General features: G+C 40.9%; 2 protein-coding genes across 3 annotated transcripts in view; one reads left to right on the top strand and one right to left on the bottom strand.

Moving 5' to 3' along the window:
* The window catches only part of LOC121871787, a 104,807-nt gene extending 73,186 nt beyond the window's left edge, over positions 1 to 31,621 (top strand). For both annotated transcript variants that reach the window (XM_042374269.1, XM_042374268.1), the window contains 11 exons: positions 765 to 882; positions 7,060 to 7,184; positions 7,506 to 7,991; positions 9,718 to 9,888; positions 12,203 to 12,416; positions 12,577 to 12,758; positions 20,024 to 20,185; positions 24,482 to 24,637; positions 24,839 to 25,043; positions 25,203 to 25,336; positions 30,319 to 31,621. In XM_042374269.1, coding sequence (XP_042230203.1) covers positions 765 to 882; positions 7,060 to 7,184; positions 7,506 to 7,991; positions 9,718 to 9,888; positions 12,203 to 12,416; positions 12,577 to 12,758; positions 20,024 to 20,185; positions 24,482 to 24,637; positions 24,839 to 25,043; positions 25,203 to 25,336; positions 30,319 to 30,555 — 2,190 coding nt within the window. In that variant the 3' untranslated portion in view covers positions 30,556 to 31,621. The remainder of the gene's footprint in view (positions 1 to 764; positions 883 to 7,059; positions 7,185 to 7,505; positions 7,992 to 9,717; positions 9,889 to 12,202; positions 12,417 to 12,576; positions 12,759 to 20,023; positions 20,186 to 24,481; positions 24,638 to 24,838; positions 25,044 to 25,202; positions 25,337 to 30,318) is intronic.
* Positions 31,622 to 66,752: 35,131 nt separating this feature from the next.
* On the bottom strand, positions 66,753 to 130,605 carry LOC121871702. Its single transcript, XM_042374113.1, has 6 exons — positions 130,432 to 130,605; positions 129,856 to 129,965; positions 104,751 to 104,945; positions 90,639 to 90,759; positions 75,590 to 75,836; positions 66,753 to 73,823 (listed from the first exon to the last, which is right to left on the bottom strand). The coding sequence occupies exons 1-6, from the start codon at positions 130,603 to 130,605 to the stop codon at positions 73,720 to 73,722; spliced, it is 951 nt and encodes a 316-aa protein (XP_042230047.1). The 3' UTR covers positions 66,753 to 73,719.
* Between the last annotated feature and the right edge of the window lie 13,574 nt (positions 130,606 to 144,179).

Raw genomic sequence — 144,179 nt, 5'->3', positions numbered from 1 at the left:
TACCTGGTAGAAGGTCTTTGTTGTCATATTCTTTGTTATTAAGTTTTGTTAACCTGTTCTTTATTACCATGTTCTCTGTTAACATGTTCTTTGATAACATAGTACAGTACAATAGACCCTTGCCATTCGCGATTTTGACAATTCACGGTAAGCAGATGGTGGCTAGCTTGCAAGCCTTTTCCCGCAGTGTTGTTCTCTCAAAACTTTATTGTTTCTGTGTGAAAGTGGCCCCTAAAAGACTGCCTAATGTCATTGCTAGTGATGCTAGTGGAGTGAAATGTAAAAGGCAGAAGTTAGTGATGACCCTGACAAAGAAAGTTTTATTATTAGATAAGTTAAAAGAGGGAATGAGTGCTGCCACAGCTGGTCAGTTGTTTGGTATAGGTATACAGTAGTGCACTAAGGTAGTATAAGTTGCTATTCGGGGTTTTGCCAATTTGTGCTATTTCTTGGAACCTATCCCTCGCGAATGGCAAGGGTCTACTGTATATCATGTTTGTCAACATGTCCATTAACAAGTTTTCAGTGTTTAACATGTTTTTGGTTGGTGAGTTGTTTTTAACATACCCTCTCTTACACAGTGTTTTTAGTTAATTTATTCCTTTGTTAAGACATGCTCCCTGTTAAGATGGTGTTCCCTGTTAAGACAACATTCCCTGCCTGACGTTTTCTCTTGTTGACTCATGACCTCTTGAGTTGATTTCTATTCTTTTTGTAAAATACCTCATAAAACCTCTGTTCACCATCATCCTTTTCTGTTTCAGGGAAGTCGTGAGTTTGTGCGAGCAGCGGCAGACTACATCACACGGGAGAACACATTGCTCAGCTTCAAGAAGGGCGACATTATCAGAGTCAACGGCTCAGAGCGCTACGGTGACAACAGTAAGTTCTATTTTACTCTTATGTTCATATCAGAGATGGTATCCACAAAGTGTCATCACATTCAACTGCACATGGGAGGCTTTCATCTACGGATTGAAGTGTAGTATTTTCCAGTTGTTTCTTGATGGGGAGGAGGCTGATATGGCTGAATCTTAGCATTTATCAACAGTATTTTGCATAGTAAGCAAACATTCCAAGGGCTCTGCGAAGGGAACCTAGATTTGTTGGTGGAGGAGATTCTTGAAGAGGACGAAGTCTCTCTGGATCAGGTTTGATGGTGCTGTTCCCAACCCAGTAGCCAAGGATGTTGATTGTTTTCACAGGTCTTATGGACTTGGATTCATTTAAAGTTAAATTTAGATGGTTCACTACGTCAAAGAACTTTTGGAGATTATCATCATGATCTTTTTGGTCATGGCCTGCTATGATTATATTACAGTACAGTGGTCCCTCGGTTAACGAGCACAATCCATTCTAGAAGGTTGCTCGTTAACCGAAACCATTGTTTCAATGGGTTTTTGGGTAATTGGTTCCAGCTCACCGAAAATTGCCTAAATTCAACAAAAAAGGTAGAAAAGTACACTTACTTTGAGGTGTGTATGTAGATGGCTCCTGGATGATGATGATGATGATGATGGGAATTAGAATGGGGGTGGAGGAGAAGGGAGAAGAGAAGGCATTGGGGTGGAAGAGAAGTCACCCCATGGTGCCATTTTGCCCATAAAATTTTAGTTCTCTTGGTGTAATTCAAGATTATTTTCTTTAAATCAACACTGCACCTGCATTATATATTGTCAATATGTAAAAAAAATTTAAAATGACCAATAATTTTCTTGCATACACAGAAAAAAGCATTTAGTTGAAGAGAGTCTCAAGCAAGATGTTACTTCCACTGAAAAGACACAAAGACTGACGCCTGTATGGTGTGTTGAGAGGCTGGATGGCGCGCATAAAACTAGTTTCATTACCTTCAATTATGTTCAATAATTGTTAAAATGACTAAAAAAATTAATAGTCAACCCTCACTTTACGCGGTTAATGTAACCCACAAGGTACCGCGGAAGGTGAGAAACGCGTAAAGTGAATAACATAACATAAGGGATTAAATGAAATAGAGACCAGCTGACCCCCAAACTCCACTTTTTCCAACACAATACCTATGTTCTAGTAAAAATAACCTCTTAATTTTATGATGGTACATGCACACAATTAATACTTAAGAGAAATACAGTCGCCAAGTTAATGTCCATTCAAATAATGGACTCGACTCCCTCCCCCTCTTCTCACACTACACTCCTGGCTCTTCCCTCTCTGAGAAATTTTGGGGGGAAAACCACTAGATTTTAAGGTATAGTAATAAATAATACCTCAAACTAAAGTTAGGATAATATAATTGACATTGCTGGATTCCTTGTAAGACCAGGAATATTTTGAATATAAATGTCATATATTTTGCACAAAAGATAACATATTTACTCAGAGTAAACATTATATCTAAAATTTGTATGTCTAATGCAAAATCTATGATGTTTATATTCAAAATGATCATCAAATTGTAAGAATTCCAGCAATGTAAATTATATTCTGGCCGGGTAATTTGTATGAATTTTATGAGCTTAATAAAAAAATTATACTTCACCCGCGTAAAGGGGTACACGCACCGCGGAATGTGAGCATCCTGGGTTCTGGCAGGGCACCACGTAAACGTGGAATGTGGGACCGCGTAAAGTGAGGGTTGACTGATAAACTTTTAAAATTATTGAATAATATAAACTTCTTGATATTTGCTAAAATGGTAAGGAATTTAAGCCCTAGAACCGATTACTGTGTATTGGCGGACTAATACTACGGCTGGTGGACCGCCAAATGCAAGCGAAAACATGTTCAGGTCGGCTCGTAAGAAACTCGTTAATCGAGGGATTGCTCATTAACCGAAGTTAAGAATCTTATGGAAGGTAACTCGTTAACCGAGGGACCATTGTATCAAGATAAGGAAAGGTGTCTTCAAGTTTTCTTCAGCAACCAGTGTGTCCATTTCTCGTTGCAATGCTGCAACACCGTTTTTACTCCAAATGGGATCCAACAAAACTAGTACAGTCTTCCATTTGCCTCGAATGCAGTATACATCCTGTCAGATTCCTTCAGTGGCACTTGATAGCCACTTTTCAGATCAAAGGTAGAAAACACCTTGTAATTAGCAAGATCATTAACAATAACATCGATGCAAGGTAATGGATAAGCATCTAGCTTAGTGTACAGGTTAATGGTCTGAGAATAGTCAGTGCATAGTCTCTTCTTGTGATGCTGAAGAGGATCTTTAACAGTTACAACTTGAGCACACCAGGGTGATAGGCTTGGTTCGATGATCCCTTCTGAGAGGAGCCGGAAGGTTTCTTTCTGGAAGAAATCTTGATCATCTTTGCTGAAGTGCCTCGATTTAGTTGCTATTGGCTTACATTTTGGAGAGAGATTAGCAAAAAGTAAAGGCTCATCAATAGCAGCTGCTGAGTGTGCAAAATGAGCTTTGATTGCTGATAGTAAGGACTGGTTTTGATCCTCCAAATTGAATATTTAGACTCTTGTGTTGCTTTTGAAAATCTGGTCCCCGAATTATATCACTACATAAGTCCTTGAGAATTCCGAGACATGTAGATGAATAAGCATGACCGTTGAGGGTTATATCTACGAGAGAAAAGCTGGGAGAACTGGTGTTCAGTGTTGTCAATGCCATTGAGGTTTCCTTGTTGGTTGGATAGACTTTCAGATTTAGCTTTCTTGCAGCTTGTTCACTAATAAAGCTGTCAGAACTACACAAATCAATCAAGGCATTCAAGCTTTGTCCTTTGATGGAAACCACAGTTGCTGTGGGCGACAGACTTTGGGGAAAGGCAGCTGTGATGGCTAGAAGAGCAGGTTTGAACATGGTTGCTGTGGTAAGAGTGGTTGTTTTAGATTGACACACTTTCGCGAAATGCCCCTTCTTACCGTAGTTGTTGCTTGGTGCATCTCGTGCAGGACAAAATTTTCAGTTATGGAATACCCCACCACAAAAATAGCACTTCTTCTTGGGTGTGCAAACTGCAGTTACTGTAGTTTTTTCTTGAACTACTACAGCAGTCTGTTGAGTTGGCTCAGCAGCTGTTATGGCATCAGTGTGTGCAGTTGGGGAAACATAAGCATCAGAATTCTTTTGAGCCAAGTCCAGAGTATATACCTGATTATATGCACTTTGCAAATCAAGCATGTTGTTTTCCAGTAGTCATTGCCTTATAAAAGGATAAGCAATAACATAGGTGAAAGAATCACGGATCAACTCTTCACGATATTGTTCTGCAGTGACAGCTTTCAGATTGCTGTCCTTACTTAGCTTTCGAAGTTCTTGAAGGAATTCGAGAGATTCTCCAGGTTGTTGTCGTCTGGTTGCTAGTGGGTGGCGAGTGAATATTTCATTTGGAGCTTTCACATAAGCATTCTGAAATGTTTCAATAGCAGTGTCATAGTTTGTAATTCCTCGATATAGTCAAACAAAAGAGTTCGTAATTTATCAGGTGCATTTTCACAACTCTGCTATGAAATTGGTGAATGTAGGAAACCGGTGTTTCCATCCTTTAGCAGCTGTGGGAGAGTTGGGATCCAGATCCAGGCAAGCAAGTCTCAGTTGCTTTTCCATGATGGCTGATCACTACAACAAACAGGAGTTGATGAAATTGATGTGGGATGACGCAAAACTTGTTTGCCCATTAAACAAACTTCAATCAACTCCTCTCACAAGATATCTGAAAGTAACATAAGGAAACTATTACAATATACAAAAATAAACAAAAAACAGAACATAAAATAAATGTTCCTAACAATGAAAACTATATCAACTGGCACCTAGTGTATGGCCATAAACTGCTGTGATATCTTTAAACAGGAATGTCAGAAGAATGACTCTTCTCTTTTCATAAAGATGCTCGTTTCTGTTTTTGCATACAATTTGTGTTGTGCAGTACTGTACATTACTGTACCAGGACACAATCAGCTAAGAATACAGTGTTAAAGCAGCGTTAAGACATAAAATGTGATTACAGTTCTGCATACTCTACTGTACATTCAGTACATGAGAAAGTTCTGTACATAGCAGTGTGAGGGCACTGATTTTTTTTATACTGTACTGTACATTCTATTGATGTAACACCATTTGTAAGAGGGAAACAGCTTTGTTGTTTCCTAATTATCTTATTTCCACTTTACTTCATCATGAATTCCAACTTACAGTATTTATTTATATTCTTTTCTGTGGGTTTATCTGGGAAAACATATCATTGTACATTATTTCACCTTTCAATTATTTACAGTAATTACCAGTGCTGCCACCACCCATGAGAGAATAGGGCACATGCATTCTAAAGTGTGTTTTCAGGGGTGGCAATTATATGAAGGAATTAAAGGTGATACACATAGTATACAGTATGTTGTCGTTAATTTTTATTTTCAGTACAGTACTTGAGTACTTTATGAATGAGATACTTTTTTTTTTTTTTACTTCTACTTGAGTGCAATACTGTACATTGATTTTTGGATATTTTTACTTCTACTTGAGTAACATTTTGCCAATGTAATAATATTTTTACTTAAGTAACAAAGTCCGGTACTTTTTACAACTCTGGTACTTTCACAACATTTTATCTGCTAAATGTACCAACTACAGTTGGTCTTCATATTACGCGGTTAATGTAACCCGGAGGGTACCGCGGAAAGTGAGAAACGCGTAAAGTGAATAACATAACATATGGGATTAATTGAAATGGAGTCCGGGCCGATCCCCAAACTCCACTTTTTGACGACACACAACTATGTTGTAGTAAAAATATTATCTTAACTTTATGATGGCATGCACACACAATTAATAATTAAGAGAAATATCAATAATATTAGGTTTTTTAACACTTACATTAGTAGAAAAGATGGCTGGGCACACGGGGATGGGCGGTTGGTTCCGAGGCAGAGGGCAGATTATTGGCCCTCACCTGTATCACTTGTATCAATTGTATCACTATCCACCACAGAGGCTTGCAGGGCCTCTTTGTCAAACCCCCCAAAGTTCATATAAGTCCATATCCTCACTATAATTATCACTATCACTGACTTGGGCCGGCTGTAGTGGGTGGCGGGTGAAGAACTGGTCATGTTTTGATGACTGGGCGACCTTGTGCGCACCATTTTCGCGCCTCTTACACAACATGGCGGATGGCGGGAGGTTTGGATCCAAAAATGGCGCGGCTTGCCAGCCGCTCTCCGCGTAATGGGGTTCACGACCGCGGAATGTGAAAATGTTAGGTTCTGGCAAGGCACCGCGTTAACGGTGAAACGTGGAATGCGGGACCGCGTAATATGAGGACCAACTGTATATTTAATAAAGTTTTGACTCGCAAAAATTATACATTGGTCAAACTTCCTGGTAGGGTGGGGTGCAATGTGAGCCTTAACAAACAACCTAAAACTATTAATTTACAGTCAAAAGTACTGGGAAGAAGACAACTCATGCATGCATTCATATTTTCTTTTATTTATGGAGCTTAATAATTTTAATGGAATTTTTAATTTCTCATTTTAGCATTTACACATAGGTAAAGATTCCTAGGGGGTACAATGTAAGCCTTAAAAAACTCCTAAAATTGAAGTTTATATGCACAACTTGTGCATACTTTTTTATGTCTGATTGTTTGGGTGTAATTGGAGGCATCATGAGCTTAAGAGGCACCTTTAATCTACTGAATTGTAGGATGTGTTGTGGTGTTTAGGTGTTGGTGGTACAGCGGTAACACACATTTCTCGTGCTACAAGTTTCCTCCAGGTACGTACTCTGCTTTTCTCTTGTAGTAACACTGGTCAATCAAGTTCATAACATAGTAACAAAGAAGAGACCAACCACCTGAATGGCTAGTAAGCTGGTAAGTGGTTAAATGATGAATGCATATAGGAAGAAAGGCAAAATGTAGAGTACATCTTGAGACTACTGACTTATGTAGGCATTTCAGTTTTTTAGTATGTGTTCTGGGTTTTAGAGGGAATCCTAAGGCTCTTCAATGAATCTATAATCAACTAGTTGCCAATTGGTCAACACCTTCATAGTGATAATGCACGCTTGACATTAATACTAGACTGTACTGTGTTTTGTTTTTCTTGTTCTAGGTTGGCTACAGGGTACATTAGATGGCCACACTGGACTCTTTCCTGTTGATTATGTCGTGCCCATTGGTAGGTCTGAGGCCAGGACTGCTGCTGCTGCTAGTGCTATTAATGCCACCACTGCCAAGGTGAGTACAGTACTGCTAGCTAAACTGAACAAGGAAATTATGATGGGCCACAGAACAATATACAGTATAGGGTAGAGAGAGTTTAGGACAAGTGTGAGTGTGCTGTGTTTGTCATAGTGGCAGTGAAGGTGTGAAACAGAGTTTTAATTTTAATCATAGGAGGGGAATGAAAAACTGTAGAGAAGAGTATGGAAAAAAGAGGTACAGTACAGTACATGTAATGAGGAGTGGAATTGGCAATCAAAATATCATTGGTGATATCTGTATGTATAAGGATAATTTGCAAAAGATTTCTCTTTAATCCATGTTTTTTGTTTTCAGACTCAGGTTGAAGTCATTGAAACGAGCTTGATAGAAAATGAGTCAGATGTCCGTAGTGCTGTAAGCACTGGTACTTGGACTCAGCAACCGATTTCTCACTCCAATTTGCGTATCCACACCCACCACGATGACTCTGGGCATTCCTCAAGTGGAGAAGGTGGTGGTCCAGGTAGTGGAGGTGGTCCAGGTAGTGGAGGTGGTCCAGGTAGTGGAGTTGGTCCAGGTAGTGGAGGTGGTCCAGGTAGTGGAGTTGGTCCAGGTAGTGGAGGTGGTCCAGGAAGTGGAGGTGGGCCAGGAAGTGGAATTAGTGGGAGTCAGCCAGTGGTTCATGATGGGAAACACTCCTTGCTGCAATTTGCCCTTCAGCACTTCAGATTATCCAAGGAGCAAGGCATTGTGCAGTCTGATGGGACGCTTCAGACCAACAAAAGTAAAAAGAAGAAAGGCAACAAAGATCATGTAGCAGAATGGACATGGAAGGAACAGGTTAGTCATGAGTAGGCCTATTGATAAGAATGTTTGAAATCAAGGTAAAAATTATCTTGTCATTGCTTGGTATAATACACTGTAATAGTTTACATTGTGCCCTTTGTCCACCATGCATGGAAAATTTACTTAATACAGTTAGAAAATGGACAGCTGTTTGCATATTTATGATTGGAAATATGTATTTGCTTTGCATCCCAAAAGCTGCAATATCTATACAGTACTATATGAAAAATAATATATTCAAAGAGAGAACGAGATGATCATAGAAAAATAAGGACTGAAACGTGAAACTTAGAAGCATGACATGTATAGAATTGAGCAGTATTTTCCTGACATGAAGAAGGGCAGAGTATCTTTCTACAGTATTTGGGTGTACAGTACAGGGTAGAAGGGATTACTTTTCTCAGAACTATTATTGTTGTAAATGTAATTAAAGAAGAAGATGGAAAGGATACAGCATGCCCTGACAATTTGCGGATGACACCCTGGATGCACCCAAGAATGTCTAGGGTAGTTTTAAAGTTGCTGGCATTTTTGCGGCCGGGACAGGGAGCCATTCGTTCTAGAAACAGTAAAATCTTTAACCTGTATTGTATGTGTGTGCAGACACACACACACACACACACACAGGTACAAATAATAATGGGAAAATACTCTCAAATCATCAGAAACAAGACAACAAAATATATCGAAATGTAGAAAACATGTGAGTACCCTCAAGTCAACTCCGTGCTTTGTTATTAAAGTTAACTCTTCTTTAATAACAAAACACGGAGTTGACTTGAGGGTAGACTCACATTTTTTCTGCATTTCAATATATTTTGTTGTCTTGTTTCTGATTATTTGTGAAAGGATTTTCCCATTATTATTTATTTGTGTGTGTGTGTGCATGTGCGTGCGTGCGCGCGCAGGTAAGATAAATTAATCTCTAAAACGAATAGCTCTCTGTCCTGGCCGCAAAAATGCCGGCAACTTTAAAACTACCCGCTGACATGAAAGGTTGTCAACCGCGAATAATCGAGGACTGTGAATTAAAAATCCGTGAATTTTCAGGGCATGCTGTACCTGAAAACTGTTGAGTGAGAACTGCTTAATCTGTAATATTTTAGACAACTTAAATAGGTACCAGATTAGTTTTCTTTAGTACAGTATGTAGTGCCCACAAGATCATTAGAAGAAATGAAAGAAATTGTTTGATGAATAAGCATAATAAAAAGTCTTGTGTAAATCGATATTTACTTTTCATGGTCTCTGGTTTTGTAGCTTGATAGAGAGTAAGTCCCTTTTTTTTCATCATGAAACAATGAGGCTGTGATGTGAAGGCTTTGAGCTATGGATATCTGTGGAACCTGTCTGTCTGTAAACATAAATCTTGTATGTACATTAAATCATTCATTTTGTGTTAACTTTTAATGTAATGGTGGAATGCTCTTCTAGATAAGATCTCAGAGCATATTTGCTGACTGACTTTATGACCCTTCTACAACAAAGTGATCAGATCAATAAAAGCATATTTCGATTGGGACTAATAATTACAATAAATTTTAGTACTTGCTACAAATACTGTAGTTGATGCCTTAACAAGCTTTCAAGAGGTGGTTAAACTAATGACAGACAGGGAAGGTTTGATATAGTATATATAACATGCTCAGAATGATGCTGGCACGTTCTGCTAACAAGTGACAATTTGATGTGAATACCAAATCATTCAATTTACTCACAGATTGAGATGGTCAAGTTCAGTCAGTCGCCACTCTCTGCCTCGCTGCTGCCTCTGGAACCAGAGTTAAGTCAGATGGCAGTTGAGAGCTTTGTGGCAGTGATGCGTTACATGGGAGACTACCCAATGGCACCCCAACACACAGAAGTTCATTGTGTCTACACTATTCTCATGGTTAGTGGGATAAGTACAGTCTTGGTAACTCACTTATTCTATGTTGATGTGATAGGAAAGAGGATCACAGGTACTGTATATACTGTAATGCTAAATATGTAACATTAATGATATTGAAGTTTAATTTAAGTATTATTGTCTGTTCTTTAGGAGTCTCTTTCTGGTATCTTTATTTCTGTTCAACCCAGAATGCGACGCTTAGCTTTAACCTAGGTATGTTAATGCCTAGCAATAACTCGCCAGGCCAACATACAGGCAATTAAAACATCTAATAATTACTTAATAAGTAATATTAGAAGGACACGTCGCTACGTGGCTTTTTAAAATAACATGCTCAGTAAACCTCGATAAATCAGATGTCAATACTGTATATCAGAATTCACTTTTTTTGGACTTTCCGAGGTGCTCCACACTGCCTCTCTCTCTCTATCGGAGATATTAAAAAAGGAAAAGTCCCGAAAATTGTGTGTTCATATGTGCTGGGTGTCATGCATTCATATGTATTACCAGTGCACTGCACCTTGCTTCTCATGTAAGGGGAGACAAGTTTGCTGTTTCCCTTTTCCAGTCAATTTTTATTATTCCTATTTCTTTTATCTATAGCTGTTTAAGACAGATTTTTCTAGTTTTATTTTCTTGTATGCGTTGTGTGCTATTTAAAGATTAGTAGGGTCATTACCTAATACCTGATCATTGTGGACCTGGTCTCACCCTCCTCTGTATATATACACCTTGGTTTGTATTTCTCCTTAGTCTGTACTCACCCCTGAAGATGTGAATTACACGAAAGCGTTTGGGAACTTCGTGTTTTCTTCTTTCCTTGTGGTTATCAGCATATATATATATATATATATATATATATATATATATATATATATATATATATATATATATATATATATATATATATATATATATATATATATATATATATATATATATATATATACATATATACATATACAGTGGGGTATGCTATAACGAACGGATCCTACTACGAATATTCCTATAACGAACGGTTTTACCTATAAAATTGAGAATGCTATAACGAACGAAACTCCTACAACGAACATTATTTATTTTTTTTTTATTTATTTTTTTTTACTAATTTATTGTTTTTTTATTACAAGTATTAATGATACTCATTATTTCAGGGGTTTAGATGCATATTTATGCACTTTTTTACAATTTTTACAATTTTATATTATATTTTTCAGTGTTAAGTGGTTGTATTTGGGGGCCTGGAACGGATTAATCCTATAACGAACGAATGCTATAACGAACAAGGTTCTAGAACCAATTAGATTCGTTATAGCATACCCCACTGTATATATATATATATATATATATATATATATATATATATATATATATATATATATATATATATATATATATATATATATATATATATATATATATATATATATATATATATATAATTTGATAATTAGATAATTTCAGTAGTACTTAGAAAACTCATGGCTATCCCCAAGGACGATATAAGGACATGCCTCTCGTACTGGCAGACTTGACACTCACTCACTTGACAAGTTTTACTAACAATAAAGACAGTTGAAGTTTCAACATCACTCAAAAGGGATCTTGAATGTTTCATCTGTAATCAGACATATTTAAGTTGCCTTAACAGATACAACTATTGTACAATATTAATTACTACACATCCACTCCCCATCTTTTCCTGTGTTGGTGGTGCCTCTGAGTCATTTGACGAGTATTAACCAATACTGTATTCATACATTCTCCTGCAGATTGAAGAACTGTTCAATATAAAGCCTTTTAAAATCGTAGGCTGTACTTCGTGGTCTCCTTCACTTTCGCACAAGAGAAAATTATCACTTCTGACTGACTTGTGATTTTTTATTCTGACATTTCGTTGGTGACACACTCCTACCTGATACACATGGAGAAGCACTCCTACAATTTATACTAAGAGTAAACACTTTACAGTTTAAAACAGTCCTATCGGTGATTTTCCGGAAACAGTCCAAATAAGCAGGGTTATGTCCAGACCCCCATAGATTAATTTTTTTGGGACTTTGGCATTTTCCAGACTGGTTTCTGCCCCAATTAGTCCAGTTTATCGAGGTTCTACTGTAATATTAAATGATAAAATTTGTTTCTATGGTAATTACATTTATTTTTATTTTTATTTTATTTTTTTTATTGTTGTTGCACATTTATGTCATGAGTTGACATAAATTTTGACCTATGAGCATTTTTTTAAGCTATAGTATTTTGTTAATGGAAATATTTTTGAACAGCTGGGGGAATTTCACTCTTTACTCAACAGAACTGTCACAAGCACCATGTATTACGAGATGAGGTGTATTGCCAGATCATGAAGCAGACTACCAATAATAAGTCGTCCATCCCTGACTCCTGTCAGAGGGGGTGGAGGCTCTTCTCTATTGTGGCAGCCTACTTCACTTGCTCAGAAAACCTCAAGCCCTACCTCTTTAAGTATCTTGAAACTGCAGCATATGATAAAAGGAGAGCATATCATGGTGAGTGCTAGTTTTTAACTACAGGTTTTTATTCATCTGTTCTCCACTATCTGGATCTGTTAAAGTTTTCACACAGTGCTGAAAGTGATGCCTCATGTAATTGCTAATTTTGTAATTTAGTTTTATGAACTGAATTTATGTATCTGAAAATTATTTACAGGTACAGCAATGGTATGTTTACAAAACCTGCGCAAAACTTTCAATTATGGTGGACGGAAAAATGTTCCAAGTATCGAAGAAATTACGGCTATTACTGCTGGTCGCAATTCAAAGCGACAAATCTACAGACTTCCAGGAGGAACTGAACGAGTCATCAACACCAAGAGTACTTCTGTCGTGCAGGTTAGGAGAACTTGTGTATTATATTTTCACCAAGAAAAGAAAAATTTTCTTCCTCATGACAGTTCTCAATAGGAGAGCTTACTTACTTACTTATCCTCTTCACCATTTGTCAGCTTACTAGCCAGTTTAGTGGTCAGTCTGTTAAATTTTATGCACTGTTGGCAAATATTGGACATTTATGGGCTCTTGAATGTACATGAACATGTGCTAATGTTGATCAAGTCTGGTTTTAAATGAGCTCACACTTGGTGCTATCACATTAGTTTCAGACAGGTTCCAAAAGTTTACATTGCTCCAAAGAAGTTAACGCAGGCAGTTCTTTGTGCTGATAATTTCTTTAACCTGAGACTGTGACCTCTAGTGGGGCAGCCATCCACTAGACATATCTCCTTCGCATAGGCTTGAAATACTCGCATAGAGAACTTTACATTTCCAAGACCTGTTGCCTTTTCTACCAAATCATCCTATGATTCAATTCCGATTTGGAGCACCTAACAGATTCATGTTTTTCCACGGTTGACGTGATAATGTAGGGCTGTCTCAAGTCAAATTTGTTATTTTACAATGATAGGTAAAATAAGATTTGTGATTAGAAGAGAATGGATGAGGTACAATGGAGAAAAATACAAAAGGAAAAAAACACCCAAACTGCTGGACCTCATCATAACTAACAAGGAGAGGGTATGGTGGCCAAGTTTGAACATCTAGCCCCCATTGGTACCAGTCATCATGTGACATTGTCCTTCATATTTAGAGTAACTGTTACTTGGTTCATGATATCAGCAGGCCAAAGATCAAATATTATAGTGGTGATTATGACAGGATGAGGGAGGAGATTAGGAGTATTCATTGGCCTAGGATGAGGGAGGAGATAGGAATATTCATTGGCCTGACTCGCTGGTAAACAAGAATGTGGATGTTACCCTGAACATCATAGTCGGTAAATTGAACTATTGATTGGTAAACATGTACCCAAATCCAAACCTACTGGCTCCAGGAATACAAGTAGACCAATACACATAAAGTATGCAGCAGCTGACAAAGTTAAAAAGAAATCTCAGAAATTCAAGAGATGGGTCAAGACAGATGATGAGCAGGACACAAGGATGTATGGCTGGTCCAGGAACCAAGCAAAGTCAGAGTGTAGAAGGACTGAAAAAGAGTTTCAGAGGCAGATTCCAAGCAAGGTAAAGTCAAACCCTAAGGCTTTCTACAGTTATGCAAAGTCAAAGTTAAAGACCTATGTTGGCATATTAATATGAGACTTGAAGATGATAGTTACACAGACAGGCATTAAACAAATTCTTTTCCTCACTGTTCACAAGAGATGATATGAACAATCTCCCTGCGCTCTAGGAAAGGCGATTTGACACCGTTGATGTACATTATGTTCTCAGGAGTATATTAGGAACAAATTGTTGAAGCTAAAGGTTCATAACAGCTCTGGCCCTGCTAGTGTGCATCCTAAAGAGCAATGTGCTTGCCAGGCCCCTAAAAATTCTGCTCTGCAGGTGAATGGATGAGGAAAATACCCCAGTTACTGGGAAAATGGCACATGTGAGTCCAATATTGAAACGGGGATATCACCACTCCACAAATAATTATAGGCCGGTGAGCTTGACAAACATAGTGTGGAAAGTACTAGACAATCCCCTCAAAAAAATTTTAAATCTGAACATTTTCAGGGACATATTGAAGCCATATCTACTGGATATTAGGACATATTCATTGATGCTATTGTCTGAATTTTTAAGCTACCCAAAATTTTGGGGGAGCTGCAGCCCCCAGTCCCAAAAGCCCTTGGTCATAATTACATACATAGCATATACAGTGATCCCTCGGTTAACGAACGCCTCGGTTAACGAATTACCTCCCATAAGAATCTTCAATTCGGTTAACGAACAAAAATTCGGTTATCAAAATTTTTACGAAATCATGTCAACGTTTTCGCTTGCTCACCAGCTGGAATATTAGTCCGCTAATAGAGTAATTGGTTCTAGGGCTTAAATTTGTTCCCATGTGAGTAAATATCAAGAAGGTTGTACTATTCAATAATTTTCCAAGTTTCATATTAAAATTTTTAGTCATTTTAACACTTATTTAACATAATTGCAGTACAGAAAACTAGTTTTTGGTGCACCAATCAGCCACTTGACTCACCCAGCAAGGCGTCAGTTTGTATCTCTGGTCAGTGGAGGTAACATCTTGCTCGTGGCTCTCTTGAGCAATTATTGGCCATTCTGAAATTTTTTTACATATTGACAATATATAGTGCAGTGCAGTGTTGATTTAAAGAAATAATCTTGAATTACACCTAGTGAACTTAAAATTTTATGGGTGAAATGACGGCATGAAGCATGGGGTGATTTCTCTTCCACCCTGACTTCCTTCTCTTCTCCCTTCTCCTCCACCCCCACTTCTAATTCTCATCATCATCAACCAAGAGCCTTCTACATACACACCTCAAAGTAAGTGTACTTTACTGCATTTATTTTTACTTTGTATGTAATTTTTGGTGAGCTGGAACCAATTACCCAAAATCCCATTGAAACAATGGTTTCGGTTAATGAAATTTTCGGTTAACGAACGACCTTCTGGAACGAATTGTGTTCGTTAACCGAGAGGGACCACTGTACTGTAATATAGTACAAATAGCTAAAGCAAAAACCACTTCTAACAACGTCTAGTTATTAATTAACTGATGGGAATTGCATACAATTCAAGACACGATGAACACTTTTAACACACACACACACACACACACACACACACACACACACACACACACAAAGGTTCTTGTTTTTACCCTTTAAAGCGCAAAAGTTTGCTGAGCGATAAAGCAAGCCAGATTTGGTCATGTGGCCATCTGCACTGCCACAGAAGATGAGTCACTCTGTCCTTGGCTGCCTTGAACCCAGGAGCACGCCTCTCCTGCTTCTTAATGTACGTTCTACCAGGCATTTTCCTTCAATATAGACCGGATTCATCGGCATTCAACACTTGCTCTGTTCTATAGCCTTTCTCTTTTATTATTTGTTTTAACTTGGCGGGAAATGCATCTGTGGCTGTGTAGTCAGCTGATGCGGCCTCCCCAGTCAGCTTCACTTTATGGAGAGAGAATCTTTACTTAAAATTCTTGAACCAACCTTTACTGGCACTAAACGTTGGTTCAGTCGCTGCACTGACCCCTTTGCTACCTGTTGACTCATAAAAATGTGTATAAAGACGTTTAGCCTTCTCAGGAATTACATTGCTGTCGATCGGAAAATTTTTGCGGTGCTGGTCCTCAATCCAAATGTTCAGTGCTTTCTCCGTTTTCACTATGTTCTTGTCACAAACTTTAGCACTTGCAGGAGCACACGCTTGAACAGAATCACGAATTGCTTGTTCATTCTTCTTTAACCCTTTGGCTGTGGAGGTTACCCTAAACTGAATAAAATGGTGAGTGTGGGAATTGCAGCAAAAGGGTTGATCAAGGTAGGTTTTAAACCTTTGGCTGCGGGAGGTTACCCTAAGCTGAATAAAATCATCTGGCGGAAGCCCAAATAAAATGGTGAGTGCGAGAATTACAGCGAAGGGGTTAAATACCGCACTTCTGATCCACTTTAGGACACTTCCCCGAATCCTGTACCCTTCCAGTTTAATTTTCAGCCTTTCATGGGGTATGCTTTCGAAAGCCTTGGCCAAATCTAGGTATATATTGTTAACATTGCCACCCTGTTCCAGAATTTGGATCCAAACATCCATTACCTTGAGTAAAGGACGAGTTGACGGTCGGAATTTTTTTGTAAGATGGCAGGTCAATGGGTAAAGAAAACGCTTAAATTCACTATGGTACAGTAATGATATTTAAAGTAAATTGGGCCAAAAAGTGTTAAAAATAAAGGTTAAAGTTGCTAAAAATTCACGTGACTGCGAAAAGTTCTGTGATGGGTTGTGACGTCATTGGTTGGGGGCGAGCTGTAATTGTCCAACCTTCTCGGCTGATTGGCTCTGTAAATAAATATTATTAGATAATTAATTGTGCTTTACTGTGAAACATTAATACTATTTTGAATATATAAATACAGTATTACAAAGCACGTAAACTAATTCAATGGATATTAGCATAAACTTCCCAAACATTATTGGCATTTTGTATTTTGGTTTTAGTCATCTGGGAACCATAAGATTCTAACTACGGGATTAAGTACTTTAAACAATAAGACACATTATCCCTACAGGATTTCTGTCGCAAAACATTTTTCGATCGCATAAGAAAATAAAGATCATATGTTAGGTTAGGTTAGGGTATGATGAGTTATATGGTTAGCTTAACATACATCAGTAAGGGGGGGGGGGTAGTAGCTCAAAACTAGTAATTTCCGAGAGAAATGAAGGTCTAAATCGTTCATAACACATCGCAAACCATCGGAAAAAAACATAGACTGCATGTGTAAGTACCAAAACTTAAAATTTACCCAATATAGCCTAACTCGAACCTAAGCTTCCAAATATTCATGTTAGTTAAAGTAAATTTTACCCATTAATTAATATAAATGATATATCCTGGTGGTTCATTCGTGAATCCTCAAAACAATAACAACACTATGTTGTCATGTTTACCTAGCATCAGGCATTCTCAGAACAAAGTCCACACAATGTGATTACTTCTAAACTTGCTCGTATCTCCATCTAGTCCTGATATTCTCTGTAAATGCACTGAAAAAAAGAAAGAAAAAAAGAGAAAGTCTACCTGGTAGACTGAGCTGAGCTGAACATAGGAGTGTTTTATGTCCAAAAGAACATAAGAATGGAGGAAACTGCAGCGGGCCTATTGTCTCATACTGGGCAGCTCCATTTACACCCAACCCTTATCGCTCATATATCCATCCAACCTATGTTTGAAGCTGCTCTTCATGGCACATTTCTTCACTTGCAAAATGTCCATGACTTAGACCATAAAAAAAGAAAAAGCCCTTAAAACTTACTTGAACGTGGCGTTTGGGGTCTGAAGAGGCCATCTGTTCTACTACCTTCGACCGCAGTGATGAGTTTGAAACTAGTGACATCATTGCAAATGGCGGCCTTGTTTCTAGAGAAATAAACTTATCTTGACTATTATAGCAAGACTTTAAACTTTTATTACAATTTATATATAATAAATATAATGGAAGCCCCTTGAAATCGAGGATTGCCAGCCCAAGGGCCACCTAGGCGTGAATTTGTTTTAAGGTTATAAAAGCTGTCGCCAACACAACAACCACACCCTAAGTTAACGAGCTGCATGACCCAGTGTCAAGGAATAGTCCGAGAAGACCTTGCCAACTGCACTGCACTGACTAACCATTACCCCAGAACACGATCCACAAATTGATTAACATCCAGGCTCCCAATTATTGCTGGGTAGAGAGAGAGGCAAATGGTGTAAAGAAACTTGCCCATAGTTTCTCCCTGCCCGAGGATCGAACTCGGGTCCGCTCGCTTGTGAAGCGAGGATGCTACCATTACACCACAGGTCGCCCGAATGTTGAACTGTCTGTCTCCAAACGCAGGAAGATTGTTCCCATCCTGTTTTGTGAACACCGAGTAAAAGTAACTTTTCAACGCCTCCTCCCTGTCCTGGTCAGAATCTGCGTAACTACCATCTTCAAGCCTCAGGTCTGATACTCCTACTCACATTTTTAATTTTGACTTTGCATAGCAGTAAAAAGCTTTTGGGTTTGACTTGATCTTGCTTGCAATCTGCATCTTGAACTCCTTTTCAGTCCTTCTACACTCAGACTTTGCTTGGTTCCTGGATCTGGCATACATCCTCCTATCATACTCATCGTTTGTCCTAACCCACGTTTTGAATGTGAGTTTTCTTAATTTTGTCTACCGCTGCATGGTTCATGTGTAGGGGTTTCCTTGTATTCCTGGAGGCACTGGGTTTGGTCCTGGGTATATATTTATCAATCAAATGGTACACTTTATTGGCTATGATATTCAGTGCATTTTCTGCATTCTTATACCTTAGTGAGTCAGGCCAATGGATACCCCTCATCTCCTCCCTCATCTTGTGGTAATTTCCATTGTAATATTTGAACCTTGGCCTGGTTTTGTCGTGAACCAAGTAATTGTTAAATAGGAAGGACAGCTTTATGTGTGTGACTGGTGCCAATGGGAGCTAGGTGTTCCAGCTTGGCCACCATACCCTCCTTGTTTGTTATGATGAGATTCAGTGGGTTGGGTGTTTGCTGCCCTCTGTAATGAGTCGGGTCTTTAACATGTTGGAACAGAAAATTATCTCGAGTTTTTCGAAAAGAGTAACGGGATTATTTAAGTCATTTTGCGTGGTCTCATTTCTCCAGTCGATGTTGCCATAGTTAAAGTCCCCCATGACAAGGAGGTTGCTAGGATTGAGCACCGTTGCATTGTTTATTGAGGCTCTTAAGGTCCTTGGGTTTAATAAGCTACAGTTTGGGGATCTGTAGATACACCCGACAATAAGGAAGTCTCTCCCCTTTAATTTAATTTTATGCCACTTTGATTCTTCAAAACATCCTCTCACTGTACCCTCACCTGGCTGGCTCTAAGGTCTTGACTAGCATAGATAACCACATTCCTCTTGCAAGTTGCTTGAGAAAGGTTCATAAATGAGTCATATCCGTCTATACTGAACTCGCATTCCTTTGGGTCGATTATCCTGCTCTTGCACAACAGTTCTACAACACTTACTATATTGGGTTGGTGTGCTTTCAGTAGTGTTTCAAACTCTTCTCTCTTATCAAGGAACATGTCAGTATTAGTGTACATGACTTTCAAACCTGAATTTGTTCTTGGTAACGTCCCTAATTTTGGTAGTGACACCAGCCTCCCTTCATTCTCAGCAGCTGCTTCATTTGCTAAATACTTTGTATTTTGTGGGGTGTGGTCAGAGATGTCATTGTTTACGTGGCACTCGCCTCCTCCAGGGTGGGAGGTAGAGCGGGTAGGGGGTATCCTCTGTACCCTGGCTCTGTGCTGTCTCCCTTGCTTCTACTATCCTCCCTCTGTATATAATTCATGCACACCTGTCCCTGTTTCTCATCGACTCCTCCCTCCTCTGCTTGAAGCCATGTAGGAGTTTTTTGTGCTGCCCACCAAAACTTTGCATTAATGGATTATCAATACAACACAGTACTTAGTAATATGAGGCAAATTTTATGTAAAAATTCAAATTTAAATATCTAGGTTTGTTTCCAGGAAAAAAAAAAGATGTATTTCCAGCTATAGATTTAATCCTTTCTACCTTTTTTTAACAGGACATCATTGAGGAGATGTGTAACCTGATTGGTGTGAGGTCCCCACATGAACAGGAGGAATACAGTTTGTACTGTATCGTGGAGGGTGACACCTTCACCATGCCTCTGGCAAGGGAGGAATACATTCTTGATGTTACCACAGAACTACTGAAAAACCAGCAGGTAATTGAACAGTAACGTGAAGTATTGAGATCATTGAACAGTCATCTTTCATTACCGGTACATGATATCAAGAGGTTATTTATAAAAGATTATGATATGAAGTTGTGTTACAGGTGTGTTACATATTGAATGCAAGCATTTACCATACTTGCTGTTGAAATATTTGTAACTTATCTAATATTTACTTTTCCAGAAAAATTTACCCACCTGGGGTGGATAAAAGTTCCTAAACTAAATGCTCTTAAGAAAATCATAAAACAAAAATATATAGACTTGTGCACTGTAACTGAAAATGAAAAAGAAATAATTTTTTTTAATTAATGTTGACTGCAACAAAATGAACTTTGGCACTACAGTATACGTATGCTTATGTAACTAAGATAATTTATCTTTTCAAGTTACCGGGTATGTATTATTGGATTTATCTCCACCTGTGATGGCTTTCAGTATGTTACTATGATTTACTTCCATCTCACAATTCCTTGTTTTCCCCTTTGTTCCAGGAATATATTGACAATACGCAACCCTGTTATTTAACAGTTTGAATTGTATCATAGTTTGAAATAATTTAAGTAAGTTTCCAGTTGCATTCATCTTTCCTCATTGTATGCATAAAGAGCCATTACAGTAGACCCTTGCCATTTACGAAGAATAGGTTCCAAGAAGTGGCGCTAATTGGCAAAACCCCGAATAGCTACTTATACTACCTTAGTGCATTACTGTATACCTATACCAAACAACTGACCAGCTGTGGCAGCACTCATTCCCTCTCTTAACTTATCTAATAATAAAACTTTCTTTGTCAGGGTCATCACTGACTTCTGCCTTTTACATTTCACTCCACTAGCATCACTAGCACTGATACTAGGCAGTCTTTCAAGGTCCATTTCACACAGAAACACTAATGTTTTGAGAGTACAACATGAGATGCTGCATGGGGTGACTTGTTGTGCTGCGGGAAAAAGCTTGCAAGCTAGCCACCATGGCTTACCGTGAAACGCAAACTCGTGAATGGCAAGGGTGTACTGTACTTTTAATTTTCATTTTTATTTGTCATATAGCTGAAATATAAACAAATTATCAGTTTACACTTCTTATATTTGTTCTTGTTCCTTCATCAAAAATTAGTTTGTAAAGTAATGTCTCCGTTAGCCGGAATCGCTTTTAATCGGAACTCTCCGATAGCCGGAATTGAAATTTTCTCAGAAAATTCCGGCTTTGAGAACGATTTTCTGAGGGGCACATTTTCTGGAAAATTTCAAGAAAACTCTGGGGATGGGGGAGTTTTTTCCAGGTTTGAGAGATGATGCAATATGCAATTTCTGAAACTTTCAAGATCATTTTTCCGTTACCTGGAAATTCCGGGGATGAGGGAATTTTTTTCCCCTGCTTTGAGAGTCATCTCGTTACCCGGAAATCTCTCTTTCCAGGAAGTGCTCTGCACCAATTGTTTTGGCTAACGGAGACCATACATGTATATCACCAGGAATATGTACAAAAATAATTAAATCGTCATTAATTCATACATCCACCTTTATCATACCCTTTGCCCATACACAGTGGGAAAGGTATTACTTTCATTAAATGCTTTGACCTGTTGCACACAAGAGATGTGCCTTGTTGCTTTATACATACTGTTCTTTTACCTTTCTCCTGTTGTCAACTGTCTACATTATCTTGCTACTCATTTCAACATGTTAAAGATCCGACTGCAGAGGGAAGCAAACGCCCAAACCGCTGGACCTTGAAATATCTAATGAGGAGGGTATGGTGGCCAATCTGGAACACCTAGCCACCATTGGCACCAGTCACCATGTAATGCTGTCCTTCAGATTTAACTGTTACTTGGTTCAGGATAAAAGCAGGCCAAGGTTAAAATATTACAAGGGCAATTATGACGGGATGATATAAGATATAAGAACGCAGACACTACGCTGAATGTCAAAGCCAATAACGTGAACCAGTTGATTGATAAATATATACTCAAAGACCAAACTTAGTAAGCCAGTGCCTCCAGGAATACAAGGAGACTCTGCAATTCATGACGTGGGTTAGGACAATGATGAGCAGGATAGGAGGTTGTATGCCAGATCCTGGAGACAAGCAAAGTCGAAATGTAGAAGGGCTGAAAAGGAATTCCAGGGGTGGATAGCAAGCAAGGTCAAGTCAAACCCAAAGGCTTCTTACCGCCTTGCAAAATCAAAATTAAAAATGCGAGTAGGCATATTGGATCTGAGGCTTGAAGATGGTAGTTACACAGATTCTGACCAGGACAAGGCAGAGGCACTGAACAAATTCTTCCTCAATGTTCACAAAAGAGGATGTGAACAATCTTCCTACATTTGAGGAAAGACGGTTTGGCACAGCGCTGACCCAACTTGTGTTCTCGGAAGTGGGTACAAGAAATATATTGTCTAAGCTAGAGGTTCATAAGAGTCCCCGGCACTGACGTGGTGTCCAGTGACTAGAAAATGGCTACAGTGAGTCCTATCTTCAAGAAGGGCAATCGTCATTCCATGAATAAATATAGACCAGTGAGTATGACCAGCATAGTGTGTAAGGTGTCAGAGAGTATTATAAGAGATGCCATGATGGACCATCTACTGCGAAACAACCTTGTAAAGGATTGCCAACATGGTTTTGTGCCGGGACACTCCTACTTAACACAATTACTCAAGGTACTGGATGTTTGGACTCAAATTCTGGAACAGGGCAGTAATATCGACAGTATATACCTAGATTTGGCCAAGGTGTACTCCACGAAAGGCTGAGAATTAAACTGGAAGGGTCTGGGATTTGAGGAAATGTCCTAGCATGGTACGAAATCGTCTTCTGTACCCGTGACAAGCGGGGTATCACAAGGCAGTGTACTGGGCCCGTTGTTTGTTTGTTACATAAATGACCTGCCAGAAGCTATGCATTCCTTCATACAAATGTTTGCAGATGATCCCAAATTATTCAGGGAAATTAAGAACCAAACAGACTGTGAGGAGCTACAGAAAGATCTCTGTCAGCTTCAAGAATGGTCGAAAAAATGGCTGCTAAGATTCAATGTCGCAAAGTGTAAGAGGATGCACCTAGGTCATACCAACAGTAAGGAGGTGCATCACATGTCCCAATGGGACGAAGAAACTGCATTAACAGAGACTGAATTGGAAAAGGACCTGGGTGTGTATGTTGACAAATGAACTAAAGTTCTTGGGTCATTGTAAGAAGGCGAGTCAAGCGACTAAACTAATTGGTTATATAAGAAGGTCGTTCAGATATCTAAACAGTCCGTCTCTCATAACGTTCTTCAAGAGTGAAGTGCTTCCTTCTGTGGAGTTCAGTGCTGTCAAACCACCTGGTGCCTGCACTACAGCACTTCAGTTATCCAGAGAGATTAGAACAGTTGCAACTGCCTAGCTTATACTACAGACAGGCAAGGGATGTACCTAATTGAAGTTTATAAACATATAAGAGGGCACTACTCGGCTGAGTGTCCATACCTGGAGCTTGCATGTGCCTGCCCCACAAGTGAACACAGCTCAAGGTTGAAGAAGCTACAAATCCAGAAAAATGTGAGGGCAAACTTTCTGAGTGAGAATTGTGAACTCTTGGAACAACTTGCGAGAGTGTTGCGATTGCACCAAATGTGAGATCTTTCAAGCCTGGATTTGACTAACACTGGAGCAGGTTCATATACCGTACAGTGCATGCCCTGTACTGTAGGTGTCTACAGCGGCTAACGAGTCGATCAGTAATAAAGAGGATAAAAGTAAAAGTAATTAAGTTGCATAACTGCTCTCCGTACAACATTTACTCCTTGTAATTGGTTTTGCTTTAGCCATTATTCCATTATTGTATTGTATTCATATCTCTTGTTACCACCATTAATTCTGTGGAATGTTCTCCACCTTCAGTGGAATGGAATGAAAAAAAAAATGAAGGTAAGCTCTGTGATCAGTCGTCTACCAGAGTTGAAAAATTAAGTAAATATCGAGAAATTTACAGAAATATACATAGAATGTGGTGTAAACATAAAGAAAGTAGAGTAATATTCTTTTCTACAACATGATGCACTAGGACCCAACTCAAAAGCAAGTTTATACATGTAGCTATATCATTAGTCTAGTACAGTAACTAACACCTCTTCTCTACTGAAACAAAAATAAAATCTCAACCTTGCTATTTGCTCATACCATTAATTTTTCTCCATGTGCCTTAGCCTTTTAACTGTTACTATCACCCTAAAAAATACTTTATCTCCTACATCCTACTTAAAATTAAAATACTTATGAAGGTCATTGTTTTCAGGTATTCTATTTAATATTCTGTCGAAGTGTTTGGTACTACCCTCTGCGTTCTGATAACCCCTTATATTATGAGGTGGTGTTCAATCAGATTGCTCCCGACTACCTTGAGGGGCTTCTCTTGGTGACACCAGGAGAACAACTCCAGCAAGAAGTTATTGTGAGTTGTGTTAATAGATTTTCACTTTACTTTGGTTCAGAGTTTCTCCTAATTTATTGAAGTAATTGTTATATCTTACTCTATTATATTTGTAGGATACAGTACTGTGTTGTAGAAAAATATATCTGGGAATTGTGTTTCTTCCCTTATAAATTTTCATGTATTGTACCTGTACTTCTAACAGTCATAATATTTTTGCAGTATGATATTGCCAAAGTTGCTGCTCTTCTTCACCGTGCTGCAGACCTTGAGGATGTGCCCACTATGAAAGAGGTAAAATATTTGTTGCCAAAACCGGCGCTAACTGTGCGGGATGTAAAGCCTCCACAGTGGGTCAACATGGTTAAGTCCGCTTGGCCAGAAGTCTCTGCCCTCACTAGCTTACAAGCCAAGGCACAAGTTCTAGGTACGTTGATGGAACATATTTATGTAACATATGTAAAGTCTCTTTATATATTAAAGCATGATGTTCCTTTTTTTATATGAAGTTGATTATCATACACAAAAGTTATTGAAGAATGATTGATGACGAAGTTAATATTTGCTTTTTCATTTTCCCCACTAGAAATCCTCCAAACTTGGCCACTATTTGGGTCTTCCTTCTTTGCCATTAAGAGAGTAATGGAGCCGAAGGAGAGAACGGACCATATTCTTGCTCTGAACAAAAATGGAGTTCATTTCCTTGATCTCCTTACTCATGTAAGTGATTTTTTATCTTAAACTTTTTTGTAAATGGTAAGAGAGAGCTCTCATGTTAATGATTCAGACCATCCCTAGATATAAATTACCATGCTGTGCCCCAAAAGGTGTTTGTGATGCATTGGAATGACATTGTGTGTCTTTCCACACTCGCCAAAAATGTAATACATGTACAGTACTATATTATATCTCGGCCATATCTGCACCATTTCAAACTAAATGTCATGGATGAACTACTGGTAATTTGGGTGTACTGTAGGGTCTCATTTTGTGGGTATATCGTACTGGTAGCACAAATCTGTGCAAGCAATGCCCTTTCCTCAAGAAAGACTTTAGATAACCAACTTAACCTTCCAAAAATTACACATAATGTCACATAAACTGCATCTATATTATTAAATAAATATTTTAAGAAAGCCCAAGAAGTTAATATGCTATACTCCACCGTCTCCACCGAATAGTGGAGGTGTGGAAGCTCTGGGAGAAGGGGGTCCGAGGCAGAGGGTGAAGGCTAGTCAGAATTAAAGCCTTCAAAATCAACTGCAGACACTTGTAAAGTGATTTAAGCTTCATCACCGATCTCCAGAGAGGCAGGTTCATCATCACTGGATTCTCCTTGATTTGTTGAAGCATAAAATAGGTGGTGATTAAAGCTTGCCGGTGACGTTTAAGCTCCTGATAATGTTGCCTGTAGGGTTTTACCAAACTGTTTAACTGTGCACTGAGTTTGTCACTCTGTTGCAGGCTGGGCACAGCAGTCATAAAAGCATCCTTGAGTTATTCAACATTGCTGAGAACTTAGGTCACCTGCTGTTAAATCATGCCTCCCTCGGTCTGCTCTGATACCACCGCACTATCAACATTGATTTACCTTGTTGTTTTATTTGAAGTCAAATTATATATCGTATTTTGTTCTATTATTTAATACTGTGTAGGCTCTCATATTTGGACACCTATTTAGACTGTAAAAACCTCACAAATTCAAATCGTCAAAATTTAAATACAGCTAGACCCTGACTTACGACTGCTTCGACTTATGACCGTCGGGACTTACGACCGCCGCAGTTGTGACCATTTTTTTTTCTTTTTTCTTCTTCTTCTTCTTCTTCTTCTTCAAATGACACACGCATTTTCTGTACCGAAACGTTTCCAGTTAATGTAGTCTCCATGCATAATTAGAAAATTATGGGGGCCCCATGTGCATTCAGCTGACTACATTAAAGGTAAGTGCTGTCACACTGTATCCATTCCTCATTATTTATTACTTTCACTGTACTGTATCCATTCATCATTATCTATTACTTTTACTGTACTGTATTTCATTGTAGATTTTTTTTTTTTTTTTTTTTTTTTTGTTTCTGTCAAACTTATGACCATTCGGACTTACGACCTGGATTTGGGTCCCTAACCCCGTCGTAAGTCGGGGTCTAGCTGTACAACTTCCTATGGAGAAAATTAATTTGAGTCTGGTACTTTTGATGTGTGGCTAAATTTTGCCTTATTTTCCCTACTTTTTTGGCAAATTACTACCTGTAATAAAGCAACATCCTAATAAACCAACGAAAATAACACAGATAAAGTTAAATAAAAACTAAAAACAACACAGAAAAAGTTTATTAAAAAAAAAAAAAAAATTGCTTTGTCAACCAAACTATATTTTGCACGTTTCTTGCCAACGCTGTACTCCCTTTTTTGCCTTTGGCAGTTCTGGGTGCTTAGGAGGGTTCCCGTTCACAGCAGGTTGTCCCACACCACCTACTGGTTCAACACTTGCCATATCAAATGCACGAAATGAGCGTCTGAACACGAAATCACCAAGAGATAAAGTTCTGGCTGTCTCAGTGCGTGGGCAGGAAGGAACTAATGGCGCTGCTAGCGCCACAAACAATTAAGATAATTTGCAGGAATGAAAATGGCTTGTGACACCAGTGAAGGCCTGGTAGTGAATGAACAAAGTTCTAGACACTCAAGTGTGAAAAAACAAAAATTCCTGCGCTTAGAGACCAGCAGACAACCTTTCGCAATTCCTTAATAGATGGCGCTGCCGCACCGCTGCCATTAGTAAACCAACTGCACAGCAGCAAGGGTTGTGTAGCTGCAGCAGTTTATCTTTTATTTTTTACCTACTGAGTAAGTAAATAATCGCATTTTTCGCAGTATATCAACAATATTAGTTAAATCAATTGTTTTATAGTATAGAGAATACTCTGTACTGTACTTGTAATTGCTAAGTACAGTAGGCTCTCGCCAATAACGTTTAATAGGTGCCTGAAAAACGCTGTTATTAGCGAAAACGTTATTTGTGTGACATTAAAATACATGTAAAGCCGGTTTTTTCTAAAAACCAATTTTTGTGATATAGCTCGAATGCGACGTCAGCAAATGCTACCTAGGTATGTTTATTCCTAGCCAATTCGCCAGGCCAACATACAGGCAATTAAAACATCTAATAATTACTTAATAAGTAATATTAGGAGGACACGTCACTACTTGGCATACAGTGATCCCTCGGTTAACGAACGCCTCGGTTAATGAAATTTCGGTTAACGAACTGCCTTCCATAAGAATCTTCTATTCGGTTAACGAACAAAAATTCGGTTAACGAATTTCTTACGAATCGACCTCAACATGTTTTCGCTTGCACTGGCCGGGCAACCAGCTTTAGTATCAGTCCGCCAATACATTAATCGGTTCTAGGGCTTAAATTCCTTACTATTTTAGTAAATATCAAGAAGTTTATACTATTCAATAATTTTAAAAGTTTAATATTCAATTTTTTAGTCATTTTAACAATTATTGAACATAATTGAAGGTAAAGTGACTAGCAAACAGGCGTTAGTCTCTCTGTTTTCACTGGAGGTAACATCTTGCTTGAGACTCTCTTCAACTAAACACTTTTTTTCTGTGTTTCCAAGCAAATTATTGGTCATTTTGAAATATATTTTACATATTGACAATATATAATGCAGTGCAGTGTTGATTTAGAGAAAATAATCTTGAAATACACCAAGAGAACTAAAATTTTATGGGTGAAATGGTGCCATGGGGTGACTTCTCTTCCACCCCAATGCCTTCTCTTCTTCCTTCTCCTCCACTCCCATTCTAATTCCCATCATCATCATCATCCAGGAGCCTTCTACATACACACCTCAAAGTAAGTGAACTTTCCTACCAGTTTTGTTGAATTTAGGAAATTTTCGGTGAGCTGGAACCAATTACCCAAAAACCCATTGAAACAATGGTTTCGGTTAACGAACAACCTGCTGGAACGGATTGAGTTCATTAACCGAAGGACCACTGTACATGTAAAAAGGGTTTTTTGGTGCTGCCGCCCCAAGAATTTCACCCATTTTTTCCCCTTTGAAGCCCTGCCTAACACTTTTTGTTAGAAATAAAAAGATTTGTTATTCTATCATCAGAATAAAGAATTTGAGTAATATAACACTTAGCTTGGGGGAGTTTTTGAGGTGCTTGGTGTGATGATTGTTACGAGGCTGGGGCATGGAGGCTACTGCGTCAAACCTCCGCCCACATCCCCAGCCCCATCTCCGTCCCCGTCCCCACGCTGGCCTCTTGCACCCGGTTCGCCCACTTCCGCTAACACTTCATGAAACCCCGCAAAGTCAAAATCTTCAGGCATTTCCCCAATGTCATCAATGTTTTCATCAACTTCAACCTCTCTCTGTTGGTCTTCTTTGGCTGGCCGGCATTGTGAAAGAAAGCGAGTGATGAGTGACTGCTGCCGGGCATTCACTCGCTCGTTGTACTGCTTCTGGTATTTTCTTGAAGTAGATTCTAAAACTCCAATCACTTGCTCCCTTTCACCTGATTCACTCTCAATGTCTTGGATCATCTCTTGAAGGCTGGTACAGACACCCAATAAGAGTGACAGCTTCTGTGTTGTCACTTTCCTCTGCTCAGTCTCCTCTGCATCACTCACTGCATCACCACTCTCACCACCACCTTCATCCTCCAGGAGATCCTCGACGTCAAATGTGTTCCCATCTTGCATCGGTTCTTCTAAATCTTCCCGAGTCACTTCTTGAAATCCTGGGGCTGGAGGACTGCGGACAGTTTCCAACACTTGGTTCATTAACTCTGTTGGCTGCTGTCTCTTCGTCTCGTCAGACTTGAGTTATGGCAGGAGTGCCGACCAGGCATGCCTAACGGTTGCTTTTGTAGTATTTCCCTCAGGTTTTTACAAAGATATTGACTGCCTGGCGAATGTTATAATTTTTCCAGAAGGCAGTAACAGTCATTGTGGAGGTTGAAGGTACGCCAGGTGGAGCAGGGGTGGCGGGGGTTGCAAGTGAGTCGGGTGGAGGAGTGGAGGCGGAGGCTGTGGGTGAGCCAGGCGGAGCAGCAGAGGCGGAGGGTGTGAGTGAGCCAGGCAGAGCAGCGGATGCGGAGGGTGTGAGTGAGCCAGGTGGAGCAGCGGAGGCGGCGAGGGGAGCACCCTCCTCCTCCTCCTTGCTACTGCTCACAGTTTCAGCAATTTCCTTCACTTCTTCTTGCTTATCAGTTTCCTTCCTCATCTTGTCATGGACATATTTGTAGTACAGCAACTTTACATTCGCTATGACTTCATGGTCTAGTGGCTGTATTTTGGAGGTTGTATATGGTGGTAGAAACACAACCTCAACGCTAGGGTGACGTCCTACTAGAAATCGTGCATGACTGGGGGCATTGTCTAGAAAGAGCACCACTTTGAAGGCTACATTCTTCTTCCGGCAGTATTCTTTGGCATCCTTAACAAAACAATCATCAAACCACTTCTTTGATAACTCTGTGGACATGTAGCCTTTATTTGTCTTTTCCCAGTAGACATTCAGTTTGGACATATCACATCCCTTGTAAGCTCTTGGTCTTTTATATTTGTAGTTAAGACCTCACATGATGTGATTTAGTCTAATATGTCAGGTGAGTCTTGTAGTTATCAAATAAATGCTGAATCTTCTCTTAACATAGTTGTATTCTTACAGGAGACCTTGACCAGGTACAGCCTGGCTGAGGTGATGAGTACAAGGAAAGTCAAGAGTGAGGATGAACTCTACCTAGACATGAAATGTGGCAACCTGATGCAACAGCGCATCACCCGCATACAGACAGACCAAGCTCATGAAATTTCCCGTCTCATCCGCCAGTACATCACCATCGAACAGCGTGTAACTGGACACACTCAAGGAGACAACCCTAAAGATGTGACTCTCTCTAGATGAGCTTCAGTAAAAATATATAATTATTGCCAATTAAAATGAATTTTTTAAGTTTTAATACTTAGCCCCAAACTGGAGACTCAGACTGTGTATTACAATAATACTGTATTGAGTTCGTTGACTAACATCATAAAATTACAACTTCACAAACTTTGTAAGGATGAATAGTTATAATAATCAAAACAAGGAGGTAATTTCAATTAATTTGACAAGAGGTTGTGATACTTTTTGCAAGATATTATGTGAACCTATAGTGCCACGTCTTCAAGAATTGATATGTGATATTTACAAAAGATTTTCCGAATGTTAACAGCAAGTGACACTTAAGAAACTGGAGTGTCCAACAGTGTTTGGAAAGAGCACCTGTTGGCACTACTTGAGAAGTTTTATCATATATTATTGTTCACTGTTTATATTTTGTCAACAATTCTTGCTCTTGCCTCCCTTATTTGCACAGAGGAAAACATGACTTCAGTATTCTACATTGTTAGCATGGGATTTTATGCATCACTGTGATGCCAGGAGGTGCATATGTAACATGTTCATATCTAATGAAAAAAAAAGATGTTTGCCTGATCTATTGATCAAAAGTGCAAAGAGTTAATTTTGATATATGATAAACTGATGTATAAATGTGTTGTGTGAGAAAATATGTGTCAGTGCATTGAATGATGGAATGTATCAAAATAAGGACTGATGCCATATAACCTCTAAATTATAAGTTTTTACCTGTATGTAAAGATTCTTATTACAATTATTAAATGTATGTGATGAGCATCAGGATATTACTTGTCAAGGAGTCATTATTCTCAATTGTACTTGAATTTGTATGCTGTCATATTCTAATTTTACTGAAGTTTAGGTTATGATGACTGAGGCTAATGTAACAATGTAATAACAGAAGTGCAAAGTTATTTAAAAAATTTATGAACATTATATGAAAATAACCATGCAGAGTATGTTTACACAGTGGAATGGAATAAGTGTATATACATGAAGAATATTTATTAAGTTGACTATGTGCATGACCAAAATTACCTTTACGATGTAAAGATTGTAACAAAAAACGTGATATATATATATATATATATATATATATATATATATATATATATATATATATATATATATATATATATATATATATATATATATATATATATATATATATATATATATATATATATATGTATATATGTATATATATATATATATATATATATATATATATATATATATATATATATATATATATATATATATATATATATGTATGTATATAATAATATATGTATATGTATATATATATATGTATATATATATATATATATATATATATATATATATATATATATATATATATATATATATATATATATATATATATATATATATATATATATATATATATATATATATATATATATATATATATATATTAGTTCTTTAGATTGCCAGCTTTTCTCATGCACTGCTCAAGTATGTGATTTATGTACATGTTCACTTGTTATATTGTTACTACATTTTACTAACTGATATTTTTTTATTTTCTTACACTTGTGCAGTACTTAGACTGTAAAGCTTTCTGTAACAAGAGTATAATAAACATTCCTTATTTTATTTTGGTGTCATAAACAAAAGTCCCTTGACAAATCCAAAACATTGAGGGTAGTACAGTGTCCGCATTCTTGTTTACGAGCAAGGCACGCCAGTGAATAACACTCATCTCCTCCCTCATCCTGTCATAATTTTCATTGTAATATTTGAACCTTGACCCGCCTATGGCCAAGTTGCACAACCACAGGCAACATAAGACACACCCAAAAAAAGCTAATTAATTATTTTTTTTAATCCCATTTTCTGATACAAAAATATCCTTTTTTTATATAAAAAATTCTGTTTTAGAAGATAAAATTTCCATTTTTGAAGATGAAATTCTCATTTCCTTTGATAATTTGTTTTCTTTGACAAAATTAAATTTTTTTATGATACAAATTTCTGTTTTATTTTATAAATATCATTTTCTTGTGAAAAAAATTTGTTTTCTATGATAAAATTCCTATATTCTTTTAGCCTGGCAAGTTAATGCTAGGCATTTACATACCTAGGTATAAAGCTAGATGTCGCATTCTGGACAACTGTAATATATATATATATATATATATATATATATATATATATATATATATATATATATATATATATATATATATATATATATATATATATATATATATATCTATATCTATATCTATATCTATATCTATATCTATATCTATATCTATATCTTGATAAAATCACACAGGAAAAGGGAAACAACGGAGCACCTTAGCTTTCGTCTTTATTCAAGACATCTTCAGAAGATGTCTTGAATAAAGACAAAAGCTAAGGTGCTCCGTTGTTTCCCTTTTCCCCGTGTGATTTTATCAAGATTTATCTTATCCACGTTTTCATTGTGGATCTACATACATGAGATATATATATATATACAGTAATACCTCGCTTTACGCGGTCAATTGAACCCACAGAGGCCTGCGTAAAGCAGGAAACGCATAAAGTGAACAACAGAACATATGGGACATAATACCTACATTGTAGTAAAAATAACTTCTTAATTTTATGATGGTATGCACACAATTAATAATTAAGAGAAATATCAATAATATTAGGTTTTTTAACACTTACATTAGTAGGAAAGATGGCTGGGCACACTGGGATGGGGGGTTGGTTCCGAGGCAGAGAGCAGATTATTAGCCCTCACCTGTATCAATTGTATCACTATCCACCACAGAGGCTTGCAGGGCCTCTTTGTCAAACCCCCCAAAGTTCATATAAGTCCATATCTTCACTATCACTGACATGGTCTGGCTGTGGCGGGTGAAGAACTTGGTAATGTTTTGATGACTGGGCGACCTTGTGTGCACCCTGCCCGCGCCGCTTCCCGCATATATGAGTAGATGTACCGCGTAAAGTGAACATTCCGGTTCTGGCAGGCTACCGTGTAAAGCGGGGTATTACTGTGTGTGTGTGTGTGTGTGTGTGTGTGTATATATATATATATATACACATATATATATATATATATATATATACACATATATATATATATATATATATATATATATATATATATATATATACACATATATATATATATATATATATATATATATATATATATATATATATATATATACAGTGACCCCTCGTTTAACGAACACCTCGGTTAACGTAATTTCGATTAACGAACTGCCTTCCATAAGGATCTTCAATTCGGTTAACGAAAAAAAATTCGCTTAACGAACTTCTTACGAACCGACCTCAACATGTTTTCGCTTGCACTGACAGGGCAACCAGCTTTAGTATCAGTCCGCCAATACATTAATCGGTTCTAGGGCTTAAATTCCTTACTATTTTTGTAAATATCAAGAAGTTTATACTATTCAATAATTTTAAAAGTTTAATATTCAATTTTTTAGTCATTTTAACAATTATTGAACAAAATTGAAGGTAAAGTGACTAGTTTAATGCGCGGCATCCAGCCTCTTTACACAGCAAACAGGCGTCAGTCTCTCTCTGTTTTCACTGGAGGTAACATCTTGCTTGAGACTCTCTTCAACTAAACGCTTTTTTTCTGTGTTTCCAAGCAAATTATTGGTCATTTTGAAATATATTTTATATATTGACAATATATAATGCAGTGCAGCGTTGATTTAAAGAAAATAATCTTGAATTAAACCAGAGAGCTAAAATTTTATGGGTGAAATGGCACCATGGGGTGACTTCTCTTCCACCCCAATGCCTTCTCTTCTTCCTTCTCCTCCACCCCCATTCTAAATCCCATCATCATCATCATCATCCAGGAGCCTTCTACATACACACCTCAAAGTAAGTGAACTTTTCTACCATTTTTGTTGAATTTAGGAAATTTTCGGTGAGCTGGAACCAATTACCCAAAAACCCATTGAAACAATGGTTTCGGTTAACGAACGTTTCGGTTAACGAACGACCTTCTGGAACGGATTGAGTTCGTTAACCGAGGGGCCACTGTATATATATATATATATATATACACATATATATATATATATACACATATATATATATATATATATATACACATATATATATATATATATATATATATATATATATATATATATATATATATATATATATATATATATATATATATATATATATATATATATATATATATATATATATATATATATATAATATGCATGCGTGTGCATTCTATTTTTTAAATATAATGTTAATAAGATTATTGAAACGATTAAAAAATAATTTGACCTTGATTTTTCAGAATTTACAGCATAAATGGATAATTGAGTGAGGCCATTATTTTGTTCCCTTGAAAATTTAGATATGTATGGCCTGATACAGCTAGTTATGACTGTGATACTAAAGCAGGAATTAACACTTATGCCCTGTGACTACCATATATAGTTTCACATGAACTCAGCGGGTTTGTGAAAAAATTTATTGACTTAAACTTTTATCCTCTTTACCACTGATCAGCTCGTTAGCTTCTTGGGCAATCGGTCACGTCTGTTACTCACTGTTGGCAATTACTGGGCATGCACCGGCTCCTGCTAAAGTCACTTTTTATTTCAACAGGATCACCAATACAAGGGCGATAAAATCAATTAGTGGGATAGAGTTTACTGATTTGACATGTTGTGAATCTGGGATGTGGCAATGACAGAGCCTCTGGTTGATGTCATAGAAGCAAAACAGGTAAGATTTTGCTGTTACCAGTAATTAAATGAATAAACATGTCTTATTTTTTTTATAATGTTGTATCAAAAACCAGTCCTGTACTTATCAAAAATTTATTTTGCTGTCTTGGGTGGTAAAAAACTCTTGCCTCGTGAAGGAAGTGGACCTATGCACTGTGAAGAAAGAAGATCTGGCCTTCAGTACTCCATTCCACCTTCAGGTAAAGTTAAGTAGCTCAATTAAGCATGCATATTAATTACTAATAGATGACGTTGGGAATTAAAATGAAATAGGCCAGAAAAGTAAGTTTTGCTTCTTTATGCAAATTTATACCAATAATAGCTATGCAGTATGCACTGACTCATACCTCAGACCTTTACACCATTTATAAAGCTCATTCAATGATATTGAATCTCAGTTTACATATTCTAAAGTCAACTTTCTCAGAAGGAAGGTAATGGAGATGGTGGCATTTGTTTAGGTGCTGAAAGAGATGGGGTAGACAGAATATATTGTTACCATTCTGATGAACTCATGGGTTAATGCTTTCTTACAGAATTAAAAGATTGAAAAAACTGATTGCAAGGAGAGCCATGTCACTCACAGCCACAAAAACAGTTTTAGGAACATCATGACATGGCTTAACAAATAGTTCTCAATTGCTTGGCTTTTAAGTACCTTGTACTGTAGTATTATTAGTTTTTGCATTTCTTTTTTGAAATATTTGTTACCAATGTTTTGAGTTTTTAGATACATTTTTGGAAAAAATGTGAATTGCTTTATATACAGTATACATATAAGTAATATCTCATTTAGCCAGAATTCCTATTAACCGAAACACACTGATAGCCAGAAATGTGGGTTGCATTGTAAGTTTTGTCAACATGACATGTAATTTATTTTTATTTTTTGTACGGTTTGGAAAATTATGGAGGTTTTGCTGTAGATATTTTGGGCTTTGTGATGGGGGAACACCATCTATTATAGTACAGTAGTAAGAGTGAAAGGTAGCAAATTTTGGGCTAGTGGATATGTTTGCTCATGGTTCCTGTCATCTTACATTATATGGGAGGACTATAATTAAGCTATCACATACATCCATTTTTTAAACATTCAGTGCAGCAATTTCAAAGAGGAATCCTGAATGTTGGGTTACTAGTAATGACAAATGAATTTGTCAAATTCAAATAACAGCTTTGATGAATCCATTTCTCGGGTCACTTTAAACTAACCTGATGTTCGGGATTCCTCTTCAGACTTACTGCCCCGGATGTTTAAAAGAATGGGCTACAATTTAATTATGACATATTTGAAACTTTTATGCATTAACACTCCCCACTAAATGCCAATATCATATTAACATAGCTAGGTGCAGCACAATCATATAGTTGTCAATATGTCCAATGCCTGGCTTATTTTGAATTCCCCAATTTTCCCTCAGCATGTAGTCCATAAATGCTTTTCTTATACTGTACTCTAATTCACAGGTACGAAGGAATGACTATGTACACGCTCTCATCACATACCTCAATATCAAATTCACTAAATGTCACAAGAGGACAGGTTTCTCAACAGGTGAATAATACATTCAACAGTTTTTATTTATGAGTTCCTTTAGAGGTAATCTTCTTTACTATAGGAATGAACTTTCCTAATAGTAGTAGAAGTGAAAGAGGAATAGGGCAAAGATGTAGCTGAAAAACTTTGATTTTTTTTCTTTGGTGTTGATTGAGCAACTCCATATAGCCAGCAAGTGTAAGGGGTTAAATCCCCTGGCTTCAGGGTTCCATTTTTTGTGTCTGGGATATGAAAATGGATGAATTTAAAGTTAGATATTCTTGCGTCTTCATACTGGACTCCTGAAAGATTAGTGTTGGAGTAAAGCTGAGGAGTTTGCTGCCAAATAAAAATGTAAATGCTCATACAATTCATTCGTCTGCTAGTGTCGGCTCTAAAATTTCAAATGACAGGAATAAGCCTTAAGCTCCTGTCATGCTGCTACATTTGACTTTAGGCAGCTAGAAAGGAAAGGTCATTTTATAGCAATTTTGCGAGTAATGATGTGTGGATGCCAAGCTGTCAAATGTATAGAGATGTCAACACCTACTGCAAGGGTTTCTCCCTGCAGTCTTTTGATTGATTTAAATAGATGTGTGAGGAATGATAGAAGTTCAGTTGCAGAGTGTACAGCCATTCATTGAACAAATTGCCATTTTTTGAGGTGTTTGAGAATATTTTACTATTGTTAATCATTAAAAGTCCTAGCTGTCAATAAGTTGGGAAATTAGACGAGTTACTCAAAATGGATAAACAAATTAATCTAACCTACCCATTAGACCAATCAATCCAACTACATTTATCTAGAGACAGGAGGCCGTGTAATATCTGAGTCGGACCAATCAGCACTTTTTTTTTTTTACCAACCATGGCTGTGCTATCTTTGATTTAGTTCTAAGCTCAATGTCATAAAAAGATGCCCAAAGACTGGCTCCACTTTGGTTTTCTTATTTGCTACAAAAAGCTAAGTGTAGAGTCTCTTTTGTACCATCAGGTATTGTTAGCAGGAACTACTGCAGTTCTTGGTATTGTCATTTAAGAAGTATTAGGTTCCATGTTGTAAGCTTTGTTGATGTTAATTTATTATTCTTTGAGTCTAGGCTGGCATTTATGCCATTCCACATTCTGGTTAAGGGAGCTTGTTGGATTACCATGCTTGATTCTGAAGCATGGTAAATCTTCATATTATGCCCCATATCTGCCCTGTGGCAGATGTTTATTTTGGTTGTTTATATTTACATCAGTGAAATAATAGGTAGGCATACTTAAGTTAATGTGTATATTCTCTTGAAGGGGATGTACAGGTATTCTTTGTTTAACGATGGTGTCACATTCCTGAAAACCCATATGTTAAACTAAATTATTGCTAAACGAAGGATAGCAACAAAGCACAGAGGGCGAACATCATGTTCAAGCAGCAGGGCGCTAAACACTGAGTATATTACTCCCTAATAACAATAACTAGTTCATTATAAACAATTTCAAAGTTAAAATATTTTTCATTAACACCAAACTTGTATATGAACGATGTACTTCATAGTTAGGCAATTTAGTGAGTACAAGGTGAGCCTGTGGGGTACGGGTTATTGGGTTCACACTCAGGATGGGATGGAGAAAGGAAACTCACAATGTGCTCTCTGTATACATATTGTATTGGATGTACAGTGCAGCTTGGTGCTGGGAAATGGCAGCATGGTTACAACAGTGATGTAGAGAGAGCTGGTTGGAGAGGGTGCTCAGAGGAGGACCAGCTTGTGGGTCGCCGGCGGGAGCGAGGACCGCCAGGCAGGAGGAGGAGGAGGTGTTGGTGGCTGTGGGTAAAAGAAGAGGTAGGTCACCACGAGGTCAGGTCTTATATAGCGGAGGTAGGCGTGGCTTAACAGTTGACCTCTGTCATGAAAGGCGGCCCTGGTTGACCTAGACCATGAGGCATATACTGGGGAATTCGCGGGGTCGGCTATTCAGCGACAAACAGCTTTTGTAGGGGAGGAATCCACTACAATACTCCCCCTTCCCTCCAGGCGGTGTAGGAGACTTGTTGTCTGCAGGGTTGCATGGCACATGTGAGGCAAAACGGGCGGTGCATGCCACATGTGAGACAACGGCGAGGGCGTGGATGAGCCGGCCGCTAGGGGGGCAACTCTGTCTAGATACACGAGATCTGTGGGAGAAAAGAGGGGGAAGGAGGGTTGTGGAGGCGATGAATGTTGTGCTTCCCTCGCGACAGGTACAGAGTCCTCAGATGCACCTGCTGGGGTGTGTGGTCCTGGGTCAGGAGCAGGGGCTGTGTTAGGAAGAGTGCCCATGACAGCAGCAGGGTGCATGGCAGCAGCAGGGTGCACGACAGCAGCAGGGTGCAGGACAGTAGCAGGGAGTACCTGAGGGAGAAAAGAGGAGTGTGTGGGTCTGCGTCAGGAGCAGGGGCCGCGTCAGGAGGAGCGGCAGGTGGCACTGCTGGGCCGGGGGCGGTGTCTGAGGCAGGACGGGTGTGTTGGGGTCGGTAGAACGTGGTGCTTGGGGCAGGAAGAGGAGCTGGTGTCTGCTTAGAGAAGCAGTGCTGCTCTAGGGTGTCTAACCTGCGGTGTAGAGACAGTAGCTGTAGAGCCGACGAGAGCTGCCTCTGTATTGATAAGCCAGTCTTCCATGTTGCTTGAAGACTGGGAGAGTGATCTGTTTCTCCTCCATCCTGTGTTAGTGCGAATCTCCGGGGGTCACCATTTATGGGGTACGGGTTATTGGGTTCACACTCAGGATGGGATGGAGAAAGGAAACTCACAATGTGCTCTCTGTATACATATTGTATTGGATGTACAGTGCAGCTTGGTGCTGGGAAGTGGCAGCATGGTTACAACAGTGATGTAGAGAGAGCTGGTTGGTGAGGGTGCTCGGAGGAGGACCAACTTGTGGGTCGCCGGCGGGAGCGAGGACCGCCAGGCAGGAGGAGGAGGAGGTGTTGCTTGCTGGTGGCTGTGGGTAGAAGAAGAGGTAGGTCACCACGAGATCAGGTCTTATATAGCGGAGGTAGACATGGCTTAATAGTTGACCTCCGTCATGTAAGGCAGCGCTGGTTGACATAGACCACGAGGCATACACTGGGGAATTTGTGGGGCCGGCTACTCAGCAACAAACAGCGTTTGTAGGCGAGGAATCCACTACAAGCCCAATTCAAACAAATTTCAAATTGTATAAATGCACAAAAAATTTTCAGATACACAGTAAGATTGATACATAGTATACCATAAAATACATAGCACATTTTTTATGAGAAAAAAAATTTGCACCTTTTCCACTCAAAACATCCTCTGGGAACTCAACACAGTTCAGCTGAAAACAACTTTTGGGAAACTCAACACAGTTCAGCCTGGCAGTCACACAGCTGACTCAAGAGACGTGTGTGTACAGTATGCTTCATAAGAAGCTGATATCTTACATATACAAATAGATGTTTTAAGTGTACCTGTACTGAATATTATTACAGTTAGCAGTTTTATGCATTCGTTCATGTACAACCAGTTGTTGTGCAAAACTGAAAATATTCTCAAATATCACAGTATTTGTTTGCATACTTTTTTTAAAAGTAAGCCCTTCACGCCAGCATTTTTCCACTGACGCCTTGTGCACCCCTTAAACTCTTAATAAAATTCAGAACCACTGTTATAGAGCTTCATGTGTCTGGTTTTTTAGCCCCTTCCCCAGTTGTGCCTCATTCATATGTTTGAATACCCAGCACACTGCAAAACCCCATTACAGTACTACTGTATGTTATTTAGCAAATTAAATTGTGTCCTAAGGTTATATTTTTAATTATTTTTGTAATTTTTTGTCCACTTGATTCCTTTTGAATGAAAGTAGTTAACCCAAGAAAGCCACATAGCTTCTCTGATTTATAGATGAAGCATTTTGAAGGATAAATCAGAAAAGGGGCTCCCAAAATTTAGTATTTTTTGTTCAAGCTGGAATGCAACGTCAGCAATGTTACCTAGGTATGTTAATTCCTAGCTAATTCACCAGGCCAACATACAGGCAATTAAAACATCTAATAATTACTTAAGTAATATTAGGAGGACACGTCGCTACCTGGCATTTAATTGTAATTCTCAAAACCCCCTCCTTCACCCTCCACCATACGCATCACGACCTTCATCTCTTGCCTGGCGATTCAGCTATAAATGCACACAAAGGGAAGCTCCGCGAATTTGTGTTCTAATTGCTGAAATACTAACCTCCGCGAGGATATTATATACGGTATTTGTACTTCTTCGCACAGCGATGAAGTAGAGTGACTTTTATTTTATGTCTCATTTATTGCATTTGGGACAATTTCTTATATGACCTTTGGTCAGCATAGCAACCAAAGCGCATTTTCTTTGTGAAGTCGTTTAGATTGTTGTGACTATCCCTTGCCTTTAAGTCACTCAGTGAATGTCGCTGCACCCTCCCGGGCTCGTCTTTACTGAAAGATAATATATGAATATATCTAATTATGTATACATATATATGTATATTGTTTACGATCTTCTTTGTCTCAATTATTCACGTGCTAGTATGAATGCCATGACAATCTCTCTCCCTACTCTTATGTTCGTTCACAAAAACCTTTGGGCTTCCGCCCTTGGGTTTCTAATTGTTCTCAGCAAAAAGGCCAGAGTTGAGTTTTTCTCTTCATAACTTTATTTTTTGATGTCCTCAGTAGCGGGTTCAGCCTTTCCAGGAGAACTTTAGCGAGGTTGCTAGACTTAGCGTTCCTTCCGGAATGTTGACCTTCTGGTCTTCCTAGCAATCTAGAGTTATGTTGAAATGGACTTAACACCTTCTATGGGTTATATGAGAACAATTCAGGGTGGAATTCTCATCCCAATAAATATTGCTAGAGTAATAGTGAACGTTATTGCCAATAGAGCGCTATGTTAGCATCTCAGCACTGTCAACCTTGCCGGGTGATAGTGCGCACGTAGGAATTTTCCCTTAAGTGTTTACTTGGGGGATAATGTCTGTGCCCCTGATTGGCAACAAATAAAGATCTTGATGATCCCTGTAAATAAAATGTTCTGAATGAAATTATTTTATAAAAAACAAAAATAAATAAATAAGTTTCATTGAGTTAAGGGATACTCTAAGAGTCAGGAGGGAGATACAACATAGTGAGTTATTTGTTTATACAGTATTTGTCAAATGAGTGACTTGTGTAACAATAAGAGATGTTAATGAGTTAACTTACTAATATAACATTTATGAGTCATATTGATTAAGTTTGGGAGAAAATGCTTTCTCCCTTATTATTATTATTATTTTGTTTTATAATGATATAATGTGACTCATGGTGCCCTCCTAGTTTAGATGAGTGATGTGCAACTGGAGGATGAAGGACAGGAGTCTGGGCCTATGGATGATGGAGGAGACTATGGCACTGTCCCTGAGGAATAAATTGAGTGATGAGCTACAAGGACTTGAGAGTATTATCAGAGATACCGCAATGGAACATCTAATTCGAAACAACCTTGTAAAAGATTGTCAACACGGTTTTATGCCGGGGTGCTCTTGCTTAACACAATTGCTCAAGGTATTGGATATTTGGACCCATATTCTGGAAGGGGGTGGTAATATCGACAATATTTACCTAGATTTTGCCAAGGCTTTCGACAGTGTACCCCACGAAAGGCTGAAAATCAAACTGGAAGGGTACGGAATTCGGGGAAATGTCCTAGCGTGGATAGAAGACTTTCTACATGACAGCAAGCAGTGTGTGGTGATTAATGGCACGAAATCATCATCTGTACTTGTAACAAGTGGGGTACCACAGGGCAGTGTATTGGGCCTGCTGTTGTTTGTTTGTTTCATAAATGACATGCCTGACGTTGTACACTCCTCCGTACAAATGTTTGCCGATGACGCCAAGTTATTTCGGGAAATTAAGAACCAAGCGGACTGTGAAGAGATGCAGAAGGACCTCTGTGGGTTCCAGGAATGGTCGAAGAAATGGCTGCTGAGATTCAATGTCACGAAGTGTAAGAGGATGCACCTGGGGCGTACCAACGGTAAGGAGGCGTATCATATGTCCCAACGGGATGAAGAAACTGCACTAGTTGAGACTGTGAGAGAGAAGGACCTAGGTGTGTATGTTGACAATGAGCTGAAGTTCTCGGGCCATTGTGAGAAGAAGGTAAATCAGGCAAATAAATTATTGGGTCTTATAAGAAGGTCGTTCAGATATCTAGACGGTCCGTCCCTCGTAACAATCTTCAGGAGTGAAGTGCTTCCCCATCTGGAGTACTGTCACCCCATCTGGTCCCCGAGATATGCTAGGGACTGTCAGTTGGTTGAAAATGTTCAAAGGAGGGCCACCAGACTGGTGCCTGCACTTCGGCACCTCAGCTACCCTGAGAGATTGGAGCGCCTGAACTTGCCTAGCTTATACTACAGACGGGCAAGGGGGGACCTAGTTGAGGTGTATAAGCATCTCAGGGGCACTACTCAGTTGAGTGTCCTTACTTGAGCTGGCGGACGCTCGCCCCACAAGGGGTCACAGCTCAAGATTGAAGAAGCCGCAAGTCCAGAAAACCGTGAGGGCAAACTTTTTCGGAGTGAGGGTTGTAAACTCTTGCAACAATCTACCAGAGAGTGTTGTGACGGCACCGAGTGTGAGCTCTTTCAAGACAAGACTTGACCAACACTGGAGCGGGTTCAGGTACATTCAGGAGCCGGTGCATGCCCAGTATTTGCCAACAGTGCGTGACAGAGACGTGACCAATCGCCCGGGCGGCTAGCGAGCCGATCTTTTGGTGAAGAAGATAAATGAAAAGAGACGTGACCGATCGCCCAAGCGGCTAACAAGCCGATCAGTGGCGAAAAGGATAAAAGTAAAAGTAAGGACTAGAAAGTTCAGTTCAGGCACTACATTCAAGGAATTGTCTGTCAGTAGAGAATTTGAATTCAGTAGTACTGTAGTAGTTTCACCCAAGACCCAAGGGGGCCATACTACATGTAATTATAAAAAAATGTAAAGCGACTTGGATTACTAAGATAGATCCTCATGTGGCTTGCATAATTCATGGCAGCTGTGTCTCAATTAACCTATTTTCACCAATGGATTGTGCAGTTTATGATCAAATTTTTTCAATTTCATCAAGCTACAGGTGATAAGAAAGATTTATTGCAAATGCAAATTAAAAATAGGTGGAATAAGGCCTTGAAGAGTAAATTTTTGAATGTACAACAATGGAAAGATCCCAAGTTGGCAGAAAGTTTAGGTTTATTGGTGTTAGGTAAAAGACTTAATCCCCACTTAGACAAGACTGCTTCTGCTAAGAAAAATAAGTTATTGGACCCTCCAGACAATGGGGCAATGGGAAGTCTACAAAAACCTCTGTCTACTCAATCTGATTTCAGTGGATTCCAGGATCAGGACGATGAGGCTGGTTATATTCATAGTATTCAGTCTCTTGAGCAGGAAGAACCTGTTGAGACTGACTTCATCCTTTTTTCTTTAATTTTTTTTTCTTTTTTTTTTTTTTTAATATGGGTATTAGCCCACCCGGACACAGGTCATCGACCCACATCAGGGCCCGGGGGGCGAAAACGTAATAATACTGTAATAATAATTCAGATAAGTAAAATTTTTAATAAAAAATACAAAAATAAAAATAATATAATAATTATAACAATAGTAATAATGAAAACACTGCAATAATAATAATAATAATAATAATAATAATAATAATAATAATAATAATAATAAGGAACCATAAAGAAATTAAAAAAAAAGATCATTAGTGAGAAACGATATATGTATGTTGTGTTGTCAATAGTAAGAGAAACAATTGAGATCCCGCAATTGAGTGTAAATGAGGCAGAAAGTCAGATCAGAAACCTGGGACTTTGTCACAATTTTTGCAATGCCATATGGCAGCAGGGTCTACCATTAGACAACACATTATGCTTCCACTTCCACCTGGGGCAAAAGAGTTGGTTACTGTGAGTGGAAACAGGCTGCTGTCGACTGACACGCAGCTGCTGGATAACATTGAGTGTAAGGGTGATCCTAACAGGCCATGGATAACACCATGGATAACATTGGTAAGATCTAAGTCTTCTTTGTTTTCTACTACATCTGAATCTGTGGATTCCTTATTCAAAATATTTTATGAAAATGTCTCTAAGCTTCCTGATATCTCAGCATCTACAAAGAGACAGGAAGGACAAGCAACTGTGGGTCATCATTCTTTGTTTTTGGAGGGTGATACTACACTCTCTTGGCCTGATATTTGCCCAAAGGTGATCTCTGAAATAGACGAAGTCTGGGCTAATTTATTGAAAGACTTAACATTCATTCCCGCAGACAGGAATGCTCACAAGTTTAGTTTTTTGAAGTTCCAATTTAATGACGAAAAGAGTTCCTTATATGAACTTTCCCAGTATTTGTCGGCTCCAAAATATGTTGATATAAGTTGTGGAAAAAATTTGAAACCAGTTGCCCCTGCACTGCTGCTTGAAGAATTTAAAATTAGGAAATTGGCAGCAGATGTTTGGTCTGTAATTATGATGCTTCATTTATTAACTAAGTTTGTGCTAGACCAGGGGTGGGCAAAGCACGGCCCGCGGGCCACATTTGGCCCGCCAAATTATTTTTGTGGCCTGCCACTGCATTTGTATTTACAAATACAAGGCTTTACTTTGTGTTAATATAATACATTTGCATCTACATTAAGTGGGTGGCCCGCGAAGTGTGCCACCATTCATGAAGTGGCCCTCCATCAAAAATAATTGCCCACCCCTGAGCTAGACTATGAAGAAAATTCAGACGTGGACAAATGTTTAGCTGCTGCTTTACAAGGAATCCCATATTCCCTGTACAGCTCATTTTTAGATCATTTGTTGAAAGCCCTAAGACTGAAAGCCCAGCTAAGGTAACAAGCAACAAATAATGCTTCAAGTGGTAGTGCTTATTTGTTGATACGTTCTTCTCTTTCTCCTGCTTTGTTTGGTGAACAATCATTGGTTAATTATAGATCATCTATGGAGAATACTATTAATATTAATGTCCCCAGGAGTCCTCAGACCTTTCGGAAACCTAGGAGAGGAAGGTTTTACAGGGGAACAGGACCAGCTGCTCGGGTCAGTTATCAACCTAGGGGAAATTTTAGAGGAGGAAATAATCAAAGACGTAATAGAGGTGGCCGTTTGTTCAGAAGCGGATGGAGTCCTTATTCCACCACCTCAGCAACTTCTCCCTTCCAATGAAGCCAGACAGCTGGGTCGTCTAGGGGGTTGGGAGAACAGATGGACTTCTTCCATCTGGGCTTACAAGACAATCAAAGGGGGTCTCACGTGGACTTGGTTGAGGCGCCCTCCCCTGGCATTTCCAAAAAAGGGTAAAAAAACCCCACCCCATTACTTACAAAATTTGTAATTCAACTACTAAACAGAGGTGTCATAGAACTGTTGCAGTGTCAGAGAAATGTTTCATGTCTCGCCTATTCCCAGTCCCCAAGAAAGGCAGCGACAAATTAAGGTGGATTTTGGATCTTTCAATCCTAAACAAATTTATTACCAAAAGAAGTTTCAAGATGCTCACTTACGACCATCTGAGGCATCTACTTCCGCCCAATGCTTGGATCTCAAAAGTGGATCTCGAATATGCCTATTATATCACGTTCCTGTTGCTCCCAGGTACAGGAAACTTCTGGTGTTCAAAGTTGGGGAATTAAGTTATCAATTCACAGTGATGCCATTCGGTCTGGCAATTGCACCAAAAGTCTTTACAAAACTGGCAAACATTCCCAGAAAGATCCTTGCAAAGGAGGGCATAAGAACCTTTGCTTATCTAGACGATTGGCTGATAATGGGAAACTCTTTCGAAGATTGTCAAAGGGCGACCCAACGTACACTACAGTAGTACTATTTCAAAACCTTGGTTTAAAGATAAACCAGGTCAAATCAAATTTAATACCATGTCAAAAGTTGGATTGGTTATGTCTCCAGTGGGATACAAATTGGCAGTCAGTCAGTTTACCAGGAACAAAAGTAACAGATTTGATAAACAAAGTAGAAGCCTTTTGTTAAAGCACAAGGTTTCTTGGTACGATCGGGAAAAACTTCTGGGTCTATTGAATGTTGCCACAATAGTGGTTCCATTGGGAAAGTTAAGGAAAAAGCAAGTATCTTATCTGGGCTCGAAATTGCTTCGCAGAAACAGAAATGTTGCTTCTTCTCTCCCTATTCAGATAAAGAATCATCTGTTATGGTGGACAAACTGGGACAATCTAATCGGTCCCTCTCCCTGGGTTCCGCCTCAAACAGGATTGGTCGTTTGTACGGATGCGTCCAAAATAGGATAGGGATACCATTCTTCAAAAGGGGAATTCAGTCAAGGGAAGTGGAGCAACTTCCTTTGGGACAAACACATAAATGTAAAAGAATTAGCAGTGGTCCTCTTCTTTTTGTCGGCAAACCCAAATTTACAAAATATGACGATCCTGTTTGCCATGGACAACAAAACGGCAGTGTTTTGTCTCATTCATCAAGGGTCAACAAGGTCTTGGCCCCTTCTACAACTGTCAGAAAAAATTTTCAGTATTTGTGCAACACAAACACTTTACCTCAAAGCAACTTATATACCTGGAGTGCAAAACAATTGGGCAGATGTGCTGTCCCGTCTCCGGCCAGTATAAACAGAAACAGAACGGTCCCTAAAGGTGTCGGAGTTCAAGAGTCTAGTGAAGAAGTTTGGAACTCCACAGATAGATCTGTTTGCCTCCCTAAAAAATCACAAGATGCCAATTTATGCATCTCTGGAAGGGTCGAATCTTTTAGGAAATGCCCTACTCTTAGATTGGAACCTTTTGAATTCAATCTATCTATTCCCACCTGTGAAAATATTGCCCAAGGTGGATCACAAACTCAGATCCTTCCGAGGCAAAGTCCTCTTAATTGCACCATATTGGATCCTACAACCTTGGTGCCTGGATCTGCTGGACTGGTGCCCGAATCCTCTACAATTGCAACAAGGATGTCTAGACCAGGTACTACATTCTCGGTTCGAGATATCCTTGGCACTTCACGCTTGGAGTTTCTCAAAAGAAGTTTAAATAGGTTGTTGGGTAATTCCAATATAGCTAACCAAGTATTAGCAGGTCATAGACCCCAAACTTCTATTCAATATGAGAAAGCTTGGAATCGTTTAAAACAATTTTTCAAGTTAACAACTCCAGAATCATTATTGGAAACAGTTGTGTTAGAATTTTTTGAATTTCTGTTCAGAGTTAAAGGCCTTCAAGGATCGACAATTGCCTTTTATAAATCGGCGTTGGTTGACCCTCTGACTTGGAAATTTAATATTACTTTGAACCCAAGGATTTATCAAATGCTAAGATCGTCCTTTTTCAGTCAGAGACCTCCTCGCCCCAAGAGAATCCCACCTTGGTCTCTGGAAAAAGTTACTAATCTTCTTATGGGGCCTAATTACAATATAAATCTGAACAGGGATAAATTGCTCCAGAAGGCAGCTTTCCTTCTAGCAATAGCAACGGGTATGAGAATCAGTGAACTGATATCAATTTCCAATAATCCATCATTATTGGTATTTTTTGACGAGGATGTTATCCTTTTTCCTACGGAGATCCTAAGAAAAAATAGAAGGGTCGATTTCCAAGCTCAACCTATTAGGATAAAACGTCTAATGGATGAAACAAGGGTTCCTCATATATTGTGGCCAGTTAAAAATCTTCAGGAATGATTAACCAGATTCTTTAATCGAGGCCCTTATGTTTTCTCATCAAGGGATGGTAAGAAATTATCTCCTAGTCAATTGACAAAATCCTTATCTCAATTAGTCTCAATGTGAGTCGCAGTCAGATCAAGGAAATGGGCTTTTGGAGATCTTCAAAAACTTTCAAAGACAGCTATCTTCATCTATCTCTGAGAGATGCTTCAAATGTGGTGGTGCTGGGTTCCCCTCCCCCACCTAGTCAATCTCCACAACCAGGACCTTCTTCCTCATCAGAATAAAGTGAGTATATCTTTTTTGAGTAAATTAACATTTTACCTTCCGGTGTGTTCCTAATTTTGGAAATATTCCAAGCGGTTTATAACATAATCCGGACCTCAGTCAGCGGAGCCTTGTATGCAAAGTCACCTCCCTCTCCACCTCCTGCTCGGGTATTCTTGCTGACGTTGCATTCCAGCTTGAACAAAAAGCCGTTTTTTTTCTAAAAACCAGTTTTTGTGATATAGCTCGGAATGCGACGTCCATAACCTACCCATCTCCACCCCTCGAGAGTTGACTTTTATTTACTGCTCGCTCTGAGGCAAGAGTTGAAGGTCGTGATGCATATGGTGGAGGGTGAAGGAGGGGGCTTTGAGAATTACAATTAAATGCCAGGTAGCGACGTGTCTTAAAATTACTTATTAAAGAAATTATTAGATGTTTTAATTGCCTGTATGTTGGCCTGGCGAATTGGCTAGGAATTAACATACCTAGGTAACATTGCTGATGTCACATTCCGAGCTATATCACAAAAACTGGTTTTTAGAAAAAAACGGCTTTTTGTGTGTGGTTCCACATTTTAACTTTTTACTTTACTTTTATCCTCTTCACCACTGATCGGCTCATTAGCCGCTTTGGGCGATCGGTCACATCTCTGTTATGCACTGTTGGCAAGTACTGGGCATGCACTGGCTCCTGAATGTATCTGAACCTGCTACAGTGCTGGTCAAGTCTGGTCTTGAAAGAGCTCACACTCGGTGCCGTCACAACACTTTCTGGCAGATTGTTCCAAGAGTTCACAACTCACACTCCAAAAAAGTTTGCCCTCACAGTTTTATGGAACTGCGGCTTCTTCAACCTTTAGCTGTGAACCCTTGTAGTCACAAGTAAGGACACTCGACTGAGTAGTGCCTTTGAGATGCTTATACACCTTGCCCGTCTGTAGTATAAGCCAGGCAAGTTCAGGAGCTCCAATCTCTCAGGGTAGTTGAGTTGCCAAAGTGCAGGCACCAGTCTGGTGGCCCTCCTTTGAACATTTTCAATCAACTTTTGAAGATGATTCCGAGGGACGGACCGTCTAGATATCTGAACAGCCTTCTTATAAGACAACTTCAGCTCATTGTCAACATACACACCTAGGTCCTTCCCACATTCAGTCTCAAATAGTGCAGTTTCTTCATCCCGTTGGGACATAAGATACGCCTCCTTACCATTGGTATGCCCCAGGTGCATTCTCTTACACTTCGTGACATTGAATCTCAGCAGCCATTCCTTCGACTATTCCTGGAGCCCTCAGAGGTCCTTCTGCAGCTCTTGACAGTCCGTTTGGTTCTTGATTTCCAGAAATAGCTTGGCGTCATCCGCAAACATTTGTATGGAGGAGTGTACAACGTCAGGCATGTCATTTATGAAACAAACAAACAAAAGCGGGCCCAATACGCTGCCCTGTGGTACCCTGCTTGTGACAGGTACAGATAATGATTTCGTGCCATTAACCACCACACACTGCTTGCAGTCATGTAGAAAGTCTTCTATCCACGCTAGGACATTTCCCCGAATTCCATACCCTTCCAGTTTGATTTTCAGCCTTGGCAAAATCTAGGTATATATTGTTGATATTACCACCCTGTTCCAGAATATGGGTCCAAATATCCAATACCTTGAGCAATTGTGTTGATTATCTACTTTTCGGAAAAGTGGATTATCGACTTTCCAGGGAAGTAGATTATCGACTTTCCGGGGAAGTAGATTTTCGACTTTTGGGGAAATATTACCAAAGTTTGCGAAGTACATTATCATAGAAAACGGGAAATTTGTATTGCAGAAAATGGGAAATATCTAATTTTGGGAAAGTTGGTTATCAATTTATCATAGAAAACAGGAAATTTATATAATAGAAAATGGGAAATATCTACTTTCCCGAAAAGTAGATTATCTACTATTTGGGAATGTAGATTATCGACTTGTCAGGGAAGTAGATTATCGACTTTTCGGGGAAGTAGATTATCGACTTTTTGGGAAATATTACCTATTTTTCTGAAGTAGATTATCATAGAAAACGGAAAATTTGTATCACAGAAAATGGGAAATATCTACTTTCCGGGAGTTGGTTATTTACGTATAGAAAACGGGAAATTTGTATAATAGAAAATGAGAAATATCTTCTTTCTGGGAAAGTTGGTTATCTACTTTCCCAAAAGGAGATTATCTTGTTTTCAGGAAAGTAGATTATCGTCTTCAAGGAAGTAGATTACCTACTTTTGGGAAATATTACCTAATTTTCGGAAGTAAATTATCATAGAAAATGGGAAATTTGTATCACAGAAAACTGGAAAATATCTACTTTCTGGGAAAGTTGGTTATCTACTTATCATAGAAAACGGGAAATTTGTATCATAGAAAATAGGAAATATCTACTTCCGGGAAAGTTGGTTATCTACTTTACCGAAAAGTAGATTATCTACTTTTTGGGACAGTAGATATCGAATTTTTGGGGAAGTAGATTATCGACTTCTTGGGAAATATTCCCTAATTTTCCGAAGTAGGTTATCATAGAAAACGGGAAATTTTTATCACAGAAAATGGGGAATATCTACTTTCTGGGAAAGTTGGTTATCTACTTTCCCGAAAAGTAGATTATCTACTTTTCGGGAAAGTAGATTATCGAATTTTTGGGGAAGTAGATCATCGACTTTTTGGGAAATATTACCTATTTTTATGAAGTAGATTATCATAGAAAATGGGAAATTTGTATACAATAACTGAAAATGGGAAATATCTACTTTCTGGGAAAGTTGGTTATCTACTTATCATAGAAAACGGGAAATATGTACCATAGAAAATGGGAAATATCTACTTTCCGGGAAAGTTGGTTATCTACTTTCCCGAAAAGTAGATTATCTACTATTTGGGAAAGTAGATTATCGACTTGTCAGGGAAGTAGATTATCGACTTTTCGGGGAAGTAGATTATCGACTTTTTGGGAAATATTACCTACTTTTCTGAAGTAGATTATCATAGAAAACGGAAAATTTGTATCACAGAAAATGGGAAATATCTACTTTCTGGGAGTTGGTTATTTACGTATAGAAAACGGGAAATTTGTATAATAGAAAATGGGAAATATCTACATTCCGGGAAAGTTGGTTATCTACTTTCCCGAAAAGTAGATTATCTACTTTTCGGGAAAGTAGATTATCGAATTTTTGGGGAAGTAGATCATCGACTTTTTGGGAAATATTACCTATTTTTCTGAAGTAGATTATCATAGAAAATGGGAAATTTGTATAACTGAAAATGGGAAATATCTACTTTCTGGGAAAGTTGGTTATCTGCTTATCATAGAAAATGGGAAATATCTACTTTCCGGGAAGTTCGCTATCTACTTATAGAAAACGGGAAATTTGTATAATAGAATATGGGAAATATCTACTTTCCGGGAAAGTTGGTTATCTACTTTCCCTAAAAGTAGATTATCTACTTTTTAGGACAGTGTGTTATCGAATTTTCGGGGAAGTAGATTATCGACTTCTTGGGAAATATTTCCAAATTTTCCGAAGTAGATTATCATAGAAAACGGGAAATTTGTATCGCAGAAAATGAGAAATATCTACTTTCTGGGAAAGTTGGTTATCTACTTTCCGGAAAAGTAGATTATCTACTTTTCGGGAAAGTAGATTATCGAATTTTCGGGGAAGTAGATTATCGACTTTTTCGGAAATATTACCCAATTTTCCGAAGTAGGTTATCATAGAAAACGGGAAATTTGTATAACATAAAATGGGAAATATATACTTTCTGGGAAAGTTGCTTATCTACTTATCATAGAAAACGGGAAATATGTTTCATAGAAAATGGGAAATATCTACTTTCCTGGAAAGATGGTTATCTACTTTCCCGAAAAGTAGATTATCTACTTTTCGGGAAAGTAGATTATCGAATTTTTGGGGAAGTAGATTATCGACTTTTTGGGAAATATTACCTATTTTTCCGAAGTAGATTATCATAGAAAACGGGAAATTTGTATAACAGAAAATGGGAAATATATACTTTCTGGGAAAGTTGTTTATCTACTTATCATAGAAAACGGGAAATTTGTATCATAGAAAATAGGAAATATCTACTTCCGGGAAAGTTGGTTATCTACTTTCCCGAAAAGTAGATTATCTACTTTTTGGGACAGTAGATATCGAATTTTCGGGGAAGTAGATTATCGACTTCTTGGGAAATATTCCCTAATTTTCCGAAGTAGGTTATCATAGAAAACGGGAAATTTTTATCACAGAAAATGGGGAATATCTACTTTCTGGGAAAGTTGGTTATCTGTTTATCATAGAAAACGGGAAATTTGTGTCATAGAAAATGGGAAATATCTACTTTCCGGGAAAGTTGGTTATCTACTTTCCCGAAAAGTAGATTATCTACTTTTCGGGAAAGTAGATTATCGAATTTTTGGGGAAGTAGATCATCGACTTTTTGGGAAATATTACCTATTTTTATGAAGTAGATTATCATAGAAAATGGGAAATTTGTATAACTGAAAATGGGAAATATCTACTTTCTGGGAAAGTTGGTTATCTGCTTATAGAAAATGGGAAATATCTACTTTCCGGGAAGTTCGTTATCTACTTATAGAAAACGGGAAATTTGTATAATAGAATATGGGAAATATCTACTTTCCGGGAAAGTTGGTTATCTACTTTCCCTAAAAGTAGATTATCTACTTTTTAGGACAGTGTATTATCGAATTTTCGGGGAAGTAGATTATCGACTTCTTGGGAAATATTTCCAAATTTTCCGAAGTAGATTATCATAGAAAACGGGAAATTTGTATCACAGAAAATGAGAAATATCTTCTTTCTGGGAAAGTTGGTTATCTACTTTCCCGAAAAGTAGATTATCTACTTTTCGGGAAAGTAGATTATCGAATTTTTGGGGAAGTAGATTATCGACTTTTTGGGAAATATTACCTACTTTTCCGAAGTAGATTATCATAGAAAACGGGAAATTTGTATAACAGAAAATGGGAAATATATATTTTCTGGGAAAGTTGGTTATCTACTTATCATAGAAAACGGGAAATATGTACCATAGAAAATGGGAAATATCTACTTTCCGGGAAAGTTGGTTATCTACTTTCCCGAAAAGTAGATTATCTACTATTTGGGAAAGTAGATTATCGACTTGTCGGGGAAGTAGATTATCGACTTTTCGGGGAAGTAGATTATCGACTTTTTGGGAAATATTACCTAATTTTCTGAAGTAGATTATCATAGAAAACAGAAAATTTGTATCACAGAAGATGGGAAATATCTACTTTCTGGGAGTTGGTTATTTACGTATAGAAAACGGGAAATTTGTATAATAGAAAATGAGAAATATCTTCTTTCTGGGAAAGTTGGTTATCTACTTTCCCAAAAGGAGATTATCTTGTTTTCAGGAAAGTAGATTATCGTCTTCAAGGAAGTAGATTACCTACTTTTGGGAAATATTACCTAATTTTCGGAAGTAAATTATCATAGAAAATGGGAAATTTGTATCACAGAAAACTGGAAAATATCTACTTTCTGGGAAAGTTGGTTATCTACTTATCATAGAAAACGGGAAATTTGTGTCATAGAAAATGGGAAATATCTACTTCCGGGAAAGTTGGTTATCTACTTTCCCGAAAAGTAGATTATCTACTTTTCGGGAAAGTAGATTATCGAATTTTTGGGGAAGTAGATCATCGACTTTTTGGGAAATATTACCTATTTTTCTGAAGTAGATTATCATAGAAAATGGGAAATTTGTATAACCGAAAATGGGAAATATCTACTTTCTGGGAAAGTTGGTTATCTGCTTATCATAGAAAATGGGAAATATCTACTTTCCGGGAAGTTCGTTATCTACTTATAGAAAACGGGAAATTTGTATAATAGAATATGGGAAATATCTACTTTCCGGGAAAGTTGGTTATCTACTTTCCCTAAAAGTAGATTATCTACTTTTTAGGACAGTGTGTTATCGAATTTTCGGCGAAGTAGATTATCGACTTCTTGGGAAATATTTCCAAATTTTCCGAAGTAGATTATCATAGAAAACGGGAAATTGGTATCGCAGAAAATGAGAAATATCTACTTTCTGGGAAAGTTGGTTATCTACTTTCCGGAAAAGTAAATTATCTACTTTTCGGGAAAGTAGATTATCGAATTTTCGGGGAAGTAGATTATCGACTTTTTCGGAAATATTACCCAATTTTCCGAAGTAGGTTATCATAGAAAACGGGAAATTTGTATAATAGAAAATGGGAAATATATACTTTCTGGGAAAGTTGCTTATCTACTTATCATAGAAAACGGGAAATATGTTTCATAGAAAATGGGAAATATCTACTTTCCGGGAAAGTTGGTTATCTACTTTCCCGAAAAGTAGATTATCTACTTTTCGGGAAAGTAGATTATCGAATTTTTGGGGAAGTAGATTATCGACTTTTTGGGAAATATAACCTATTTTTCCGAAGTAGATTATCATAGAAAACGGGAAATTTTTATCACAGAAAATGGGGAATATCTACTTTCTGGGAAAGTTGGTTATCTGTTTATCATAGAAAACGGGAAATTTGTGTCATAGAAAATGGGAAATATCTACTTTCCGGGAAAGTTGGTTATCGAATTTTTGGGAAATATTACCTATTTTTATGAAGTAGATTATCATAGAAAATGGGAAATTTGTATAACTGAAAATGGGAAATATCTACTTTCTGGGAAAGTTGGTTATCTGCTTATCATAGAAAATGGGAAATATCTACTTTCCGGGAAGTTCGTTATCTACTTATAGAAAACGGGAAATTTGTCTAATAGAATATGGGAAATATCTACTTTCCGGGAAAGTTGGTTATCTACTTTCCCTAAAAGTAGATTATCTACTTTTTAGGACAGTGTATTATCGAATTTTCGGGGAAGTAGATTATCGACTTCTTGGGAAATATTTCCAAATTTTCCGAAGTAGATTATCATAGAAAACGGGAAATTTGTATCACAAAAAATGAGAAATATCTACTTTCTGGGAAAGTTGGTTACCTACTTTCCCGAAAAGTAGATTATCTACTCTTCGGGAAAGTAGATTATCGAATTTTTGGGGAAGTAGATTATCGACTTTTTGGGAAATATTACCTACTTTTCCGAAGTAGATTATCATAGAAAACGGGAAATTTGTATAACAGAAAATGGGAAATATATACTTTCTGGGAAAGTTGGTTATCTGCTTATCATAGAAAATGGGAAATATCTACTTTCCGGGAAGTTCGTTATCTACTTATAGAAAACGGGAAATTTGTATAATAGAATATGGGAAATATCTACTTTCCGGGAAAGTTGGTTATCTACTTTCCCTAAAAGTAGATTATTTACTTTTTAGGACAGTGTGTTATCGAATTTTCGGGGAAGTAGATTATCGACTTCTTGGGAAATATTTCCAAATTTTCCGAAGTAGATTATCATAGAAAACGGGAAATTTGTATCGCAGAAAATGAGAAATATCTACTTTCTGGGAAAGTTGGTTATCTACTTTCCGGAAAAGTAGATTATCTACTTTTCGGGAAAGTAGATTATCGAATTTTCGGGGAAGTAGATTATCGACTTTTTCGGAAATATTACCCAATTTTCCGAAGTAGGTTATCATAGAAAACGGGAAATTTGTATAACAGAAAATGGGAAATATATACTTTCTGGGAAAGTTGCTTATCTACTTATCATAGAAAACGGGAAATATGTTTCATAGAAAATGGGAAATATCTACTTTCCGGGAAAGTTGGTTATCTACTTTCCCGAAAAGTAGATTATCTACTTTTCGGGAAAGTAGATTATCGAATTTTTGGGGAAGTAGATTATCGACTTTTTGGGAAATATAACCTATTTTTCCGAAGTAGATTATCATAGAAAACGGGAAATTTGTAAAACAGAAAATGGGAAATATATACTTTCTGGGAAAGTTGGTTATCTGTTTATCATAGAAAACGGGAAATTTGTGTCATAGAAAATGGGAAATATCTACTTTCCGGGAAAGTTGGTTATCTACTTTCCCGAAAAGTAGATTATCTACTTTTCGGGAAAGTAGATTATCGAATTTTTGGGGAAGTAGATCATCGACTTTTTGGGAAATATTACCTATTTTTCCGAAGTAGGTTATCATAGAAAACGGGAAATTTATAACTGAAAATGGGAAATATCTACTTTCTGGGAAAGTTGGTTTATCTGCTTATCATAGAAAATGGGAAATATCTACTTTCGGAAGTTCGTTATCTACTTATAGAAGCAGGAAATTTGTATAATAGGGTGGGAAATAACCACTTTCCGGGGAAAGTTGGTTGCCAATTTCCCTAAAAGTAAGATTATCTACTTTTTTAAGGACCCAGTGTATTATCGACTTTTCGGGGAAGTAGATTATCGACTTTTTGGGAAATATTACCTAATTTTCTGAAGTAGATTATCATAGAAAACAGAAAATTTGTATCACAGAAGATGGGAAATATCTACTTTCTGGGAGTTGGTTATTTACGTATAGAAAACGGGAAATTTGTATAATAGAAAATGAGAAATATCTTCTTTCTGGGAAAGTTGGTTATCTACTTTCCCAAAAGGAGATTATCTTGTTTTCAGGAAAGTAGATTATCGTCTTCAAGGAAGTAGATTACCTACTTTTGGGAAATATTACCTAATTTTCGGAAGTAAATTATCATAGAAAATGGGAAATTTGTATCACAGAAAACTGGAAAATATCTACTTTCTGGGAAAGTTGGTTATCTACTTATCATAGAAAACGGGAAATTTGTGTCATAGAAAATGGGAAATATCTACTTCCGGGAAAGTTGGTTATCTACTTTCCCGAAAAGTAGATTATCTACTTTTCGGGAAAGTAGATTATCGAATTTTTGGGGAAGTAGATCATCGACTTTTTGGGAAATATTACCTATTTTTCTGAAGTAGATTATCATAGAAAATGGGAAATTTGTATAACCGAAAATGGGAAATATCTACTTTCTGGGAAAGTTGGTTATCTGCTTATCATAGAAAATGGGAAATATCTACTTTCCGGGAAGTTCGTTATCTACTTATAGAAAACGGGAAATTTGTATAATAGAATATGGGAAATATCTACTTTCCGGGAAAGTTGGTTATCTACTTTCCCTAAAAGTAGATTATCTACTTTTTAGGACAGTGTGTTATCGAATTTTCGGCGAAGTAGATTATCGACTTCTTGGGAAATATTTCCAAATTTTCCGAAGTAGATTATCATAGAAAACGGGAAATTGGTATCGCAGAAAATGAGAAATATCTACTTTCTGGGAAAGTTGGTTATCTACTTTCCGGAAAAGTAAATTATCTACTTTTCGGGAAAGTAGATTATCGAATTTTCGGGGAAGTAGATTATCGACTTTTTCGGAAATATTACCCAATTTTCCGAAGTAGGTTATCATAGAAAACGGGAAATTTGTATAACAGAAAATGGGAAATATATACTTTCTGGGAAAGTTGCTTATCTACTTATCATAGAAAACGGGAAATATGTTTCATAGAAAATGGGAAATATCTACTTTCCGGGAAAGTTGGTTATCTACTTTCCCGAAAAGTAGATTATCTACTTTTCGGGAAAGTAGATTATCGAATTTTTGGGGAAGTAGATTATCGACTTTTTGGGAAATATAACCTATTTTTCCGAAGTAGATTATCATAGAAAACGGGAAATTTGTATAACAGAAAATGGGAAATATATACTTTCTGGGAAAGTTGGTTATCTGTTTATCATAGAAAACGGGAAATTTGTGTCATAGAAAATGGGAAATATCTACTTTCCGGGAAAGTTGGTTATCTACTTTCCCGAAAAGTAGATTATCTACTTTTCGGGAAAGTAGATTATCGAATTTTTGGGGAAGTAGATCATCGACTTTTTGGGAAATATTACCTATTTTTCCGAAGTAGGTTATCATAGAAAACGGGAAATTTTTATCACAGAAAATGGGGAATATCTACTTTCTGGGAAAGTTGGTTATCTGTTTATCATAGAAAACGGGAAATTTGTGTCATAGAAAATGGGAAATATCTACTTTCCGGGAAAGTTGGTTATCGAATTTTTGGGAAATATTACCTATTTTTATGAAGTAGATTATCATAGAAAATGGGAAATTTGTATAACTGAAAATGGGAAATATCTACTTTCTGGGAAAGTTGGTTATCTGCTTATCATAGAAAATGGGAAATATCTACTTTCCGGGAAGTTCGTTATCTACTTATGAAAACGGGAAATTTGTCTAATAGAATATGGGAAATATCTACTTTCCGGGAAAGTTGGTTATCTACTTTCCCTAAAAGTAGATTATCTACTTTTTAGGACAGTGTATTATCGAATTTTCGGGGAAGTAGATTATCGACTTCTTGGGAAATATTTCCAAATTTTCCGAAGTAGATTATCATAGAAAACGGGAAATTTGTATCACAAAAAATGAGAAATATCTACTTTCTGGGAAAGTTGGTTACCTACTTTCCCGAAAAGTAGATTATCTACTCTTCGGGAAAGTAGATTATCGAATTTTTGGGGAAGTAGATTATCGACTTTTTGGGAAATATTACCTACTTTTCCGAAGTAGATTATCATAGAAAACGGGAAATTTGTATAACAGAAAATGGGAAATATATACTTTCTGGGAAAGTTGGTTATCTGCTTATCATAGAAAATGGGAAATATCTACTTTCCGGGAAGTTCGTTATCTACTTATAGAAAACGGGAAATTTGTATAATAGAATATGGGAAATATCTACTTTCCGGGAAAGTTGGTTATCTACTTTCCCTAAAAGTAGATTATTTACTTTTTAGGACAGTGTGTTATCGAATTTTCGGGGAAGTAGATTATCGACTTCTTGGGAAATATTTCCAAATTTTCCGAAGTAGATTATCATAGAAAACGGGAAATTTGTATCGCAGAAAATGAGAAATATCTACTTTCTGGGAAAGTTGGTTATCTACTTTCCGGAAAAGTAGATTATCTACTTTTCGGGAAAGTAGATTATCGAATTTTCGGGGAAGTAGATTATCGACTTTTTCGGAAATATTACCCAATTTTCCGAAGTAGGTTATCATAGAAAACGGGAAATTTGTATAACAGAAAATGGGAAATATATACTTTCTGGGAAAGTTGCTTATCTACTTATCATAGAAAACGGGAAATATGTTTCATAGAAAATGGGAAATATCTACTTTCCGGGAAAGTTGGTTATCTACTTTCCCGAAAAGTAGATTATCTACTTTTCGGGAAAGTAGATTATCGAATTTTTGGGGAAGTAGATCATCGACTTTTTGGGAAATATTACCTATTTTTATGAAGTAGATTATCATAGAAAATGGGAAATTTGTATAACTGAAAATGGGAAATATCTACTTTCTGGGAAAGTTGGTTATCTGCTTATAGAAAATGGGAAATATCTACTTTCCGGGAAGTTCGTTATCTACTTATAGAAAACGGGAAATTTGTATAATAGAATATGGGAAATATCTACTTTCCGGGAAAGTTGGTTATCTACTTTCCCTAAAAGTAGATTATCTACTTTTTAGGACAGTGTATTATCGAATTTTCGGGGAAGTAGATTATCGACTTCTTGGGAAATATTTCCAAATTTTCCGAAGTAGATCATCATAGAAAACGGGAAATTTGTATCACAGAAAATGAGAAATATCTACTTTCTGGGAAAGTTGGTTATCTACTTTCCCGAAAAGTAGATTATCTACTTTTCGGGAAATTAGATTATCGAATTTTGGGGGAAGTAGATTATCGACTTTTTGGGAAATATTACCTACTTTTCCGAAGTAGATTATCATAGAAAACGGGAAATTTGTATAACAGAAAATGGGAAATATATACTTTCTGGGAAAGTTGTTTATCTACTTATCATAGAAAACGGGAAATTTGTATCATAGAAAATAGGAAATATCTACTTCCGGGAAAGTTGGTTATCTACTTTACCGAAAAGTAGATTATCTACTTTTTGGGACAGTAGATATCGAATTTTCGGGGAAGTAGATTATCGACTTCTTGGGAAATATTCCCTAATTTTCCGAAGTAGGTTATCATAGAAAACGGGAAATTTTTATCACAGAAAATGGGGAATATCTACTTTCTGGGAAAGTTGGTTATCTGTTTATCATAGAAAACGGGAAATTTGTGTCATAGAAAATGGGAAATATCTACTTTCCGGGAAAGTTGGTTATCTACTTTCCCGAAAAGTAGATTATCTACTTTTCGGGAAAGTAGATTATCGAATTTTTGGGGAAGTAGATCATCGACTTTTTGGGAAATATTACCTATTTTTATGAAGTAGATTATCATAGAAAATGGGAAATTTGTATAACTGAAAATGGGAAATATCTACTTTCTGGGAAAGTTGGTTATCTGCTTATCATAGAAAATGGGAAATATCTACTTTCCGGGAAGTTCGTTATCTACTTATAGAAAACGCGAAATTTGTATAATAGAATATGGGAAATATCTACTTTCCGGGAAAGTTGGTTATCTACTTTCCCTAAAACTAGATTATCTACTTTTTAGGACAGTGTATTATCGAATTTTCGGGGAAGTAGATTATCGACTTCTTGGGAAATATTTCCAAATTTTCCGAAGTAGATTATCATAGAAAACGGGAAATTTGTATCACAGAAAATGAGAAATATCTACTTTCTGGGAAAGTTGGTTATCTACTTTCCCGAAAAGTAGATTATCTACTTTTCGGGAAAGTAGATTATCGAATTTTTGGGGAAGTAGATCATCGACTTTTTGGGAAATATTACCTATTTTATGAAGTAGATTATCATAGAAAATGGGAAATTTGTATAACTGAAAATGGGAAATATCTACTTTCTGGGAAAGTTGGTTATCTGCTTATCATAGAAAATGGGAAATATCTACTTTCCGGGAAGTTCGTTATCTACTTATAGAAAACGGGAAATTTGTATAATAGAATATGGGAAATATCTACTTTCCGAGAAAGTTGGTTATCTACTTTCCCTAAAAGTAGATTATCTACTTTTTAGGACAGTGTATTATCGAATTTTCGGGGAAGTAGATTATCGACTTCTTGGGAAATATTTCCAAATTTTCCGAAGTAGATTATCATAGAAAACGGGAAATTTGTATAACAGAAAATGGGAAATATATACTACATGGGAAAGTTGGTTATCTACTTATCATAGAAAACGGGAAATATGTACCATAGAAAATGGGAAATATCTACTTTCCGGGAAAGTTGGTTATCTATTTATCATAGAAAACGGGAAATTTCTATAGTAGAAAATGGGAAATATCTACTTTCCGGGAAAGTTGGTTATCTACTTTCCCTAAAAGTAGATTATCTACTTTTTAGGACAGTGTATTATCGAATTTTCGGGGAAGTTGATTATCTAATTTCCCGAAAAGTAGATAATCTACTTTTCCGGAAAGTAGATAACCAACTTTCCCAGAAAGTAGATATTTCTCATTTTCTGTGATACAAATTTCCCGTTTTCTATGATAATCTACTTTGGAAAATTTGGTAATATTTCCCAAAAGTCGTTAATCTACTTCCCCGAAAATTCGATAATCTACTTTCCCGAAAAGTGGATAATCTACTTTTCGGGAAATTAGATAATGAACTTTCCTGGAAAGTAGATATTGCCCATTTTCTACTATAGAAATTTCCCGTTTTCTATGATAAGTAGATAACCAACTTTCCCGGAAAGTAGATATTTCCCATTTTCTACTATACAAATTTCCCGTTTTCTATGATAATCTACTTCGGAAAATTAGGTAATATTTCCCATTAAGTCGATAATCCTTATTCCCAAAAAGTCGATTATCTACTTTCCCAAAAAGTAGATAATCTACTTTTCGGGAAAGTAGATAACCAACTTTCCCGGAAAGTAGACATTTCCCATTTTCTACTATACAAATTTCCCGTTTTCCATGATAAGTAGATAACCAACTTTCCCAGAAAGTAGATATATCCCATTTTCTGTGATACAAATTTCCGGTTTTCTATGATAATCTACTTCGGAAAATTAGGTAATATTTCCCATTAAGTAGATAATCCTCTTTCCCAAAAAGTCGATTATCTACTTTCCCAAAAAGTAGATAATCTACTTTTCGGGAAAGTAGATAACCAACTTTCCCGGAAAGTAGATATTTCCCGTTCTCTATTATACAAATTTCCCGTTTTCTATGATAAGTAGATAACCAACTTTCCCAGAAAGTAGATATTTCCTTTTTCTCTCATACAAATTTCCCGTTTTCTATGATAATCTACTTTGGAAAATTTGGTAATATTTCCCAAAAAGTCGTTAATCTACTTCCCCGAAAATTCGATAATCTACTTTCCCGAAAAGTAGATAATCTACTTTTCGGGAAAGTAGATAATCAACTTTCCTGGAAAGTAGATATTTCCCATTTTCTACTATAGAAATTTCCCGTTTTCTATGATAAGTAGATAACCAACTTTCCCAGAAAGTAGATATATCCCATTTTCTGTGATACAAATTTCCCGTTTTCTATGATAATCTACTTCGGAAAATTAGGTAATATTTCCCATTAAGTCGATAATCCTTATTCCCAAAAAGTCGATTATCTACTTTCCCAAAAAGTAGATAATCTACTTTTCGGGAAAGTAGATAACCAACTTTCCCGGAAAGTAGACATTTCCCATTTTCTACTATACAAATTTCCCGTTTTCCATGATAAGTAGATAACCAACTTTCCCAGAAAGTAGATATATCCCATTTTCTGTGATACAAATTTCCGGTTTTCTATGATAATCTACTTCGGAAAATTAGGTAATATTTCCCATTAAGTAGATAATCCTCTTTCCCAAAAAGTCGATTATCTACTTTCCCAAAAAGTAGATAATCTACTTTTCGGGAAAGTAGATAACCAACTTTCCCGGAAAGTAGATATTTCCCGTTCTCTATTATACAAATTTCCCGTTTTCTATGATAAGTAGATAACCAACTTTCCCAGAAAGTAGATATTTCCCTTTTTCTCTCATACAAATTTCCCGTTTTCTATGATAATCTACTTTGGAAAATTTGGTAATATTTCCCAAAAAGTCGTTAATCTACTTCCCCGAAAATTCGATAATCTACTTTCCCGAAAAGTAGATAATCTACTTTTCGGGAAAGTAGATAATCAACTTTCCTGGAAAGTAGATATTTCCCATTTTCTACTACAGAAATTTCCCGTTTTCTATGATAAGTAGATAACCAACTTTCCCAGAAAGTAGATATATCCCATTTTCTGTGATACAAATTTCCCGTTTTCTATGATAATCTACTTCGGAAAATTAGGTAATATTTCCCATTAAGTCGATAATCCTTATTCCCAAAAAGTCGATTATCTAATTTCCCAAAAAGTAGATAATCTACTTTTCGGGAAAGTAGATAACCAACTTTCCCGGAAAGTAGACATTTCCCATTTTCTACTATAGAAATTTCCCGTTTTCTATGATAAGTAGATAACCAACTTTCCCAGAAAGTAGATATATCCCATTTTCTGTGATACAAATTTCCCGTTTTCTATGATAATCAACTTCGGAAAATTAGGTAATATTTCCCATTAAGTCGATGATCCTCTTTCCCAAAAAGTCGATTATCTACTTTCCCAAAAAGTAGATAATCTACTTTTCGGGAAAGTAGATAACCGACTTTCCCAGAAAGTAGATATATCCCATTTTCTGTGATACAAATTTCCCGTTTTCTATGATAATCTACTTCGGAAAATTAGGTAATATTTCCCATTAAGTCGATAATCCTTATTCCCAAAAAGTCGATTATCTACTTTCCCAAAAAGTAGATAATCTACTTTTCGGGAAAGTAGATAACCGACTTTCCCGGAAAGTAGATATTTCCCATTTTCTACTATAGAAATTTCCCGTTTTCTATGAGAAGTAGATAACCAACTTTCCCAGAAAGTAGATATATCCCATTTTCTGTGATACAAATTTCCCGTTTTCTATGATAATCTACTTCGGAAAATTAGGTAATATTTCCCATTAAGTCGATAATCCTCTTTCCCAAAAAGTCGATTATCTACTTTCCCAAAAAGTAGATAATCTACTTTTCGGGAAAGTAGATAACCAACTTTCCCGGAAAGTAGATATTTCCCATTCTCTATTATACAAATTTCCCGTTTTCTATGATAAGTAGATAACCAACTTTCCCAGAAAGTAGATATTTCCCTTTTTCTCTCATACAAATTTCCCGTTTTCTATGATAATCTACTTTGGAAAATTGGGTAATATTTCCCAAAAAGTCGTTAATCTACTTCCCCGAAAATTCGATAATCTACTTTCCCGAAAAGTAGATAATCTACTTTTCGGGAAAGTAGATAACCAACTTTCCCGGAAAGTAGATATTTCCCATTTTCTACTATAGAAATTTCCCGTTTTCTATGATAAGTAGATAACCAACTTTCCCAGAAAGTAGATATATCCCATTTTCTGTGATACAAATTTCCCGTTTTCTATGATAATCTACTTCGGAAAATTAGGTAATATTTCCCATTAAGTCGATAATCCTTATTCCCAAAAAGTCGATTATCTACTTTCCCAAAAAGTAGATAATCTACTTTTCGGGAAAGTAGATAATCTACTTTTCGGGAAAGTAGATAACCAACTTTCCCGGAAAGTAGATATTTTCCATTTTCTACTATAGAAATTTCCCGTTTTCTATGATAAGTAGATAACCAACTTTCCCAGAAAGTAGATATATCCCATTTTCTGTGATACAAATTTCCCGTTTTCTATGATAATCTACTTCGGAAAATTAGGTAATATTTCCCATTAAGTCGATAATCCTGTTTCCCAAAAAGTCGATTATCTACTTTCCCAAAAAGTAGATAATCTACTTTTCGGGAAAGTAGATAACCAACTTTCCCGGAAAGTAGATATTTCCCATTTTCTACTATAGAAATTTCCCGTTTTCCATGATATGTAGATGACCAACTTTCCCAGAAAGTAGATATTTCCCATTTTCTGTCATACAAATTTCCCGTTTTCTATGATAATCTACTTTGGAAAATTAGGGAATATTTCCCATAAAGTCATTAATCTACTTTCCCAAAAAGTAGATAATCTACTTTTTGGGAAAGTAGATAACCAACTTTCCCGGAAAGTAGATATTTCCCATTATCTATTATACAAATTTCCCGTTTTCTATGATAAGTAGGTAACCAACTCCCAGAAAATAGATATTTCCCATTTTCTGATACAAATTTCCCATTTTCTATGATAATCTACCTGGACTCCTCTGCTTCAAGTCCTCCAGGAGCTTCTTGTGGTGTTCCCTCTGCATTACCGTGCAATCTGGGTGAATGAATACACTTTGAAATGCCATGCTCCTTGCCAAGTGTTTTTGCCTGCTGAATAATCTCTCATTTCTGCTCACCCACTAGTGTGATCCTGAGGGAGCGAGGCTTGTCCCCCTGCATTAGTCCCAGCCTCCTCTCATCCTGAGGGGTTGATGGCATATGCAGAACCTCTGTACAAATATTCTTAAATTGCATCTTATCGTGTGTTATCCTACTGTTCCCCTCCGCCTACCTCTCAGGGGACTCCAAAAACTATTACATTGTTCCTGCGCTGGAAACATTCCTGTTGATCCTCCTCTCCCCTAACAGTAGGTCAGCTAATTGCCATTAATTCGACACACTTCTTCAGAGTCCCTACCTGTTGTAGAACCTGTTCTGATCCTGCATTACTCTCTGCCACCTCCTGTGGCCCTGCTAAGGCCTGAGACAGCATTTACCAGTACTGTACTGTACAATTCTCTGCTTCTTGTTTATGGACTGTAGTTATATAAATCCACACTTAAGACCACAGTAGCTAACATTAAAAAAAAAAAAAAAAGGAAAATACATTAAAGAGAAAAAGAGAATTAAATAATATATTTATGTTCAATCAAATAAGCAGGCTTGTAAAGTCATAAACTATATTCCTAGCAAATTCATATCTTATTGCATGAAAGTTGACATATATGCAGTTTGTGCAGATCATTCCTAGTACAAAGTTGTATTATATAAGAGAGAAAGATGTGATGTCTCTGGGAGAATACATTAAACTACCCCAACATCTGTATACAATATTTGACATCAATAGCCTTTATAAATTTCTATTGATTTTAATTACCTTTATACACTACCTGCATATTCCACAGTACCAGTACACAGATAAAACATAATTTTTCATTAACACTTATAGTCACAAATCACAGAATAACAATTAATATATAATATCTGTTAACCCTACAAAGTATCCAATACTGTCTTATATATTTGCTAGAAGTGGACTCAATGTATAGCTAATCAGAACTATATTAACACCTCACAGTGAGGACTAATTTGATCCTAATTATCTATGAAACAATGAATACAATTATATTTGCTGCACGTAAATATGGCACAGATACTTCAGACAAAATAAGATCAATACGACCATGAATATACAAGCTCATGGTAAGCTGGTGCCCCTAGTCTTATGGTGCAAAGTGTGTTACTCTACAAGGGCCTTTTCACATACTTTACTTATTCCTCTCCAATACATAACTTCAGTGATACATATATAATCAAATGAAATAATTTCTTTACTTACTTACTCATTGCTTTTTCTGCATAAATGCTGAATTTTCAGTTCTGGAGAATAACAGTTGTAAATTATTGCAATTTATTTTGTTTTAATTATTAATTACTCAACAATTTGTAGATTAAATCCATATACAACCTTCCACTTCCTATAATCAACTAAAATTTTGATAATAAATAAATCCATTTAACATAATGCTGAACCTGTGCTGGACAAGTTTTATTTGATGGTGTCTACAATCAACACACACACAGTTATTAGTTTCATATCACCTTACTCATCTTTTGGATGATGTTGATGCCTCACAAAAGTCTAAATTTTAGGGCCCTGGTTCCAATGAACAATTTCAGCAATCTCACTTCAGGTGATGAAGGCTATAGGTTTTTTTTTATGAAATGAAATTAACTACAACGATGAAAACAAATTCTTAACCACCAAGGAGTAACATCCCACAAGTCTTTCCCATACAGTATTTGGGATATTCGGCCAGAAATTGAATGATGACAGTGTACTGCCGGCAAGACTTACAGATCAAGAAACGGCAAAATTTTGCTGGATAATTCATCAACTTCTATGTTGTTGAATTCCCATGAATTTGATAATTGTCCACTAAACAGTATAGCTAACTCTTAACAGCCTCAAATAAGGCAAAATAGAAGTACTATATTCACTTTAAAACATTTCCTGGAATAATATTATAATTTGTTGTTACTGGTAGAGTACCATTCAAAGGATGAGTACAGTACATGACAAAAACTGAATTTCCTTATAGCTTAGTTATAAAACATGCTATCAGCATACAATTCCATTAAATTCATATATTATATATAGACATCATCAAGATCTAATTTAAAATCATCACTATCATGCTCAAATCTATTTCAACATTCACAGCATCATAAATCAATCCTATGTTGCCCATAATTATCAAATGTTTATATGACTCCGCTAACAACTGGAGGGTGTGGACAGTTATGAATAATGTATCACAACTTTTGGAATTTATTCTCATTTTGCAACATCAACCAATGACTAGCTTCCCTTTCAATCATTATGAAAACTTGCAGAAAATTTTTCATCAGTAATGTTAATGCCCTTTCTAATGCAAGTCTAACATCATTGGAAGAGTCAAACATCATTACTGTATATCTATTATGACTCTTGTGCTCTAACATAAGATGGTGGCCAACAAAAATGTGCCATTAGTATGAGAGTAAAGGAAAACTGTACTCCAAGCTCACCTAAATGATACAAGTAAAAGTCAAGACTCAATTAATGACAGTTCAATGATAAAGAAGATCACAATTTTGTTTCATTACGTACATGGCACATTTTTACCGACATAAATGTAGAGAAACACCAGCATTTCTGTATTTTTATCACAGTTTGGTAAGGTTAATATAGAGCCAACAATCTGCTGACAGCTTGCAGAGCTAAGCACTAACGATGCTACTACAAGCTTTGATGCTATTCACAGATGCAACTGAATAAGATCAAATCCTCTACTGTAGTTGGGCATAATGAAAATCACTGTTAACAACACAAAGCAAACTACATGGTGAAATGTTCAGAAATATTTCAATGATTACTCTATAGAGATGTAAGTCTTGAGCAACCAATAACAAGAGGGCAAACTATTCTACAATACTCTGTTCCCAGATACGTACATACATGATGCATTCTTTACATTATGATAAAACCATTTATTCACATCACAAGCTAAATACAGTACTGTACTCCCAAAGCATTCTTAATCTTAAAAGTTTATTCTATGGAAAAAAAAAAAAAAAAGGCTTCACTTATATTATTTAAACTCATAAATATATTTATCACATTTTATCTAATTTGCTAAATAATACAGCAGCAGAAGCCCTATAGTATTAGCATGTTACTTAAATTTTGTCCTAACTGTATGCAGTATGAAAAAAAAATCATTCATAATTGTTTTGTTAGGATTCCAAAACAAACACTTGCACGCTTACAGGATGATCTACAAAATTACTCATACAATAATAATGACTAATCATAAACCAAAGGAGCAAGCACCACTCTCTCTCTCAGACACCACAAAAAAAAAGAAAAAAAAAAAGAGATTATTCAATGACAAATATAAAAAAATGACTCGCACATTTCCATAAGTAAAATATTTGGAATTTAGATGTTAAGCTCTGCAAGCATTGCAGACCTGGCCAGGGTGCAATCCCCAGACACTGCAAGTAATCTAGCTTTAACTATCAACAATGGGGGGACTAAAAAATAAATCTTATTTACACTTTTCTCTCAAGTAGAACAGATTTCCCTAAGATGAGATATGTGGTCAGTCAGATCCAGTAGTATGTCGTGCACATGTAACCATATTTTAAGAATTATTCATACAAGTATTTTACAAGAACATGTACATAGAGTTTTGACAGATGGATGTGGATGACTATATATTGTAAATATTATTGGAATATAGCATTTATAATTTCATCAGTCTACATATATATATATATATATATATATATATATATATATATATATATATATATATATATATATATATATATATATATATATATATATATATATATATATATATATATATATATATATATATATGTGAGTGTGTGTTAGTGTGACCTCTCTAATTTGTCTTTCATTATTTGTAATTCTGATTATCTAGAAAATTTGGGGCTGTGAGAGTATGAACACTTCTCGACTCATTGTTAATAAAAACTTTGTATGTATTTTTATACAACTGTTATCAACATTACAGGAATCTCTTTTGATCCTTTAATTTATAAAGCTGAAGAAGCAAACAAACATAAATAAAAGTGTTTAGTAGAGGTTGACTGACATTAAATTTTGGGGATATGCAACACAATGTTTGAAGCAATCAACAAGTTTTATAGAGGGTGATTGATAAATCAGTGAACTTTATACCATAATCCTTTGCAAATATTTTTTCAAATTAAAGAGGTGTTGTGAGTGTGATTTTTTTTTATCTTTTATTATTTTATACTGAAAGGGGTGGCCCATTTAACTATGGTAGGCTCTCTCCCTACTCGCCCATCCTAGGTCACCTAATTAAAAGATTGTATTGCTAGTGCTGCAGCAACAATTACCCAAACCTATAAGTTTGTAAACTGGGTTTAATTCAAACAATTCTGTCATGGTAACATATGCAAACTAACAGTAAAACAGCGGTGTTTAAAGCTTTAAATATACCAGATGTATGAATTCATAATAAGAACAAATTGTTTCTAAAAAATTTAGAAGATGGGGTTAAGGTACGGCTGCTTAAATATACAGCAATTCATTGATTGTTTACAAAATTGTTAAATAATTTTTCCCAAAACACTTTAAAAAAAATTTTAGTTACCACATTCAAATCATGGTAGTGAGTGTTAAGACCATTGAATATGATGCTTACTTCTGTTGTAATATCTACCATATGTCTGTTTTCTTTCCTAGGAAAACTTCACTGCAATTCTTGACCCATTACTGACTGAACAATGAATAGATGATAAGCTTACCGGTATTTTACTTGAAAATCTGTCTAAACTACACAGGGAGAGTCCTCTGTACAGTCAGGAGATTGTTTAAATAACAAACTGATTCACAATAAAATCCAGAACAAATATTTTTCATCAAAGGACATATTACTTCCACATTAACCATGTACATGTACAGGAATTACTTTTTGCTGTTGACACAAGACTATGTGATTTACATATTACAAGGTAGAAGCTTCGACAAAAATATTGTATATAAATAAATAATATTATAGTGAAGACTTCTCTGACCTAATAAGTAATATGTTCTACATTAAAAAATTACAAAAGAGGCTTACATTTGCTGAATGAAACTTGGATATTTCCTATGGATTTAAGGTATTAAAGTAAAAGTGACCTATTAATAAAAACATACTTAAATATCATAATAGTATTTGTGTAAGACTACAAAAAAAAAATGGTTTCTTATTTTCATGAAGTTGAGTCCTTGTAAGCTACTTGGGTCAACCCGCCAATCCACCTTGGTGTTTCAACCCCCAATGTATGAATAGTAAATAGAGATCTTTACCTCTGTTTTGTGGTGACCAATTATAATAAAGAGCTCCTTTTAAATAAATTGATACATAAACAACACAGTTTACTTGCTCCTATTTTGTTACATTTTTATAGGTACAGTCAGTGATCTCATGACACCAGTGTCAAAACTCACCCAAAGTGAGATAAAAGCCTACTGAATACTACCAACACAACATATTTTATACCTATATATGTGTGGTGGCCTATTGATTAATAAAGATGGAATGTTTTCTAATAAAGATTTATGGATAAAATTTTTAAAATTAACCAGCTAATTCAGCTGTTTTTGTTATGAATGTTGTATGTGATATTGCAAGTGGAAATTAAGAACGTACAGTGCATGTTCAGGGAAAATCTTTACAGTAATTTCAATATGTTTCACCTAATTTCTGTGCAACTAATGAATATGCAAACTTTGCTTTTACATTCAACAATATTCTATACAAAACTGCTGGGGTGTTACCCCAGCAGGAAGGTCTCACCCTGTCTAGGGCCTTGACTGGGAGTGTAAATACTGTATTACTATGGTGTTGCCACTTACAGAAGCTCTGACACAATAGTGAACACCCCTATACAATATCCAACCAACTCTGCCTGATTGTTGGATGGATTCTATCACCATGAACTGGAGTATAAGAATACTATTCTTGTTAATTTTTGCAGCAACTTATATCTTGCAAGACAGTCTGTTTATAATATAAAAATGGTGTGGATTTCCCTGTGGTACTTCATATCAAGTACTTCATAAGGTATTAGCACATTACTATCATACTGACTGGTTCTAATTTTCCTTTTTAAAGCAGGAATTGTAATATCTTCTGACACACAAAACATGAAACTATAAACAAAACCTATCTTGAAGAAGAACCAAAGAAAACAATAGAGAGAACAGGAGTTTAGTAATTTTGTGAACAGCCAATAAAGTTTGGAGGTGATCTAGCATGGAGCACACACACACACCTCAAGCAAAATGATGGATACAGAAAAATAATTCATACTATCTTATCCTGTTTAGATTTAAATATCTATACAGTATATTGAATTTCTTTCAAATGCAAATGGATATTAGAGAATACATGTGATATCTGCCACAAGTTTCTGACTTCAAGAACATACTGTAGTGATCATAAAAGAGTTCAAATGATTCCTGCACCACCTGAACCAACTTACGTATAAAATAAGAAAAATAATTGGTCATAATAAAAAACTATTAAAAATAATGTAAGAAAATAAGCCGAAAGAAAAAGATAAAAAAAAAAACGTTCATAAGAAAAGCCACTAAAATGAACACAGGAAATGCAGTTATTTTCTGCTTGACAAGCAGGGGAAAATAATGCATTTCTCTAAGTCACATATTCACCCATAAAGTGAAGGTGTCTGCTTGAACATTGATTTGATGCCTAATTTTGATTACATGTAGCATCTCATCTGCCTTTAATAATCAACTACTTGAACACACATTATGCATTCACTTATATTGTCGACCAAACAGAGCAAGAAGGTCAAACCCACCATACAAACTTTCTAACAGAAGTTATGTTAGATGCTCCAAATTAATAATTATCCCTTTACTTTTTATTAGCGTAACTTTTATGACCAGGTTAAGAACCACAATAAAATCTTCCTTTAATCCTCACATACAAAAGGTTCTGGCATAGCACAGTAGTAGCAACACAGACCCAAAAGATCAGAATACAAAAACTTAGACCAAAAAATATACTGCACCTAAAAAGAGATAAAGTGTGAAATACAACTCCTTGTAATTTCTAAATATACTTTCATAACAAACCCCAAACAATGTTTTTCGCCGCCACTTTTATTCAGGTAAAATATCATCGGAAAATCTGCTTTTTTTTTCCTTCAATAAACTAATTTTCATTCCTATCTACATTGAAACATTAGCTGTATTTACAGTTGCAATCATGAAAAATAAACTGTGCTGAATACATGAATGTCAACCATGATTAATTTATGAAAGCTGTGAGGCTGAAGAAGTTTCAACCTTGTGCAGCATTAGAACTTGTAAGGCAGTGACTCTGAACCCAGCCTACGAGTATTATTGTGCTGCGGTGGTGATCCTCAAGTACACCGGTACTGATTTCTATGATGTTAAACCATTTACAGCTTTGTTGGAACATTCAATGGAGTCATCTGAGGTATTTTTGGAGCAAATTTGTGGGAAGTATTAGCCATAGAAAACATAGACAGCAGTAGCAAGGGTAAATAGCAACACTATCATACTGCTTCCGTGTTGGGCAGTTGAATTTGGATTCTCTGGTAATGATGCATCTGAAACAAATAAATCCATTTAATAAGGGAAACATGCAGAATGTAAATGAATATAACAAAAATAATTTTATACATGATGGTAGGAAAAAATACTAAATACAATACAGTACAGCATTCACAAAAAAAATTCCCTTCACCTGTTGTTATTCATTCACTCTTACTGATGTAAAAAGTGTATTTTACTATAGTGACCCCTTTTTACAACAAGGCTGGAGGAGACTGCTAGAGGCTAGGTGAGACTGTAAGAGGCAAGGGGAGACTTATAGAGGCTGAGGGAGACTGCTAGAGGCTGGGGGAGACTGCTAGAGGTTGGGGGAGATTCCCAGAGGGTGAGGGAGACTGCCAGAGGCTGGGGGAGATTGCCAGAGGCTGGGAGGACTGCTAGAGGCTGGAGGAGACTGCCAGAGGCTGGGGGAAATGGCCAGAGGCTGGGGGGAGATGGCCAGAGGCTGGGGGGAGACTGCCAGAGGCTGGGGAGACTGCTAAAGGTTGAGGAAGATTGCTAGAAGCTGTGGAATACTGGTAGAGCCTGGGGAAGGCTGAAAGAAGCTGTTAAATGCTGCAGGAAATGGTTGAGGCTGCTAAAGGCTGGGGGAGACTGCTAGAGTCTGGGGAGGCTGGGGGAAACTGCTAGAGTCCGCTGGAGTCTGGTGGACGGTCAGTCACAGACATGGACACACCCCATTAAAATTTTCAGAATAAATCTTGGCATATGGCAGTGGTTTTATGGTTGTAACCTAACAGTCTACTGCTCCAGTCAAGTAGGGAGAATATTTTGATATACAATTGTGAATAACATTAAAAGCCCTACATTGTTTTACACATTCACATCACTATGACGATCTTGATTCTCTTATGCATTCAGTCCAGTTTCTGCGACTCAACAATGAAGGCCCAAGTGCCAACACGTTTTGTTACAGAGACGCAACACGACGTGACCCGCCCATCTTAGGGCATAAATATAATTCCAGTTATGGTTGACTAATTCACTTGGTATGCCCTGCCAATTCCTGCTACTGTTTCACCTGTCTCGTTACTGTACCACCAACTTTGTTGTATTTGTTAATACCTTCTTAGCCTTTTCCTAGAGGTTCTTTACTTGTAGAAGAACTAGAATGATGATACAAGGGAGGCTTATCATTGATACAAAAATTAAATAAAGTTAGTGAGAGAAGTAAACACAAAAAGCTCCAGATGTGTTCGGGTGCATGAGATGTTTTCGCAATACAGTATATACATGCAAGCCTTTGCCCAGTACAGTATTAAAAATATTTGGGTAGTAAGCAATAGGAAGTGAAAAATTGGTAAAAGAAAAGGATGATAGTGGGAGAGGGGAAGATATAGAGTGAGATGGAGACCAGGAGAAGCAAAAAGAAATCTACACGTGAAGTGAGGAGTAGACGACCATGGAAGCAGTAATGTATATGTGTGGAAGAGTGGAAAGTTGGGAGATGGTAGAGTAACTGATGTTGGAAATAGTTGTGCAGCTGATGGATGATGCTGGCTTATGTGAAACAACATGTTAAACCAGATTTTGGGCCTTTTTGGAGAAGAGAGATAGTAGAATATGTCATTTACAATAATATGAATGACAGAATGAAGGGGAAATACATGTGCACAGTACATGTATCTACTCTTATTTATGGCAACCTTTCATTAAGATGGAAAAGGATTGAAGAGTCATAAAATATACTACAGTATACACTATAGGGAATACACAACTACAGGACAGAATATCTATCACTTGAACAATATCAGAAACTTACCCGTTCGGGGGACGATTGTACTACTTTCAAGATCTCCAGAGCCCATGCCAGATCCTCCTTGTCCACCGTAATAGTCGTCATAGTACTCGTTGTAGTACTCGTCATCATCTTCACTTGGGTGGTTGCTCCGGCTGTGAGAGTCCATTGAGCCGTCTACCCCTGAGCCAGACCCATCAGTGGCATGACCATCACTGTGTCCATGGCGAGCATCAGCCTTAGGAAGCCAAGTCATCTGGGTCAACACCAGCTGTAAGAGAGGTTGACCTTATAGGTTTATGTGTCAAGGTTTATCACACAAATAGGTGAAGGTACACAAATGTGGTTTGAGGTTTATTTGTTATCATTTTACACAAATCTGCAGTATAGATACAATGAAAAACAAAAGTCGTGTCGTGAAATTTGGTGAAAGCATATGCCGTAGGGCTAAAACTTTTGGTGCGCTCATCCTTGTGGTAGGGGCTCTCATAATGATTCAAGAGTTATATTTAATCTTCAGACAAAACCGCGACACGACTTTTGTCTTTGATTGTACAGTATTATGATGTTTTAATGCCAACTGTCAGAGATTTCCTATGATAATTAATGCTTTGTGAAAAATGTGGTTACAGTACTGTAGTCAGAACAACACACTTACTCTGCTAAAATAAATACAGTATAAATGTAATAACATTGAACAATTAAACTGAGGGGAGTTATTTTTATAACAATTAGTCTTTCTAAGCAATTTAAATTCACTCATACAATAAAAAGTGAACAGTGTTAGTCAACACTACTGTTTCTTTTTACATGTGTTGTAGGCTTTACCAGATTCTAAAAGAGCAAGCCCAGCATTGTTTTGGAAAGACAAAGTGACACTACCAAATCTTTATAATTCTATGCCAACAAAACATAAATATGAAAGTTTGAAGTTCTCCCCCAGAAACTAGAACAAAGTGGTACCTAGGTGGTGAGTCAATTGGCCAAGGTTAAGAAAGAAGTGTCGGAATTTTCCTAGGCTGAAATTCAAGCTTTTTTTTTTTTTTTTAGGAAAACCACAGGATCTACTTTGGATCACCCAAAGATTAGGTACTGTACTATACTCCAGCTTTTTCTACCTGATGTTTAAACACTAAGCTAAACTACCCTTCTCTAACCAGAGATGTAAAAAGTACTGGACTTTGTTACTTAAAGTAAAAGTATTGTTACATTGGCAAAATGTTACTCGAAGTAGAAATAAAGGTATCCAAATGTCAATGTACTCAAGTAGAAGTAAAAAAATTTCTTATTCTTGAAGTACTCAAGTACTGAAAGTAAAAAGTAACAACAAAATTATTATTTGTCTCAAATATTAAAATAAATCCAAAGTAAATTATAATAAAAATTAGTTACCTAAAGATAAAAATAAAAGACAGTCTTACACATGTTAATTTGCAAATTTTTCTAGTAAGATTCATCAATAACTGATTCTCAAAATTATGGCTGTCCAATCAGGATCTTTTAGGCCTAAATATAAGCCTAGCATGACCTACCGAAAGAGAATTCGTTCAGCCACTCTTCTCCCTACAATCACATTCTTCCTTATCCACACAAGTATCGTCGATGTGGACTTATGGTCCGCAGACATAATGTTGTTTCTGCTCGCATTAGGTTAGGAGACCTATCTGCCAAGTATCTGAGGTGGAAGATGACCCCCACTTCTCTTCATGTAAACTTTGTAACTGTCTCAATGCTAACACCCTTCAACACTATTGCCTTGACAGTCCCACTGTCAGGGACCTCCTACCACAGGGAGTCATTTATTCTTAATAGTTTAGATTTAATTCTCGTATGTTACCTATGCTCTGGTAGGTGCTTACTTCCATTGTCCTATATCATATCAATATTGTCTCCATATCACAAGTCTTATATTTCTCTTATACAGTGACCCCTCGGTTAACGAACTCAATCCGTTCCAGAAGGTCGTTCGTTAACCGAAAAGTTCGTTAACCGAAACCATTGTTTCAATGGGTTTTTGGGTAATTGGTTCCAGCTCACCGAAAATTTCCTAAATTCAAAAAAAATGGTAGAAAATTTCACTTACTTTGAGGTGTGTATGTAGAAGGCTCCTGGATGATGATGATGATGATGGGAATTACAATGGGGGTGGAGGAGAAGGAAGAAGAGAAGGCATTGGGGTGGAAGAGAAGTCACCCCATGGCACCATTTCACCCATAAAATTTTAGTTCTCTTGGTGTATTTCAAGATTATTTTCTTTAAATCAACACTGTACTGCATTATATATTGTCAATATGTAAAATATATTTCAAAATGACCAATAATTTGCTTGGAAACACAGAAAAAAAGTGTTTAGTTGAAGAGAGTCTCAAGCAAGATATTACCTCCAGTGAAAACAGAGAGACTAACGCCTGTTTGCTGTGTTAAGAGGCTGGATGCCGCGCATTAAACTAGTCACTTTACCTTCAATTATGTTCAATAATTGTTAAAATGACTAAAAAATTTAATATTAAACTTTAAAAATTATTGAATAGTATAAACTTCTTGATATTTACTAAAATAGTTAGGAATTTAAGCCCTAGAACCGATTAATGTATTGGCGGACTGATACTAAAGCTCGTTGCCCGGCCAGTGCAAGCGAAAACATGTTGAGGTCGGTTCGTAAGAAATTCGTTAACCGAATTTTTGTTCGTTAACCGAATTGAAGATCCTTATGGAAGGCAGTTCGTTAACCGAAATTTCGTTAACCGAGGCATTCGTTAAACGAGGGGTCACTGTATTTCTTGTGTTATGTTAGGTTTATTTGTGTTAAGCCAATTCTGTTACTTGAAGCTCAGTCATTCTAATTTATAAATCCTGTTTATTCTGTTTATTACAGATCTATGGATACTGATGTTGCATTAAGTTGAATAAAGCCTCCCAGTGCTTACCTTCATTTACATAACAATTTATTCAACTTAATGATGGAGAGATTTATGAGGCCAGACCGTTTTGATGTGGACCCAAACTCAGCATCAGCCGCCAAGCAGTGGGCTCACTGGCACCGAACTTTTACAAACTTTCTGGATGCACTCACAACTGAGGCCACTCAGTCGAATAGGCTAAATCTCCTGATCAACTACGTTGCACCAGCTGTCTACGAATTCAATGCTGACTGTGACTCATACGAAGATGCTGTTAACAAGCTCAAGGAGCTTTACATCAAGCCTAAAGATGAGATCTTTGCCAGACACGTTTTAGCAACTTGTAGTCAAGAAGCTGGAGAGACTCTGGACCAGTACCTGCAAGCACTGAAGACCCTGAGTAAGGACTGTAATTTTCAAGCAGTCTCAGCCGAGGAAGCACGCAACAATTACATCAGATGCATTCATTAACGGACTTCAAGCTCACCAAATATGACAGCGCCTGCTTGAGAATAAAACATTCGACTTGCAGACTGCAGATGAACAGGCCCATACATTGGAGTTGGCCCAGAAGCAGTCTATTTCATATATGCAACCTAACACTATTAATTCTGCAATGGCATCTCCAAATCGGGAAGCAGTTTTAAACCTGCCTCGAAGTGCTTCACCCACATCTGCCCCAACTGACCAGCCTGAATAGACAGTCACTGTGGTTGCTGCCAATTTGAAATGTTTCTTCTGTGGTCTTGGTAGACACCCCCACTCCAAGTGTCCTGCAAGGGATGTACTGTGTCTCAACTGCAAAAAGAAAAGCCATTATGCTAAAGTGTGCCGATCTGCTAAGTTCACCTCTGCAGCCACCTCTGAATCATTCTAGACATTGGCGACACTGTCTGCTGCATCTCCTGGCTGTCTGTCAAGGACTGTGATGAAAGCAAAGATAAACGGAGTTCTTGTCACTGCACTCGTTGATACCAGTAACTCTGAAAGCTTCGTCGGCTCTAGTATTGTACAGATGCATGGATGGAAATTCTTCCCTTGTATGGGAAAGGTGTCTATGGCAAATAGTTCTCTAACCTCGTGGGTTCTGGGATATTGTATTACTAATCTGCAACTCAATAACACTAAGTACAGTGATGTTAGACTGTTTGTGAAGCCGGACCTCTGTAGTGATGCTATTCTTGGACACGACTTCCTACAGCAACACTCAGCGGTTCAAATTTCGTTCGGAGGCTCCAAGCCCACCCTGACGGTGTGTGGACTTGCCGCTGTTAAAGTCCCATTTCCATCATTGATTGACTACTTGACACCTGACTGCAAGCCAATAGCAGTAAAATCGAGGCATTATTCACATGGAAGCAAGAAGTTTATTGACTCTGAAGTGTCTAGAATGCTGAAGGAGGGCATCATTGAGCCAAGTCAGTCTCCGTGGCATGCTCAGGCATTGGTGGTCTCGTCCAAAGGCCACAAACGAAGAATGGCGATAGATTATTCACAGAAAATCAATCGTTTCACCTTGTTAGATGCATATCCACTACCTCAGATCAATGACATGGTAAGAGAGATCGCTAGATATAGTGTGTTTAGTATGCTAGTTCTACGCAGTGCATATCAAACAGGAAGATAGGCCATTCACTGCATTCGAGGCTGGTGGACGTCTTTACCAATTCTGTAGAATACCTTTTGGTGTTACTAATGGCGCTGCCAGTTTCCAACGTGTATGTATATTATGTATGTTGTATGTATACCATGTATGTACTCTATATATACACATTATTTCTCTAGTCAGTAGCGTGTGGCAATGCCCCTGTTTCATGTCACCACACGCTTAGATAAATGTGCCTGGCGACATCTGGAAGCTGCTAATGTACCACTTACCACATGTCGCCTGAGAGGTCAGAGTGAGGTCAGTTGACCCTATAGGAGTGTAAGGACTACCTGCGCCTGTAAGCGCACTCCTGTATATTTCCGTTAATAAGAACCTACAGAACTCTACAGGTGTTTATGTTCGCTCCGGTAATTAGAACCAAGTACCCCGAACATCTCCATGGCGCAGTGAGTATCAAGTGATTGATTAAGTGGAAATAAGTGCGTTCGTGTAAAATCAAGGCCAGCAGACCTCCTCCGTCAACGCCGTCATCCGTCGCCATTGTCTCCCCCTAAAATTCGTTTGAATGACCAACGAGTTTTGAGCAGTGTGCAGTGACCGCAATTTCCTGTGAAGTGTCTTTAAGTGCCCCTCGTGTGTGTGTAGTGTTAAAGTGTGTGTCCTTGTTTTAAAGGATTCCCTAAGGTGGAAGGCGGATATAGGGCATTTGTGAAGAGTGGTGCGTCAGCGCGACCGTCCCAGGCTACCTCGAGGGTAACTCACCCCCCACCGCCTCGCCTCCCTCCGCGCTCCACCGTGCCCACACACACCAACCCACGCACGAACACACTGACCGCGGTCATTTCTTCATATATATTTTATATATATACATATATATAAGTTACTTATCAGTGTATTCAAATAATTTTGTTCTCTCAGATCTGGTTGATACGACGGGCTGACCGGTCAACACTGATTTGAGATACAATAAACAGATAAAGTAATTATGCTCCGGACCTCACACAGCGGTGTCCCTAGCGCCCGGATGAATCAGACGGATGACAGCTCTACAGAGATGGATGACCAGTCAATGCGCGATGCCCCACCCTCTCCCAGCCACACCCCTCGACCCTCAGCCTTGTCCTCAGAGATAATTGTTCTGATGAAGCTTATGAGGGAGGAGAGGCGTCAGGGCGAAGCGAAAAGACATGCTGAGGACCACCAAAGGAGATTGGAAGATAACGAATGGTTTGCAGCTTTGATATCTAGCCTCACTGCTAATCAAGCCCTTGGCCCTTCCACTACTCAGGTACCGACTGGCTCAGATACCTCGTCAACGCCCTCTACCAAAGTGGTTGTCCAACCCCCACCCACCTTGAAGCCTGATGAGACTTTCCAGACTTTTCGTGAGTGGCGGCGACGGTGGACTGATTATGCTACAATGGTGGATCTCCAGAGCTTGCCACAGCCCAAACAACTCATTCAGCTACGTATGTGCCTGTCTTTGGGAACGCAGCATGTGTTGTAACATACGTTGCAAGTGCCCCCAACGTCTTGGTTGTCTGTAGAGGAGGTACTAGATGTTCTAGAACGACACACCAAAGGTCAGCGGAATGAAGCTCTCCGCAGGAGGGAAGTGTTTAGCTGTAGACAGATGGAGGGCGAGACTTTTGATGATTTCTACGTACGACTCAAGAGAGCCTCGGAAGAGATAGACATATGTCCCGGTAATCACTAGCAATGCGAGGAGACCCAGTTGAAGCACGTGATCCTGATGGGTGTTAAGGACGAGGAGCTTGTCCAACGCCTCACCTCCTTCGACTCTTCCTCTCCTCTTAAGGATGTGTTGACAGTATGTCGCTCCTACGAGGCTGCCAGGTGTGCTACCTCTGCCATCCGAGCTCGCCCTACAGCTGTACGAGTTATGTCCCAATACAAGAAAGACAAGAAGTCTGCCCCAATGCCTACGCTCACCACGCCCATGCCCGCCTCCCTTTGCAACAGCTGTGGTAGGCAGCACAGAACACAGGTGTGTCCAGCTGCCGAGTCTACCTGCGACAGTTGTGACCGCAAGGGCCACTGGTCACTTACAGTATGGTGCCCAGCCAAACGTGTCCAGTGCAATGTGTGGCCATCTGGGCCACTACGACAAGTGTTGCCCGACCAAAAAACCCAAGGGACAGCGTCGGCGAAAGCAGCAGCGCCCTTCCACCAGTGAGGGCCTCCCACAGTCGCCAAATCAGAGGCACGACGACCCTGGACAAAGCCCGACCCATATTAGGAGGGTGTACTCCTCGCGACTCAGGACCAAAGTCCCCCAGCACGTCATCGTGACCTACGGCAGCGTGTCATCCTGTCTCGAGATGTTGCCCGACACCGACGCTGAGGCTACAGTCATCGGTCCCCAGCATTTGCAATGCTTGGGGCTCTCTCCAAGCGATCTAGGACCGCCTCCCAAGGACCTCCGCGTCACGGCAGATGGTTCACAGATGGCCCCAGCCTGAGGTTCACTCCAAGCACAGATCACCTTTGGCAACAGGTCATGTCAAGCCGGATTGACGTGCATAATGGCGTCCCGACTCCTTTGCTGTCCTACAGACATTGCCAAGAGTTGGCCATCATCTCCCAGGACTTCCCAACACCGATTCTCGAGGTAAAATACGCCAACAGGGTGCACGAAGGGAGCAGCAACTACCCTGCTGCCGCCCTACCCCTACCTCTGGCTAGTGACACCTCTCCTTCGGTAGTTGTCCCTGCTGCTTTACGTCCCCACGCCTTGGCTCGCCTCCACGACAGTCACCGTGGAGCAGAGGCCACCAAACGGCGTGCAAAACAGACTGTGTTCTGGCCTGGCATCGACCCCCAACATCTCCAATGCTGTCCAGGCGTGTAAGCCCCGCCAAGTACTACAACGCAGCCAGCAGCAGGAACCCTTCATGAGCGATGACAATCCCACCCGCCCCTTTGAGTCTGTGTCGGCCGACTTTTTCTGTGTGTCAGGAGAGTCCTTCATGGTTATCGTCGACCGTCTCTCGAGTTGGTCGGTTGTCATCAAGTGCGGTAATGATACGACATCTGCCGCCACCATCAGCAAGTTCTGCCGCTACTTCCGTTACGTGGGCGTTCCTGTACGCCTGCGAACCAACGGAGGGCCCCAGTTCACAAGCCGGGACTTTGCTGCATTCCTCGACCGATGGGGAGTCCGGCATGTGTTGTCACCGCCTCATTACCCGCAGTCCAACGGCCACGCTGAGGCTGCTGTCAAATCCCTAAGCACCTCATCCTCAAAGTGGCCCCTTCTGGGAATATTGACTGGGAGGCCTTCGACCAGGGTCTCCTTGAGCTCCGCAACACACCCAGTTACACCGGACGCTTTGTCCTAGTCAGAATCTGCGTAACTACCATCTTCAAGCCCCAGGTCTGATACTCCTACTCGCGTTTTTAATTTTGACTTTGCATAGCGGTAAAACACCTTTGGGTTTGACTTGACCTCGCTTACCAGAGGTACTTATATTGAGGTGTATAAACATTTCAAAGGGCACTACTCAGTCAAGTGTCCATACCTGGAGCTGGCAGTCAGTTGCCCCACAAGGTGTCACAGCTCAAAGTTGAAGAAGCCGCAAGCCCAGAAAACTGAGAGGGGTAACTTTTTCGGAGTGAGGAGTTGTGAACTCTTGGAACAATCTGCCAGTGTTGTGACGGCGTCGAGTGTGAGCGCTTTCTAAACCAGACTTGACGAGCAGTGGAGCAGGTTCAGATACATTCAGGAGTATGCCCAGTACTTGCCAACAGTGCATAACAGAGACGTGACCAATCCCCCAAGCAGCTAACGAGCTGATCAGTGGTGATGAGGATAAAGGTAAAAAGTAAAAGTATGGCCACTACCACATGACCTGACCTGACTTCATCTCGCCTCACGAAACCTCTAGGTATGTGACCGCGTGGTGTCTCCCCACATCTTAACCTTCACTACTCCACCCATACCATACTCTCCACCAACACAACTCTTTTATTATGGCTAATTATTGATTAATTAAAAATATACTATTAATTTGCCACAGACATTATCACTCTTTGTTTGTGTCATATAATGAGTAACGATTTTTTTTTTTGCAATTGTATTGGAGTACAGTATAGTCTGCATTTACGCGGTTTTTGTTTAAGCGTTTGGTCATTTACGCGGTGCCTTGCCAGAATGAAAATGCTTTAATTACGGGGCAAGCGGCTGGAGAAGTGCAGACCGCCGCACCATTTTTTACCCACGCGGTCCATTCTTGACCATACGCGGGAAGCGGCATGGTGAGTGGTGCGCATTAGGCTGCTCTTATGTTATCGCTGACGTCATATGACGCATCGGACTGTGATTGGGCCACGCATCCTTACCTCCCTCCGTCGCAAGCTGTGATTGGTCTAATGTAACACAACGTGCCCTGCCACCAGAGGGTAGAAGTCGCTGACCTAGCAGGGCCTGTCTCATTGTTCTCAGTCCGCGTATACAGTTCTCTCTTGTGCCCACTATTCCCCTCACAACTCACAACGGCTTCTGCGGGACCCCCACCACCAGAGAAAAACATTGAATTACCAGGACCAAGCCATGATAATGAGAAGGAAATCATCGAGTTGGGGGAGAAAATTAAGCTCATCCTTGACAACAACCCAGACAAGCATCGGTATGAAGCGTCTAATAACCATCTGACGAAAGTTATGGAGCCGTATATCCAGATCTATCTCGACAACATCAATGCTAGTCGTCAATGCAGTATTGAGGACTTCCTCACCCGCAACCCACCACAACCACAGCCAGCCCAAGTCAGTGATAGTGATATTGACAGTGAGGATATGGACTCTGAGGGGGTTGTCTGGGAGACCCTGCAAACCTCTGCGAGTAGTGAAAGTGATTCACCGGAGGGCAACTAATCTGCCCTCTGCCTCGGAACCAGCCGCCATCCACGTGTGCCGACCCAGCTTTTCTCCTAACGTAAGTGTAAAAAAACCTAATATTATTGATATTTCTCTTAATTATTAATTGTGTGTGCATACCATCATAAAATTAAAATGTTATTTTTATTACAACGTACAAACTGTATTGTGTCGGATAAAGTGGAGGATGGGGGTCGGCCCAGTCTCTATTTCAATTAATCCCATATGTTCTGTTATTTCATTTACGCGTTTCTCGTTTTACGCGGGCCTCCACGGGTTCAATTGACCACGTAAATGCAGACTATACTGTAAAAGTATTTGAAAACCATACTTATAGGTAAAAGTAGAACTACTGTACTTAATTTTTTTGCACATTTTAAAAAGTAGATACCCAAAAATGTTACTCGAGTACAATACTTAAGTAAATTCATTTTGTTACTTTACAACTCAGTCTCTAACCAAACTTCCCAGGTAATGCTACAAAAGAAAAGTGTTTTAGAATTATATAACATACTGATTACAAAACTTAAAATTCTTAAATTCACTTGATGACTGAAAAGATAATTTTACCGACACTTCTAAGCATTTCCATCTGTAATTTATATTTTTTGAGTATTTTAACCGGTAAAATTACACACAATATTACTTGTTCAAAGTGGGCAGGGCTTTCAAGTAGAGAAAATGTGGGGTAAAATACAGTGATCCCTCGGTTAACGAACGCCTCGGTTAACGAAATTTCGGTTAACGAACTGCCTTCCATAAGAATCTTCAATTCGGTTAACGAACAAAAATTCGGTTAACGAATTTCTTACGAACCGACCTCAACATGTTTTCGCTTGCACTGGCCGGGCAACCAGCTTTAGTATCAGTCCGCCAATATATTAATCGGTTCTAGGGCTTAAATTCCTTACTATTTTAGTAAATATCAAGAAGTTTATACTATTCAATAATTTTAAAAGTTTAATATTCAATTTTTTAGTCATTTTAACAATTATTGAACATAATTGAAGGTAAAGTGACTAGTTTAATGCACGGCATCCAGCCTGTTAACACAGCAAACAGGCGTTAGTCTGTCTCTGTTTTCACTGGAGGTAACATCTTGCTTGAGACTCTCTTCAACTAAATGCTTTTTTTGTGTTTCCAAGCAAATTATTGGTCATTTTGAAATATATTTTACATATTGACAATATATAATGCAGTGCAGTGTTGATTTAAAGAAATAATCTTGAAATACACCAAGAGAACTAAAATTTTACGGGTGAAATGGTGCCATGGGGTGACTTCTCTTCCACCCCAATGCCTTCTCTTCTTCCTTCTCCTCCACCCCCATTCTAATTCCCATCATCATCATCATCATCATCATCCAGGAGCCTTCTACATACACACCTCAAAGTAAGTGAACTTTTCTACCATTTTTGTTGAATTTAGGAAATTTTCGGTGAGCTGGAACCAATTACCCAAAAACCCATTGAAACAATGGTTTTGGTTAACGAACAACCTGCTGGAACGGATTGAGTTCGTTAACCGAGGGACCACTAAAAATAAGATAAAGGTGTAGAAGAGGGTGACCACCAGAAGGAATTGTCTGAATTGGTTGAAACTTTTTCTACACCACACTAATATCATGATACTAAACACAAAAATGGAGGTATTATTGCATTTCCACACCACACATTCCTACCACTAATCTATTATCATATTCGAAGATGTCTAATTATAAGATAATTTTCATCTATTACATTACCGATGGAATGTATAATAACGGAGAAAGCGTATCCAAAATTTTCTTCCATTAATCTTGCGCCATTATCGCCTACCTCACCTCCCACACTGCGTGTCTCCTTCATAAATCATCACGTGCAAGAGTTCCCGTACACGTCACGCAGCCAATCAAAAGCGGTTTTGTTTTTGCAACCAATTAAAATGATTTGGGGTTTAATTCGCAGTATTTTTGGCCCAATCAAATTCGATTTTTGTTTTGGGTCTCTCATATTTCGAAATTCAAATTCATTTCCAACCATGGACGTCTGCGATGGGTGTCACTTAAATTATATGGAGCTGATTAAGAGTTTTTGGAAGAAAAAAAACGAAGAAACTATAGCATTTTTTCGATCGCATAGTGTTCTTCCAACCTCAGTAAAGTGAAAGACTGAATGTAAATATTGCAAAGACCAACATACGTGGCGTTGTGTAAGAATCTCAGAATCCAACAACGAACAAGAACCAGGCCAATAAGGTAAGAAACAGGTGATTCCATCATATGGTGAGAGTCAGTTAGGTTAGGTTAGGTTTGGTTTTTGTTTTCTAGTGTTTTTTGGTGTATTTTTTATTCGCTTAGACATTTTTTTTTCGGAAAATGTTCAGCGAAAAAAAAAAAACGCTAATTTCCGCCAGAAATGAAGGTCATATTCGGTCTAAACACAAACATATATACTAGAAAAATAAATTTTTGACTTTCTAACAGACTGTGGTGTGCAAGTGCAAATTTACCAAAATGGAAATGACAATGCATAGAACCTGACCTAACATACCCATAGGTTGGGTATGTTAGGTCAGGTTCTATTAGGTTCTAAACATTGTCGTTTCCATTTTTGTTTTTAGTATCATGATATTAGTGTAGAAAAAATATCAACCAATTCCTTCTGGTGGTCACCCTTTGCTACACCTTTACCCAAAATAACCCCAAACAAACCTTTGAAAACCTTATCTAACTTTCCCTAACTTGAAAAAATGCTAAGAAACACTTTCGAGTTTATGGATCCTTCCTCATCAGAACACCGAAAACAACACCAACACATACTGAACTAAAAACCCAAAACAACACCTACTAAATACCGAAAATATGAATAAGGTAAACTTAGGTAAATTATTGATGACTAACCCGCGGCCGAAATTCATAGAAAACAGTTTTAAAACACCACAATTTCAGTTTTTTTTTAAAGTGGACCACTGTTGTAGTTTGTGCAAATGTGTTAAAAATATTATTTATAAAATAAACGTAATCTAACCTTATTGGGTATGAAAAACAGATCTCACCAACCTAGTACCTAGCCAAACAAACCTACCTTACCTTACCTTACCTTACCTAACCTAACCTTACCTAACCTAACCTAACCTAACCTAACCTAACCTAACCTAACCTAACCTAACCTAACCTAACCTAACTTCCTTACCCCCCGGTATATTAAACAGAGAGAACATACTGTAATACGGTGTAATTTGAGTATTTTTTTTCTGGACATGAAGGCATCCTGCAGCATCGGTGTTTATGCAGTCCGGTTGGCGCAGTGATTTGTTATAGAGATGGTGAGAAACGTGATCACGGCGTCGAGGAAGTGATGAATGATTGTTTCCCTCAACAACTGACTTAGCACACAAACCCAATTCTATATCACAGTATTGCTCTGAACAATACTCTCTACTTAAGGAACGACGCCGTGGTCTTCGAAAAACTGAAGGGTCTTATTGTTTTATCCCTAAATTCGCAAATTACGTCCATATAAGACCGGCGACAACCTTACCACGTCAGGCTGAACATGAAACTACCGCAGCCCAGCCCGCTGGGTCAGATTCAAGGTAGATTGACCTATAGAATCCGCTAGAAATCCACTAAGCACAATATTACGCACGTATCCTAAACAATATAAAAATGTTAAGTACTCACCACTTAGTTCAGCGAATAAATTATGCCTTCCTCTTCTGTCTTTATAGACATGAGTATTAGAAGAAGAGCTTGGACCAGCTTCTGGTGCCTTCGATGTCAATGAACTGTATGTTACCATTGTACCAATTTGCTTTACCACTTGTTTTGGCAGTTCATACGAAAGGCAACATTTTCCAACTCTTCTGAGTCCACTTTTCACTGCAATAACCGCAGACTGAACTTGTATTCAACAGATTTCTGAGCTTTGATTTAACAATATTTAGCTGGGCTAAACAGTCTCTTGACTTCAATATTTTACTGTTGACTTGGTCTCGTGCCATTTAACAGTTAAGTTGTGCCACTGATTATCAATTCGGTATTTTTTTTTATGGTACCCAAAAAGTTCAGCTATCTTTACTATTAGTTCCTTCACAACTCTGAAACATTACATTGCTGAAAACAGAGACATTTTCCTCAAGATTTTGTAAGTTATCAGGAAGTCTGTTTTTCTTCAACTAATTACAGACTGTTAACACACGATATGCAGCATTGGCGAAGGTCACGCTCTGCTTTTTCTGATAGCTTTGAGTTGGTGCAAGTCTTCTCAAATTCGTATCCTAAATATTCCCTGGGGTCAATGTGAGTGGTTGGGTTGCTAATTACTCTGTATTCTATTTACTTTAAATATCCGGGTTTTTTTTCTAAATTCAGGACAGAATAGGTTTTGATTAATAATAATCATCATGTGCATGAAATTCGCTTGAACTTCCGCCAAATCCAGTGAAAATGCACCAGAAAATCCGCTATCCGCAAAAGGTCTAAGCCACCCACATTTTGAAAGTTCAATCCGCTAAGCGGACTTAGCGGATTTTCCGCCAAATTGGTAACACGGGGGAAGAGCGGACTCCTCTCTAGAGCACGGTCTCATTACCGCGGAGAAGACAAAGTAGTGCGCGCCTAGGTGCCTAATTATCCACCAAACAGTGCCGGATTTAGACCTGTGGAGGCCCATGGGCAGCCTCTTTGTGGAGGCCCCCCTCATTATAACTACCCAAGAGGGTGGGGTGGCGAGTGAAGCGAGCCTAAACAGACACGACACGGTCCAACCCCCTCCCCCTCCCACCGACTGTCAACAAACACATTCGTAATGGAAGTGATAATGAATTTTTTTTTAATCTCAATTTCGTTAATCCATGTAGTTTATTTTTAATCAATATATGTTTGTGGAATTCTAAATATATTATTAGCAACACAAACAATAGCATTCATTAAAAATATACGGTTCATAGGAAAACCAGGTATTCATGAATTTCAAGGAGTAGCTAGCCTAATTTCTATCACGCTTCTTGCTGAACATAGTTTTACGTGATGGAATAGATAAACATGAATTTTGCAGAATGAAAATAAAAATAATTCAAATGAATAAACAAATAAATAAAATATTGTAATATGTAGAGGCCCCCAGATTGTGGAGGCCCCTGGGCAACTGCCCACTTTGCCCACTCCTGAATCCGGCCCTGCCACCAAACAAAGCATATCCACAAGAAATGATTATCATATCACAACTCAGTGATGAAAATAAAGTAAGAAAATAAACAGTAAAGCAAATAACTCGTCTGCAGGTCAGTCACCAATATTAACCCCCAAAAAGTCTAAGATGTGTGGAAACCACCGATTCCAAAACTTAATATCCTAAAATTCGCTCCATGACCCAAACGATAACTTTACCCAAATTTGATCACAACACATCAAAAACGACTGGAAAAACATAGTTTCGACTTCGATTTGGTAGTGGCAACAAATGAAAATTTACCAAATAACCTCTTCCCGTGGCACGACACAATTTAGTATCCTCACTACGACTGACATTAAAACATGAGATGAATCATGACACGACACTTACCTGTGAACTGACACATAACATGACACACCTGTAAACAGACAAAAGATACTACCCGTGAATTAACACATACCATGACACTCACCCATCACCCATGAACTAACACATGACATGACACTCACCCGCCGGACGCTGCGCAGCTTGTCAGCGAGGGTGTAGACGGACGTGTCAGGTCGTTCAATGCGAACCTCTGGGTTATACTTCTGAGCGCTTACACCCACACCCGCTGTAGTCTTAGTGTACCTGAAATAAACAGTAAAGTTACGGATACATGAAGTCATGTTTAGATTACAAAAATTCACGTTAAAAATACATTGGTGTACAGTATATCAAATTCAAACTAATTAATAATGTTACGTATAATAAATCAAGCTACAAATACACCGAGCCATTGATAATTATCAATGTATTATAATACATCATTACAAGCCCCTTTCGCTGCTTACCAACTTCCACCGCTGGTTACCAGCGGTCAGGTAGTATATACAGAGGCAACATATATAACACAAGTGTCGTCGAATTACCACTAGCTGTCCTGCCAGTCTCTGATAATTTCCCGACAAAGCAACAGGCAGGTAGATTTCCACCAGGTCACAGCAACACACTAAATCTTCTCAAACCTGTTCACTGGGTAGGTCTTCACAGCTGGATTTCTCACTTCGAATATATACTGTAGTCAGCACGCTACCAGTATACAATTCCTTAGTCTTTTCACTTTATATCGCTCACAACAATTCCACAATACTTGCACACATATAATTTATCTTTAGCTGTCACTAGGCCTGTACTTCACACTCTGAGCAGAAATGGGCGACTACTCCCACCAGACAACTCGGTCATACATGCACCTAGAGCATCCAGGCATTGCAGGTCAGAACAAGATATACAGTACTTGGTCAGTTTTTGTCTGAAAATCCAATTAAACTTTTCCACTATTCCGTCTGACTGTGGCCAAAGTGGAGTGGTTTTAGTCTTCCTTATGCCCAATAGTTTACAGCACTCGTTGAACACAGCTGACTCAAAGTTTCTGCCCTGGTCCGAGTACAATTCGTAGGGTACACGAAACCAGCAAAAGAACTGGTCAACTAGCACCCTGGCAACAGCCGTGGCTTCCTGATATGGGATGGCATATGCTTTTGGCCATTTAGTGAAGTAATCTATGGCCATACAGATGTACCTATTCCCATCTGTACCGAATGGTAGAGGTCCGCAATATCCATGACTACCCTCTCCATTTGTGTGCCTGCATAGTACAACTGTAGTGGGGCACATGTGTGCAGCTTTGGTCCATTCTTGGCGCAGCAGACATCGCATGAACGGCACCATTCTTCCACATCCTTACGCATGCCAACCCAGTAAGACCTTTGCTGCAGCCGACTCAGGATCTTCACTCCCAGATGTTCATTGGATAGATTGTTGAGCATCTTTCCCAGGATCTCTGACCTCATCTTCCAGGGAAGTACTGTCTGCCACTACCTGTTGAGGCCATCTGTAGTCACCTACTGGAGCTGCAACAGACCATCCTTCAGCCGAAGAGCATCCCACTGAGCCCAATAGTTTTTAATCATAGGATTGGCTCCAGATTGTCTCCCAGGCTGGCCGCACTGAGATCTGGCTCATCCACTTGACCACTGGTCGCAGGTCTTGGCCATCCAGCTGCAACTTCTCAAGGCCTTCCCCAGCAATGGCTGGATCCCCCTTCACTGTAGTGCGACTACATTTCTTGGGAAGTACCTCTTTCTGGCAACACTGCTGACACTCAGGTTCCACCACTCCCAAACGGTTATGCAAGGGACCGTTCACCTTGCATGGCAACAGCACCTCTGTTATTGGGGGAATAACTGCTCTCTGCCTAGCTGTAACTTGCATGCTTCACAGTCTTCAGCGGTACCCACTTTCCTTCATTTTTTAACTGCATCGAGCCAAGGTCCAGTTGGCACTTGCATGGTAGGAGGTAGTCCAGGCCGAGGATGCAAGGGTCTGCTGTATCCGGCACATAAACCTGCAAGGTTTCTTTTTGCCCTCACAGCTTGATGTTGATATCCACTGGTCCCTTTAGTACTGGGCATTGTCCAGTTATTCCACACAGCTGCTGCGATGTCTCGGGTAGTTGTTGATGACTAACCCCGTCTGGCCTTACAAAAGTCTGCTAAAGGCTGTGTCGAGCATCAATGGACACCTTATGCCATCGATCTCACCTTCAATCTGGACACTTCTAACAGTGACTCGGTTGCATTTTGTCAATAGTCGGGCTCTGGTGAGACAGGCTGGTCATTATCCCATAGCACCAGCCATCTCTAGTTCCCCATTTTAGTGAGCTACTTTTCTATCCCCCTTTTGGAATCCTGTGGGCAATTAATCTTGAAGTTTCCATCTTCTCCCCACGTCCAACATCCTCTCTTCTCCATTTTCTTCTCTGTATTGCCCCCCTTCTCGCTCCCGCTTGTAACAGTCTTTCTGTTTGTGCCCGTCTTCTCGCAATACCAGCAGGTTCCCTTAATCCTGTTTCTTCTACTTGACCCTTTCGTGCTTTAAACCCAGAGCTAGACTCCGTCCTGAAGCTTGGTACACTTGTCCTCACGAAAGATTCAAACTCCAGGGCTTTAGCCAAAGATTCCTGTTGAGTTATAGGTTGGGACTGCTTCACCTGAATCTTTAGGTGCGTGCTGTCGAATGCGTCCACAAACTGGTCCCTCAACAACATGGCTAACAGATCAGGTGATGCTCCAGGGTACGCCTATGAGGCATACTTTCCAGATCTTGAGCAAGCTGTTGCAGTGTTTCACCTCGATTACATGCAAGGTTACAGAATCTGGCCCTGTCAACCTTATTTTGGTGCTTGGTTCCATACCTTCGTTCCAGTACCTTTACCAGTGACATGTAACTGCTTCGCTCTTCTCCTGTCAACTGGCTGAGAACCTCCGCAGCCGCGCCCCTACGATTCGTTGCTAATTGCACTGCACACTGCTTGTCGTTCCACCCGTTTTGTTCAGCCAGTAACTCAAACTGTGCTTGGTATGCTTCCCATGAGACCTTGCCATCGAATTCCTGTGGTTTCTTCTTCGCTGGTACTCTTGGATAGTTCACCACCTCACCTGACGTAGCTTGGGGTCTGAACTCAGATTCTTTGTAATTCAACTCAACACTTCCTTTTTCCACACACTCGTCGTATTTTCCATCCTTTTCAACACTATTCACTCCCCGCGGAGCGTGCACAAACGATGTTTCACGCACACCATCACAATTATAAGAGTCACTAGATTTTGGTTGATACCCTGCTGTTAGACAATTCTCCAGAACTTCCACCCTACTACTGACTTTCTTTGGCTCTTCACGTACCTCTGTGATCTTACCACTCACTTTTTGTTTGTGCTGCACTTCACTTCCTCTTTTGTCATTCCTAGTTCAACTTGCATCTCATGCAACGCATCATCACATCTATTACACATCTTTTGCAGAGCCTCATCACATTCATGAATTTTCTTGTCGATCTCTTCCTACAGCTGCTGTAATTGTTGCTAATGTTTTCTGTCTGTTCCTGCAGTTGTTCCTGAATTTTCACTTGAGCTGCACATTTTCACGTTTCTGCTCTTTTCGTTGTTCTTGAAGTAGCTGTTTCTGTTCTCCTCATTATTCTTGTAGCAGTTATGTTCTTCTCATTGTTTCTGCAGTAGTTGTTTCTGTTCTTCTTGTTGTGCACGTAAGAATTACATCAGATCAGTCATGGAAATCTCCCTTTGCCTGGCCTGGCTTCTGGTTTGGACACCGTCACCTTCCATCTTGACTAATATCTCACTGGTAAGCTATTCCACTCCTGACACCAGTGTCATGAAACCTTTTCGCCACTTACCAGCTTCCACCGCTGGTTACCAGTGGCCAGATCGTATATACAGAAGCAGTAGATATCTCACAAGTGTTGTCGAATTACCACCAACTGCCCCACTAGTCTCCAGTAATTTCCGACGATTGGTATCAGTGTACAGACACAACAACAGGCAGGTAGATTTCCACCAGGTCACAGAAACACACTTGTGAACAGTAAGTCTTCCTTAATAATCACAAATCTTCACAAAACCGTTCATTTGTATGTCCTCACAACTGGACTTCTCACTTTGAATAAATACAATCAGCACACTACCAGTGTACAATTCATAGTCTTTTCACTTCATATCGCTCACAACAATTTCACAATACTTGAACACCAATTATCTTTAGCTGTCACTACGATTATACTACACACGCTGAGTAGAAATGGGCGACTACTCCCACAGGGCACCTCGCTGGTCTTATATGCACCTACAGTAGAGCATCCTAGCGCCATCCAGGCATTGCAGGTCGGAACGAGATACGCCTGGGTAGTTTACAACGTTCTACTCTGATCTAGGCTTACAATACATAAGAAAATCATAAAAAAATGATGCAATACATTCTAGAAAATTCATACACAGGTAATGCATCAATATATACGAGAATATCTGCCCAAACTTGCCAAAATAACTGCTGCTTGGAAGAGATATATATATATATATATATATATATATATATATATATATATATATATATATATATATATATATTTTATAAGGTGAAGTTCGAAGTACATAAATCACCAAACAGTTTGGAACTTATAATCACACAATTCAACGATGCATACAGACAAGGGTAGAATATTTTGAGTCCTGAAGAGTAGCCCCAAGCAATTATTTCACCTGATGATTATGCCAACACTAACTGGGGGGGTTAGGTTAGATTAGGTTTGATTATGTTTCGATTGGATTAGGTTTTTAGGCGAGATGAAATTATGTTGGGTTTATGTTATGGCTAGTTACATTACATATGGTTAAGTTAGATTAGGTTAGATGAGGTTAGGGTGGTTAATTTTAGGATGAAATAAGCTGGGTTGGCTAATCTTCAAGTTACCCAATAAATGCACAGGTGAAAAACCAACAATGAGCACAGCAGACCCACGTGCGGCCTGAAACATTCATCCCCTCCCACTGTTATATATAATCTGGAGCTTAAAAAACGAGAGAAAAATATACGTGAAAACTAATTACAATTAAATGCGTGATGTGAGTTCCTTTGCAAGAATGAATCATTTTCCAAACGTGATAAATTTCCCAAATATGAATAATTTTCCAAATGAGAGTTTACTTATGGATGAACAACAAGGGAAATTCAGCTGTAACTTTTATAAAATAAAGAGACAATTTAACACTTCCAGCAGCGTTAGTGAGTGAGTGGAGCAAAGAGAACAAGAGGTAGGGAGGCAGCTATCAGCACAGCATCTTTGGAAGTCTGGGAGGCGCCACTTCTCTCAAGATTACCTCTGGAAAGCGACAATGAGTTTTCCCTGGAATCCGATTGGTTTTCCAGGGTTTTCTCAATCCAGGAAAGTCTTCTGGGAGCTCTGAGGAGACTCTTAAGGTGAGTAGTGTTTAAGGCAGAGAATGAGGCTACATTTTCATTCGTATTCAAGGCGAGACTCTAAAGACACACACACACACACACACACACACTGTTCTAAACTTCCTTCTCTTACACATATTTATGCGGAAAGTTTTAAGGGCAACGCTAAATATTTACCTGTTAAGAAAATAATATAACATTCGTGAATATATATATATATATATATATATATATATATATATATATATATATATATATATATATATATATATATATATATATATATATATATATATAAAGAGAGAGAGAGGAAACCTACACATCGTTATTGTCACCCAAACCGTAAAGCGTAACTTTCTCTCGCTTTAAAGTTATCAACCGTTATCAACAGTAGTAAATCATCACTATTATTGTTGACATCAATTGGTTATCTTTAGCTGGTAACCAAATGTTAATGACAGTATATGAATGATCATCGTTGACCGCATCTGACATCAATCAATCGTTGCTAAAAACTATTGGATGACTGGTAACAGTCATCAAAAACAGGCAACACACTACCATGGTCTAGCAAGGGTCGTTGTGAGGTTTGCGGCCGCCACCAGCACCTGACTTACCAACACCCGCTACTAAAAGCCCCAAACGACCTCCACTGCCAGGGCGTCATAGGTGTTTGTTCTATTGTTTTTTGTTCGCCAATATTGCCTCTGAGACTCTGAAGGAGGAAAATTTCGTACAGGGTGAAGTTTGCCTGAGGTAAACTTTTAACTGAGTAAAGTTTGCACATGGTAAAGTTCGCAAAGGTTTAAATTTGCATGGGGTAAACTGGATAGGTCCAATAGGGTAAAGATTGCAACGAGTACAGTTCGCATAGGGTAAAGTTTGCTAAGGGTAAAGTTTGAATAAGGTAAAGTCTGCACAGGATAAAGATTGCATAGCATAGTTTGCATAAGGTTAAATTTGCTAAAAGTTCGCTGAGGGTAAAGTTTGCATAAAATTCGCATAGGGTAAAGTTCGCACATTTGATACTTTTACGTACATAGTAAAGACGCTTTACCTTTAATTTACATATATGGTAAGGGCAATCCTATTAATTCAAGTACATGGAGTGTATTTTACCTAACAATATTTCATGTACAGTTGCCTCCATATGAACGTACCAAAGCCTGGGAGTGTGTGAGGGTTCGGGTACGATTTGTGGCAGGACAGCGCCATAGTCAGGGCTGAATGAATGGGCGTGAAGCAGTGAAATTACCCTGCTTGCGAGGCCACACCTCAATGCTGAAGAATAATTACCCATGGATGCTTGATTTTTATTTATTTTTATTTTTTATTAATAAGTATTTATGAAACGTATCGGCTGCTAACCTACAAACAGTGTAATCCATGGTTTCACGCCCATGACCCATGACTATAGCGCTACGTTGCCACACACGTGTCTGTGCCCTCACCTCCTGGCCGTGGCACGTTCATATGGAGGCAACTGTACATGTTACGGACACTTCCCCTTAACTCACGTACTACATGGTAATGACGCCCTTTTTAGACACACCTTAAAGATTATATCAGCGTTTATCATTAGTAATATTTTCTATTGCCTCAGTCAGCTCTCTTTGGATGCCAACCCTGACTGACTGAATGATTCATTGATTTACTGTAACTGGCTTCATTAACTGTAACTGTAGGTGGCTTCAATAACTGTAACTGTAGGTGGCTTCAATAACTGTAGGTAGCTTCATTAACTGTAACTGTAGGTGGCTTCAATAACTAACTGTAGGTGGCTTCAATAACTGTAACTGTAGGTGGCTTCAATAACTGTAACTAGCTTCATTAACTGTAACTGTAGGTGGCTTCAATAACTGTAACTGTAGGTGGCTTCAATAGCTGTAACTGTAGCTGGCTTCATTAAATATAACTATAGGTAGCTTCATTAAATGCAAGTGGTTTCATTAACTGTAACTGTAGCTGGCTTCATTAAATATAACTATAGGTAGCTTCATTAAATGCAAGTGGTTTCATTAACTGTAACTGTAGGTGGCTTCATTAACTGTAACTGTAGGTAGCTTCATTAATATGTAGGTGGCTTCATTAACTAACTGTAGGTGGCTTCAATAACTAACTGTAGGTGGTTCAATAACTGTAACTGTAGGTGGCTTCTAACTGTAACTAGTAGCTTCATTAACTGTAACTGTAGGTGGCTTCAATAACTGTAACTGTAGGTGGCTTCAATAACTGTAACTGTAGCTGGCTTCATTAAATATAACTATAGGTAGCTTCATTAAATGCAAGTGGTTTCATTAACTGTAACTGTAGGTGGCTTCATTAACTGTAACTGTAGGTGGCTTCATTAACTGTAACTGTAGGTGGCTTCATTAACTGTAACTGTAGGTGGCTTCATTAACTGTAACTGTAGGTGGCTTCATTAACTGTAACTGTAGGTAGCTTCATTAATATGTAGGTGGCTTCAATAGCTGTAACTGTAGCTGGCTTCATTAAATATAACTATAGGTAGCTTCATTAAATGCAAGTGGTTTCATTAACTGTAACTGTAGGTAGCTTCATTAACTAACTGTAGGTGGCTTCATTAACTAACTGTAGGTGGCTTCAATAACTGTAACTGTAGGTAGTTTTATTAACTATAACGGTAGGTAGCTTCATTAACAGGAGGTAGCTTCATTAACTGTAACTGTAGGTGGCTTCATTATCTGTAACTGTAGATGGCTTCATTAATTGTAACTCTAGGTAGCTTCATCACCCATAACTGTAGGTGGCTTCATTAGCTGTAAGTGGCTTTATTATCTAACTTTAGGTGGCTTTACCGTAACTGTAGGCAGATTCATTAACTGTAAGTGGCTTCATTACCAGAGAGGTGGCTTCATTACCCGTAGCGGTAGGTGGTTTAATTACCCGTGACTGTGGGTGGCTTCTTTACCAGTGACTGTCTTCATTAACTGTAAATGGCTTCATTAATTATAGGGGGTTTCATTTCCCGTAACTGTAGGTGACTTCATTAACAATAACTGTTGGTGGCTTCATTACCAGTAACTGTAGGTGGCTTCATTAACAGTAACTGTAGGTGGCTTCATTAACAATAACTGTTGGTGGCTTCATTACCAGTAACTGTAGGTGGCTTCATTAACAATAACTGTTGGTGGCTTCATTACCAGTAACTGTAGGTGGCTTCATTAAGCTCATTACCGTAATCTACAAAGCTCTGGGTTAATTAAGTTTGCAGAGGTATTATCGTTGACCCTAACAGGATTTAACTAATGAATTCGTTACATAAATAAAGTAATTAGGACAAGAATTTTAATTACATAGTACTAAGTAATAACAAGAACACAAAGACGGTAAGGTAAAAAGAGAGACATTGAATATATAAACCAATATTAATATCCTCACTAGTTACAATATTTTAATTAACACCAATTATAGAAACATCGCCAATAACATTATTATTTGGAGAATTCAATTTTATTATTATCAATTACCAACGGGCAATCATGGAAAACAAGGACTAAATTACGGCAGAATTCATTATCATTATTAAACTGGTAATTTAATAAGTATAATCAGGTAAACAGGTGACATTTTTGGGGGGCAACAGAAGCATTGTATGTAAAATGTGAAATGTGGGAACCGTAGATTTTTACGTGGGTCAGACAATGGTTGGGTGTGCAGGGTGCTGATCCAACACCCGGCACCATTTTCATTATTTCTTGACGGATAACGCTGCTAAATTTACCCTGCTAGCTCTACAAGCAGTATTTTTCTTTCAATAATATACTCCATCAGCAAACGTACGGAAGAAGCGACGTTCTAGTCTTTTTAGTAATGAAGGATGATAGCTGGACGACGTGTTGACAAAGAACGATAACTCGCCGCTTTATCAACGCCCTCAATAATTAGCACTTACGTCCGGGAGTTGTCACATACATCCAGTAGAGGCCATGTCGAGGCTTTTTCCCAAAACAAAGAGCTTTCCTCACTATTTTTCTCCGCTTTTCCACAGACTGGTCGACCCGAGGCTTTGTTCAGAGATGACAAACGAAACTATTAACTTGAGGTGACGACTGCCAACACGGAAACCAGAAACACAACTTAAAACTGGCAGCAAATGTTGGCCAAAAACGCAGGAAACTTTGCCGTTCCAGTCATTAGTACGTGGTTCTGTGTCCTACTGAACCACTATGGTGTGTTCTTTGCTGAACAGTATGGCAGGCTCCTGTGTAAACCAGTATAATGGGCTCCTGTGCGAACCATTATGGCAGGTTCCTGTGTAAACCACTATGGAAGGTTCTTGTGTAAACCACTATGATACGCTCCTGTGTAAACCACTCTGGCAGGTTCCTGTGTAAGCTACTATCATAGGCTCCTGTGTGAACTACTATGACAGGCTCCTGTGTGAACCACTACGACAGGCACCTGTGTGAACCACTATGACAGGCTCCTGTGTGAAACACTATGACAGGCTCCTGTGTAAACCACTATGACAGGCACCTGTGTGAACCACTATGACAGGCACCTGTGTGAACCACTATGACAGGCACCTGTGTGAACCACTATGACAGGCACCTGTGTGCCACCGGCCCTGGACCTGGGCGGACGGCTGTGTAAACCACTATGACAGGCACCTGTGTGAACCACTGACAGGCACCTGTGTGAACCACTATGACGGCACCTGTGTGAACCACTATGAAGTCGACTGTGAACCACTATGATAGGTTTCTGTGTGAACCACTATGACGGTCCTGTGAACCACTATGATAGGTTTCTGTGTGACATATGTGACTACTTGTGAACCTATGGTACTGTATGAACCACTATGACAGGCTCTTGTGTGAACCACTATGACAGGCTCTTGTGTGAACCACTATGATAGGTTTCGTGTGACCCAGGGCCTGGCCACTATGAAGTTTCTGTGTGAACCACTATGGTAGACTACTGTGTGAACCACTATGGTAGACTACTGTATGAACCACTACAGCAGGCTCTTGTGTGAACCACTATGACAGGCTCTTGTGTGAACCACTATGTTAGGCTTCTATATATATTATTAAGGAACTCCGTAACTCTCCGTTCTGCATACGGGAAAACAAACCAGACTTTTGTAAAAAAAAAAAAAGAAAGAATCCAGCAACCGAACACAGAGGGATTAGGTTAGGTTAGGTTAGGTTAGGTTAGGTTCGGTAATCGTTGGAGTGGTTAATCTTAAAAAAATCTTCAACAGCAAATGAAAAATGTAGGAGACAACGTGAGGGTCGCCACGGGGAAGGTGTTACGCTGGGGACAAGGGGGCCGCCTGGTATATAAAGAAGGTGCCGCGCCTGGCCTTCCTAGTATCGTGCATAAACAAAGAGGGTCCAGCTGGTTCTGGCCACCTGGTGTTTGTTTACAGGGCGGCTGGTGTGTATGTGTGTGGTCTTTCTCTAACTCTCTCACTCTCCCATTCTTCTCATTTTCCGTCTTTTCACTCATTCTCGTCAGGCAAAATCATGGTCACTTTCTTTTTTCGTCACAGCAACCTCTCCTCCCTTCTACGACCTGATTTCTACCTGTCCCACCACCTGACGTCTCCGTCTCTACCTGCCCTAGGACTTGGCCGCCCGTGAACGCACGTCGGGGAAGACGACAACCCTTCATTACCCGTTTAAGTTTTTTTGTTGGATTCAAACGTGTGACAGGTGGACAGGAGGCTTAATTAACTTAGCAACTAAATTTAACAGATGGCTCAATTAACACACTTGATAAAATAGTACCTTATTCCTCCACCAGATGTCCTAAAGTAACAGTTTCCTCCCCTCACTCCCCTACTCAACCTAGACATACACGTCCATCTGCTGTGTGTGTGTGTGTGTGTCAAGGGTTAAGTGACACTAAGTCTTCGGTGTGTTTACGTACATTCTCAAGAAAGACTTACTCGGCGCGCCATCTTTGTAAGTTTAACAGTATACGTACACGAGCAACAGTTCATTTAGTTTATAGGTTTAATGTTCATCTGTTCTAAACGTACACAACACATGAATCACCTGGAAATTAGTCCCCTAGCTTATTTTACCTAAGCTTAACCGCAACCGCTAATCTAAGTTAAATATCTTATCCTAACCTAAGCTAATCTAACTTAAACAAACCTAAGAGTTAGGCTGCTTAATTATCAGGTGGAGTGGGGCTAATCTTCATGAGATTCCAACACATTCATAAGCTGTGTTATACAGGGTGTCTCAAAAATGTACACACACACACTACCTTAAATATTTTCGTTTGGATATTACGTGAATACTTTAACAACAAATTTGTCCTCAATTGTAGGAGACTTCGGAAATAAATAAATGAGGATAGTATTGCTGTTGTAACACAAACATTCACACAATTTCCACAAAAATCTGTCTGATTCGATGTATATACACTTTTTTGAAACACCCTGTATATCAGTCAGGCTCAGCGGTTCCACGATCTTCGGGCTGTACAATGATGGATTCAAAGAGCGAGGATAAAAACATAGTCCCGTGTCTGGCGGTCAAATATTTGTCATTCGAGATGAATTTTCGTGCATAGTACATAAGACTTACACTGGCCTTCACATCTTGAGAGCGAGTTGGTCCTGATAACGCATAAAGAGTGGCCTGTAGTGTGCGACAAAGATAATAACAGTCCATATAATAAGGTTCATCTTGGCAACAGTCACTTCCTTAACAGAGAACCAGCCTCCTGCCAGCCTTCACTCATGCCCTTGACTTACTGAGCTCATCTGCCAAGAACAGTTTACACGTCGCTACTCACCCCACCAACTCTGCCCCTTCCCTCTCCCCAGGCAGGGCAGAGAGAAGACTGCTCACATCTGCTGGAGAAGGTTTTACCGGTACCTTAGAGTCAGTCCAATGAAGTAAAAAGGAGAATGTCTTGTGCTCTCTCTCTCTCTCTCTCTCTCTCTCTCTCTCTCTCACACACACACACACACACACACACACACACACACACACACACACACACACACACACACACACACACACACACACACACACACACACACACACACACACACACACACACACACACACACACACACACACACACACACACACACACACACACACACACACACACACACACACACAACACACACACACACACACACACACAACACACACACACACACACACACACACACACTACACACACACACACACACACACACACAGAGCACATTCTCTGGCCAGCGTCGTACAGTTAGCTATAACACAACAGGCTTGGGTGGTAATGGCGTCGTTGCACAAATTACTGTAAAGATAAAACAACACAGGTCGGTCTATACGGCGTAGGTTACCAACCTCTCCACCCACCACTACTCCACAAACTGGGTCAGAATCATCAGGTAGGTCACAGGGGTTTACCAGGTAGGTCACGGGGTCACCAGGTAAGTCACAGAGGTCACCATGTAGGTCACGGGGTCACCATGTAGGTCGAGGGGTCAGGTAGGTCACAGAGGTCACCAGGTAAATCACGGTGGTCACCAGGTAAGTCAAGAGGTCGCTTAGGCTTAGGTGGTCTCAGGGGCCACCAGGTAGGTCAGGGTCACCAGGTAGATCACAGGGATCACCAGGTAAGTCAGAGTGCTCGGGCATAGGTAGGTCACGGTGGTCACCAGATAGGTTGAGGTCACCAGGTAGATCACGGGGTTACCAGGTAGATCAGGGGGTTACCAGGTAGATCACGGGGGTCTGGAGTAAGTCACAGAGGTCGTGAGCATAGGTAGGTCACGGTGGTCCCAGATAGGTCATAGGGGTCACCAGGTAGATCACGGGGGTTCGGGAGATCAGAGGGTCATCAGGTAAGTTTCAGTGCCACCAGATTAGTCACGGGGTCACCAGGTAAGTCACAGAGGTCGCTTGGCATAGGTAGATCACGGGGGTCACCAGGAAGATCATGGGTCCCAGGTTAGTCACAGAGGTCACCAGGTAGATCACAGGTCACCAGGTAAGTCACGGAGGTCGCTAAGCATAGGTAGGTCACGGGGTCATGGAAGGGACACACAGGTTATATAAACTTGGCCGTAAGTTATCTTTTTACACAGGAGAAAGTTAAGGTGAGGAGCCGCAACCTGGTGGTGACGGCCAGATGACGAGCTGCCAGGTGGCGGGGTAATGTACGAGTGTCATCCTTATTCTTGGAGGTGTGTCATCTTCTACTGACACTTGAGCCAACACTATCTAAAACCCAGTGGTGGTACTCCCTAAATGGTGGCAATCCTAAAGTGGTGGCACTCCCTCAGTGAAGACGGAAGTGCCAACAATATTGTGATTAATTGCGTGAGTCACTGTAGCACCTCTCGTCTACCCAGCCTGTACACACACACACACACACACACACACGCACACACACACACACACACACACACTCTCTCACACACTCTCACACACACACACACACACTCTCACACACTCATTTATTTCTCCTCTTTTCTCTGGGTTACTGGGTGAGCTGGAAGGGTTGAGGAGGGTAATACTACTGCTGTTACTGTTAGTTGAGTGGCACCTGACTAGTGTTCCTAGAAGCACCGACACCCATTACCCTGAGGCAATGTTGACACTGATTTATTCTGTGCCATCTGACAGACTATGACTCACTCACCAATTTTGACTGACTTGTTGACTAAATGACTAATTCATTCTTACTAATTAACCAACTGACTGCCTGACTTAAGACTAACTGACTGACTTAGGCACTAGTTTTAAACCTCAAGATTAGAGTAAGGACGTAAGACTCACACCACACTACAATAACAGGCTCAGATCACAACATTATAGTACAATCAAATTAAGACTCACGGAGCTACGCGTAGACCGTTCCAGCACTGAGTATCGCGGGCGTTGATTTCATTACAGTGGGTCTCTGGCAGTCCGCCCCCATTCACGGGCGGCCTCCCTGCCCTCACTGCCGCTCCCGCACTCTCCAATACCCGCCCGTTGCCTCGCTCCTCACCCACTGGCACTGCTGGCTCCACTGTAAAGGTAAAATAATCACTGTTAGGTACGATAGTCACTGTTAGGTACGATAGTCACTGTTAGGTACGATAGTCACTGTAAGGTAAGTTAATCCCGAGACTGAAGTGAATAAGGTGACTGAATAACTGTTACTGTAGACTGGTTATAGTTGCGGGTGAGTCAGTCAGTCAGGGAAAGCGAACGTTGGGTTGACGGCATATTGTGGCCATGGTCTTGTCGTTTACACATTCGTCGTTCCCTTCTTCTTCCTCCTTTCCCTTACTTATCATCTTCCTTATTCCCCTTACTCATCTTCTTCCTTATTCTTCTCTCAACCTTATTTTCTTCTTTCTTCCTTCTTCCTCTTTCTTCCCCCTCCCCTATCCTCATCTTCTTTTCTTCCCCTTCCTCCTCTTCTTTCTTTCACTCTCTCCGGGTCCTCCATAATACATTCTCACTGTCACTTCTCCTCTCCCTCTTCCTCTTCCCATCTCCACTTCCTCTTCCCCTCCCCATCTCCCTCTTCCTCTTCCCAACTCCTTCTTCCTCCTTCAGCTCCCCCAACTCCTTCTTCCTCCTTCAGCTGTACGAGTGTTGAAGCCTCCCAGGCATGCAACCTGGTTCCTCCTTCGTCACGCCTCCCTGTCTGTCACCCATCCCCCCCGCCCTCCCTTCAGTAAGCAGCCCACATACACTTCCAACCACGATCAGGCCGCCCACCTTGACAAGAGGGTGGTGGCGGTGGTGTGCCCAAGACGTGACACCACACTTGTTACCACATAATGTCACCACATCTGTCACCACACATGTTACCGTATACAGTATGTCACCACACCAGTCACTACACGTGTCTCCGGGGAGATGGTTGTGTTAATGATAGTGGCAATAGTGGTGGTGGGAGTGTCATTGGTGGTAGTGGTGGCAGTGGTAATAGAGGTAGTGGCAGTAGAGGTAGTGGCAATAGTGGTGGTGGTATTAGTGTATTGGTGGAGTGTGGCAGTGGTAGGGTAGGTGGTATAGGGTGGGTGGTGGGTGATAGTGGGTGGTGGTGGCAGTAGTGATAGTGTGCTGCGGTATTGGGTAGCAGTGGTATTTGTTGGGGTGGTGGTGGTGGCGGTGGTAGTGGTGGTGGCGCTGGTAGTGGTGGTGGCAGTGGTAGTGGTGGTGGCGGTGGTGGCAGTGGCGGCGTAATAGTGGTGGCAATAGTGGTAATGGTGGCAATAGGTGGTTGGTGTGTGGTGGTAGTGGTGACAATAGCGGTTGTGGCGACAATAGTGGTGATGACAGTGGTAGTAGTGGTGGTGGCAATAGCAGTAGTGGTGGCAATAGTGGTAGTGTGTGGCAATGGTGGTGGTGGCAATAGTGGTAGTGGTGGCATAATGAGTGGTAGTGGTGGCAATGGTAGTGGTGGCATAGTGGTGGCAATAGTGGTAGTGGTAGTGGGTGGCCGTAACGTCTGAGAATTTTACCGGGATAACTGAACTAATCTGATTTACACAAATTATGGCCGACCATGAGACTAAATCCACCAGTGTCGATGCTTCAAGTCCCACTGCCTCACCCTGCCTGCTCCCCTCCCCGTCTTGCCCTGCCTCGCCTTACCCTGTATCGCCCTCACCATGTCCTCCCACCCTGCCATGTCCTCCGCCACCCTGCCATGTCCTCCTCACCTGCCTCAGGTCTCACTGCCTCACCCTGCCTCAGGTCCAACTGCCTCACCCTGCCTCAGGTCCCACTGCCTCACCCTGCCTCGTATATCACGTTAGTACTTTTTATTTCTGTACATTATTTCTTCATTAATTTTTTGTTACGGCTGTGTGTGTGTATGTATGTATGTGTGTGTGTGTGTGTGTGTGTGTGTGGTGTGTGTGTGTGTGTGTGTGTGTGTGTGTGTGTGTGTGTGTGTGTGTGTATTTTGTGTGTGTTGTGTGTACAGTATCGAGCACCAGCAGATAATGGACCCGGGATTCCGACCAGTTATAGTCCCCGGCGGCTGGAGGTCCTGAGCTCTGTAATGGCTTGATCTGCATCTTGGGGTGAAGAAAAAATTCAGTTTCCAATTTAGGTCTTTTGTTTGGGTGAGCGAGGGATAGGGAGGATTGTGTGAATGTGAGGGAGGAAGGGAGAAGACAAGGAGATTGTGATGGTAGAAGGGAGAGAGATGGAGGAAAAGAAGAACAGAGAAAGAGGGGAAAGGAAGAGGTAGAGAGGAGAGGAGAGGGAGGGGAGGGAAAAGAGTGAAAACTGTATGAGTCAGGAAGAGAGGTAAAGAAAGGAAGAAACGAGAGGGAGAGAACGAAGGGATGGAAAGGAGTGGGAGAGAGGAAGGAAGGAGAAAATGGGGAGGGAGGGAGGAAAAGAAGAGAGGGAGTCATTAGGCTGAGGTTGAATGCCTAATTTCTCAATTAAAGTTGGAAAATTGGGATTACTGTCTCGGTGAGGGACGAGTTAGGGTGGTGCCCTGTAGGGAGGGGAGACGTGAGGTGGGTCGAGGGAGAGGTGGGTTAGGGTGGGACCTCTATGTTGCCAATCACGATGACTGAAATAATCATCAACATCTAAATAATATATGACACCAGACCGTATTCCATGTTTGTTTACGGTCGTCCATCAGCTGTTGTGCTCTCAGCTGATGGGGTCCCCATCATCAGCCGGGCTAAAGGTAACTCGGGCATCAATTAACTCATCTTGAGGTCGTCCACTGCGTTCTTGAATTCGCTATCCAGAGATTATTACGGTATATCTAGGATATATCTTTAAAACCAACGACATTCTTTAAATAAAACAGAGCGACGATAACACGTGTCCCAATGTTCAAAACACGATAATATGCCAAGCGTCCCAATGACCCTAGTTACTGGTGTGAGCAGCAGCAGCAGCATGTAATAAGTCATTTATGTCCAATGTATACTTTCAGCCTTCGGGCTGCAGAACTTTTTCAATAAACCGTTAATTATTATTATCAGTAGTAGTAGTAGTCGTAGTTCACGATGGTATTGTGTTGATCAGTGCTTGAGTCAGATGGGGACGTGTTGATCAGTGCTTGAGTCAGATGGGGACGTGTTAACCAGTGCTCGAGTCAAATGGGGACGTGTTGATCAGTGCTTGAGTCAGATGGGGACGTGTTGATCAGTGCTTGAGTCAGATGGGGACGTGTTGATCAGTGCTTGAGTCAGATGGGGACGTGTTGATCAGTGCTTGAGTCAGATGGGGACGTGCTTGAGGCAGCACCCAAGGACAGACGGTCAAAATCCTGAGACTCAAACAGGCCTCCTCCCTCCTCTACCCCACAAAAATACTAACTGTTGAAGTGAAAATGTGTCCGAGTTATCTCATATACGATAATAAGCCGAAGTCTCAGAGAATCTCAAGTTTAATTTCCTCCCACGGCCTGTTGATGTAAGAAATGCGTCTTAATGGCTTACTTGAGATACGACAAAAAGAGATGGGAACCAAAGAAAACGGCGAATAAATATTAAATGAGAGACTATGTTAGGTACGCATTCTTTTTATTTTATTGATACGACATAACAGATGGAACAAAATAAGGGTGAAAATATCAAAAGAAACCCTAGTGTATGATTCTGTAAATTAATTTACATACCTTACTTGGTGTTCAGAATCTATTTAAGGTAAAGAATATCAATGGTACTGTAGTTCTGATGTCAACTTTAGCCCCATGTATGTATGTATGTATCTGTCTGCCACTGTATACTGTAAAAGGTTAAAGCCGACGGTGGTTTATAAACCTGTGAGGGAGAGAGGGTGTGGGGAGGTAAGTCACCACAACTAAGTTAGTGAGTGAGTTAAGGAGGACTGACTTAGTTGATTTAAACGAGTCATGGTGGTGTCATTTTGTTGTCCCAGGCGCCTGAACACACACCCACCACCACACCATATTTACCACCACTACACCTATATTTACCACCACTACACTACCACCACTACACTATATCCACCACTACACACCACACTACACCTACCACCACTACTATATCTACCACCACTCCTACCACCACCACCTCTCACCACTACACCTATATTTCCACCCACCTCCACCACACCTACCACCACTCACCTACCATCTCCACACTCACCTACCACCACTACACCTACCACCACTACACACACCACTACACCTATATCTACCACTACACCTATATCTACCACCACTACACCTACCACCCACTATATCTACCACCACTACACCTACCACCACTACACCTACCACCACCTCACTATCTACACCACACTACACCTACCACCACTACACCTATATCTACCACCACTACACCTACCACCACTACACCTATATCTACCACACACACTACCACCACTCACCTTTTACTACACCTATATCTGCCACACTACCGCCTTACCACCACCTACACCTACCCACTCACTACACTATACCACCACTACACCTATATTCCACCCTCACCTACCCACTATATACTACCACACTACCACTACACCTACCACCACTACACCTATATCTACCACCACTACACTATAACACACTACACCACACACCTACCACCACACACCTATCTACCACTACACCTACCACCTACACCTATATCTACCACCACTACACCTACACTACACCTATATCTACCACCACTCACCTACCACCACTACACCTATATCTACCACCACTACTCACCACCACCTACACTACCACCACTACACACCTACCACCACTACCTACCTACCACCACTACCTACCACCACTACACCTACCCACTACCTATATCTACCACCACTACACCACTCACCTATCTACCACCATCACCCTACCACCACTACACCTATATCCACCCACCACTACACACTACCTAATATACTCACCACCACCTACCACACTACACCTACCACCACTACACCTACCTACTACCACCACTACACTACACCTATATCTACCACCACTACACCTACCACACACCTTATCTACCACCACTACACCTACACCACCACCACACCTCACCACCACCACAACCCACTACACCTACCACCACTACACCTATATCTACCACCACTACACACTCCACCACCTATCTACCACCACTACACCTCACCACACACCCATCTACCACCACTACACCACCACCACCATATCTACCAACACCTATATCACACCACTACTTTCACTCATCACCACTACACACCCCACCTATATCTACCACCACCACACCTACCACCACTATCATCTACCACCACTGCCTCACTACCATACCTTCACACCCACATACCACCACCCTCACACCTACCACCACTACACCCTATATCTACCACCACTACACCTACCACCACTACACCTAATCTACCACCTACACCTACCACCACTACACCTATATCTACCACCACTACCTACCACCACTACACCTACCACCACTACACCTATATCTACCACCACTACACCTACCACTACCTGCTTTCCACCACTCACTCAATTACCACCACTGCACTGCCACCACTGCACCACTACTACACTATATCTACCACCACTACACCTACCACTACACCTATATCTACCACCACTACCTACCACCACTACTAACCTGCCTACCACCCACTACACCTGCCACCTACTCACCTGCCTGCCACCTGCACCTACCACCACCACTAACCTACACCCTGCCACCATACCTATGTCACCACACACTGCCTACCCACCACTACACCTATATCTACCACCACTACCTGCCACGCCACCCCACACACTCACCTACCACCACTACACCTGCCACCTGCACCACCACCTACCTCCCACCAATACACCTGCACCACACTACATCTACCACCCTTCACCACCCACCTACCTACCACCACTACACCTGTATGCCACCACACTAACCTACACACCTACCACACTACCATAATCTACCACCACTACACCTACCACCACTACACCTCACCTGCACTATATCTACCACCACTACCTACCACCACTACTTTCATATACATCTACCACCACTACACCTATCACTACTATATACCCACTTCACCTCTACCCTACCATACCTTTCACCTACCACTACACACTACCTACCACCACTACACTGTATCTACCACCCTCCACACCACTACTTTATACTACACTCCTGCCACTACACCTATATGCCACCTTCACCTACCACCACTGCATATCTACCACCACTACACCACACACTTCACCTATATACCACCACTACACCTACCACTACACTGTCTACCACCACTACACCTACCACCACTACCTACCACCACACCTATCTACCACCCACTACATCTACCACCACTACACCTACATCTACCACCTACCACTGCACCACTGCACTGCACTCCTTCACCTACCACCATACACCTACATCTGCCACCTGCACAGCCACTCACTGTATCTGCACTACACCTGCCACCACTACTGCCACCACTGCACCTGTATCGCCACCACTACTGCATATATATGCCATCGCACACACCGCACTTCACTGCAATCACCGCCGCCTTTTCATCTACACGCTTCACCTACCACCACTGCACCTCGCCACCCTGCACCTGTATCTGCCACCACTACATACACCACTACACCTATATCTACCACCACTACTCATCTCACCTACCACCACTACACCTATATCTACCACCACTACACCTACCACTACACCTATTCACCACCCACCACTACACCTGTCTCACACACTCACACCACCACTACCTATATCTACCACCACTACACCTACCACCACTACACCTATATCTGCACCACTACACCTACCACCACTACACCTATATCTACCACCACTACACCTACCACCACTACACCTACATCTACCACCACTACACCTACCACCCACTACTTCTGTCTACCACTACACCTGCCACCACTGCACCTATATCTGCCACCACACCTACCACCCACTACACCTATATCTACACCTGCCACCCACTGCACTATATCTACCACACACACTACACCTACCACCTACACCTATATCTACCACCACTACACCTACCACCACTACACCTACATCTACCACCACTACACCTACCATCTACCACCACTACACCTACTACACGCCTTTACACTACACCTATATCTACCACCACTACACCTACCACCACTACACCTATATCACCACCACCACTACACCTACATCTACCACCACTACTGCCACACCACTACACACACTACTCTCCACACACTGCTGCCACTACCTATATCTACCCACCACTACACCTATATCTACACCACTACACCTACCACCACTACACCTACCACCACTACACCTATATCTACCACCACTACACCTACCACCACACCCACTTCATGCCACCATGCCTACCACCACTACACCTACATCTACCACCACTACACCTACCACCACTACACCTATATCTACCACCACTGCACCTACCACCACCTACACCTACATCTGCCACCACTACACCTACCACCACTACCTACATCTACCACCCCACTACACCTAATCTGCCACTACCTGCATGCCACCACTACACCTACATCCTACCACCACTACACCTACCACCACTACCTACCACCACTACACCTGCCATCTACCACCACTACACCTACCACCACTACACCTATATCTACCACCACTACTACCGCCACACACACTACACCTACTCTACACACTACACCTACCACCACTACACCTGCCACCACTACACCTACATCTACCACCATCACTACCACCACTACATCCTACATCTACCACCACCTACACCTACATCTACCACCACTACATCTACCACCACTACCTACATCTACCACCACTACACCTACATCTACCACCACTACATCTATATCTACCACCCTCTTACATACCACCACTACATCTACCACCACTACACCTACATCTACCACCACTACACCTACATCTACCACCACTACATCTACCACCACTACACCTACATCTACCACCACTACACCTACATCTACCACCACTACATCTCACCACCTATCTACCACCACTACACCTACATCTACCACCACTACACCTATATCTACCATCACTACACCTACCACAACTACACTTACTACACAAACTACCACTACAACTAACCACAACTACAACTATTATTACAACCACTATCAATATATACAACAGACCTGTCACAACCTTCACCCACAACACCAACAGGATACCCTCACACACCCACACCTACAACACCGCCCCCCACACAACACCGTCCCCACCTACAACGTCCCCACACCTACAACGCCCCACAACACGCCCCACACACCTACAACACCGCCACACACACACACACACCGCTCACACCCACAACACCGCCCCCACACCTACAACTGCCCCCACACCTCAACACCGCCCCCACACCTACAACACCGCCTCACACACACACACAGCCCACACACACACACACACACAACACCGCCCCCACACCTGCCCACACACACCACCGCTTCCACACCGCACACACCCCAACCTTACCACCACAACAAACACACCAGTGACACTCTCCACCACTTCACCAGATGCCGCCCACTTCACCAGCTGCCGCCCACTGTGATGCCTCAGTGCCGCGCCTCACAGGTGGTTGAGGCAGATGGCACTCCGAGAGGCAGTACAAAGTGCCGACAATAATGACTGCTGCTGCCATCTTATACCACGTTGAACCATACTCTCTCTCTCTCTCTCTCTCTCTCAATACGATGAATCAGCGCAGTTAATAACATGCCTTAAACCCTGGAGTACGATGGCTTAAACCAACGAGTACAATGACTAAAGCCCTTGAGTACGATACATAAATCCTTTGAATACGATAATTAAAAACGTGCAAACGATACCTCAAATTAATCCCTTAAGTACGAAACCTTAACCCTTTGAATAAGACAAATTAAGCCCTAGAGTACAATATAACCCTTTGTTATACCCTATGTATCAAGTTATTAACGAGAGAGAAGGAGAGGAATTTCTTCAGTAAAAATTGCCCTACAAGTTTACATTGATCGAACATGTATACAATCAATAGGAAGACGGAGAACAGAACTGTCGGTGCTGGAAACTAATCTTTCTCCACCTACTGTACGTTCCCTATCGTGAGTGAACGTCTTGTAGAACACCTCAATGAACACCCTAATGAACTCCACGTAGAACCTAACAAGAACTTTACTATTAAGTGAAATCATGAAGAACAGGTAAGGATTCTGCCTTCAAAATTGCCATAAGAACGCCCTCAAGACCTACATATCAACACAAGCACACGACACCTACATATAAACGCACATAAGGCCTACATATACACACAAAGAAGACCTACATATAAACACACAGAAGACCTACATATACACACAAGACCTACATATTAACACACAGAAGACCTACATATACACACAAGACCTACATATTAACACACACAAGACCTACATATACACACAAGACCTACATATACAAAGACCTACATATACAGCCTACATATACACACAAGACCTACATATACACACAAGACTTACATATTAACACACACACACACCAAGTACCAAGATGACCAAGGAGTGTTTTATATACTTGTGATGTTTGTTTAGTAACATGTCTGTCCTGAGGCCGCGACACAAACACGGCCCTCAATGAACCTTTATTGTGTGTGAGGACCGTGTTTGTTTGTTTTCTTCAACTTAGATAAACACTAATTTACGTTTTCGCTTAATTATGCGTAATGTGGTAAACAGTGTGTTAATACACACACACACTATATATATATATATATATATATATATATATATATATATATATATATATATATATATATATATATATATATATATATATATATATATATATATATTATGCTAGTGTGAATTACAGCAGAACTTCGTGTTTTCTTCTTTGTGGTTATCAGCATACCTGAATCACGCGCACCTGATTTGCATATATATATATATATATATATATATATATATATATATATATATATATATATATATATATATATATACACTGACTCATACATGAACACATACACACAGACGTTCATGCATGTACACACAAACACATATACACATACTGTACACACAATACACATACATACACATACATCATACATATACACATACACATGAACAAACATACACACACATATGCACACAACAATAAATACGTAATGGCAGCCATTAGAGGGAACCTGAGCTTGATATTACCTCCCACCTCCTCCTCCTCCCATTACCTCCACCCTCCCCTACTACCTCCATCCTCCTCCCACTACCTCCAACCTCCTCCTCCACCCTCCTCCTCGTCTTCCTCTATCTATTCCTTTTCCTTTGTTTCCTACTAATTCTTCTTCGTTTCTCACACAGAGAGAGACCCCAAGACCAATTATATCCACCGTGACGTCACAAGGATCAGACAGCTCGTTCCCCCTCCAATTAGGTGCCGAGGTGACACTAACCGCGGCGATAATGACACAATGACCACAGTACTATATGACACACATGACCATAGCACCGTATGACACACATGACCATAGCACCGTATGCATGACAGCACCGTATGACACACATGACCATAGCACCGTATGACACACTGACCACAGCACCGTATGACACATGACCACAGCACCGTATGACACATGACCACAGCACCGTATGACATACATGACCACAGCACCTGTATGACACACATGACCACAGCACCGTATGACACACATGACACAGCACCGTATGACACACATGACCCAGCACGGCGACACACGACCACAGCACCGTATGACACACATGACCACAGCACCGTATGACACACATGACCATAGCACCGTATGACACACATGACCATAGCACCGTATGACACACACTGACCATAGCGCATGACACACATGACCATAACGTATGACACACATGACCACAGCACCGTATGACACACATGACCATAGCACCGTATGACACACATGACCACCGTATAGCACCGTATGACACACATGACCATAGTACCGTATGACACACGCACCGTAACACATGACCATAGCACCGTATGACACACATGATAGCACCGTATGACACACATGACCATAGCACCGTATAACACATGACCATAGCACCGTATGACACACATGACCATAGCACCGTATGACACATGACCATAGCACCGTATGACACACATGACCATAGTACCGTATGACACACATGACCATAGCACCGTATGACACACATGACCACAGCACGTATGACACACATGACCATAGCACCGTATGACACACATGACCATAGCACCGTATGACACACATGACCACAGCACCGTATGACACGCCACAGCACCGTATGACACACATGACCATAGCACCGTATGACACACATGACATAGCACCGTATGACACACATGACCATAGCACCGTATGACACACATGACCATAGCACCGTATGACACACATGACCATAGCACCGTATGACACACATGACCAGCACCGTATGACACACATGACCATAGCACCGTTTGACACACATGACCATAGCACCGTATGTCACAAATGACCATAGCACGTATGACACACATGACATAGACCGTTGACACATGACCACAGCACCGTATGACACATGACCATAGCACCGTATGACACACATGACCATAGCACCGTATGACACATGACCACAGCACCGTATGACACACATGACCATAGCACCGTATGACACACATGACCATAGCACCGTATGACACACATGACCATAGCACCGTATGACACACATGACCATAGCACCGTATGACATGATGACCATAGCACCGTATGACACACATGACCATAGCACCGTATGACACACATGACCATAGCACCGTATGACACACATGACCATAGCACCGTATGACACACATGACCATAGCACCGTATGACACACGATGACCATAGCACCGTATGACACACATGACCATAGCACGTATGACACACATGACCATAGCACCGTATGACACACATGACCATAGCACCGTATGACACACATGACCATAGCACCGTATACATGACCATAGCACCGTATGACACATGACCACAGTACTATATGACACATGACCATAGCACCGTATGACACACATGACCATAGCACCGTATGCCATGACCATAGCACCGTATACATGACCATAGCACCGTATGACACACATGACCATAGCACCGTATGACACACATGACCATAGCACCGTATGACACACATGACCATAGCACCGTATGACACACATGACCATAGCACCGTATGACACACATGACCATAGCACCGTATGACACACATGACCATAGCACCGTATGACACACATGACCATAGTGATGTTTGACATAATTTGGACGTAAGTGACACCTGCCAAAGCCTTCATACCCTCCTCCACCCTAGTTCAGTATTGGTCCCGTTACATTATTTGACCTTAAAGTGTTATGTACTCCGTTGAGCCCAGCCTGGTGTGTTGCGTCTAGATAATTATTGACAACTACACCTATATTTATGCCCTGTCTCCTAACTCTCATATATCTCGTCCACACACACACACACACACACACACACACACACACACACACACACACACAAACACACACAATAATAACACACACACCAGGAAGAGGAGACTGTCGTGCTGTTATCCGTCGGCTTTACAGCTTTTACCTATCGGGGTTTCCTCACAGCTTAGTGTTGCGTTGTTAGGGTTTCAGTGCTTCTGCCAGGACCGTCCAGCCAGAAAAGTGTAGAGGCCGTGAGAGAGAGAGAGAGAGAGAGAGAGAGAGAGAGCAACAATACGGCAAAAGCTCCTCCAGAAATTGGCATTTCCGCGCGGACACACTCGCACGAAAGTCCTCTTCCGGTAGGTAAATCAAAGCTCTCCCTTCTTCAACCCCCTCTCTCTCTCTCTCTCTTCCCAACTCTTCCTCTTCCTGGCCCTCACAGCAGTGTTGATTGGGGGAGGGGATGGGGGAAGGAGTCGCGAGGGGAAGTGAGGGTGGGGGAGGTGCCGTAGTGGGCCGCAGACTTGTAGTTCAACTGGTGCTCAATCTTAATAGAGCCCAACCTACGTAAGTGTTATGATCAAAGCCCCCAGTGGTAATTCTCCCTAATCTTACTGGTCAGACTGAGCGGGGATTGGGACTCCATTCGACCCACGATATCCTATTCCCTAAGGGTCTGGTTAGGTTAGGTTTAGTCAAATTGGGGGCCCATTCAACCAGTTACCGGCGGCGGTATGGTGTAAAGAGCATGTACTCTCTCCACCAGAACAACCATCATCAAGTACTGTACGTCCTCCAACACCACCACTCCCCCTCAACACCAGCACCACCACCCTCACCAACACTACAACAAGCCTCCAGTATACATCCTCTGAACTTATTAATTATATCTCTCCTTCAGGCGCCTCTTGAAGACAACAGCAGCTCTTACAGTTCCCAGTAAAGTAGAATTCTCTCATTATTGTACAGTATCTACTTGTAAACACACTGGCCACGCAAGACTTGGTCCCAGGGACAGTTCTCGTCGCAGGAGTCATCACCATCGTCTAGTTATTGCGTCACCAACGTCTTCGTCACCGCTATAGTCGTCACTGTCACAATTCTCTACCTCGCCCACCTCCAACTCCTCCTGTTTTTCCTTCTCCTCTTCTAGTAATACATCTCTCTCTCAAAATTTCCTTCTATGGGGACTGGCGGGGAGGGGGGGAGGGCTGTGGTAGCATGAAGGGGAGGTAGATCCGTGTTGATAGACTTTGGTAAGGCGGCGGGGTGCTCATGGTGACGGAGGGTTCGTAAACAAATAGTCACCAGCGGCACATCACCATTAATCACGATGGCACCCGGATCCATCAACCGCTGGACAGTCGCCTCGTTTCCTTGCCATTAACGATACCAAGACCAGCGGCACGGAGTCTCTGTGGGGCATTTACGGCATCACGTGTGTGTGTGGGGGGGGGGACGCGATAACTCTAAAACCGGTTTACTGATTTCATTGAAACTCGGCAGAGGAATTGGCTCTTCCAAAGTCTCTCTAGAATTCGATTATGGACAGAATCCGATTAAAACACGATTTGGTGGTCACTTTTTATCTAAAGACATTTTTGTACACAGCATCCGTACCCTGATTCACTTTAAGGGCCTGTTAATCGACCTCGAGTTGGTATCACACACACACACACACACACACACACACACACACACACACACACACTGTACCGTCCACACAATGAGTGAGAATGAGGCACGCACTGACCTATCCCTCCCTCACCACCACCACGGGGACTGATGTTATTGATCTCAGCACAAAGGATGACGTGGGTGGGTTCTATTATGTTATCTAATGAAGATGATAATAATAATATCAACAATAACAAAACACTACTACAACTACTCCTACTTATAATAATAATAATAATGTCATTTTAAAATACTGTGTATCCATGTTTATAAAGTATGAAAATACTTTATAAAGGTGCATTAACAAAGAGAATGTCAAAATCATTATTTAAATAATATTAACAAACTAACTTACTCAACGCATCATTTAATCAAATACTGTAACAATGTAATAAGCTAACTAACTCAATCACCATATTACTAACAAAATTACTTGCTAATAACTCAATAACTCACTTATTAACTTACTAAGCAACTAATTACCTAACTAACTAAGGCATTCTTTAACTAATTCACTACCTGAGGACACCTGTATATAACACACTTAATCTCCTGGCGAAGAAGGTCAGTTCCACCCAGAGGCACTGAAGAGGCAAATGGCCAACTCAGCGCGTCATACCAAGGCAGAATAATACGCCCCCAGCAACCCTCGCAAGACACAGGACTGAACCCGCTTCTAGTATTTTGCATAACCGAGAACTCTGTGGAATTTTACGTGCAATAAATGAGACAGAGAGAATGGATAAGTCGTAAAGTGATCTCAAGTAGTGAGCGAGTGAGTGAGGTAGAGAGGTACGGTAGAGGTGGTGGGGTTGTGGTAACAGTGTTGTGTCGGGCTGGGCAGTCAGTCCCCTCGCGACCTTGGTTGGGCAGTCAAGGTGGGTATCCCAGTCGCATACTAAACACACCAACAATAATAATGGTATGGTTACCTACTCCTCTGCCATCATACTAATATACACACTGCCACCATATATTTATATATATATATATATATATATATATATATATATATATATATATATATATATATATATATATATATATATATATATATATATATATATATATATATATATATATATATATATACACACTCCACTGCCACCATACACATACACCACTACCACCACACACATACACCACGTAGGGCATCAATATGATTCATTAGAACCATCTCTCTCTCTCTCTCTCTCTCTCTCTCTCTCTCTCTCTCTCTCTTTCTCTCTCTCTCTCTCTCTCTCTCTCTCTTGGTTGATGACGTCACCATCATGTCATCCGCAGATCGTAAGTAGAAGCGACGAAAATAATGACTCCCCGGCCCCCCCTGCAAGTGTGTGTGTGTGTACAGGTACCTACACTCCAGTCTACTGCTTTAACACTTGGTATATAACATAAAGGGACACGACAACGACTCCGCTTCTCCTTACCTCCACTATACCCTGTACACCTCCATGTGCCTGTACACCTCCAGCATCCTGTGCCCCTCCACTATACCTGTACACCTCCACTATACCTGTACACCTCCACTATACCTGTACACCTGCACTATACCTGTACATTTCCACTATACCTGTACACCTCCACTATACCTGTACACCTCCACCATACCTGTACACCTCCACTATACCTGTACACCTCCACCATACCTGAACACCTCCACCATACATCTCCACCATACCTGTAAACCTCCACCATACATCTTCACCATACCTGTACACCACTACCATACCTGTACACCACCACCATACCTGAACACAACCACCATTTCTGTGTATATTAACCACAATACAACACCTTCATCCTAACTACTGCCAGTGTACTATTAATGCTGTAACCTAAAAAGTCTGTAACTGTGCTCGTATCCACGTTAGTACTATTATCTGTACTAGTTTATGTATTTTATCTATGCCTGTATGTAGTGTATTTGTAACTTGCACCTTTATCCTTAAAAGAACCTATGTATTAATAACTTGAATTTTGGCTGTAATTTAATTTGCATCTGTACCTGAACTTGTATCCACGTCTCTACCTATATTGGTGCTTTAGAATTAATAATATTTTGGCGAAAATCTCAGTTAATGGCCGTAATACTTATATAATGCAGAACGATGTTTACCTCCTCTACCTCTTCTCTGTTGTGGTTTTTCAATTACTATCGGTGGAATACCATTATCAGTTGACAAAAGAATGAAAAACGACTGTGACAATATCCACTCCCACATGAACACAGTATCAGGGAAGATAAGATATGATTTTATAGAGAATGCGAGCGAATGAAAAATGCGGGAGACTAGAAGAACGTGAGGAAATAGAAGACGCATTTAACGAAAACGTGAAAAATATAAAAGTGGACCAATGAAAAACGTGGAAAACACGAAATCGAGCCAGCAAAAAAAAAAAAAAAACGCGAGAAATATGACGACGGGCCAATTGAAAACGCGGGATATTTGAGTGTGCGCGAATCGAAAACATGGTGAACAGAAAACGCGGGAAATTCAATCTACAACTGACGCGAAGACGACGCCTGGGGGAGGAGAGGTGCTGGAGGCCTGGCCGGGAATACAAATGGCAGAGCCAGTTAAGCCATTCTCCTTACTACACCAACTCCATCAACTGTTACCCGCCGGCCGCCGCTTGGTGCTCCCTGAGTCACGCTCAAGATGCTGCCAAACACCGAGCCGAGATGGGGGACGACTCGCCAGGGAAGATGTGGTCACGCGCACACAGAAAATACATACACACCATCTCTCTTATTTTTTCATATATATAAAACACACACACACTCACACACACACGGAGGGACCAGCTTATAGGTTATATATGACGTGTTCTTGTGTCAGACGCCAGCAATACCTTATGGTCGGCGATATAAGATACGGGCGTAAAACATAAACTAGTGAGATGCTCGGCTCATGTCTGGTGGTGGTGTGGGTTGTGGTGTGGTGGTGTTGGTGTGGTGGTGGTGGTAGTGTGGTGGTGTGAGTTGGCGTGTGGTGGTGGCGGCTGTGGTGGTGTGTGTGTGTGTGTGTGTTGGCGTGTGGTGATTGTGGAAAAACAGTGTACAATAGTGGTGGTAGTGGTACAGAGTGAGGGAAGCATGGATGTAGGGAGGGAAAGAGGGAGGGAGGGAGGGAGGGAAAGAGGGAGGGAAAGTGGGGTGTATGGAGGGAGGGAATGAGGGAAGAAGGATCAAGGGAAGGGAGAGAAGAGAGGGTGGAGGCAGGGAGGAAGGAGGGAAGAAAGGAGGGAAGGGGGGAAAGAAGGTGGAAGGAGGGAGGGATGGGAAAAGAGGGAGGGTGGAGGGAGGTAGGGGAAAGTAGGAGGGATGAAGGGAACTATGGTTATGTTACTCCACCATCAAGTTCCTCCTGGACGTGAGCCAAACGTCCCTCCCTCCCTCTCCCTTCTCTCCTCTTTACTCTCCCTCCCTCTCTTCTCTTTACTCTCCCTACCTCTCTTCACTTTACTATCTCCCTTCCTTCCCTCCCTCCCTCCCTCTCCCTCCCTTCTTTCCCTCCCTCCCTCTCCCTTCTCTCCTCTTCTTTCTCCATCCTCCTCTCCTTCTCTTCTCCTTTTCATTTCCCCCTTCTCTCACCCATTTCCTCTCTCTCTCTCTCTCTCTCTCTCTCTCTCTCTCTCTCTCTCTCTCTCTCTCTCTCCTGTAACCTGCAATGACATTTACACAGAGAGTGGAGTTGGCGATTTTTTTTTTTTAAATTTGGTGAAAATATTTAATCTTTGGCGATTTTTTTCTGATACAGCAGGATAGCAGCCCCGACTTTGTGTAATAGCCTTGTGTATATAATGTATGCTTAATAGCATGTATGTATGTGCGGCCTACATCACTACTGTCATTACTACCACCATCACTACTGCCACCACTACCACCATCACAACCAAAACCACTATCACCACCACTACCACATAACTACCACCACCACCACGGAAGCCACCTCTCCAGCCAGTCTGAGTGGAATTTGCAGAAAGCGTGACATTGGATCTCTCTCTCTCTCTCTCTCTCTCTCTCTCTCTCTCTCTCTCTCACCGGCTTTCTTCTCCTTCACTCTCTCTCTAAAATTCTCCCTCTCTCACTCAGGCACTGTCTCGTGACCTCTGATCTCTCACTCAGGCACTGTCTCGTGACCTCTGATCTCTCACCCAGGAACTGTATCTCATGACCTCTGATCTCTCCCACTCCAGGCACTGTCTCATGACCTCTGATCTCTCACTCAGGCACTGTCTCGTGACCTCTGATCTCTCACTCAGGCACTGTCTCGTGACCTCTGATCTCTCACTCAGGCACTGTCTCGTGACCTCTGATCTCTCACTCAGGCACTGTCTCGTGACCTCTGATCTCTCACCCAGGAACTGTCTCGTGACCTCTGATCTCTCCTCCAGAGCACTGTCTCGTGACCTCCTGATCTCTCACCCAGGAACTTTGTCTCGTGACCTCCTGATCTCTCACCCAGGAACTGTCTCGTGACCTCTGATCTCTCACCCAGGAACTGTCTCGTGACCTCTGATCTCTCACCCCAGAACTGTCGTGACCTCTGATCTCTCGCTCAGGAACTGTCTCGTGACCTCTGATCTCTCACCCAGGAACTGTCTCGTGACCTTTGATCTCTCACCCAGGCACTGTTTCGTGACCTCTGACCTCTCAGCCTGGCACCATATGGTGGCCTCTGACCTCCCACCCAGACACTGTCTAGTGACTTCTGATCTCTCACCTAAGCAGTCTCATGACCTCTGATCTCTCGCTCAGGAACTGTCTCATGACCTCTGATCTCACCCAGGCACTGTCTCGTAACTTCTGACCTCTCAGCCTGGCACCATGTCCTGACCTCTGACCTCTCACTCAGGCACCGTCTCGTGACCTCTCACCTCTCATCCTAGCACCATGTCATGACCTCTGACCTCTCACTCAGGCACCGTCTCGTGACCTCTGACCTCTCATCCTAGCACCATGTCATGACCTCTGACCTCTCAACCTAGCACCAACAGGAGGAAGGAGGACTAAGAGTTCTCTTCTTGTCACAACAGCCCCCCAGGCAGCACTCGTGACGTCACACCACCCAACGCACTCATTGGCCAGGCACCAGCCGTAGCTCAACCTTCTCATTGGTCAGCCCTCAACCTACCCACCTCTCTCTCCCCACTGATCCTCCAGCTCTTAATCCGGGTCTGTGATTGGCTAGTTTTCTCTTTCATTTAAAATCAGAGAGGCAAACTGACGACGTTCTGCAGAGTATAATGAGCAGATGATGAAGAACACGTGTTGTTCAGCCCATCTCAACTAAATTATGTGAACATTAAGGCATCAAGAATGCTTAATTTACAACCTTCAGCATCGTTAATGATAAGAACTACAAATTAAAAACCCATTTCCCCAACCAGTCTCGCCTTCTCAGTAAATCTGCAAACACGTACTGACACCCCCCTCTTCCACCTCTTCTTGCATATAACACGTACATACCTCCTAATAACACGTCCATCCCTCCTGTAAACATGTGATCAATATTACATTTACCACCCAATACCAAATATCAATAACACCCCCCTCCATCTTACCTTTCTTGTCGAACACACACACACACACACACACACACACACGCACACACACACACACACACACGCCACACACACAGGGTTAACTTGCGTGCATCAGTTGGTGGTGCGGGCAGTCACTGTTCCCTGTTGGTCTGATCACGTCGTGCAGGGAGCGTGTTCTGCTGCACGATCCTGCATATCAATGTCCTACTGGCCTGTGTACAGTATGTCCTACTAGCCCTGTGTACAGTATGTCCTACTAGCCCTGTGTACAGTATGTCCTACTAGCCCTGTGTACAGTATGTCCTACTAGCCCTGTGTACAGTATGTCCTACTAGCCCTGTGTGTATGTCCTACTAGCCCTGTGTACAGTATGTCCTACTAGCCCTGTGTCTGTGTCCTACTAGCCCTGTGTACAGTATGTCCTACTAGCTGTGTACAGTATGTCCCTACTAGCCCTGTACAGTATGTCCTACTAGCCCTGTGTACAGTATGTCCTACTAGCCGTGTGCACAGTATGTCCTACTAGCCCTGTGTACAGTATGTCCTACTAGCCCTCAGTATGTCCTACTAGTCCTGTGTACAGCATGTCCTACAGCCCTCAGTATGTCCTACTAGCCCTGTGTACAGTATGTCCTACTAGCCCTGTGTACAGTATGTCCTACTAGCCCTGTGTACAATATGTCCTACCAGCCCTGTGTGGTATGTCCTACTAGCCCTGTGTGCAGTATGTCCTACTAGCCCTCAGTATGTCCTACTAGTCCTGTGTGCAGTATGTCCTACTAGCCCTCAGTATGTCCTACTAGCCCTCAGTATGTCCTACTAGCCCTGTGTACAGTATGTCCTACTAGCCCTGTGTACAGTATGTCCTACTAGCCCTATGTACAGTATGTCCTACTAGCCTGTGTACAGTATGTCCTACTAGCCCTCTGTATGTCCTACTAGCCTGTGTACAGTATGTCCTACTAGCCCTGTGTACAGTATGTCCTACTAGCCCTCTGTATGTCCTACTAGCCCTGTGCAGTATGTCCTACTAGCCCTGTGTACAGTATGTCCTACTAGCCCTGTGTACAGTATGTCCTAGCCCTGTGTACAGTATGTCCTACTAGCCCTCTGTACAGTATGTCCTACTAGCCCTGTGTACAGTATGTCCTACTAGCCCTCTGTACAGTATGTCCTACTAGCCCTGTGCAGTATGTCCTACTAGCCCTCTGTACAGTATGTCCTACTAGCCCTCTGTGATGTCCCTACCCTGGCCCTGTAGCAGTATGTCCTCCTCAGCCCTCAGTATGTCCTACTAGCCTCAGTATGTCCTACTAGCCCTCAGTGTCCTACTAGCCCTCTGTATGTCCTACTAGCCCTCTGTATGTTCTGCTAGTTTGTGTATGTCCTACTAGCCTCTGTATGTCTCTAGCCCTCTGTATGTTCTGCTAGTTTGTGTATGTCCCTACTAGCCCTCTGTATGTCCTACTAGCCTCTGTATGTTCTGCTAGTTTGTGTATGTCCTACTAGCCCCATGTCCTACTAGCCCTCTGTATGTCCTACTAGCCCTCTGCATGTCCTACTAGCCTCTGTATGTTCCTGCTGGTTTGTGTATGTCTCTAGCCCTCTGTATGTGTCCTACTAGCCCTCTGTATGTCCTACTAGCCCTCTGTATGTTCTGCTGGTTTGTGTATGTTCTACTAGCCCTCTGTATGTCCCTACTAGCCCTCTGTATGTTCTGCTAGTTTGTGTATGTCCTACTAGCCCTCTGTATGTCCTACTAGCCCTCTGTATGTTCTGCTAGTTTGTGTATGTCCCTAGCCCTCTCTGTATGTTCTATAGCCCTCTGTATGTCCTACAGCCCTCTGTATGTTCTACTAGCCCTCTGTGTGTCTACTAGCCCTCTGTATGTCCTACTAGCCCTCTGTATGTTCTGCTAGTTTGTGTATGTCCCTACTAGCCCTCTGTATGTCCTACTAGCCTCTGTATGTCCTACTAGCCTCTGTATGTCCTACTAGCCCTCTGTATGTCCTACTAGCCCTCATGTCCTACTAGCCTCTGTATGTTCTGCTAGTTTGTGTATGTCTACAGCCTCTGTATGTCCTACTAGCCCTCTGTATGTTCTGCTGGTTTGTGTATGTTCCTACTAGCCCTCTGTATGTCCTACTAGCCCTCTGTATGTCCTACTAGCCCTCTGTATGTTCTGCTAGTTTGTGTGTATTCTTTAGTTTGTGTATGTCCTACTAGCCCTCTGTATGTTCTGCTAGTTTGTGTATGTTCTACTAGCCCTCTGTATGTCCTACTAGCCTCTGTATGTCCTACTAGCCCTCTGTATGTCCTACTAGCCTCTGTATGTTCTGCTAGTTTGTGTATGTCCTACTAGCCCTCTGTATGTCCTACTAGCCCTCTGTATGTTCTGCTGTTTGTATATTACTAGCCCTCTGATGTCCTTAGCCCTCTGTATGTCCTCTAGCCTCTGTATGTTCTGCTAGTTTGTGTATGTTCTACTAGCCCTCTGTATGTCCTACTAGCCCTCTGTATGTCCTACTAGCCTCTGTATGTTCTGCTAGTTTGTGTATGTCCCTAGCCCTCTGTATGTCCTACTAGCCTCTGTATGTCCTACTAGCCCTCTGTATGTTCTGCTGGTTTGTGTATGTCCTACTAGCCTCTCTGTATGTCTAGCCCTCTGTATGTTCTGCTAGTTTGTGTATGTTCTACTAGCCCTCTGTATGTCCCTACTAGCCCTCTGTATGTCCTACTAGCCCTCTGTATGTCCTACTAGCCCTCTGTATGTCCTACTAGCCTCTGTATGTCCTACTAGCCTCTGTATGTCCTACTGGCCCTCTGTGTTCTGCTAGTTTGTGTATGTCCTACTAGCCCTCTGTATGTCCTACTACCCTCTGTATGTTCTGCTAGTTTGTGTCTCTATTACCCTCTGTATGTCCTACTAGCCCTCTGTATGTCCTACTAGCCCTCTGTATGTCCTACTAGCCCTCTGTATGTCCTACTAGCCCTCTGTATGTTCTGCTAGTTTGTGTATGTCCTACTAGCCCTCTGTATGTTCTGCTAGTTTGTGTATGTTCTCTACTAGCCCTCTGTATGTCCTACTAGCCCTCTGTATGTTCTGCTAGTTTGTGTCCTATTAGCCCTCTGTATGTCCTACTAGCCCTCTGTATGTCCTGGCCTCTGTATGTCCTACTAGCCCTCTGTATGTCCTACTAGCCCTCTGTATGTTCTGCTAGTTTGTGTATGTCCCACTGCCCTCTGTATGTCCTACTAGCCTCTGTATGTCCTACTAGCTCTCTGTATGTCCTACTAGCCCTCTGTATGTTCTGCTAGTTTGTGTATGTCTACTAGCCTCTGTATGTCCTACAGCCTCTGTATGTCCTACTAGCCCTTATGTTCTGCTAGTTTGTGTATGTCCTAGCCCTCTGTATGTCTATTAGCCCTCTGTATGTCCTACTAGCCTCTGTATGTCCTACTAGCCTCTGTATGTCCTACTAGCCCTCTGTATGTCCTACTAGCCTCTGTGCCTACTAGCCTCTGTATGTTTGCTAGTTTGTGTATGTCCTACTAGCCCTCTGTATGTCCTACTAGCCTCTGTATGTCTACTAGCCCTCTGTATGTTCTGCTAGTTTGTGATGTCCTACTGCCCCCTGTATGTCCTACTAGCCCTCTGTATGTCCTACTAGCCCTCTGTATGTTCTGCTAGTTTGTGTATGTCCTACTAGCCTCTGTATGTCCTACTAGCCCTCTGTGTCCTACTGCCCTCTTTGCCCTCTGTATGTTCTGTAGTTTGTGTATGTCCTATTAGCCCTCTGTATGTCCTACTAGCCCTCTGTATGTCCTACTAGCCCTCTATGTCCTGCTAGCCCTCTGTGTGTCCTACTAGCCCTTTGTATGTCCCTACAGCCCTCTGTATGTCCTACTAGCCCTCTGTATGTTCTGCTAGTTTGTGTATGTCCTACTAGCCCTCTGTATGTTCTACTAGCCTCTGTATGTCCCACTAGCCCTCTGTATGTTCTGCTGTTTGTGTATGTCCTACTAGCCCTCTGTATGTTCTGCTAGTTTGTGTATGTCCTACTAGCCCTCTGTATGTCCCTACTAGCCCTCTGTATGTCTAGCCCTCTGTATGTCCTACTAGCCCTCTGTATGTCCTACTAGCCTCTGTATGTCTACTAGCCTCTGTATGTTCTAGTTTGTGTATGTTCTACTAGCCCTCTGTATGTCCTCTAGCCCTCTGTATATCTACTAGCCTCTGTATGTCCTACTAGCCTCTGTATGTCCTACTAGCCCTCTGTATGTCCCTAGCCCCTCTGTGTCTACTAGCCTGTCCTACTACCTCATAGTGGAAGTTGCCGAGGCGGGGGCGACGATGGGGAGGGGGGAGAAGAAGGGAGGCAAGACTGAGGGGAGAAGAAGAGGGAGGCAAGACTGGGGAGAGGAGAGAGAGAGTGGAGGAGGCAAGACTGAGGAGAAGAGGAGGCAAGACTGAGGGGGAAGAGTGGAGGGGAGGCAAGACTGGGGGAGAAGAAGGGAGAGCAAGACTGAGGGGAGAGTGGAGGGAGGCAAGACTGAGGGGGAGAGCAGGAGACTGAGGGAGAAGAAGGGAGGGCAAGACTGGGAGAAGGGAGCAAGACTGGGGAGGAAGAGGGCTGGAGGGGAGAAGAAGGAGCAAGACTGAGGGAGAAGAAGGGAGAGCAAGACTGAGGGAGAGAGGAGGCAAGACTGGGGAGAGAGTGGAGGAAGCCAGACTGGGGAGAAGAAGGAGGGCAGACTGAGGGTGGGAGGTAAGACTGAGGGACAGGAGGAGAGGCAAGACTGAGGGAGAAGAGGGAGGGAAAGACTGTGAGGAAAAGGTGGAGGGAGCAAGACTGGGGAGAAAGAGGAGGGAGGAAAGACATGAGGAAGAGTGGAGAGGAAAGAAGCAGGGAATAAGAGAGAGGGAAGGGAAGCAAGAGTGAGGGGAAGAGGAAGTGAAAGAGAAAGTTAAGGAGGAATAAAGAGTAAGGGGAAGGGGAATCTATGAGGGCCACCGAGGGGAAATAAAGAGAGAAGAGAAAGGAAATAGGAAGGAAGTGGGGCGAGAGTGAAGGAGGAGAGCAAGTAAGTGAAAAAGGGAGACAAGAGTGAGGAGACAGGGGTGAGGGGAGACAGAGGGGATCAGTATTATGTGGACACTCAGCAGCGCCACCTTGTGTCGTCCTGCGCCAGATTAATGGTGTGGTTCCGGCTACTAAGATGGCCGCCTTCTCCCCAGTCACACCCCTGGCCACACTGTCACCCATTGGTCATACTGTCTTACCCCATGGCCACACTGTCTAACTCCTTGGCCACACTGTCACACCCTGGCCACACTGTCACACCCTGGCCACACTGTCTTAGCCCCTGGCCACACTGTCTTACCCCTCCACACTGTCACACCCTGGCCACACTGTCTTACCTCATGTGGAATTGTCTTACCACCTGACCACACTGTTACCCCTTAGCCACACTATCTCACCCCTGGCCGCACTATCTCACCCCTAGCCACACTGTCTTGGCCCCTGGCACTGTCTTACCCCTGGCCACACTATCACACCCTAGCCACACTGTCTTACCTGGCCACACTGTCTTACCCAGACACAATTCATCAGACCACGGACTTCTCTCTCTCTCTCTCTCTCTCTCTCTCTCTCTCTCTCTCTCTCTCTCTCTCTTTGCCTCCACTATTTTATTATACATAACATCCCTCTTCTTTCTTGTGTGTGTGTTGTGTGTGTGTGTGTGTGTGTGTGTGTGTGTGTGTGCGTGTGTGTGTGTGTGTGTGTCAAGACAATCAGAGCCAATATCAATAACTTTACACAAGTGGGATAAAAATAGACACCGTTGATCGCTGCACCTGCATCTTGTCTCCTAGGACCTGCATCTTGTCTCCTAGGACCTGCATCTTGTCTCCTAGGACCTGCATCTTGTCTCCTAGGACCTGCATCTTGTCTCCTAGGACCTGCATCTTGTCTCCTAGGACCTGCATCTTGTCTCCTAGGACCTGCATCTTGTCTCCTAGGACCTGCATCTTGTCTCCTAGGACCTGCAGCTTGTCTCCTAGGCCTGCAGCTTGTCTCCTAGGACCTGCATCTTGTCTCCTAGGACCTGCATCTTGTCTGCATCTTGTCTCCTAGGACCTGCATCTTGTCTCCTAGGACCTGCATCTTGTCTCCTAGGACCTGCATCTTGTCTCCTAGGACCTGCATCTTGTCTCCTAGGACCTGCAGGACCTGCATCTTGTCTCCTAGGACCTGCAGCTTGTCTCCTAGGACCTGCATCTTGTCTCCTAGGACCTGCAGCTTGTCTCCTAGGACCTGCATCTTGTCTCCTAGGACCTGCAGCTTGTCTCCTAGGACCTACATCTTGTCTCCTACCTGCATCTTGTCTCTAGGACCTGCATCTTGTCTCCTAGGACCTGCATCTTGTCTCCTAGGACCTGTCTCCCTAGGACCTGCATCTTGTCTCCTAGGACCTGCATCTGTCTCCTTCTTGTCTCCCTAGGACCTACATCTTGTCTCCCCACCTCATTGTCTCCTAGGACCTGCATCTTGTCTCCTAGGACCTGCAGCTTGTCTCCTTGGACCTGCATCTTGTCTCCTAGGATCTACATCTTGTCTCCTTGGACCTGCATCTTGTCTCCTAGGACCTGCAGCTTGTCTCCTTGGACCTGCATCTTGTCTCCTAGGATCTACATCTTGTCTCCTTGGACCTGCATCTTGTCTCCTAGGACCTGCAGCTTGTCTCCTTGGACCTGCATCTTGTCTCCTAGGACTTGTATCTTATGACTGACTGATTAACCGCTTGATTGACTGACTGACTGTCCAACTAACTGACTAATAGACCATCTGTCAGACTGGCCGACTGACTGACCGACCAACTGTCAGACTGGCCGACTGACTGACCGACCAACTGTCAGACTGGCCGACTGACTGACCGACCAACTGTCAGACTGGCCGACTGACTGACCGACCAACTGTCAGACTGGCCGACTGACTGACCGACCAACTGTCAGACTGACCGACTGGCCGACCGACCAACTGTCAGACTGACCGACGAACTGACTTAGGGTCGACTCCTGGAGACCAGAGATGTGAACTTTACAACTCATCAAAAATGGAATTTTATTGCACCCGATGCTCTCAGTCCTCCCTCCATCTCTCTTCTCCTCTCCACCATCCCTTTCTCTTCAACTCTCCTTCCTCCCTCCACCTCTCTTCTCTTCTCCCTCTCTTTCTCTTCTCCCTCTCCCCCCATTTCTCTTCTCCTCTCCCTCTTCCCTCCCTCTTTCTTCTCCTCTCCCTCCTCCCTCTCGTTCTCTTCTCTCCCTACGTCCCTCTCTCCTCTCCTCCCTCCCTCCCTCTCTCCCTCCCTCTCCCTATATCCTCTACTCTCCCTCCTCCTCCTATTAACATCTCCACTTTCCTCTTTTCATCACCTCCTTCTTTCACCTCACTCCCTGTTGGTTCTGAGAGAGAGAGAGAGAGAGAGAGAGAGAGAGAGAGAGAGAGAGAGAGAGAGAGAGAGAGAGAGAGAGAGATATTTGTCATTAACGTGTAGAGTAAGATCCCCTGACCTCGCTCGGGCACGACAGGATGACTTGACCACCTTTATTGGCAAACATCTTTCGGCCATCATTATTATTATTATTATTATTATTATTATTATTATTATTATTATTATTATTATTCTGTGTTAGAATTATCCATTGTTTTCTGTACAGAGGATACAGTGAAGGTAGTTGAGATGGGGAAGGGGGTAAAAGGGGGAAGGAGGTAGGGGGAAGGAGGTAGGGGTAGGAAGGGGAAAGGGGAAGGAGGAAGGGGTAGGTGGGGAAGGAGGAGGGGATGGGGAGGGGTAGGACCTGGAGGATGGGGGTATGTGTTTGAAGTAGGAGAGGAAAAGGAGGGGTGTGGGAGGAGGAGGAAGAGGTAGGGAAGTGAAGGGGAGGGGGAGACATTTATCGTCAAGTCCCAACTTATCCGCGGATACTGAGAGGCTTATCCACAACCCGTTTTGAGTTTTCGTTGTTTTATTCTTCTCATACATACATACTGTACATACATACTGTACATACATAATGGCTGCCTCTCGTGTAACGAGGATGGCCACCTAAGCATGAATTTGTTTAAGGTGTAGAAGCTGTCGCCAACACAACAACCACACCTTAAGTTAACGAGTTGCATGGCCCAGTGTTAAGGAATAGTCCGAGATGACCGGACAACTCGCTAACTGCACTGGCTAACCAATACCCCGGAACACGATCAGCAGATCGATTAACATCCAGGTCCCCAATTACTGCTGGGTAGACAGAGGCAAATGGCTTAAAGAAACTTGCCCACAGTTTCACTCTGCCTGGGGATCGAATCCGGGTCCGCTTGCTTGCGAGGCGAGCATGCTGACCATTACAACACAGGTCGCAACTCATACATACAGACAGACACAAACACACACACACACACACACACACACACACACACACACACACACACACACACACACACACACACCAGGAGCTGGACGTGTCTCAGATCAAAGGGCGTCAGAGAAAAGGTTCGTCCCCCAATTACTCTCAAGGGTGCGGGGGTCCACACCACACACCTTGTTCTCGTGACCTCTACCACCACTACCACCAATATTACCACCACTGACACCAATATTACCACCAATGCCTCCCATATTACCACTACTGCCACCACCACTACCAAGATTACCACCACTACCACCAATATTACCACCACTACCACTGCCACCAATATTACCACCACTGCCACCACCACTACTACCATTAATATTATTGCCACCACTACTACCACTATTAATATTATTGCCATCACTACCATCACCACCATCTACTACTACTATTATTATTACTACCACTACTACAAACACTACCATCACCACCACCACTACCACCATCACACAGGGTATATATTAATTATAAAAGTATTCATCAATAAAGTATTTCAGTCACCCCCAGAGGCAACGATTATAATGAAATGCTATACTCGTTATGATGCAAGAGTAAATTACCTAGTAGTGTCATTAGTAGTAGTATCATTATTATTATTACCATCGTTAAAAAACTCATTAATAAAATTGTTTAAAAAAGTAATTATGAAAACTAGTATTGAGGTTATTATTATTTTAAGTATGAATCAATATAATTGTTATGAGTAGACAATCTTCACTAACACCTTCACTACAGGAATGCTACATCTTCAATTTTTTCCTAGTTTTCTCCATCTTCATCATCATCATCATCATATTATTATTATACAAACCTGGACTCGCCAGAGGTTTTGACGGGTCGTGTGACAGGCGGCCGTGTGCCCAACTCTAACTAAGAGTCCACCGACGCACAAGTTACTGCATAAGCAATGACGTGTGACGGACGGACGGACGGACGGACGGATAGATAGAGAGAGAGAGAGAGAGAGAGAGAGAGTGAGAGAGAGAGAGAGAGAGAGAGAGAGAGAGAGAGAGAGAGAGAGAGAGAGAGAGAGAGAGAGAGAGAGAGAGAGAGGAGAGGAAGGACGAATGGATAGACAGAAAGGAAGGATGAATGGATGGATAGAAAGGAAGGATGAATGAATGGATAGAAAAGAAGGAAGGAACAGATAGATTGATAGAAAGGAAGGGAGGGAGCTAGGAAGGAAGGAAGAAAGGGATGGAGGAAGAAAGAGATAGAAAGGAAGGTAGACAAATAGGAATGCTAAAGGAGAGACGGAGAGGTAACACAGTAACACAGTAACAGTAACAATAACAACAAGACAGGCAGCCTTAACAGCCGTGCCCGAAAAATAGCAATATTAACGATAGGAAGATCAGCAGCATCACAGCAGTAGAGCAGTAGTAACACAGGAGTCATCGCCGCTGTGGTAAACGCGAGTGGCTCACACAAAAAGTTACGCAGATAAAATGTTTCCCGAAAAGTTAGGACAGATAAAATCCCTATTTGAATAGTGCGAGGCTGAGAGACGATTCGAGGATGTGGCTACACTGGGAGATGTGACTGAGAGAAGACATATGGATGTGGCTACACTGGGAGATGTGACTGAGAGAAGACATATGGATGTGGCTACACTGGGAGATGTGGATAAGAAGGAACGAGGATGTGGCTACAGTAGGTGGTGATACAAGATCATCTGGCTATACTGTGCACTATGAGGTAATCCGCTGAGCAAATCTGTAGTTAGTTTACGGAAACATTAAGAGGAGACGGACGGACTGAGACGGGTAGTACTAAGTGAAGGGACAACTGGCCCTCCCAACTGACGTAGAAATGCAACTGAACATTCTCTCTCTCTCTCTCTCTCTCTCTCTCTCCTTTCAGTTTCTGTCTGTCCTTTTCTGTATGTTTGGCCTCTAATTTTGTGTGTGTGTGTGTGTGTGTGTGTGTGTGTGTGTGTGTGTGTGTGTGTGTGTGTGTGTGTGTGTGTTTGTCTCTTACACATACATCCTTACGCCTTAAGTATTAAAAAAAAACTCACTGTGACCACTGACCAATTCCGAAAAAAAGGCATTACAGCTAAACATTGCTCATAAAAGAAAGAAAAAACTGACAAAAATAACTCAAACAATTAATAACAGTATCATTATTAACACAAGCACTAATAATAATTAACAGGAGCGACTCACCTGGGGCAGCAGGTAGATGGTGGGTGCTCTGGGTGGAGTCATCGTGGGTAGGTGTGCTGCAGTCCCGCCGAACCTGTTAAATCAAAAAATATAAATTAATTACTGTTGTGTAAAAAAAAATAAAATAAACAAACAGGAAGTACATTAAATAACATACTGCATATCAAACTAACGCTAAAATAACAGAAATGTATTGAACTCATATACACTAAAGAATTATTAAAAACGTACGCGCGCGCACACACACACACACCTGTCCGTCCCATCCTCAGGTGTACAATACCGGACAAATTCCCCTGGACACTTCTGGCAGTATCTAGTTAAAACATCTTTCTCGATGGTCATGTGGGTGTGAAGGGAATGGAATTTTAACACCCACAGTATTTACTCAAATTTTTTACCTCATGTTAGAGTGCTTTTTAATGTTATCATAGCGTAGTAATTTTAACACCTATTTACTCAGATTTTTCACTGCATCATAGAGTGACTTTTCATGTTATGACGACAGCGTTCACGATAAAATAGCAGCAGCAGCGATCATCAGCTATAAACCAGTCACGTGTATGGCTCACAGGCGTCACGTGTATGACTCACAGGCGTCCAGGAGGTATTTTAGCCCCCAACTGTACCTGTATTGTATATTTATAAACCCCGAAAGTGACATTCACCAAGATCCCACAGACCAGGTTGATCACGGCCGCGTTAACAGGACTTATGTTGTGAGGAGATATTAAGTAATTCTGTAACATCTCACACATAAATAAGCAAACAGAATCCGGGTGAGGTGCATCTTGCCAAGAACACGAGTGGTGGAAGGTTGTGGTACGTGGTGGGGGAGGTGGAAGGTTGTGGTACGTGGTGGGGGAGGTGGAAGGTTGTGGTACGTTGTAGGGGAGGTGGAGGAGTTTGTAGTACGTTTTAGGGGAGTTGGAGGAGTTTGTGGTACGTTGTAAGGGAGGTGGAGGAGTTTGTGGTACGTTGTAGGGGAGGTGGAGGAGTTTGTGGTACGTTGTAGGGGAGGTGGAGGAGTTTGTGGTACGTTGTAGGGGAGGTGGAGGAGTTTGTGGTACGTTGTAGGGGAGGTGGAGGAGTTTGTGATACGTTGTAGGGGAGGTGTGGTACGTTGTAGGGGAGGTGTGGTACGTTGTAGGGGAGGTGTGGTACATTGATACACCAGTCTACCATTACGGGAATACATAAACCAAGTCAGCAACGTGAGCGGATGAAAAACATTCTCTGAGTGAGTGAGTGAAAGAGTAGGCGAGTGAGTGAGTAGGCGAGTGTGAGTGAGTGAGCGAGTAGGCGAGTGAGCGAGTAGGCGAGTGTGAGTGAGTGAGTAGGCGAGTGAGTGAACTCAGCTAGTACATAAACAAGAGTGCCATGGGAAGAAGAGAATTACATGAGGCTGAAGTATTGTAAGAGTGACCAGGGACTGTTTCTCTTTGCCTATTACACCCTATATCCACACCCTATACCTATATCCACACCCTATACCTATATCCACACCCTATACCTATATCCACACCCTACACCTATATCCACACCCTATACCTATATCCACACCCTACACCTATATCCACACCCTATACCTATATCCACACCCTACACCTATATCCACACCCTATACCTATATCCACACCCTACACCTATATCCACACCCTACACCTACAGTACATCCACACCCTACACCTTTATCCACACACTACACCTACAGTACATTCACACCCTACACCTACATCCACACCTTACACCTTTATCCACACCCTACAGTACATCCACACCTTACACTCACACCAGCACAAAATCACCTTAAAGTGTAAAGGAGAGTGGAGGGTGGAGGCAGCGGGTGCATGGGTGAAAGAACTGCCAAACCACCACTATGTGTAGGCCAATGTGTAGTCTAATGTGTAGCCCAGAGTGTAGCTCAATAAGTAGCCCGAAGTGTAGCCCAATAAGTAGCTCGAAGTGTAGCCCAAAGTGTAGCTCGAGGTGTAACCCAAAGTGTAGCCCGAAGTGTAGCCCAAAGTGTAGCTCGAGGTGTAGCCCAAAGTGTAGCCCAATAAGTAGCCCGAAGTGTAGCCCAATAAGCAGCCCGAAATGTAGCCCAAAGTGTAGCCCAATAAGTAGCCCGAAGTGTAGCCTTATGTGTAGCCCCAAAGTATACTGTGGAGCTGGATGTGTAGCAGCCTCCCACATAGCCACATCTCGTACTCTCAGGACCATAGATACATTGATCCCGTCGCCTCTCGTCTGTGAGCGGGAGGAGTGTTATACCGGGAGCTGTGAGGATTCCATTGTATACCCGGTACTATAGCAATGGTTTAGGGGTATTCCATCGTATACCCGGTACTATAGCAATGGTTTAAGGGGATTCCATCGTATACCCGGTACTATAGCGATGGTTCGGGGAATTCCATTGAACTCGTATATCCGGTACTATAGCAATGGTTCGGGGGGGGATTCTATTGTATACCCGGCACTATAACAATGATTCAGGAGTACTTCCATTGTATATCCAGTACTATAGCAATGGTTCAGGGGGATTCCATTGTATACCCGGTAATATAACAATAGTTCAGGGGATTCCATTGTATACCCGGTAATATAACAATGGTTCAGGAGTTGGATGGAGGATGGGATTCGCCTTAGTAAATCACCCGTTACAACAATCCTGGCCTGCCTGAGCTTCCATTGTTCCATTGTAACCCCAGGTGCTACAGTCATGGTTCGAGAGGGTAGGAGAGGGGAAAGAGAGGGGATAATCCATTGTTCCATTGTATCCCGGGGTGCCACGATGGGCCAGACACCAGACGATGCCACCAAAATATTCGGGGGATCATTGTGGTATCTGATCACCCAGGCCTTAGCATAACGTCTCGGTAAACCTCCAGATTCGTCTCGGTAAACCTCCAGATTCAATAGAAAATGACACTCGTTGGGGTGCCACGGCCAGACCCTTGTCCTTTCTACCTTCTGCTACACGGCCAGGTGGATGGATGGAAGGATATATGGATGGAAGGATATGTAGATGGAAGGATACATGGAAGGATATATAGATGGAAGGATACATGGAAGGATATATAGATGGAAGGATACATGGAAGGATATATAGATGGAAGGATACATGGATGGAAGGATACATGGAAGGATATATGGATGGAAGGATACATGGAAGGATATATGGATGGGAGGATATATGGATGGAAGGATACATGGAAGGATATATAGATGGAAGGATACATGGAAGGATATAGATAATGATAGGAAGGATATATGATGGAAGGTAGGAGGTTAGATGGAAGGATACATGGAAGGATATATAGATGGAAGGATACATGGAAGGATATAATGGAGGATGATGGAAGGATACATGGAAGGATATATAGATGGAAGGATACATGGAAGGATATATGGATGGAAGGATAGAGGGATGGAAGCACAGACGGATAGATGGAAGGACGCATAGAATGACAAGAGGAAGATCAGAGGGATAGTTGGACGGAGGGACAGAGGCGTCACCTCACCGTCGTCACCTCACCGTCGTCACCTCACCGTCGTCACCTCACCGTCGTCACACCACCGTCCCAAACTTCCAAACGTCACATCAAATTTTCTTTATTATCGCTATTCTAAATCTCACTTCGGGTCAGTAAGGTTCAAATGCAGTTTTGACCTTAACATGTTAGTCACCTTAAGTGAAAACATGTATAGTATTTAACAAGAGAATAACAGCAGCAGGAACTAATGTAACAAGCTGCGTCAGTGCGGGGTGCTTGAAGGGGGGACGGGGGGCAATTGCGCTAACCAATCAAGTTATTTAGGCCTTCATTGAGCTGACTGATGCAGTTTCAATAAAAAAAAACAAAGCTTTCAGACACAAAAAATGATTACGTGATTAAGATAATAATTTTAGGGCATCCGTTATGTAAATTAGTTCGTAAATTAGGCAGATGGACCAGAGGCCGACATAAACATGGTTGTCTGTGAGGATTACGAGCATATCACAACCCACGGACGGACGGACGGACGATAGGAGACAGTAGCAGACGGATAGACGGTAGCAGACGGTAAAGGAGAAGAACAAACCCTCCCCATACTACATCCCCCCCTACCTTCTCTCTCTCTTCCTTCCTTTATCTTATATCCCCCCTTTACTTTCCTCCTGTCTCTTTACTTCCCTCATTCTTATTCCACACTATCATTCTCCCTTTCTATCTACCTCAACTTCTCCTTCCTTCTTTCAATCCCTCCTCTTACCTCCTCCCTCCTCTTCTCCTTCCTTCCCCTTACCTCCTAACGTCTCTTACCTTAATTTCATTCCTTATCTCATTTCCTTTCCCACACCAGGAATCCTTCACTCTACTCACCCATCCCTCTTCCTAAATCTTCCATCCATCCCTTCCTCTGTCTCACCCCTCTCCACTTATTCCCTACTCTTCACCCTCCCTTTTTCTCCCTTCCTGCTCCCCCCGCTCTTCACTCATCCTACACCACCCTTCTTCTCCCCTCTCTTCACTCATGCCACCCCACCCCCTGCCGTACACACAGGAAGGGTACTGAGAGGTATACGTCGGGCAGGTAGTTTTTGCCCACATACAAGACCTTAAAATACCCATCGAGGGAGATAATGTGTGAGGGTTCATTCTCCTCTCTTAATTTATGGTGTTGGCGTTGGTCACCTGTGGGTCCGTCTATCTATCTGTCTGTCTGTTTGTTTGTCTCTCTCTGTCTAACTCACACCTTTCTGGCTGCCTCAGTAGTCAGGCCGGTGTCTAAAATGTCCGTCTGGTTCACTTAAAACGAAATTTTTTCTATCTGAGAAGAGTGTCTAAATGCACGTCTAGTTGTGTACATTTTGAGGGTCGGTTATTCTCCTTCAGGTGTTTCACTGTGTCTTATAACCCTCGAGGCCGCATCTCTGACCTCTACTGTTAATAATAAGAACGAGGGAGCCACTGAAGATAGGCCGAGTCCTCCGCCACAATAAAGTCCGGACGGCCATTAACGAAAAAAAAAAAGGCAGAAAACATTGATTATTAAACTTGTATGAGATCTTGTTATGATATATTCACACACCAAGTTTAGTTTAAATCCAGTGTTATTGGTGCAGTATTGCTGTTCACACACACACACACACACACACACACACACACACACACACACACACACACACACACACACACACACACACACACACACACACACACACACACACACACACACACACACACACACACAAAATAAAAAAACACGTGCTGTCCTAAGTCATTCCTTCGAGACAGAGGGATAACAACATTTTACAGAGGATAATTAACACCGAAGTACTACAGTAATGAGTCAACAAACGTGATGGTTCAATCTAGAGAGTAGCGCTGACACCTGAGTAATTAAACCCTGGTGACAATGTTCCCAATTAGCGCCCTCTACACCTGATCTTGTTAATAATAATAATAATGTTATAACGACTCTGTAACCAACATCCCACTGTTATATTATCCTCCTCACACTCATATCTCTCGCTTACATGTGTGCCTTAACAACGTACTGTATCTAGCAGCTCAAGTAAAGCAGTAAGATGCGCCCTCACACCTCCACCCAGCCCAGGAGAGGTGAAGGTGTGTGGGGTCCCTCCTACACCACCACCACTTCGCCTTCAATACTGCCGGTAATTTCCACACCTTAATTAAACTGAATCCGAAACTATGTCAGGTGAACCTTTGTCTGATGTATATGATGGATGTTACCTGTACCTGTGTCTGTATCTATGTGCACCACTGTACCTCATGTGTGTACCTGTGTCTGTATCTATGTGCACCACTGTACCTCATGTGTGTACCTGTGTCTGTATCTATGTGCACCACTGTACCTCATGTGTGTACCTGTGTCTGTATCTATGTGCACCACTGTAACTCATGTGTGTACCTGTGTCTGTATCTATGTGTACCACTGTAACTCATGTGTGTACCTGTGTCTTTATCTATGTGCACCACTGTACCTCATGTGTGTACCGTTCTGTGTCTGTTCTGCATCTACCACTGTCTCATGTGTACCTGTGTCTGTATCTATCACTGACTGTGTACCTGTGTCTTTTCATGTGCACCACTGTAACTCATGTGTGTACCTGTGTCTGTATCTATGTGCACCACTGTACCTCATGTGTGTACCTGTGTTCATCTATCTTTGTGTACCTGTGTCTTTATCTATGCACCACTGTAACCTATGTGTACCTGTGTCTGTATCTAGCACCACTGTAACTCATGTGTGTACCTGTGTCTTATCTATGCACCACTGTACCTCATGTGTGTACCTGTGTCTGCATCTATGTGTACCACTGTAACTCATGTGTACCTGTGTTTTATCTATGTGCACCACTGTAACTCATGTGTGTACCTGTGTCTGTATCTATGTGCACCACTGTACCTCATGTGTGTACCTGTGTCTGTATCTATGTACCACTGTACCTCATGTGTGTACCTGTGTCTGTATCTATGTGTACCACTGTAACTCATGTGTGTACCTGTGTCTGTATCTATGTGCACCACTGTAACCTCATGTGTGTACCTGTGTCTGTATCTATGTGTACCACTGTACCTCATGTGTGTACCTGTGTCTGTATCTATGTGTACCACTGTAACTCAGTGTACCTGTGTCGTATCTATGTGCACCACTGTAACTCATGTGTGTACCTGTGTCTGTATCTATGTGCACCACTGTACCCTCATGTGTGTACCTGTGTCTGCATCTATGTGTACCACTGTAACTCATGTGTACCTGTGTCTTTATCTATGTGCACCACTGTAACTGTGTGTACCTGTGTCTGTATCTATGTGCACCACTGTACCTCATGTGTACCTGTGTCTGTATCTATGTGCACCACTGTACCTCATGTGTGTACCTGTGTCTGTATCTATGTGTACCACTGTAACTCATGTGTGTACCTGTGTCTGTATCTATGTGCACCACTGTAACTCAGTGTGACCTGTGTCTGTATCTATGTGCACCACTGTACCTCATGTGTACCTGTGTCTGTATCTATGTGTACCACTGTAACTCATGTGTGTACCTGTGTCTGTATCTATGTGCACCACTGTATCTCATGACTGTACCTGTTAACTGTACCACTGACATGAAATAAATGTCCTGGAGAGAGAGAGAGAGAGAGAGAGAGAGAGAGAGAGTGTGTGTGTGTGTGGTTGGTGTGTGTGTGTGTGTGTGTGTGTGTGTGTGTGTGTGTGTCTAAAAATCAAAGCTCAACAAAAATAAATAAATTAATTAAATCTCTGAAAATAAAATGAATTAGGAATATTCAGGTGGAGTTTCCCTAATAAGGTCATCAACAGCTCGTTCGTTGTGGGTAATTAGGAAGGGTATAATTGGTCGTGACGTCACGCCTCGTTAACGTCCGTGTACTGCTAAATTATGTGGCCATTATTGTGTGTGTGTGTGTAAAGACATCTATCCCTACCACCACTACCACCTGCACCACATCTACCACCATCGCCACTAACAAAACACACACACACACACACACACACACACACAGGGTTATTTCGAGATCCAATTTTTCTTCTGGCACGAGCAACCGTGGATCTCCTCAATCACGGGACTGTTGCAGTAACCTGGGAGGGGGTAGGAGGAGGGGTAAGAGGGGAGAAGGGGGTGGAGGGTGAGGTGTCTGTCGGGATCCTGCGAAGACCCTAAGGAAGTTTTTTGTGGGGAGGTAATCTGGTTGGCATCTCTTGGGGTGTGTGTGTGTGTGTGTGTGTGAATAGCAAGGTGTTTCCCGTAGAAGGTGGCATATGAACCGCAGCCCCACCCCACCTCTGTCTTGTGTGGCAGTGAGAAGTGATACCACCCCTCAGTGTCAAGACCTGACTCAATTACTCAAAATAGGCAAACTGTACTACAGGCTTTGTCAATAAATTTGTTAAACTAAACTAAAAACCACCTCTCCTTCTCCCCACCCTTTCCCCACTTCTCCTCCCTCACACTCTTCACCACTCATGTTACCCCCTCGTCTGTTCTTCCTCATGTGTAATAAATATGCGCATTGCTTATCTGACTGGATGTCTGTCTGTCTATCTGTCTGTCTGCCTGTCTCTCTAAACTACTGTGCACGTTTGACACCCAAGTTCCCCGAGGCAGCTATAAGGGTAATTCACTTCCACATACATAGCATAGTTGGTCACACATAGTTGGTCACACACTAGCTGGTCACGCATTAGTTGGTCACACACTAGTTGGTCACACAATAACTACCACACAATAGTTGGTCACACACACACACATGTCCATCCCGGAGGCCAATTATTACACTCATCACCGTTATTGACACCACCGTCACGCACCGTCACACTATTCTCTCTCGTTCTGTCTCTCTCATTCATCAACCTCTGTCTCTCTCTCATTCATCAGCCTCTGTGTCTCTCTCATTCACAGTTGCCTGCTCTTCATCAGCCTGTGTCTCTCTCATTCATCAGCCTGTGTCTCTCTCTCTATTCATCAGCCTCTCTCTCTCATTCATCAGCCTCTGTCTCTCTCTCATTCATCAGTCTGTCTCTCTCTCATTCATCAGCCTGTGTCTCTCTCTCATTCATCAGCCTGTCTCTCTCATTCATCAGCTTCTGTCTCTCTCTCTCATTCATCAGCCTCTGTCTCTCTCATTCATCAGCCTCTGTCTCTCATTCATCAACCTCTGTGTCTCTCTCATTCATCAGCCTCTCTCTCTCTCATTCATCAGCCTGTGTCTCTCTCTCTTTCATCAGCCTGTGTCTCTCTCATTCATCAGCCTCTGTCTCTCTCATTCATCAGCCTGTGTCTCTCTCATTCATCAGCCTGTGTCTCTCTCATTCATCAGCCTGTGTCTCTCTCATTCATCAGCCTCTGTCTCTCTCATTCATCAGCCTGTGTCTCTCTCTCTTCATCAGCTGTGTCTCTCTCATTCATCAGCCTCTGTCTCTCTCA

This window comes from Homarus americanus, unplaced genomic scaffold (assembly GCF_018991925.1).
Source record: "Homarus americanus isolate GMGI-L3 unplaced genomic scaffold, GMGI_Hamer_2.0 scaffold39675, whole genome shotgun sequence".
NCBI classification, from domain to species: domain Eukaryota; kingdom Metazoa; phylum Arthropoda; class Malacostraca; order Decapoda; family Nephropidae; genus Homarus; species Homarus americanus.
Note: the sequence above shows the minus strand (reverse complement) of the source record. Positions and strands in the feature narration are given on the sequence as shown.

Excerpts from the sequence above, each read along its gene's own strand:
- LOC121871702 (XM_042374113.1), bottom strand. The coding sequence starts at position 130,605 with ATGCAGGTCCTAGGAGACAAGATGCAGGTCCTAGGAGACAAGATGCAG. Across the intron at positions 129,966-130,431 it reads TCCTAGGAGACAAGATGCAG|TGTGGAGGGGTAAGACAGTG; the intron begins GTGCAGCGATCA and ends AGGGTGTGACAG. Across the intron at positions 75,837-90,638 it reads AGCTGCGCAGCGTCCGGCGG|CTGGTGTTGACCCAGATGAC; the intron begins GTGAGTGTCATG and ends CCTCTCTTACAG.